Below are 144179 nucleotides of genomic sequence, written 5' to 3'. Positions count from 1 at the left end.
CTTAGGCGAGACCCTTCTCGCCTAGGCGAGATGTTCGCTCGCTCAAAAATTGAGCGGGTCGCCTGGGCGACCTTTCGTGCAAGAGGGTTTGGGCGAGTCCCTGTTTGTCTCGCCTAGGCGAGACTGGCTCGCTTGGGTGAGATTATCAGGTCTCGCCACTGTTCTCCTGCAACAGCCACCTACACCAACTCAACCCAACATATCCATGCGTCCATAGTTAACATAATCTCACACTAATCAACATAAACTAAAAAAAAACAGCCAACAACATGGAAGGAAGCGGAATATAAGTTTAAGCCATAGCTTCCCTACCTGCAAAAATGGCAAACACGAGATCTCGACCCTAAATACGTCAGGGTGATTCAAGGTGCTGGAAGGAAAAGGGAAACAGGGAAATGAGTAGCCCAACAGAACAATAGCAGAACAATGAGCATAGTTGGAGGGATACTTACGTAGAATATGGGAACGGTTTGAGCTTTGTTCGATCGGGAAAAATGTAAACCCTAGCAGAGCTCTTTACGGCAGCGGAGGGAGACAACACAGATCTAGGTTTCTGAAAAAGAGTAGAAGTGTGAATTAGGGCAACACGAATGACTTTTATCCTATGGGCCGACCTTTAGGCCTAACTATTTTAGGGTAGTCCTTAAAATAAGGGAGTAGAATAAATGAGCTTTACACTAAAATCTTATTTTCGTCCTCTATTTTTTATGAAAAATTTAATTAGATTTTTATTTTTATTTGATTCAATTTAATTCTCTATTTTTTTTAAATAATTCAATTAAGTTATGATCATTAAATTAATTTTAAAAGATTTTTTTGTAATTTATATATTAAATACTCCACTTAAAAAATAAAATTAATTTAAATATCTATATTAAATAGAGTTATTTGATATATTAATTTTAACAAAAATTAAAAAAAAGTAAATTAAATCATTTTATAAAATTAAAAGACTCAATTAAATTAAATGAAAATTAAAAATCTAATTAATTTTTAAAAAAATTATAGGACTAAAAGATTATTTTAATCTTTTAATAATAATAATCAATTGTCCGAGGAATTGCAAGCTGGACATCTATCAACCAGCAATGTTATTTTAACCTTGTAAACTAGTAAATCCCTTTAACTTTTTTGATTATAGATAAGTAATTTTTGTTTTGTAAGAATACTTTGAATTTATTTAATGTATCAATAAATTTTTTGATGTTTACAGTAATTACTTGTGTTATAAAATTTGTTTTATTCATGTTTTTTTTTTACTTTAATTATATAAAGTTATTTACAACAATTGTATTATATAGCAATGTTTTTTTTTTACATTTAAATTAATTTACATCATAATAAATAAAAAAAATATTAATATTATTAATAATAAAAATAAATTTATGAAATAATAATAATAAAAAATATGATAACGATATTTATATCTTAATAATAAAAAATTAATAATATTAATAATAAAAGTAATAATAAAAATAATAAAAATAATAATATAAATACATTTATTTTAATAATACATATATTAATAATATCAAAAAATAATAATAATAATAATAATAATAATATTTTTTACTGCAAGGATAATTTATTAATCTTACAGTTTCATATATTAAAATAATATTTTTATCATTCTCAGATTCAAACAAAACATTAGTAATAATTGATTAAATATTAATAATATAAATCTAATTTAAAAAAAATGTAACATCTTTTCATTATAACGTTTTAATTTCATGCATTTACATTCTAAATTTAAATTTCAAAATTGTATTATTTTATCATTATTTTACCATTTATATTTATTATAATAATTACATTCTTCATTATAACAACTAGTGTAAACACAGGCGCTATCGCGCCTGTGTGTACACATTTTTTTGAATTATATTAATAATTGATGATGTTGTAATGTTATTAAGTTAATAAATAAAATAAAAGTATATTTATAAAAAATAAAATAAAATGTACGGAGAAAATAAGAGAAAAATAACTGTTGATGAATAGTAAGAGAAAAAAAGAAAAAGGAGATAAGTAAATAATTTTATAAAAACTTATACAAATAACCATTAATTTTTAAAAATTTAATAAATAATTAAATTATAAAGGGTAAAGTTGGAATTATGAAATGTGGACACAAAAGAGGGAATCCCCTTTATATATAGTTATAGATTATACCAATCATTACATTCAACATAGATTATTATTACATTTCAACAACATTTAATTTTTAATTATATCAAATATTTATTTCAATTATTAATTTATTTGAATATTACCTAAATTAATTTTTGAACTCATAATCATACATCAATTTAATTATTATTATACATTTTAATATTCAAATTCTACCTATAAAAATATATTAAATATGTTACAATGTAATAATACAATTATTTAACTATTCCTTTAAATTATTAAACTTTTCATTTTCGATATTACATCTATTTATTATATATAATAACTATAACAATTCAATATATATATATATATATATATATATATATTTAAAACTTATTTATTTGAATATAATAATAATTATATCATTTTATTAAAAATACAGATAAAACGAAAAAAAAAAGTTCCGTACGAGCTTTCAAACTAGTTCGTACGAAATTCCCGCTTCTCTCTCTTCTCCATTTATCACTCAAAATTGAGTGATAGCATGCAATGAAAGCTTGGTGAAGCTGAAGATGCTCTGAGGATTCCAACGTTCTCCTGAAACAATGAAGGCCACTCGCAAACTCAACAAACCCGACCCAGTCACAAAGGTTTCATTTTATTGATTCATTTTCAAAACAAAGTTCATTTTTTTCTCCAACCTACTAAGCCCACACACTTTTGAAGTCGAGCTAGGAGCTGTTAGTTGATTAATTAGGAATGATGAGTAGTGACTTTGAAGCCCAATTCACTTGTAATGACTCTTCTGGGTGTTATGTAACAATGTGTCTTTTGAATTATGAACTATAAACCCTAAGAATTGTTTGTTTGTCAATTGAACTAGAAGCCGTGGAAGGAAAAGGTTTATCGGTTCAATGATTTTGTGTTTTTTTGTTTCGCATAAAAGTTTAAAAAATGGGACCTTGCTCAAAGAGAATTGAATTCTTGGCCACTTAAACTAACAAAATATGATTCATGGTAAATTTGTGTAGTGCGTAGTATTAGTATAGTAGTGTTTTGTCCCCCAAATCAACGCGTTATTGCTGTTCGAGTGCTACTTATGTTTGAACTTTTCTGAGTGATATGCATCTTGGTTTTGAGGATTATAAACCTTAACACTGTTTGTTTCCGTAACAATATGAGCTGAAACGTCGAGTTAAGTTAAATTTTGGTGCATAATTTGCAAATTGGATCGTGATTTCTTTTTACTTCTCATAACCAATGCACAATCGCGTCTCTCAGTGTTCCTGATGTTTGTCACTTTCACCCCCTTTCAGCTGGTTTTGGAGGAGGTGATTGGGTTGACAACAAAGAACAGCAATGGGTTAGCTTCAAATGCCTTGAGCTCCAAATGTGCTTATTTGGCAGGTTCCGTGGTGGTGATGTATGACATGAATTTGGGCACTCAGTCACACCTCATGGTGTCTAATAGAATGCCAAAGCCTTTGAGCTGTGTAGCTTTGTCACGAGATGGGCGCTTTGTTGCCGCTGGAGAGGTAAGAGTTAATTCTCATAGCTCGGTTTTAATATTATTGCTCTGCGCTTTCACATAGTAACCAATTTGAAATAAGTTCCAGACCCTATAAATAAAATAGGTTCGTCTTGTTGAATTAGCGCGAGGATGGCGCTTTTTAATGGTGAACTGACATTTTTTTTATTGATTTTACAATTCTTGAGTATATTGATTTTATTTTCTTTATAATATTTGATGATATTCCATTAGATGTCTGAGGGTTTGTTTGAAATTGGATTGAGGAGTTTGACTGAGAAATGGGATGGCTTTTTATTTCTAAATTGTTAGATAAAAATGTTTAAAAAAATGAGCAAGAAATGATTATATGGTTACCTAACAATCTCTCATTTATAGAGAGGACACAGTTTTATTATTATTATTTTTTTTTTTGTAACCATGGTATTAATATAGATTATTCATCACTGGAAGCAATGACTAACACCGTCACGGACCTTGAACGCACATAATGTGGGTATTCTTCTTAGAGTATGGTTTATTTCATACACAGTAATATTTTCAGGATTTGACTGAGCCACTTGGTTAAAAGTCGCAAGCCACTACTTCTTGTGCCACAACCAATTTGGTTGAGAGGACAATGTTGGGAAGTTCCACATCATCTGCCTTTACTCTTGAAGTGCGACTTATATATATGTCGGACAACTTCACTTAACACCAATTAGTTTTAAGATGAAATCTGACATGGTATCAAAGTCTATCGCTTATCGTGGTAATTGTCTGTAAGATGAAATTTGATCGACAAAGTTGGGAAGTTCCACATCACCTCCCTCAACTCTTGGAGTGTGGCTTATATATCTGGTGGACAACTTCACTTAGTGCCAATTTATTTGAACGTGGAATTTGACAGACTAAACTCAGATAACAATCTTTATGTGCTTGTGGTGCTGTTGTCTAATTTAAGTTGATGTGTATATCAGTTTTTTAGCCACCACGTCATTCTTTTTTAAGCGTGTTTGGTGCAGCTTAAAATTTTCATTTCAGTTGGGTTTATAGGAAAAAGAAAACTGTTTGAGGAATCTGTTCGTAGTTGGAGTATTATCAAATTATGATTTTGAAATATTACACTGCCTTCCCTATGTAGATTATTAAATTACCTGCCCTCACATCTACTTTTTAAATTACATTCCGCTCTTTTCAGAGATTAATATATATTATACTTTAATCCATTTTAGTGTTGGGGACAGTTATTTTCTCTGGTTCATGACATTGAAACTTGTAGAAGACAAAATAATTTGTTTGGATGAAGTTTTCAAATGAAAACCAGTTATTGATGACAGTCGATGGTAAAAGTTGCATAGAGAGGAAAAATTTGCCTAAGAGTCTAGTTCATAGTGGCTCACCATCTTAAAAGGTTTTTCCAAGGAAATGATAATAGTACATGTACATAGGAAGTAGTATTTTCTTGTCTCTCATGATCAAATGGATTTAGTGGTTTTGGGTATTCGTGTCTATAAAGTTGTACTCAATTAATTTTAACCCAAGAATCTATTAAGAGGCTATATGTGTTGATGCCTTGCATAGCCTATGCACTGCATTCTCTTGAATGGTAAAGCTTTCCCATTTCCTTCCCTAAAGTCTCTCTAAACCATATTGTCCTATCTTTGTGTAAAGCCCCTTTAAATTCAACAAGTTTGTTTACTTTAAAATGGACCGAATGTAATACATTTCATCTCATGAGGGGAGAGAAGTATATTTATCCTATGTTTTTATTGAGAAAAACATTATACGAAGCTAAGAAGCTTTAGTCAAGTTTTGTCCTTTAATTAAATAAGTCATGAACTTACTCTTACCGTTCACATAGGAATGGTTTTATGTCTAACAAGCCCTCTCATGAAACAGCCTTTTGGGTTTGAAGTGTGGGCAGTTTGTGGGACTTATTTTGCGTTCAATTTTAACATTTATTTAGATTAATAGGTAAGTAAGGGTTGAACTCTGACTAGATGGTCATTGGGTTGTTATGAACCAACTTTTCCAAAACCTTAAGCTTTTTGGTGGAATTACATACATCAATGTTTTATACATAAATTTACTCAAAATGGAAATTTTGTCCTCCTCTCCCAAGTACTGTGAGCATACCCTGAACAAATAAGATTGATGAATACATGTTTTGCTTTTTAGTGTATGGAGTTGTCGTATGCCTCACTGATTTCATTACTCGTTTTATCTACTTTGTTTATATCTATCCATCCCAATGAACATTTTTATGTTTCTTCTCTTTTACTTCTATTCTATCTTACATGACCAAATATTGCTTTTGTAGTGAGTCTGGTCAGTCAATTTATGTGTCAAACAAAGGAAACACATTTACAAGCTTCTCTTAGCATTGTCCACTATTTGAAAGGGACACTAGGAAGAGGATTTTTTTTTCAAAAGAAACAAGAATACTAGTCTTGAGGCATATACTATTGCTTATTATGTAGGTTCAGATATTTATAGGAAGTCAAATATTGGATATTGCACCTTTCTTGGCCGAAACTTAGTAGCTTGGAAGAGTTAAAAACAAAACGTGGTTGCTAGATCTAGTGCCAAAGCAAAATTTCAAGCAATGATTCAAGGAATATGTGAATTGTTAAGGCTGAAGATTATACTGGAAGATTTAAAGATAAAATGGGATGAACTTATGAGGTTATATCGTGACAATAAATCTGCAATCAACATAACTTACAACTCAGAACAACATAATAAAACTAAACACATTGAAGTGGACAAACATTTTATCAAAGATAAGCTTGACAATGACTTGATTTGCACCCCATATGTGTCTACTCAAGGACAACTTGCAAACATACTCACCAAGGGGTTGAACATTAACAACTTTGAGAAAATTATATCGAAGTTGGAAATGGAGAACACTTATTGACTAGGTTGAGGGGAAGTGTTTGAGATATTTTAGGAAGTTTTAGATTTTATTCTGTTGGGATATTTTAGGAAGTTTCTGACTAGGTTTTAATTTTATATATTGGTTGTATCTTGTTTTTATTACTGGCATATCAATTCCATAATCTCAGGGATTTGTTTCCTAGAATACAGGCTTGTGCTTGTTTCCAAAATTATCCAATCAATTTGTGTATGTATCAAATGCTTGCAAAGAGACTGAATAAGAGAGAGAGAATTATTTTCTTCTAATTTTGTGAGATCTTACAAAATTTAAACACCATAGATGATATGATTTATATTTGAACATATGCATATGAAAGAGGCTAGGTATTGGTGTGTTTTGCATCTAAATGGTTCAATGGGGTTGAACTGGTAATAGGTAAGGCTAGCTAGTGGGTCAACGCTGGAATTTTTACACAATCACTTAGTAACCATTATGATTAGAATTTTACAGAAATTGATGTATTACAATAAAAAACATGCTTTTCACGGTTATATCTTTCATTAAATGAACTTTATTAATGCATTACTGGAGCGTTCCTCATTCAACAATACTAGTGTGGATATGGAAAATATTGGAAATAATTGAATAACACATGTTTTGCAGGCAGGAAACCAGTCATCAGTACTAGTGTGGGATTCTTTTACTTTATCTGTTGTCTCTGAATTGAAAGGCCATCTACATGGAGTTACATGCATCTGTTTCTCACCGAAAGGTTGGTTACACTTTACAGTCCATATGCTTGCTTTTAATTTTATATATTCACTGCTTCTTACTCATTATGTAGTATTCTGTCCAAGGTAAACATCTGGTGTCTGTTGGAGGATATATGTACGTTTGGAACTGGCGGAGTGGTGAGCTGATAACAAAGCTTCAAGCAACTTCTTGTTCTACAATTTCAAGTATTAGCTTCTCATCAGATGGAAATTTTTTTGTAACTTCTGGGAAGAAGCACCTGAAATTCTGGATACTTGGATCTTCTAGAAAGACTCAACTATATGAAGGGTTGAGAAAGAGTACATCATTAGCAATACATGAAAAGCCTGTCAATCTTTCTATTCATAAAGCAAGCTCTGTTACATCTATCAGTTCTGTGTGGTGTTGTAATGGCTATGATAATTGTAAAAAAGCTGGTGATTGCTTTCCCATATATACATTGACTGATTCAGGTTTGATTCAGTTCAGAGAGTCTATGATTGAATTTGTATTTTGTTAAGATTTTAAGGCATTCGTGTTTCTTGGATTTCCATGATGAGTTTGATAGTAGTACAATTTCATTTCTTTCTGTTTTACTGGCATTTTGTGCCTTATTCGTTTTCTTTCTTTTTACAGGCATTTTATACCTGATTAATTCTGGGATGTCGGTTGAAAAGTCTGTGACCTTGAAAGTATGTCCATGTCCTCTCATTTTTGTAATATGTCTTTAGCATGCTAAAGGTTATGTTTTAACAGATTTGTAGGGACTTAAAACTATATTTCGCATGTGGTAGTGAATGATGTTATAATATAAGCACAAGACTTACATTCTTATGTTGTTTGTACTTTCTAAGATGATCATGCCATTATGAACTGTATTAGTTTAAAGTTAATTATGAGTTGCTACTAGTTTGAGGATTTATTATGGTGTCAGACTGTTAGTTCCTTGAAATTTTCATTATTCCCAAATTCTCATTTTCAGGTTCGAAAAGCTTTTGCATTATCAGCATCAGCAAAGCTAATTGCTTGTGCATGCAATAATGGAACAGTCCAATTACTCAACCCCATCTCTCTAGAATACGTGGGTAGTATATTGTATTCAAAGACAAAAAACTTACTTGAAGGAAGCAATTTAGTTAGTAACACTATAGTTCCAGAGCAGCCTACTGAACAGTTACTTGCCCTGCCTGATGCAATTGCCTGTCAGTTTTCGGCCTTAGAAAAGATTGGTGATTGCTAAATCTTCTACTTGTTTTACTAATTCTATTTAACATAATCTTGTGTTGTGCACTGATGTATTTATATTTTCTATACAGTTGTTGTTTACGGAGATCATAGTCTCTACATCTATGACATCCATGATGTGAATCAGGTAGATGTTTTATGTAATATGTTTGTTATTATGACTTTTCAATAGTATATTTAACATGTTCAATGTTTTAATAGTTGTTATGTTACTAGAAATTAGGGATGCAATTACCATAGTTTAGGGTCTAATTTATTCCTATGTATTATGACTGATTCTATCGTGCCCTACTATGTGATTATAAACAACTCTTGTGAACATACAACACCCAACAATCATTCTACAATAGTTTTTGATTTATTATAAATCGGTTATAATTCATATTAGATTAATTAAGCTCATGGTACTCAAGTCTTTTTTTTTGTAAGTTACTATATGATGCAGCAAGCTTTATTCCCCATATTTTCTTGGCCACAAGGTGTTGACAAATCTGCAATGGGAAACAAATTGTCATTATTTTCCAGGTCACAAAGTGTTATGTGCTTGTTTCACATTCCTCATGCATATGGGATATCAAGAATCTATGTTGTGAAAACATGCATGATCCATCTCTTGCGTGCACTGCTAGAGGTTGTTTGGGGGGGATTTCTTTTGCAACTTGCTCTACTGATGGTACAATCAGGATCTGGGATATTGCTTTGCAATCTGATTTCTCAAATGATGCTGAAGATATGAAGACTGAACTATTGAGTTCTTCATGTTTAGGTAACTTGATTGTTAGAAAAAAATTACAATTATCTCCTCTTTTAAGTTATTTAGTTCTCACAAGTTGTGCCCTTCTTCTTTATTGCTGCAGTAACTGCTGGGACATTTGAACGTGATGCAGTTAAGGCAGATGTTACAAATGGAGAGTTTCGGTCACTTGCTGTTAGTTCAGATAGAAATTATCTCGCTGCTGGTGATTCCAAAGGGAACCTTCATATATACAACCTTCAAACATCGGATTACACATGTTTCCAGGTGAGCTCAGGCACATGATTTTTTTTTTTAGAAATTATTGTGCAGTAAAACCGTATTTGAAGCTTCACAACATTTATACGGTCATTTATATCCTGCACAATATTTCAGGGTGCTCATGATGGGGAGATTCTTACATTAAGCTTCACCTTGTCCACCCAAGATATATCTAAGGAAATTGTGAAAAACAATTATTTTCTTGCCTCAGGGGGACGAGATTGTATGATCCATCTCTATGATGTGAAAAGGTGTGTTTCTGCAATTTGTAAGGATAACCTAGTTGGTTGGTTATACATTTCAATGACTTTTTGATTGTATGTGGCAGAAATTTTGATCTTATTGACAGCATTGATGATCATTCAGCTGCAGTGACTTCCATCAAAATTAGCAGCAACGGTTGCAGGATCCTCAGTTGTAGTGCTGACAGGTATGCTAGTAGGTTTGGCATCACAATATCAAACACACTTGAAAGAAAAGAGGGACTATGTAAATTCTTCCTTACAGTTGAACAAAGGAAAACTGAAAATTTTCACCTTAATGTCTTGGGAATATCTAGGAAGAAAAATTTAAACATATTTACTTTAAGCATTACCACTCTCTTGGGAATAACGACTGCAATTGTGAAATAGTGTCTAGTAGTGCCTTTCAATTAACGAATATTACTTGAATGGAGTCAAACTGGAAAGACGATCTTAGACGCAAAACAAATTACAGTTCTTTATTTTTGTATTTGTGTACTTATTGACATATCAATAATGAGATGGCTGATAGATTGGTTGGCTATGAACTTGTAAATTCAGGTGAAGGAAACTTTTAATTGGTTTCTATGTACTCTACTTGATATATATTGGCACAATGCATTCCATGTTTAAAAAATTGCATTAATTTTACATTAATAATGCGCGGACGTATTGTTATAATTTAAATAATAAAACTTTTAGCTTTATTTCTGCATGCAAATTACAAAGTAATATAGGATTGTAGTATTCAGTTGATCTGAAAGCTGATCCAGCAACTTTAAAAATGAATCTGAGAAAGACAGAAACTGAAAAGTAATTTTTGCACTCAAACATATGTTCAGAAAGTTTGTATTGCAGGCAGTTAAAAGAAATATAAAATATCCCTTGCCTGCTTCTATCCTCTTTCTAATTTGTTTTGAAGAAAGACCATTTGAGACAAACAATTCATTCCTCGATAATTTGAATATAGTTCTCTATGAAGTAGTTTCGTAGATGCCTAATACAGACCCATATAATCTGCAGTTTGAGGTAGCCTATGGTTTGGGTAGAAACGTCAACAAATTTTTATAGAATAATTAATTTTTTTATTAAGTTTTACCCTTTGATGATTTTATACTTATTCTATTTGACCGTTATATTTCTGTTTTTAAATTACTTGGTAATATACAATAATCAGTGAACCTAACATTGTTTGTATGACACTGAATGATTTCCTCTATGATTAACAAAAACATAATCCTTCTTTCACAGTTTCCTGGTTCTTCGAGATGTGGTAATAGCAGATGATGGTTATAAGATTTTGCAACAACATCGCCAAAAGGCTTTACAACGTGGAACTGTCTATGACATGGCTGTGGATCTGACATGTGAGACTGTTGTCACTGTTGGGCAGGTGAGATAGATGATGTCAACATTGAAAATCATCAAAATTCAAGGAGGGTTGCTCCTGTTGTGGAAGACCTTCCTCGTGAATTCTTTAACAATTAGTTTATTCATGTCTCAATTTGATAAGATTATCACTCAATTTATGGATTCAGCACTTGAGTACTAATATTATTATCTTATAGGATAAGAAGATAAAGACGTTTGACATGGCTGCTCAGAAACTAATTAAGTCGCACAACCACGATAAAAATTTTGGAGAACCTATAAAGGTGAGCTTCATTATCAGAAAGTGATTGCTGATATTAACCTTCTTTACCTGAAGGTAATTTTGTTAACAGGTTATAATGGACCCAAGCTGCAGTTACGCGGTCTGCTCATTCTCTAACAAGTCCATATGCATATATGACTTGGTCACAGGGAAGATGGCTGCGAAGGCAGCATGGCATGCTGAAATTGTTACTGGTGTCATCTTCTTACCTGATTGCAAGCATATAGTTTCGGTGAGCTTCCTTTACACTTACTGTCGATTTCTTCTTCATTTCTTTGAGTTAACAATATGCAATTTAACGTGAATGCTTTATAATTCATTTGATTATTTATTTTTGGGTAGTCAGTTATGCATATGTTCATTTTCATCTTGTTGGAAAAAATTAAGATATTGATGTCCTGTCCTTAGTGATCAACGGCATTTGTTAATCAACCTATCAATATTCAGGTGGATGGTACGGGTTGTGTTTTTGTGTGGAAATTGCCTGCTTCATTGTCTTCTAGAATATTGGAGAGAGTAATGGAAAGAAACAATCCATTGTCTCCAAGAAGCTCTAGTCAGCCTCCCTCTCTTGGTTGTCTATCCTTTTGCAATGAAGAATTCCAGCACTCCAAGATCAATCCTGATGGTGTTTGGTCAATGATGAACAACAGCCAACATGGGGATGGAATGCTTTATCCTGAGACCAGTCATAGAGAGGCTTCATCTTTTAAATTTAGTGTTTCAAGGCTTCCCAGATGGGCACAAGCAAAAGTGACGCGTTCAAATGGTGTCTGCAAGAATCTTAATTTCACTTCGTCAGAGGTATGTGCACTCTTCAATGTATACACATATACATATACAATTCATCTATTTATATATATACATATATATAGCTGAGCGCTCCTACCATAGTAATATTTTTGAAGATTCAGAAGCTTGTGTATATCTTATTGTAAACCTCTTTGAAATTTGGAAATCTGTACTTAAATAAACTATATCTATTACAAGTTAATCATTTTTGGTTGGAGCTGGTGTTTTAGTGCACATTCAGCTTTGGAATGTCCAAAAGAAGTAATTCCTTGTAATGAAATTGGGCTAAGCTAGTTGTCCGGGGTTCCTAGTCATTTGTTGGAGAGGAAATTGAGTCACTGTCAATCAATATCTGGTAATTGAAGTGTCTACGTAATCTGTATATGCACCAGATCGTTGTTGTTGCTGTTTTGGTTTAACAATTAAGCCCAAAGCTACGTCTATGGATAACTTTTTTGGGTGAAAATCTATGTTTGTCACGATGGCATCGAATGAGAGCCCAGCCAACTCTAGTTGAAGCTTATCCTGTTAGAGTGCCAACGTTTAAAACATTAAAAGTCTATTGTACTGGTGTCCAATTTACAGGTGCTATGACACACAAGCCTCTTAACTCCTTAATAACAACACAGCAGTGTTAGTATTTTGACTAAGTGTCTAATATCTCTTGAATTTATGATGATTAGGTTTTTTCTCCTTTGTCCACCCAAGTTCAAATTCCATCCGGTAATGCTTCTCCATCGCCTGATACTGTTGTTGGAGGAACTTATAGGTAAGTTTTGAGTCTCAAATCTCAATCATGGACTTTTGGTGATGGGATATCTGTTTGCTCATGAAGTCACTACAATTTCAGCAACATTCCGTTACACAACCATTGGCACTCTGTTTACACTGTTTGTACGGAAGCGCTTTCTTCCCCTGAGATGCTTGATTTGTGTGAGACAAAGTTTACAAAGATTCCCTTGAATATAAGTAAGTTGAACGCTTGTTCCCACATAATTTTTTTTTTTCTCAATTTTCATCTTTATTATGATAGCTTAGAAGACCAATTCTGTCAACCAAATTCCTTTGAAGTTTAATTGGGTATCTTAGAGATTCTCTTAGTACAAGTGTTTCTATTTTCATATTTTTCTGATACTAGTGATTTGTTTAGGATATGATTGGTAGAAATAAAGGTTAGAGCTATGAGTTTTATGATCTTAGCAACATAATAAGTAGAAAATCATTCAAATTCTCTTCGCTCAATTTCCTTCCTCAATATCTAAAACCCTATAATTTCAATAAAACAAACCCATAACAATTAACATATAAAAAAGTATGCTTTAACCTTATGAATAATGGTTTGTTCCAGGACAACATAGGGCTGTGATTAGTGAGGACCAGAACTCCTTTGGGCTTAGCAAGAATGAAAAGATGGATGTTGCTCCAGACCAAAATGTTAGTTGCAATAATAAAGATGTTTCTTGGTGTTCTGAAGAAGTTTCTGAGAGTAAAGCAGAGCAGTTGTATTTGAGTGAATCTGGAAGTGTGTCAAAAACAACTACTGAAGGTAATTTGGGCAGTCTACCATCTGAAGAAGACAGTGACATGTTTAAGCAACATTTTGGTAGCTTATCACATACGCGCAAGGTTGGTGTTGTCTTCTGAAGTGTAAAGAAGGAATTAAAAAACAAACAAGTCTTGTTTCTTCAACCTTGAATAAATCTCATGATTTCTTGTCCTACTTTTGTCGGGAAATTCACTGTAAGCTTGCTGTTATGGAATTCATAATATAATAGTGAAAATGTACTCTATAATAGTCTCTTGATGTCCTCAACCAATGGATGGATGAATACCTGTCAGTTATTAACATGTCATTCATTATCTTATTGGGAAAATCATTATAAATGTCAAGTGGATAGTGAACATTGATATAGTCACATTTCTGTTTTTTTTCTTCTAATAAATCGTGCTATCCTAAATGAAAAAATATAGGTACCTACCAAGTCTTCCTGAGGAAATGTGACAAATTATGGAAATTAAGATTACCTATATGAGGTGTAATTGCTCCAAAACTTAAGGACTTAGATATCTTATAATTGATTTCGACGACAGTTGCTTAGATTTTCTTGAGTCTGTAACTTCATTTTCTTAATATTACCCAGTTTGTTATCTGTGCAGGCAGAGTCAAGGAAGTCTTTAGTTAGAAGGTTTTCTGCTAGATATACAGTGCAATGGGATTACCCAGGGGATTTGAAGAAACTGTTTAGCAGTCCTGTTGGGAATACAAGTGTTAGAAAGAGCTCTAAGGATGAAGGTGCTACTCATATTATATCAGAAGACGGATCCTCACAGGTGAAGGAAATTGAGGAAGTGAGAGATTCTTCGGGACAGGTATGTATGGGAGCTTTATACAGGCTTATTATAAAACCATGCCATCCCTTTAGCAATCGGAACATGATAAAAATCTCTTTGAAGAATATTAGGATTGATAGTAAATGGAAGGTTATTTTTCTTTCAATCATCCCTTATGTGGGTCATGTTTCAGTGAGCATTGCTGAGTCCACATAGTAACATAGTTCTTTAGGTTTTTTAAACTGGTATCATAAATATACTATTGTCAGACTAGAACCATAAATCTGTTTCCTTAATATATTATATGCACACTGATCCCGCAAGAGATCTTTGAAATGACTTAGCTGAAATGTTTGCTAATCTAAATGCCCTATGGTAGGACATCAAGAATTCAGAACCTTCAGCGGAATCAACATGTGAACTAATAAAATTCCCAGTCAAAGAAAATTCAGTTGATAAAGAGAGTGAACAGGGAGAAACCATACCCGTGTGCAAGGATGCACTTGGTAGGTTGGATGTCGCAGCTGAGAATGCCATGCGATTATTTTCAGAATTAGAAAAGTTTCACAGCGAAGAGGTTGCAACTGAAGCAGGAGCTCAATTTTTAGACGAAGCAGCTGAGCTACTTTCTCTAGTTGTTAAGAAAGTTAACGCTGTTGATAGATTGGTACAATGTAGGTTGAAGGGTAAGTGTGGAAGTACATTAAGTGTCCCAGAAACGGACCAGTTTGATAGATTTGCCGAAGGTAAATCAGATAGGATAGTGGAAATACCAAAGGATGATGTCTACACTTTCTAAATATATTTTATTAAGTTTTTCTTTTCTTTTTAACAAAGAATAGAATGTTCCTTTGGCTAACAAGTTTGCATTCTACTTCAAGTGGATATGCTAATTATCAAACTGGTAATAATCATGGTGAGTACCTTCTCTCAAATTTCAAATTTCAAATTTGTACATATTAATGGGGTTTGATTCTAATGAGGAAACAAAATTTTGACAAATTATCTGATGTATGTGTTCAATTTGAGTCATTTGAAAGAACCTGCAATGGAACCATGTGTAAATGTAAGTGAAGAGTAAGTAAATAGTTTTTCTTTCAAAATCTGGACAAGACTTGGTTTAGACTCAATAATGTGAACTAGCTGCTTGACATAGATGGCATTGAATTAATTTTTTGAAAGCAAAGGAAGTTACATATAGTGAAACATAAGGGTCATTGAATTACTGTATTCTTTGGATCCTTTGATCTGATATGATTTTGTAATTATTGTGGTGATATATTTTGGGAAAGTGTATTTGGGTGTCTCAATTATTTTTTTTAGTTTTTTTTTTATCCTAAAACTGGTCTGTAAATTAATAGAGGATGATCAACTAATGTTGTTTCTTGTCATGATTTCTTCACCCTTATTGAGAACCCAGGGACGTGGTAACATGAGGATTATTGGTCACCTGGGAAAATAACTAAATTACATTTTTGTTTAATAATCAATCAAATGAATGTACTGAAGCTATAACTTTAGAAGCTACAGATACTCTTCTAAAATAATTTATAAAATATCCAATAAGTCTAAAGAACAGGACAAAACAAAATGTTATTATTAAAAAAAATACTTTTAAAAACTATATAAGAACACAAAATATTGAACTAGGTAGAAGGGGTGACAAAATGGATAGTTGGTCCGTTTTGGCTCACCTTACCCTTGGGGGCTTCTCCCTGCACCTCAAACCTTCTTCTGTGTTGGGAAAGAAGTGTGAGTCAAAAAAGTCCCACATTGGATAGAAAAGACAAAGTTAAACACTATATAAGAATAAAGACCCATAACAACATTGCCTTAAGGTTTTGGGGTTAAAGTGGTGTCTAAGGTCTTATATGTGTAAGACTAATGTCATATAACCATATAGAACCACAATCTCTCAATAACCATGCCTATAACTATAACCCATATATGTGAAAAAATATAATATATAAACCTATCATTCTGTACCTCTAATAATTACCCTTTTGACCCTCTGTTTTCTTCATCTCCAAACCAACTCCACCGCCTCCTTCTCCTCCCGCTTCTCCTTCTCCATCCTCTCCTCTCCCTCCTGCCCCTCTGGCGAAGGCCTCTCCATGGACCTCCCCCAACCCTCCCCCAGCTCAACCTCCTTCGCCACACTACCTTCGACCCCTCCCTTAGCGACATCAACGACAACCACATTTTTAATTTTTTTTTTCTTAGAAACGGATTTCGGAATCCGTTTCATATTTTTCTGAAACGGATTTCGATATCCGTTTCTAAAATTTTAATCTTTTTTTTTGTGAAACGGATTTCAGAATCCGTTTCAAAAAAGTATGAAACGGATTCCGAGATCCGTTTCACAAATTTTAATTTTTTTTTTCTAGAAACGGATTTCGGAATCCGTTTCATACTTTTCTGAAATGGAATTTGAAATCCGTTTCATACTTTTTTGAAACGGATTCCGAAATCCGTTTCACACATTTTAATTTTTTTTTGTGAAATGGATTTCGGAATCCGTTTCATACATTTATGAAACGGATTCTGAAATCCATTTCACAAATTTTAATTTTTTTTTTGTGAAACAGATTTCGGAATCCGTTTCATACATTTCTGAAACGGATTCTGAAATCCGTTTCATAAAAAACATGAAAATTTATGAAACGGATTTCGAAATCCGTTTCATACTTTTGATTAGGGTCAAAAGGGTAATTATTGGGGGTACAGGAGAAGGTTTGGGGGTGCAGGGAGAAGCCCCCTACCCTTGACTTGTCCAAAATGGATTGATCTGGGTTAGTTCGTCATTGCAAAATAAATTAGAAATTTTAACCTGTCTCATCATAAGACATGCTGATTTGTTACTTTTTTTTTTAATTTTTTAAAATTTGTATTTATAAAATTTGTTTATATATATATATATATATATATATATATATATATATATATATATATATATATATATATATATATATATATATATATATATATATAAATATTTAAATATATTTAACCATATAAATATTTTTTTAAGTTTTAATCGATTAATTAATATTTTTAATTGAATAAATTAAAATAATTATTATATTTATATGTTAAATTTTTTTATTATAATTAATAATTAGAATTTAGTTTGTAAGTATTAATAATTTAAATATAATAGTATTGCATATTTATATTTTTATAACAATATAAAAAATTATAATTTTTTAATTATTTTTAATTTAAAAAAAAATCAAAAATAAAAATAGGTCAATGACAGATTGGCCTGCCAATTTAACGAGCTAAGCAGATTGAGTCAAAATAGGTGGTTAAAAATATCAACCCGATCCGTCCTGTTTTGACGGATTGGTCTATCTGAGTCTAGCTCATCTTGACATCCATAAGTAAAAACAATAAAAAACATGATTTAAATTTATTCATTCTTTTTTTTTCTTTTTAAATTCTAATTTCAAAGTCTAGAAAATGTCCAAATCAACCTCATCTTAAAATACCTAATACCGACTAACATTTAGTCTTAAGATTGTGGGCTGGTTTGAGAGATCGTGTGGTAAATTGATTGTGATTTTGGCTGTTTAGAATCACGTCAAGATAGCAAAATACTATGCGTTAAATGTTAAAACATGTAAGTGATGCTGAAACTAAGAGTATAAGCTGCTAATTGTATACCCACGATACCAGTAACCCAACTATATTTTGGCTTAATTAGATTCGCTTAAATTCATTTATGCTTACATAATTAAGTTGGGGTTACACTTTTTTCAAACACATTCAAATACGACCCACAAAATCGTGTTTTAAATTAATTTTAAGCAATAATAAAAAAATCATCTAAAAGTGTGTTTCTGGTCTTTATCATATTGATAGCAGAAACGAATGGTAATAATCAATCAATTAGTGTTAAAAGAAAAATTTATTCCTAGAATAAAATTGGAGCACTAAGCATATGAATAAAGTCAATCTAAACGCAAAGGCAAAGTATTCAAATGTAGATTTGAGAGAAGTCAAATCTGGATTTGAGAATCCCACTAAATGTGAAGATGATTGAGATACATCATATATATATATATATATATATATAAAAGAAAAAAAAATGAAAAGTTTAAATATAAAATTAAGAATTTTACATTGAATTATGAAAATTTTTATTGTGATAGAATGAGGAAATTAATTATTTTTTAAAATAAATTGTTCATATAAAACATTTGAATATTTATATATATATATATATATATATATATATATTTGTTTTCTTATGTACTATTAATTATTTCTTTTAAGGAAAATTACCTTTTGACAAAAAAAATAACAAACTTAACAAAGTTCCTAAAAAGGGAATTAAACTAGATTAATTTCTTATTTTTTAATTAAAATAAAGTAATAAATAATTTATTTTACTTGAATAAGAAAATATTTGTCAAAACTTTGTTAAAATCACTTTGTTATCTTTTAATCAATGTACAATTTATATTTGAATCCCAACTAAAATGTTGTATACATATAAGGATAATTTTTTATCCACTTTTAATCTATCACATCAATCACCTTTAAATTATCACATCACACTATTAAAAATAATTAAAAATAAATAATTAAAAAATGATCAAAATAATAAATTAGAAAAATAGTCAAAATATTATTATCTTCCACAAAAATAACAAAAGATTAAGAAAAATTCAATTATCACATGTTACAATTATTCAAAAAGTAACAAATGACAATGACCCAAAGAGCTTGGGATCTGTGTCTCATGGTAGGAAATATTTGAATAGCTTTGATCTTGCATTCTTCATTGTACAAATCTCACTCAATAACTTAAAATCTTTTGAGAATTTGGGCCACAATTCAGCCCATTCAAACCCAACAGTAGATATTTTAGATTTCACGTGATAATAAGTTTCACTTATAAGAAACAACAAAGTGCATTCGAATAAATGTGCTAAGTTGTGCTCCCAATCTTCCTCAATCCATGTAACAACCTCATCAGGCAAAACAAAAAAGTTACAACCAAAGTGTCCTGAGAAGAAAGTGAAAGCCATATATTGAACATTTTACTAAACAAACGATTTCATAAATGAGGAAAGTTCTTCCCATTTATGACACTTTTTATCTTTGATTTTCTTCATCCACCCAGGTCCTATATATAAATCATGCTAAGTAAGAAAGCAAAAAGAAAAACAAAGAAAAAAAAAGGTAAAATCAAAAGGATACACCAAAGTCTCAAATTATATTGGTTTTTCCTAGCCCAGTTATACCTTTTTTCCTTTTCTTACAAAATCACTTGAATAATTACACAAATTGAGTTATAAATCCAATATTATGTATGTGGAGACAAATTGTCTTATCTTTAGTCGATGTAGACTTCCAACATATCCCTTTACGGAGTGGAATAAAATGTCCAAGAAATCTCACTAGGATAGACTTTAACCTATATCATGTTAGAAGTGAGTTTTAAACTTAACTCAATCCAACAAAACTGACTTTAAGGTGAGGATTGTACTCATTTATATATTGTGAATTTGTTTTATCTCTAGTCGATGTAAGATTTTCAACTGTATTAGATGTATCAAAACCATGTTAATTATATAGATGAACTTGGAAGAAAATAATATATAATTTGGATTGTGTATGAACACAGGTCTCAAGAAGACAAGAAGCAGTGTGAAGCTTAATTTTAGCCGAAGGATGGTGATGTTGGTTGATATGGTATGTATTTTTCCATGTGGAAACACTTTATTGTAAATCCTTTCAAGTACATCTTCACCACTCTCTCTCTCTCTCTCTCTCCACTTTATCACAAAAAAGGAAAAGGGGGCAGGACCAAAAGCAAAGATCATCTTTTCTTTTCCCTATCCTTTCAACTTTCAAAAACCAATTTCACTCATCATTTTCATGCAATTTGAACACAAAACTAAACACACAACTATACTCCCTCTCACCCCTTCCTTCCTTTGTTTATTTCATCTTACTCCTTTTTTTTCCCCTCTTTCACTTTTGCATTTTCAAGGTAAGCACCAAGGAATGTGCCTCTTGTACCCTTAAAATAATGGCTACCCTAATGCTTATTCCAATATTTTATAAATCCCTAGGAAGGTATCCCTAGATATCTCCCTCTTCTTATCCCTTTGCCCTCTTTGTCTTGCTTTAATAACATGCCAAACTTTACATTCTCCATTGGGATTCCTTCACTCTTCACTTACATGTGCATATAAATCTATGTCCTCTCTAAATTCTCAAGGGCTATCAATAATAGGGATATGAATTTGTGAGTTACTAAGTTCTTCATGTTTACATTTCTGTTGGAAAAGCTCAAAAGTACTTTTATCTTTAAAGTAGTACATTATTCTTCTTATTTCATACATTAAGATTGATAATTCTACTTTTCTTAGTTTTTTTTTTCTCTCTTCTGAAAAGTAATTTCATTGTTCATGGTAATCTTATCCTCTCTAGTAAAACACAAACATAATTTGTATAAAGAGAAAAAAAAAAGTTGCTCAAGTGAAGCCAAATTGGCCAAGAAATGCGCAATCATAATGGGTGTGTGTAGAATCTCCAACTTTAATCAAACCATTTAAAGAGAATTAGTTTGAGGCAAATGGGGTTTGATGGATGCCATGTGGAGTGATTAGCGGCAAGAAAAGAGGGTTTATTTTGTATTATTATGGTACACATGCATTGGAAAGTTTTTGCATAGAAGAGTAAAAAAAAAAGGCATTTTTAATATTCCTATGAAGTAAATAAATGGTCCAAAATAAAAAAAATGGAGTCCATCATAAGGGGGAAAATGGCAAAGAAGTTTTGCTTAGACATATTGGGTCCAAGATGGAGGCTTTGTTTAAAGTACTCTCTTTCATTCTCTCTCTCTTTCTCTCTATGCATTCCTATTTTATTCATAAAACCAAAAGACCTCTCATTTATATGTGATGTGTATGTTTTGTGGGGTAAAGGATCCTCAATTAGATTGTCCTTTTGCATCCAATTTTCCTTTGTAATCATGAGTTTCTTCCTTTTCCCCATTCTTTTTTTCTTTTCATTCACCATCATTTCAACACTCATTTTATATTTTGTTTTCTTGTCACACAAAATACCCACAAAATTAAAATACCCATTTCACCATGTACTCTTTAGCATTAATGATATATTAAATCATGGGAAGATTCTACGTAATAAAATGACAACCATATAAATTAAGATTTAATTCAACTTTTGTAATTAACACGAATTAGTGAAGTATGCTTTTGCATTTTAGCCGTGTATGTTATTTGAATTTGGAGGAGTAATTTTTGTGTATTTGTGTTGAAATATTTTGCTATGATGGAGCATAATTAGAAAAGGAGTGTGTGTATATAAAGACAACATTATTGAATATAATGAGGTAGGTGAAGATTAGTGGAATGTGTAGATTGGATGCTCAAGTCTATGTCTATGCTATCCTATTGATTGGCAATATAGTAGTTATCAATTTCATATCAAATCATCATTTTGTGACCATATTCATAATTGTGAGCATGTACCTAAGTGGAGACAAGACAAGTATTTTCAAATTTAGGTTTAATTTTGTAAAAACAAAATGTTCAAACTTAACTTCATTGTTTGATTTAGATGATAAGATATTAGAGTAAGGATAATTTTTTAAGATAATATTACTCCCAAAATATATATATATATATATATATATATATATATATATATATATATATATATATATATGATAATCGAATTAGTTGTTTCACTTGTCTTTTTTACAATACCTAGTCTAAAATCAGTCATGGATTAATTATTAATTTTAAATATTCTTTAATTAATGATTTTTTTTTCAAATAGATTAATTACGTTTGAGGTCATTTTGAAAGTCTAATCTTGTCTTGTGGAAAGAGTATATTGAAAATTTTACTTTTCAATATACTAATGATATGAGGACTAAAGAAACTAGAAAAGATTATGAAAAAAAATTACTAATTTTTTCATTACTGTTAGGGGTAATTTAAAAAAAAGAAACATATAAATTTAGAATAAGTTTATTTCTACTAATTATATTAACTATTTCTTAACAAAGAGCAAGAAAGACTATCTAAGTCAATAAACCTACATGACAATTATGATTAGACGGTGATATAATATCTTTATAATATTTGTGTACGAACAATTTTCTCTTATTTTTATTAATTGTTTTAAATAATTTTCATACACTACTTTGATATTTCACACATGGTAGAATAAAGTGAAATAAAATTGTTTGTAAAATATTTAATTCATAAAAAATATAAAATTGACGGTAAAATATTATTGGTGAAATTTGAAATTCTAGATATTTGGGATGAAATAAGTTAATATGGGGTGTGGCTCTTTGTGCAACACCAGAAATTCGATTTTACTAAAATCTTATATGGTGTAAAAATAGTGAATACCTTATGGTGTGTGACTCTTTGAGCATAAATAGGAAAAAATAATAATATTCTATAAATTATTTACACATTTGAAAAGAAAACTTTTTTCATGTAAAACATAATGATATTTCAAATAATGTATATCTTTCTAAATTTGAAAGTCTGAAAAAGTTAATTTTTTTAATTTGTTTATAATTGTATATCACAAATATTACTAAAGGCTTTATTTTTATGGCCCTCACTGTATTTTATGTTTTGTTGAGAGTGATTGGAATGGTTCTTGATGACCTTAAAGCCATGTTTGAATAGTGGAAAATGATAAAGTGATTTTTTTGGTCGAAAACAATGATAAAATCCTTAAACATGTCCTTTTCTGCAATGACTTGCTTTCATGAGTTGCAAAGATTCTTCACCAATTTTTTGTTAAATGCAAAGGTAAATTGTTTGAAAGCATCACTTTTTAGAGTTCTCATTTGCTAGTCAAAACCCAATTACCATGTTCTCAATTGAAGTGTCACTGAGTTTGGTTCCAAATATAATTGTGTGAGTGAATCAATGTGCTTCACTTTTTCCTTTTCATTTGGGGGAAGAAAATAAATGTACCTGCACAATAGGTGTTGGTGAAAATTTCCTTTTTATATTTTAGTATCTTCTATTCCCAATGTTATTTCAAAAGTAACTATATAAAAAAAATACTATAACAGTAAAGTGAAATACAATGAAACAATTACTAGGTGATGGATGATTACTATAATATATGTTTTTTTCGTTTAAATGTCCCTTGTACTGTACAGTAATTTAAGCAAGGCAAATGATCAATAAACAGAGTATCTAAGTAAGTGACTTTATACTTAATATTATAAAATTAATTTATTAGATAAAATTTACCCTTTACTTATATTATGATTTGATTGTATTATTAGTTAACATGAAATGTTTCCATATTTGACATCTTTTATGGACAAATATTTTAAAGATTCTTGTGTCTAAGTTTATACCTCTTGGACTACATGTAATATATACTGCGGATTCTCCGACTACATTACAATATCTTGCACCTTATACAGGAGCAGCTCTGACTGAATATTTTATGTACCGTGAACGTCACACTTTAATCATCTATAACGACCTCTCAAAACAAGCATATGTTTATTGACAAATGTCTCTTCTATTACGAAGACCACCAGGTAGCGAAGCTTATCCAAGGGATGTTTTTTATTTACATTCGCATCTTTTGAAAAAAGCCATTAAATTAAGTTCTCAGTTAGACGAAGGAAGTATGACTATTTTATGTAAACTAAATGCACAACTTGGATATATATATATATATATGACACATTTACTTAAATATGAATAATTTTATAAAGTTGAATTAAACATGATGATTAAGAGTAGACGAGGTTAAGAGAAAATCAAATTAATATGATTTATTAGTGTAATATACTTAATTACGTTATATTCATTTTTTTATTTCACTTTAATTTCTCAAAAGTCAATTCAAATCTATTTGAGTTGCTTATGAGATTCAAGATGAATTATTTTACTTATGTGTGGAAATAGTGAAAGTTTGATTTCATATTAGTCAATAATGAAACTTACTAAATCATCACTAGTAATTGGTTCCATTTTCTCAAGACTTGTGCGTTGGATTAAATTTAGAGATTCTATACACCTCTCATATATACTCATAGAGTCACATCCTATAAACAAAGTCCTCCTTATATGTGAGAGTAAATTTATTACATGCTAGATATAGTTCTTTTTCACATCGCACTCAGGTTATAGGAATTCTCTATCAACTCTCACCAACTAATATATTTCTCCATGTAAGTTCAATATACATCCTACAATCACTCAGTATAGTACTTTTTCTTGAAAATAACTATATTCACATCATACATAAATCATATCAACAAGACACAATAGATTTATGACACATGTCCTGACTCTACCTAGGCTCACAAACATACCAGTAGTAGATTATGACTAAATCTTGACTCTACTCACTACACAACACACAAAAACAATAGATTGCGTTTGAATCCTAACTCTACTCGGCCACTGACCCATACAAAATAATAGATTACGACTAAATCCTGGCTCTATTCAACCACACACCCACATATTTTCATTTCTAAATCTTAAAACATTGATTTTTTATATATAAAACATTTCCCTTTCGCTCAACGATAAGCTTATCCAGCAAGACACCTTTAGAGATATACTCACCTAGTAAACACTTGATTTGTTCAAAGACAAATCACCTCTGACTTTCTGGATTTTAATTAAAAAAATCTCAAGGTGAGCATTGACTTGACTAAGGAGAAAGTACTAGAAACTCATCATATAATAATTTGCTCAATGAGATCAGACTTGCCTAGCTACGTTGAGCTCTCTGAATTTAATTAAAATAAAATCTGCTTGACAAATAATTTACTTATCCAATGACCTAAATACTTGGGAGCCTTTTGCAAAGGCTAGCCCACCAAGTCTTTGACTCATGAGGAGTAAAACACCTAATTTATGATGATCCTTGATTTTCAAAAAAATATCATAAACTTAAAAAGAAGTCAAAGAAAGGAAAAAGAAAGTCTTAAAAAAACAATAATCTTTATAAAATAAAATTTGAATAATAAATTTTTTTATTGGAAAACTTGAAATTTTAATAATAAACTTCTATTTTTTAAGTATTTTTTAAATCTTTACATAAAATCTCTAATCGGACAAGTAACACGTTACAATCTAAAACATCATTGTGACTTTCGCAATCCGTAAGTCAGTCATACCCATTCTACTTATTCTACATCAAGATTTTGGGCCATATCTTAATCAAACACTATATTAACAATATAAAGAAATAGATAAACTTTATCTATTTGAAAAAGAAAACTGAAAACCATATTCAGTTTGAAATAGATTAAAACAGTTTAGAAAACTAAATAATAGTTCATTTTTAGTTTGTTAAAGCTAATTTATAGTGAAATTTCGTTTGGAAGAAAGTAATTTAAGTTGTTTCTTACACTTAAATCACTGTGACAGCACCTACATAAACAAAATGCATCTCTCTGTATTCTAAAACACTTATAATCACTCACTTACATTTTAATTCTAATTAAAAATAATACTAATATTTACATAAATTTACGTAGCTAATTATTAAAAATTAGAAAAAGATATACAATTGGGGACGCAAAAATAATCCCAACATTAAGCTTAGTCAGACTCACACAGGGGTGTTCTTTGATTCAACAATATTAACATATAAAGTAAATTTAGTTAAAACTGTTTAATTATTAAAAAAAGAAAAAGCCAGAGTACGTTAACATGAAATGATAAATAACACTAGTAACTTTAGCCTGGAATTGATTCCTTGCAACCTAGGTTGATAACATCATTATTATTAATAATCATGTATCGTGAATGTTATGATACTACTAAAAGTACTATGTTACCACGGTAATTTTATCATTGTTTTGGAATTATTAAGGTTCTGACAGCCTGTTGATTTTCCAGTTTTCCAAACAAAGCTCAAAATATTGAAACATTGAGATTTTCAGTTGTTCTTTTCAATTAGAAAATGACAAAATCTTAAAGAAGCATGGGAAAGCTCATTCTCACTGTATAAAGGGTTTTGGAGGGGACAGAACCATTAGTCTGCTACCGAATCTTCAGTTTCTCACTAAAAAACAGAAAACAAGATTAAACAATTTGCCTCTCCAAATCACCAAGTGTTATCTTCCTGTAATCTTTGTTTTGCATGCTTCAATAGTACTAATCAACCACTTTCCATGTCATATAATAAAATATTACCACACCAATCTCCAATGCTGCACAATTTCTCTCAAAATTATCACACACTACTTTATACTAATTAATAACATACTCTTTCCTTATATCATTATATCATTTTCCTTAAAATACCGGCCCTGTACCATTCAATATTACTACTTTTTTAATTTGCATATCATTAGAGTTAATATAAACAGTCTAATTTTTTTTTGGAGAAATCAAATTTGAAATGCGATAAATATTTCTGTATTGTTTTTCACATTTTCAGTAAGCATCTTTTTATGGACTAGTAGATGTTTATTGTTCTTATCAAAATTTTATGAGTAATTTCTAAGATAAAATGGAAGATTTTTAATAGTAAGATGTATGGTTAATGTTAATTTAAATCCGATGATAGGAACAAAAGAAAAATTCTTTTGTAAAAAATTCTCTGACGCTTAAACCAATAAAGATTAATAAATCATATTAAAATAATAAATAATAATAGAATTAAATACCTATAAATCTTTTGAATTATATAAAATTGATATCAATATTTTAAAAATAAAGGTTAAATATGTTTTTGGTCCCTGAACTTTCAGAAATTTTAGAATTAGTCAATTTCAAAATTTTGGACCAATTTAGTCATTTATCTTTCGAAATACGCGGATTTAATCTTTTTAATCTAATTTTGTTAAGTTTATTTGATGTTTCGTACGCATTTTAAGATTGTATTTGAGTTGTTTATACTGTTTGACACATTTTTGCTTTAATGTTAAGTCAAATACTATTATGAAACGTGCTTGAAATATCAAAAAAATTTAACAAAATTTGATTAAGGGATAAAAACATATTTAACCCTAAAAATAATTATAATAATATATAATTTAAGTTTTTTATTATTTTTGGATCTATAAATTAGGCCTGATATGTAGAATTATAATATTTGATGATAGAATTTTACGAGTAAATAAGCATACAAAATTTAGTATGCAAAAGGGTAATCATTAGCACTTGGAGGAAACTATCCATTTTTTTAACCAAGTTAATTTCCTGTGTGATAAGTAAAGTAGGTTCTTATTATACATTCGTAAAAGTAAGAGAAGTGAGTTACTATACTATGATGTTATAGTGTTTGTTGAAATTGAAAGTTGTAGTGAGTATGTGTATATGATAAATGAATGATGGTGAAGGAAATAAAAATATTGGAAAGTGTGGTGAGAATAGACACATGCACATAGGAAAACAGTGGTCTATTATTGCACACACAAATTTTGGAGATGTAACGTTGGTAGACTATGATGTTTGAAATGCTACGGGGGCAAGAAGAAAACATAAATACGCAGTCCATTTGAAAAAGTGGAAGATGTTGATTGAGAAATGGGGCCAGAAGCTAAAGGGTAGAATTTTTGTCCAAAAACATATACTTATAAAATGTGGATAAAGCAACGAAATTAGGTGATTAAGCAAAGGGTGACATGCATGCATAGATTGAGAAAGACAAAACCATTTTGTTTGGTGGAAAAGGAAAGGAAGGTATGAGAGGAGAGAGAGAGAGAAGACAGGTGAACACTTTACGCTTCATTTCGCACGTACCGATCAATGTCTATACTCTCTCTGTCTAATCTATAATCTTATCAACACACCACATGCATACCTTCTAATTACGTATCTGCTCCAACACCACTTTCTCTTCCTACCAATATATATTTTCGTTACCTTTAAACTAATTTCATAAACAATTAATTGCTTTAAAATATTAAAGAATTTAATTTAATTTTCGTACATTCTGAAAAAAAAAAGTTTTATATTAGATTTTTATTTTTATTAATTTTGTTCAATTCAATCATAATATTTTTATTTTAATTTGGTTCTAATTTTTGTCAATTTTATTTAATTTAATCATTTTTGCTAACACCGTTTAACTAATTAGCGAACAGTTCACAATGTGTGATATATGTAAGTTCATGATTTTTTTTAAATTTTTAAATTTTCTTTAATTTAAAAAAGAAATTCCACGCGTCAATCTAGCATCGTGTCATGTGTCAGTGTAGCGTCACGTGTCATTGTCGTATACTAAATTTGGTGTTATTTTTGTTTAATTCAATCTTTTTTTAATGGATCACCCAAATTAAAATCAAATTTAATTTTATATAAATGTTATAATAATATTTTTATTAAAATTCACATTTTTATTAAATATTTTTTATTTAGAATTTAAAAAAATATAACAGTGGTGACTAACAACACTGACTTAAAATTTTGAGATGTTAAGAATCACGTCAAGTACTAAATAATTGAAATTAAAATTAACACTTTTTACATTATTAAAAGAAATTATTGTAATTATTATTGTGATTAAAAACAAAGAAAATAAAATCTAAAAATAATTATTTTTATAAAATGAAAATATTTATATTTATTTAAGTTTGATAATTTTTTTATAATCGATTAATATAATGTTTTATGACATTTTTATTTAATAGTTGATGTGAGTTTTAATATTTTATGTGATTTTTAACCTTCTAAAATTTTAAATTTATGGTGTTAGTCTCCATTCGTTCTAATTTTAAATAAAATCTAACAAAAAATTAAAAATATTTAATAAAAATGTGAAATTTAATAAAAAAAATTAGTATAATATTTATATAAAAAAAATAAATTTGGTTTCAATTTGGAAAGAAATAAAATTATTCAATTTAAAAAAAAAATCGGGATTGAATTGAACAAAATTAATTTTAAAAATAAAGACCAAATTTAATATAAGACACTGACATGTGACACGGTTACTTCCATGTGTCATGATGTTGGTAACACATTGACATTTTTTTATTTTAAATTAAAAAATTGAAAATAAAAATAGAAATAATAAAATAAAACACCAAAAAAATCACGCACTTACACGCGGAATGCACAGTTCACTATCAATTATTTAAATGACTTTAGAAAAAAATTTGAATTGAACAAAATTGAGATGCTCAACCACGAATTCTTTAATACACTGAGATTAAGGAGATTGGATGATTCACTACGCCATTCAACGAGATCGAGAGAAGTAGAGAGCGTTTTCACCTGACTATACAAGCTTAAGATGAAACTCGTGCATCCATTCACTCAAAAGTGACAAACAAGCTGCATTTTTGTATTCTCATCTCCAAAATTTGTTTATTACATGTATAACTCTTTATTTATAGGAGATGCTACTATTTAAAAGTTTCTAATCTCCTTCTAATTTGTGATTAACCAAGTGTGTAAAGCAAGATAATACTAAACCAACATACTATGCAGGCTTCTAAAACTTGTGCCTCCAAGCTAGTATTACTTATAGTTTCAAGAATTACAATTCATGTTCTCCATATTCTCTCAAGTGAGTTGTTGAAGCCACTCCCGCTAAGCACACAAGTATGACCATTGAGCGCTAGGTTCGTTGGGTGTGAACTACCTAGGCGCCAATATACTAGAGGAAATATTTTTCTGAACCATGCTTCTAGTCATTCTTGAAGTAACCTCACTCAAGTCCTCATCACCAACAATTCCCACTGTACTAATATATCTCTCCTTGTCAATTAATTTTTACTTATCTTGACTGTCGAATAATAATAATAATCAACATAATAATAAGATTTTAATTTACATTGATTTTAACTATAAGGGTAAACTTGTAATATTACATTTTAATCTATTAATTTTTTTATATATCACTTTCATCAAATTATTCACAAGTTTTCATAAACTTTACATAGTCACTTTCACCCCAAATTCCTTAAAATAAACAACACAAACTTTCTTTCCAGATCCCTCCAAATATATCCATTAAGTCTCCTCTAAATCTCTCTTCAAAAGAGCCCATGCAATGTTTAATTTTATTATTTTTAAATTTACGTTCATTTTATTGTGTCTAACCTTTTCTCTCATTAGTGTTTTTATTTTTTATTTATTTCTTTTACTTAGCATCGATTGGATAAATGCTTACATTAATACACCATAAAAATTCTTCGAATTATTGACAAAATTTTATTGACAGAAATAAATTCTTCAATAAAATTGAATTATCGACTGATTTTAAATTTTGAATTTCCAATATATTTTACCAACAAATTTATTTCCATTAATAAAATTTGTTGATAAATTTGTCAATAGTACTTTAAATTATCGACGATTTTTTTTGTCTAAAATTTGTTAGTAATTATTTACCTTAAAAATTGTCAGTAATATAAATTCTTACTATCAATAGATTTTTTCATTGGTAAACTTATTCGTAAAAGGAGCAGAAAATTTTGTGCCCAAATCTGACAAGAAATTCACCACTTTCATTCGTTATGCTCGTTGCTCTAATACGTAAAACACAATGACAATGACTTACCTAACCAGAAGAAGCCACTTTCAGATAAAACGCAAGCCTAACCAAACACACCCCTTTCTCTTAATACCAACTATTTTCCTTTTCCCCGTTCCTCTTCTCTTGTTCGTCCTTCCCCCTCACATATTTCGATTCAACCCTGCAGCTTCACCATAACCACCTTCTTTCCATCGATGATAATTTTTTTGGTCGAAGACCTTGGTGTGGCGGTGGAGGAAGAGGTGATCTTAATGGTGGTAGGGGGTTTTTGTGCAGTAGCTGCCATGACTCTTCTTGAAGTAAGGGTTGCTAATGTAGGAAGAAGAGATGAGGCGAAAGTTGAAGATGAAGGTGCAGAGCTTGTGAAGTCCATGACGAAGCCCTGGTGGCTGAAGCTCGCCGGAATCTAGGTATTGAAGAAGAAGGGCTTGAATCGACGGAATCCAGATCGTGATGGATTTTACTGACGAAATTTTTTGTCAGTAGTTACTGACAAATTTTTTCGTTGATAATTACCGACAAATTTTTTGATGGATTTTCTTATCAATATTTACCGACGAAATTCCTGATCCTTGATAAAATTTACCAATAAGGATTAGCGGCGAATTTTTGGTTATTAATAGATTGTCGATAATTTTGATTTGCCAAAGAATTTTAAGTATTACCATCATATTTTGGTCGTTGTTAATATAAAATTTTCTTGTGGTGATAATAATAACAAATTTAGTGTTGACCTAACCCACACAATGTTTAATATTATTATTTTTGTTTATTGTTTAAGTTTTGTCAAATTTATAGTGAGCTTGCCCATTCTATCATTAATATTTTTATTTTTAGTTTATAAATACAACACATTTACAGTAGGCAATGTTTAGTATTATTATTTTTAAATTTATATTTATTTTAAAGAGCTATTATCAATGTTTTTATTTTTTTTATTTATTTCTTTTACTTAGCATTAACTAGACCAATGCTTATATTAATAAAATTTTATTTTGTAGCATCGGCTTAGTCAACACAATGTTTATTGTTATTATTTTTTATTTATTCCTTAATTTGTGTTTGTTTACAGTAGAATTAACTCACTTTATATTTTTTTATATTTTATTTTATATTGAGTTAGAGTCGGCTTGACCGACTCTAATAACATCTCTCTTTTACTACAACTATTTGTAATATTCTTGCATTGATCCTCATACCCATGACATTTTAAATTCTTAAAACACCTATTCTTATTTTATATATACAATTGTAATGTCTCTCTTGATATTTATGGAAAATTGATAAATGATGTCGGTGTTTGTATTTTTGTTAGCAAATGAAATTCAAAAGTTTTCTATGTTTTTCGTGGGAAAAATCATTATGTTGGTAATTTAGCTCTAATTCATATAAAATGATATAAGTAATTTAATGTTGTAATTCCATGTATTTATTTAGATTTTCTTTTTCATAATAGGAATAGTTTGCTTATATGTTATGAAGTGTAATGTTTATTATGAGTTTGATGTGGTCTTCCATACTTTGTATTTTTTTATTTTTAATAAAATTTCATATTATGGATAAATTATTGATGAGTTATAGTCTATCAACATTAGGGATGTTAAAAACACCCGTACCCGCGGGTATCTACGGATAAAACATGCAATAGGTAGAAAATGAGTATTGTAAATGAATACCTACGGATAACGAGTATAAGTATTTTTTTTATACACGCGGGTTAAAGGGGCAGGTACGGGTAACATAATATCCATACCTGTGGATACTTGTACCCGCTATATTTTAATTTAAATTAAAAAAAATAAAAAAAACATGATTAAAACATTAACATATTGAAATTGAATGGGTTATTTTTTATCAATTAGTTTTAAAAAATCTAATTTTCTTTGTAAATTGTCATTCAAAACTATTTAAATGAGTTATTTACACTTTGTTTGAAATTTATAAATATTACACATTGTATTTTTATTTGAATTTATGATTAAAATATATTGTTAAATATTAAATTTTTCTTAAGTAAATACCTGCGGATATTCGTGGATATTAAAAAAATATGTGGGTACTTGCATAAGGAATACCCACATAGATATGGATACAGGTACAGGATAAATATTTATCCAGGGTTAGTATAGGGGAGGTACCACCACCCATACCCTACCCGCCTCGTTGATATCCCTGATCAGCATAACTTATATGTCAAAGTTCACAATGATGCTTAACATGATTTTATTTTAAAATATTTAATAATATTATATATTATTTGTTATGATTTTTATCTTTTATAAAAAAAACCAATTAATAATTATAATATTAAAAAGGCGGATATGGCATATGTTCCCTAAGGATGTAGACAAAAGGTTTAACTGGTCGGATGGTACCACTTTCGTTCAGATGTATTAGTTTGATATCCATTTTTTAAAAAAGTGTCAATTGAGTTTTAATTTTTGTAAAAGTGTCTCCATTAAGTCTTTTCCAGATCAAAAATTATTAAAGTCGTTAACTTTATTCATTAATTTTATCACTAAATTTTAATATAAATATAAATACTTCATACTGTAAGTCATTTTAAATATCAATATCGTTTTGTTCTGAAAATGATCTAATTGAGACATTTTTTAAAAATTTTGGAACTCAATTAACACCTCTTAAAAAACGGATATCAAACTAACATGTACCATCATGAGTACTTGTAATTAAATCTAAATAAAATAAAGGTTTAAACAAATAAACTTTATTTTAAGAAGAGAATAAAATAGTCAAAATGACATTAATTAAACTTGACCCTTAGATTTTTATATCTAAACAAAACTCATTTATTAATTAATAAGGTTATCAAAAGTGATAAATTGCCCTGTGATAAATGATTCCACTTTTATTAGGTCTATGCATATATGAGAAAAGAAGATTTGAAATATTAGTGATGAAATAAGAAGATTGTTAAACACAGGATTTGACAAGATTAAGAAAAGAGTACAGAAAGATGTACAGTAAAGATACATGCAGGTCCCCATTGCGTAGAGTACTTGACCTCTTCCTTCTGCCTCGAAGGGTCCTTTCTATCGATCTGGCCACCTTCTCAATCAATATTCATTGGCTACCCAATGAGCCACGCGTGCAGGCTTCGAATCACACGCAGAAAGAATAGGAAGACGACATTAATGAGAACCCGTGACACCAGCAGAAAACAAAGGAGGTTGCATTCTGCATGGATTTAAGCCAGAACCCTAATTGCTCAAAAAAACGGCAACACACAGCGAATACTGAACAAAATTTTAGAAAAAATCAAAGTTTTGGTTTTGATAGTGTTTGTATTGAAAGGTGAGACAGAGCAGAGGGTGCAGTGCAGTGGATTGGCGCGTCTGCCACAGAAGGAAATGAATCGGCAAAGAGATAGGGTTAGTTGAATTTCCTATTTTCTTCATCTCGTCATCTCTTGCGTGGCCGGCTTTTTCTCGTGACTTCTTAGCGGCGGAACCTCGGAAACCTCATGCCCCTCATCAATCAAATATTAGGGTTTGGAATGTTTCAGATTCCCACAATTATATCGCTTTTAATGTAGACTCAGTTTATTAAATAGTTGTTACAGAACTACTGTTTAATACTTAAAGGTTACATGTAGAAGGGGAAAATCATGAGATTATTTTGTTAATATATATTTATATGACACTTGATAAATATATTTTAATTTCATTTTATGGGTTGATTGTTGTTTTAGTTTTAAAATTAAAAAACTTTTATTGAGAAACTTTTATATTGAGTTTGGGAGTTTTAAACAAAAAACTCTTGTTTAATTAAATATACTAATTCAAGGTTCTACCTACCTCTCTTTTAATGTCTAATTAACTTAAAGGGATTATATTTTTTCTCTATTCAATAAATCATTTATGTTCTCTTGTTGCCATCTAACACCATGTAATGGTAATAAGACACCTAACATGTATTAATTAATGGTGAAGAGTTATGCCCCAAATCCAGCATAGTATATATTATTCACTTATATAATCAAAATCAAAAGAATACCAAACAGATAATCAATGTCAGAGAACTCCTTCAATCTTCTCAAGTTCTGATAATCTTATAAAAACATAACAAAATCTGTTTTAACTTATAGATTTAATGACATAAACTCAATATCTAATTAAAAAATAATAATAATAATAAACTTTCACTAGATTTGTACATGAATGTGCTGTTGGAGTGCATGAACATCCAGATCTAGACTATTACCAATGTAGACATCCAAAATCTAATGTGTTCAACAAAAATAATGAAGACATATATACTGAAATATAAAAAGATTAAGAATTTGTCCAAAACATAATCTATTTGAAAAAAACCCTTATCCTTTTAAATAGATTGTTTTCCTATGAATTTAATTTGACAAAATAGGTTTATATCTATTAGACAATTTGTTTTCCTATGAATTTAATTTGAATTAGGTTGTGCTGGAAAACAATATTTTTAATATATTAAAATGTAGTCAATTTATTTAATTCACAAATTAAACAAGTTTAAGTTAAATAGAGGGTTAAATCAACTCATAAAGAAATCATTATTGATTATATTGTAATAGATATATAGGTTAAAACCAAACAAATTTGATTATATTATAATAAATATATAAAATAAAGAGATAAAGTAATTAGTAGCAAAGAGTGGTTCAACAAATTATCCTTTTGATTTCAACCTTTAATATTTTCAAACAATTGTTTATAAAACCATTGAAATCATAAAGTATTCTTTTAATCCACTAAAGATTTAGTATAAATTCACAGGAACAAAATTAATTAGTTTTGTATTAGGTTGGCAGGAAATATACGTTAATTCATCTAATGCATGAGTAGTTAATAAGCTAGTTCTATTTCCAAAACCTATTAACTATTAATTAGTTGTTTGTAGTTGTAATAATAAGAGAGTTTTGTTCCCAAAGCTGTGGTACCATAAATACATACATGATTAATTTTGAAAGTAATTGACATTAGAAAAGAAAAGAAAAAAAAAAAACTCAGTGGAAAGAATTAGGTAGAAAAATTGTTGTCGAAAAAGTTGAGATGGATGAGTTTGGCATTTGGGAAACTAGGGTTTTAATTTTATGGATAAAGCATGTTTCCTTTTGAAGTGGATGGATGAAGGAGGTTGTGGCCTTTGATATTGTGGTTTGAAGGATACCATTTTTGTCTTTTAGGTGTGGGACTTCGTTTATTAATTTGTCTACTCTTTATAGTCTTCTACGTACTCTTTCTTCCCAAATGTAAAAAGCTACCCCAATCTAAACCCAAACCCCACTCATGTCCTCTTCTCCAACACACATTTCACAAAACACAAATATTTTAAATTTATCTTACTTTTAATCGATACATAATCATAGATAATAAAAATAAAATAATTTTTTTTTCAAATTTGTGAAATTTATTTTGTTTATACTAGAAGGTGATGTGTGTATGATTGATTGTGATTAAGGTTTGGGAAGATTTTGTTGTTAGAAACTTATGATAGAGTCATAGGACATTAATTAATCTGGCAACAAAGTTTCTTGAATGGTGTAGATCATGAGATTAAAGTGTTAAGAGTAAATAAAAGCAGCATTCTCCATTTGACTTTAAATCTATTTTTGGGTATGGTGTGAGGTGGGGTTGGGTTATGTACCTTTGTGTTTGGGATACTGATGGAAGCACAGCTTGTTTTTGCTTACCAAGCACAACCAAGTGGGAGGGTTGGGAGTCCTATGGAGAAAAAGAAAGCCGAAAAACAAAAAGGAACTTCAAACAGGAAAAAGAAAAAGAGAAAAAGGAAAGTGAAAGACACACAAAAAATATACGAGAAAAAGAAACTCACTCAGAGAGAAAAAACAACTGTCACAACAATACACGTTTTTTTTTCTTTTCTCGTTCTTAAAATATAGATAAGGGAAAACAAAACTTAAGATTTTCAGAGATAGCATGAACATATCCATGTCATACCAAGAAAGTAAGCATAAACATCTAGAGTTGGTGCAAATAGCCTAACTTAATAGGGTTTAAAAAAATTTAAACCTGTAAATGGTAGTTTTTGCTTAGTTCCTGTAAATATATTTGTTAAATTTAACTTTTTGATAATATTTTATTTGTATTATTAGTTATAGTTAGTTTAATGTTAAAAATAGAAAACATTAATTACAACAATTTTAAAAAGTTAATAAATTTCGAACTAATATTTTAGAAACATAATTTAATTAAGCAATGCATTATTATTTAGTAGAAATTAGGTAATTATATATATATATATATATATATGTTATTTCGACTTTTTCATTTAATAAGTTAATTTTAATATCTATATCTAAATATATATATATATATATATATATATATATATATATATATATATATATATATATATATATATATATATATATATATATATATAGTAATTTTTTTCTATGTTCTTTACTTTTTTAGTAACAAAGTGGTTTACCAAAAAATTATTCTTTACACTAAAGCGATTTTCTACTTTAATCTTTAATATTTTTAAAACTATCACTTTAATTTACCTACTAATAATTCATAAAAATTATAAGATAGTAAGAATACTTTAACATGAGTCCACAATGAGGAAACATGTCTTTATTTAATGAATGGATATAGCAAATTAGAAAATAAATAGGGTGACTTACAATTAAATTTAATGTTTTTAATAACTTTATTATTTATTCACAATTTACTTTAAATGCCATTTATTATGATTCACTTTATTTTTATTAAAAAAGGAAACTTCTATTCAAAGACATCTAATAGCACAATAAAATATATTCATAAAAAAACATAGTAATAAAAGAGAGTAATAACTCATGCACTTAATGTGGCATACATTTAATAACACAGGATAAAAGAATTATAATATTAGAGGCATTCTTAAGAATATCTTATATAATAAATGCGCTACTTCTTTTACGACAGATGCAGACCAGCAAAAACACACGAATACACAGATATATTCAATCAACAATTACCTAAAAAATAATAACTATAACAGATTAAATAATTACTTAAATTCAATGCTTCTAATTTCCTACACATCTTTAATAAACAGTTTAGAATTAAAATATCTTATGTAAAATTATCAATTTTGCTAAAAATAATTAATCTAGCTTCAAATCAACTATAATTATTCTAAACTAAAAATACTAATATTTTCCACCGCATCATAACTAATAATGAATGATCGATATATTCTTTTCATCGTCGTTACATTTGACTTAAATATATTTTGGATTATTTACTTACAACATTAATAGCATTAATGACATTAGTATTTAAACATTAAATAACTAATAACGTATACAGAATATTGTAGACTAAAACTGTATTACTGTATTATATATTATATATATAAATTTCTATAATAACGTGAGTAATGTAGTAAGCAATAAAAAAATCCCTGTATTAATTAATACCCAGCAGAGTATACGTTTTTGGTTTTCATTTTATATTTATATTTATTTCCCTCAGTCACTCCCTCTCTCTCTCTCTCTCTCTCTCTATCTCTCTCGCACTTCACTTTCTCTGTGTCCGTTGGAACCAAACAGTTCCTTCTCTCTCTTTCTCTGTCTTTCTCTTTGCTCCTTTCTCTGTCACACACAGAACACTCACAGAACACCCTTCTCTCAATTCCTCACTCCATTTTTTCACTCTCACGGAGTTAGTTATTTACTCACAAACAAACACGCCCTAACACCCTCTTCATCTTCTTCTTCTTCTTGTAATTTCAGTGTAACATGACCTCACTCGTTACTATCTCACACTATCATTCATGAATCCTACTACCACTCAACCCCCACCGCCTTCGTTGCCACCGCCGTCGCTACCGCCGCCGCCACCACTACTCCAGCCTCACCGCCCCTCCACCTCCTGCGACCGCCACCCTCAGGAGAACTTCACCGGCTTCTGCCCTTCATGCCTCTGCGAGCGCCTCGCCGTGCTCGATCCCAACTCTTCATCTTCTTCCGCCGCCGCACGCAAGCCTCCGAGCTCCTCCACCGCCGCTGCCGCCCTTAAGACCATCTTCCGCTCCTCTGTCGCCTCGCGCCGCCCTCCGCCCTCCTCCCTCCCGGAGCTCCGCCGCACGAAGTCGTTCTCCGCCTCCAAAAACGAAGCCCTTTCCGGTTTCTTCGAACCGCAGAGAAAATCCTGCGACGTAAGAGGTCGCAGCACCCTTTTCACCCTCTTCAACCAGGAAGCCGAAGTCGAAACGCGCCACCTCCCCTCCTCCTCCGTGGTTCAGAAGCCCGTCCTCGAGTCCGAAGAGGAAGACGACGAGGAGGAAGAAGAAGAAAAAGACAACATTGTCGTTCACGACGTAACCGACAATAAAGTTCCCGAATCCCCTCTACCCCAACCAGTTAACGCGGAAAATAGAGTTTCGGAAATCGTAGAAGAGGAATCAGAAACAGTTCCTGAACCCGCAGAAGCTGACTTGGCAGACGAAGAGGCTCTGAAGGCGATGAAGGACCACATGGATCTGGACTCGCAAACGAAGAAAACCTCTGGTCGAGACCTGAAGGGAAGTTTCTGGTCCGCGGCTTCGGTCTTCAGCAAGAAGCTTCAGAAGTGGAGGCAGAAGCAGAAGATGAAGAAGCGTGAGCGGAACGGCGTCGTTGTGGGCTCCGGCACTCTGCTCCCCGTGGAGAAGCCCATTGCTCGCCAATTCCGCGAAACGCAGTCGGAGATCGCCGACTATGGCTTCGGCCGCCGCTCCTGCGACACCGATCCGCGCTTCTCGCTCGACGCCGCGCGAATGTCGTTCGATTTCGAGGAGCCGCGTGCCTCCTGGGACGGTTATTTAATGGCTAGGACTGCGCCTACTTTCGCCGTTCCTCCGAGGATGCCCACGATGATCGAAGACGCGCCGGCGCCGGTTCAGGTTCTCAGGACTGATTCCCTCATTCCCGTAGAGGAACCTGAATATGAGGAGACTCTCACTCTTAATCTTAATCAAAATCTTAATCTTAGTGTTAATCATAATGTTAATGCTAATCCTAATCTCCCTGGTGGTTCTACTCAGACGAAGGAGTATTATTCGGACTCTTCCTCGCGGAGGAGGAAGAGTCTTGATAGGTCTAGTTCCATTAGAAGGACTGCTGCTGCTGTTGTTGCTGAAATGGACGAGTTGAAGAGTGTTTCGAATGCCAGTGCTACTACTAATGCTAAGGTTACTCCTGCTGCTTCTGCTGATTATGTGCACAATCCCTTGAGGGACTCCAATTTGAATTCCAATTCTTTGAGGGATGATGGTTGTGAGAAAGGGGCTTCTAAGAAGTCATCGAGCCGGTGGAGCAAGGCGTGGAGTATATGGGGATTGATTCACCGGAGAGGGAGTAAGGAGGAGGATGGTGGAGGGAATGGTAATGGCAATGGGAATGGCGTGGAGAGATCGTACTCAGAGTCATGGCAGGAGTATAGAGGTGGGGAGAGAAATGGGGATGTTAGAGGTGGTGGTGGTGGTGGTGGTGGTTTTAATCCGAAGATGATGAGGAGTAATAGCAGTGTGAGTTGGAGGAATGGGCAGGGTCTAGGTGGTGGAGGGTTTGGGAGTGTGAGTATGAGGAAGAGTGATGTGCAGGGGAATGGGCTTGGGCTTGGGCTCGGTGGTGGTGGTGGTGGTGGTGGAAAGAAGGGGAGGGATGAGTTTGTTGGGTTGGAGAGGAACCGGAGTGCAAGATACTCGCCAAACAGCATCGATAACAATGGTCTCTTGAGGCTCTACTTGGGCGGCCGGAGAAACGGGTCCGGGAAAGGAAGGTCGAACCAGGCACATTCTATCGCCAGGAGCGTTCTACGGCTGTATTGAAAAGTTGAAGGTGGTCTTTGGTTTGATGGTATTAGTCAGTTAGTTACATTTGGTGCATTTGTTTGTGTAAAACTACACATGCTGCCTATGTATTCTTGATGGTTGGTTACTTTGGTTACTGGTTACTTGGTTGGTATAACAGCACTGCAGCTGCATCTGCTGCTGCAGCTGCATCTTTCTTTTTTACAGTCAATATCATGGTTCTTTCTTCAGTTACTCTTAATAATAACAAGAATTTTAATTTTTAAACATATATGTGATGGTGGTTGTGTTGGTGACATTGATTTTGTTGATGGTGTTATGTTTTGGTTTATTGCCAGAAAAAGGCTTGACTGATGGATATATGGCGCCAGTGAAATTTGTGCTTTGTTTGCCTTTGGACTAGGCGTGTTTTCTTTTTCTGTCTTTATGCTGCAAAAGGGTGGCTGATTGGTGGTGTGAGGTTGGGGGTCTTATAATTTGGGAGCATTTGCACTTGAATTTTTGGCATGTTATGCCTTCCTGCAAAAGGGGTAGCAAGGTGGGCTCGTGCCACCTGGTTTTGCTGCTTATCATAAGTTGTAGTTTTGAGTACAACACGATAGCCGTGGTCGAGTGCTTTTACTTTTCCTTGATATCAATTAATCAAACTTTATTACATGTGAGTCACTACAGACCATGGTCCCAGCCAAACGTTACATTTGCTTTCTTCTACCCAGATATCTTTAGTCCTTTCCGTGCTGCTGTAACCCATAATTTCAAACTTAACATTTTTTCTTAGTTAACAATTCTGCAGAGCTTCTGCTTCTACATACCCTTTTTCTGTATAGTGTTGTCACTTGGTATTTATGTGTGCATGTCCCTTTTAAAACTAAAATGTTTTCAATATTATGCACGGCGACCACAGTATGGTTTTCGAAGTCTGGTTTTGCTCATCTTAAAAGAATAATTTTGCAGTCTGTGTTGAAGCTATGAACCTTAAAACGAGGAATATTATCACTTGAAGCTTGATATGCCTTTCCTTGATGTGGAGGTTATTTAGTATGGAGAAAGGTGCTTATTAGCTCCTATGTTCCCTTTTAAAAAATGTTATATGAATCTGTCGATAGCAGTTCAATTCTGGTTACTTTACTAAGGGTTTTGCTTCTATGCAATTGAAAATGTGTCTTCGCTGCATATTTTAACTGTTTCAGTTTATTTGAATATCATTACTAGGACCCTTTTTTTGGTTCTTTGGCGCACCCATCGATGTGCCTAATTTGTGGTTGTCCTAAAACAATTCCAGAAGGGTTGGTCTACAATAAACAATAACATATAATGAGAGTTATGAAGAAGAAAAGGTGAGAGAAGAGAATGCTAGTTTCAATCCAGCGTATAACTAGCAGTGTAAATGCTTAATAAGAAATTAAAAACAGCTTATTATATATATCATTGGTATACTTGGATTTGCATTATGTGTTGGGGGATGACCAAATTAAGTCAACTTTTTGCATATATCTGTAGCGTTAAGCGTAGATAGATGATAAACTTAACCTTGATGTTTGGGTAAAAGGACTCTGAAATCTCAGAAGTCAAAAGAAGTGATTCTTGTGCTTTATTTTTTCTTGGGAAATAAAAGAGGTGTGTGTGATAAAATGGGTGTTTTCTTGTTTATTAGTCAACACAGAAGCAATATAATAAAAATGATGTACTAATAGTATTATTTTACTTCAAAGTGTTTACTTGAATGGAGAATAATTAAATGAAAAAATCCAATGGATGTCGATAAAAATTACTCGTAATCTTTGTAGAACTTTTACTCATTAGATAAGTCTAAATCTATATTATTTGCCAAAATATACTCTTGTCCTATTTTATAACTATAATTAGATAAAGATATTGATTTATCACAGAAAAAAGAAAGAATAGTTATCGAGTTATATCCTCCCATTGAACATGGAAGTTAGTTTGCACAAGTTATTTACCTTAATTATTAAAGGTAATTGGAGTTTTAATACTTGAAAAAGGCAACTAAAGTAAAAATTTAAAGAGATAACTTTGTTGTTTATAGTAATCTTAGCTCAATTTAGTTGAATGCTAGCATGGTATCCAAATAATGACAATTGTGGATCATAAGAAATGTGTTAGATATTTCGCTTTTTAGAATTCTTTTGCTTTATTAATTTTGTTTGAAATAATTTTAGTATTGATATAGTGTTTTTGTTTTGCTCATTTATAAAGAAAGACGTTAAAAGGGCAATAACACATTTCATTGAATCAAAACTTCACCTATATATGGATATATTAGTCCCCGTGCAAGATATATTTAGGGACTAAAATAAATTTTTTAAAAATGCTTACAGTTTGAGTAAAGAAAAACAATAAGTTGGTACAAGAGTTTAAAAGATAATCCCATGTATTATAGTAATTGTTGTTCATTCATCATAATTTAATAGTTTGGGTAGCTTTTTCTATCTTGGGTTTATAACTTGGAAGTGTGTTACGTGGCCTAACTTTATCAGGACAAAATTACAAAAGAAATAAATAAGGGAAATAGATGGGACCAAAACATAGGAATTTTGTTTTCAAGTACACACAAAAAACAAGAATTTGATAAAGATATGTAATTTGATAGACACTGCATTATATGGTCTAATAATCTCTGACACATAATTTGACCACCAGTTTAATGTTTATATATAAATTTTCACATTGGTATTTATCTTCAAGATCTTCTCTTCAAGATCTTCTCTTAAAGTTTATTTTATTTTTACATCTCAATTATTTATATACTTCTGAATCAACTCCTTTTACATATGTCATTCCATAAATTTGATTAAAAAACATTCTTCATAAATTACTTTTTATGACTTTCTCTCATATATATATATATATATATATATATATATATATATATATATATATATATATAAAATAAAAATTTGGAAGCGTGAAATACAAGTAACAACGGAGAAACACAAACAACACTAGAAAAAATTGAAAAGTTTCACAATCTCAATCAATACAATAGTACTTGAATATCAATGCAATAATACTTGTATGAATGACAACAAAAAGACCCAAAATTTACTTATAATAACAAGACACCCAAGAAAAATACAAACTCAATCAAAATCACCAAAAAAAGAAAATTAATTCTTATTGAAATCTTAATAGTAAGAGAACATGAACAACTCATCCAAAAATCAAAAAAATGAAAAAAAAAAAACTAACCAGTAGTGGTTTCAAAATGTAGCGATGACCTCCCTCCTCCGATAATAGGAGCGGTGACAACAATGGACATATAATGCAACGACAACAACAATAGTGGTGGTAGAATCAACCATGACAGCGCGAAGATAACTACAATAAAACTTCTAAATAATGAATCAAATTTAGTGATTAATAATGATTAGTAACTACAGTAACAAATTAAGTCTCTAATTTACAAAACTACAAATTATTAGTTACTAAAATATTTACTATTATGAATAAAAAATTATAATTGGTTACTAAATTGATTTTTAAACTTAGCTATCATAGTTTTGGCTACCAAAGTGACTTAGTTTCTAATTTGGTCTTTAATTATACTTTTTATTTATAATGGTGACTATTTTGATAATTAATAATTTTTAATTTTATAAATTGGTATCTAAATTAGTCACTACAGTGACTAACTATTTTTTGTTTCTAAAATTGATTTCTAATTAAAATTTTTCTTGTAGTGGATGAGGCAGCAACAAAGGCGTGTGAGGAAGAAGAAAACGTGAAGAAGATCTATCCAAATTTTCTCAATATTTAGCCCTAAAATTAACATTTTGTCTCGATTCAATTGAAATCAAAGGCATAAAGCTCCCTTCTGTCTCGGTTCAATTAATAACCGAGGCATAAAATCTCTTTTTACTTCAGTTCAAAATAACCAAGTCATATAACTCTCTTTTTTTCCTCAGGTCTATAACCAACTGAGGCCATATGGTGCAGAAAAAATAATTAAAAAAATTTCCATTTTCTTAATTAAATCAACTTATCTACCTCAGGTGCATGGAAACCTAAAGCAAAAAGACTTTATCTTTGGTTCAAAAGGAACAAAAGCATAATTTTCATCGTTCAAATTAAAAAGTTTAAAAGAACAAAATTTTTGAAAATTTTGATAAACATTAGGCCTCATTTTCTTTTGAACTGAGACATTAAATCTTTTTTGTTTTGGTTATCATTACAATCAAGATATAAAAGCTCGCTTAAATTTAAAAAATATCATCGTATTTTAATATGTCTCATTTTCGACATAATGACATTTAAAAAGTTGAAAATGCACTAGTGTCATCACACAAATAATGTGTATCAGTTACCTATTTTTGGTTTTTCTAAAATAATGCACATGAAATTAACAAAATACTAGACATAAGGAAGAAAGATGTGCAAGAATCATTATTCAACTAAGGGTATACAAAGTGAAGATGCAACAAAAATAAAAGGAAAGAACGAAGGTGAAGTTCAAAACATGAGGGTCTTAGAACCCTACAAAGCTCAAATCCCATGGGGTAAACAAAAATGATTAGAAGGTAATGATTGTTGGTAAACACATAAGATCATTGTGTTGTCCCAGTAGGAGAGATATATTGAAATAATGAAAATGATCTCATTTCAATTACCAAGTCTGAGATTTATGCTTTCTCACTTTTCTATACAGTTTGTAAAGCTCCATTATCACCGAGTTTGCCGCAAAAGTCAAAAAGCATGAGAAAAACATCTCAGCATGTTGCTATAAGGTGGAGAAGATAAGAGATAAAGAAAGTAAGTGATGCAAAAAAAGAGGCTCGAAACCCAATGTTTTCTCTCTAATCTCCATCTGCATTTTCCCCACTCCACATGTAATTATTTGTTTTAAGGTAATTCTAACCCCCCAACTTAATGTAATTCAATTATTATAAAAAGTTAATAATAAAATCATGAACATGTTAATATATATATCATCAGAACAAATATACATTTCCATGAGAAACTCGTCAAATTTCTCTTGAGCTCTTTGTCAATTTAATTATTATTATTATTATATACTTTTACGTCTCAAAACTAAGGATCGAAGTTAAAAATTGACAACTTTTTTTCCATGATAGGAAATTAATAATTTTAAATTTACTAATATTGAAAAAATTATTTCAATTTAATTTGTTCTTATTTCAGGTAGAAAAGATAAATTTCAATTGATATTTATTTATGGTGGAGAAACTAAACTGACATAACTATTTATTGGGTCTTTGGAAGTGTGGAAGAGATTACTTGTAATGTTAAAAGTATTGCAAGGCTAAAAAGACATTACAATATTTATATTAACACAACATTTCTCTCCATTTTGTTTGGTTTGAAAAAATATACTTTCATATTTTGTTTCATTCATTAAAGTCTTCTCTATTCATATTCACACAGAAGTTCAAGCTGATAGAATACATTCAAAGAACCTAACTATCTACCAATAGTTAAACTTATAGTGTTTATTTTCTTTCCATTACATTATCTATCAGACACTTCTTTCTTTTCTTCTCTTTCCTATATATATATATATATATATATATATATATATATATATATATATATATATATATATATATATATAAGAGTTATAAATATAACTTCTCCTCAACTGAAGCACTGACCTTAACCCAGTAACTGTAAAGATCTGAGCAGTGTGTGATCGAGAATGTTAACCAAAGAAGGGTTAGCTTTCATAACTAAGTATGTTCTGCTTCTCAATGAGGTAATGTTTTGAGCTACTGCATATTCCCTATTTCAAAACCACGAAAAATAACAAATAGGTACGCATTTCAATTCTCAGATTCTTATTCTCTATTCTACTGGTTTCATATTAGTTTCTTTCGACTTCATGCACTGTGTATATGCAGATGCAGTAGCTAGAACTAACCGCATGCTTCTTCATTCCCAGTTTTCCATGCATGCTGATTCATCATATTGTGCATATATGAAACTATACATTTTCTTTTCAATCTACAATCCTACTACTTTATTGGCTTAAAGTTTTGGTTTTTCACATGCCTTCTTCTTCATTTTTATTTTCTGTATGAACTAATAAACAAAGCACTAGGAACTTTGTTTCTTAAACAGGTACACCTCTCGACATTTTCTTTGTTAATAATCTGGCTGTACAGTTTCCGAAGCACAAACAATTCAACCAGTAAAAAGCTTTAACTTTCCATAACTATGGAGTGCATAATTTTAATGATCCATAACTATGTAGTAAATCAAAGCTCAAATCTTTATTAGAAATGTGTTCACATTTAATATTCCACTAATCTTAAAACATATTTCTTTTTATAAAAGAGGATATCTAGTGAATTGAAAATGAAAATGAAAATGAAAATGAAATTTAAATCCACTTTGCAACTCATAAAAACAAGCAGAATGACATGTGAATGAAAGGAAGTTGAATGTAGTTTTATGCTTTTATTATGGGTGACAATTTTTTGTATTGGTTCATATTTGTCATTCTCATGTGCACTGGGCTTGTGATGCTGATCCTATTCAATGCATGACAAAGCAACCTATTTATTTTTCCTCCTTCCAAATCAATGAGATCCGAGTATTTTTTTTTCATAGCATTGAGAATTTTATCATGTTAGATGTTGATGAGATTACATATATAGTATAATAAAACTAAATACTGACCTCCCTTAATTCCGTAAAGAGATCTTGTTATATTTAATATGATAATGTTATATTAGTATATTATTAAGAAAATAAGCAATAAAAATATTATTTCTTAATTGATATAGAAGATATAAAAAGAAAAAAATGATAATAAATAAAATAGGGATAATTTCATTAGGTAGAAGCAATTACAAAATTTTACTTTATAATAGAGAAGAACAACGTACTCTCTTTTCAAAATAAGGGAATACAGCTACACATACAATCTTAAAGAAGAAATTATTGAATTTAGATGTATGAGAATACAACTAGATAGGTAATCTTAAAAGGAGAAATTAATAATTTTAAAATAATTTATAAAGTTTTATACGTATTAAATTGTATTTTGAAAATAAAATAAATCAAATCTTATGACTCGGATATAGGGTGACGACATAAGGGACAAGTGCAACAAATCTTCAACCATTCTCTAATACACAGATTATGAAAAAAGTGATTACAAGATAGCGACGATAACTTCTCAATTTCTTTCCTCTCTTTATAACTTCTAGTGGAGTCATTTCTTCTTTTCTTTTTTCTTTAACGTCATTTCAATTTGATTGATTGACGCCGAGAATCTTTGCATAGTGGCGAGAAGCTATGGCTTTATCCTCTGCAGTTGCTTTTCGGATGTGTCATAGCTATCCTATCCATTTTCTTCTTGTTAATTTCGTTATTTCGGGGTATTCATTCGGGTTAGTTCAAGAAAGATCTATCCCATAACAATCATCCTCATTTTCGAAAAAAGGATGATCATCGACTTCTTCTTCTTCTTCTTCTTCTTCTTCAGAGGAATCTAAAGATGATAATGCTTGCAGCAACGAAACCTTTATATCAGCTTTGAATTTTCCTTTTAATTTTAAACGGAGTCTTGACATCACTTCGCTTTTCTTTTGAGGAGTGGCTAGATTGAGAGATTTATTTTTCCATGTTCTGAATTTTTCTTCCAAATATTGAACTTGAAATTTCTTCCACCAAAAAACCTTCATTTTTAGGCATAAGGTTTTTGGGAATGAGGTTGGTTTATGCTGATGTAATTCATAAATATGCTGACATAGCTAGCTTACACTCATTTCAGCACAAAAAATTAAAAGTTTTTCATGAATAGGCATATTCAGAGTGACTTTCTTGAAATCTTCATAGAATTTTACCACTACTGGAGGAAAAATTGACTTTGTGGGCCCTGCCCAACAAAACCATTCTTGAAACCACACTGGTGTTTCTTCATTTAGAGGATTCTTGAAACTGATGTACCAGGAATGCTTAGGATTCGCATCACACATGATACGATACCAGGCATTTTGATAATCAAAATAATTATAAGAAGGGGATCAAACACTCTTGAAAATCTATTTTCAGTTAAAGGACTTTGATTCCAATCTTTATAAGATAGGACTCGATTTATTTTTAATTTCGAGTAGATGGTTTTGAAGGATCTTTCTTATCTACTTCAGGATAAATTTCAATAGAAGCGATATCAATAATAATCATTTGATAGAATTTTTTTGTTTTTTTTTTAATATTCTCTTTTGGAATGCATCCCCATTTAGGGGTCAGGTGGTTAATCATCACTGCTGTGTCAAGTTCTTCCCATTCCTTTTCAAGGGTTACAATGGCAGAACACGTTTCCTTTATAAGAAAATTCACGGGCGATTCTATACTACTAATATTAGGAAGGGTTCCTAATACTTGAAATTTATTTTCAGTGGCTGTCAAGATGTTAGGGATAACTCTTTTCATTTAGGGTAGAGGTATTGACCTTAGATGACGTTGTCGCTTCCTAGATGTGATGGCATGTCTTCCAAATTAATTACAATTTGTTATTGTTGGAGACTTGATTCACAAGATTTTGATGAAGATTGTTGCTCATTTGATGACAATTTCCTCTTCAAAAATCATAGTAATAAATTCGTGGAAACAATATGCTTAAGATAATTATAATAAAAATACAAAATAACCAATACTTTTAAATAATAAATTTGTGGAAACAAGTTTTCTTATCTCAATTAACTAATAGTAATAATAATTATTATTATGATTAATTAATAATAACTATTATTTTATTAATAATTACATTGATAATCTATACTTATATATAAATAGATTTTTTTTTTTGCACATTTATTTTTCATTACTTCAATAATGTGCATATATAAGAATGAGACTAAATCATGTCATACCTTTAGTCACTTAACCTTATCTTATATTACCCGACTTGAATCCTGACTTTATTACTAGCAGACCATTTTTATTCTTTCATAAATACTTATATACCTCATGAATACTACACTATAACTGCCTATGATCATTATATTTCCTTAATACGCTTGGGATTGAGCGTCCCTGCCTGCATACCTGTATATTGACTATCCCTGCTTTGGGTCAAGATACGCCTTCCCTTACCTGGACCAAGATATACCTGACCTCCATAGACTGAGATCCTCTCGACCTTCTTGCGTGCTAGTCGCCCAACTTCTCCATACACCAATGGGCCGAGATGTTCTCCTACCTTTATTTGGGTTGAGATCTTCCTAGCCGGCTTACGTGCCAGCGACCCAACTTCTTCATATGCCAATAGGCCGAGATATTCACATACCTCCACATACAAGGTTCATAATTTCCTTCTACACCATGGACTGAAAATATCCCAATTTCCTTATACATTAAGCATAATAGTTTCTTTTATATATATATATATATATATATATATATATATATATATATATCCTTTGTGTTTGCTTGATTAGATTATTAAAATTCATTTATTTCCACGGATGGATTCTAAGGTATTTTCGTGTTCCATGAGATGATTTAAGCAAATAAGCAAAGATGGGTTTGCGAGATAACTCCAAAATCCCATCTCTTTAATTTTGCGAAGGATTGGAAGGATAAATGGTACATTTAACATTAGGGGTGGCAATGTGGGCCGACCCGACCCATTTAGGCCCAGCCTACGTAAGGCCCGCACAGCGCAAGCTGGCCCGCGCCACCCCGCATACTTTATGCAGGCCGAAAACACTGGCCCGCCTCGCATACCACTTGGCTTGCAGGCCCGCGAGCCGGCTCGCCTTTTTTTAATTTTTTTTTAATTTTTATGATAAAACTTTCAATGTTTAAAAATTGGGAAACTTTAAGAAGTTCACAAAATTAAGTAAAGACTTTGGGGAATTAGATGATAAATTGATAATTCAACATTTTCATCATATTCATACTATGACATACACAATGTATTCTTTAAATTTTAGCACATTAAAAATTACATAATACTTGTCTTTTCCAGTTATACAAGAATTTGAAATGTTAATGCAAGAGTCCATAAAAGAAGGTATATGTGTTTTAATACATAAAACCAAATTTAATTTTTATATCAAAATTCACATTTTTTATTAAATATTTTTATATAATATATTAAAATTCACATCATTATAACTTTGATATAAAAATTAAATTTGGTTTTAATTTGGACATAGACCAAATTGGTTAATGTTAACAAAAATTGGGACCTAATTGAACAAAAATAACAAATATAGGGACCAAATTGAATTTAGAACATTGACTTTGACATGTGGCACGCTATTGGGTTGACACGTGGACATTTAAAAAAAAAGTTTAAAAAAAGTTTAAAAAAAATATAAAAAAAATCAAAAAAACCACGAAGTGGCACGTGGCACACTCTTGGGTTGACACATGTACATTAAAAAAATTAAAAAATTAAAAAAAAATTAAAAATAATAAAAATAAAAATAATAAAAATTCAAAAAATCCACGAAGTGACACGTGGCAGTCACTGTTCATGGTCATTAATTATTTAAACGGTGTTAGAAAAAAGGACCCAATTGAACAAAATTGACGAAAATTGGGACCTATTTGAACACAAAACCAAAATTAGGACTTCTTTGAAAAAACTTGACGAAAATTGGGACCAAAAAGGTATTTTAACCAAGAAGTAATTAATATACATAAGTGCAAGTTTTTTTTTAATTTTATGCGGGCCGCAGGCCAGCCCGCGCAGGCTGCGGGTCTATGCGGGCCTGCGGGCTCATTGTCGTAGTCTGCCCCGTGTTTTTTCCGCGGGTCTACAGGTGGGCCCGACGGACCAGGCCCTAATTGCCACCCCTATTTATCATTATATCCTGTTCAACCTACGTGTGTGTGCACCGTATGTGTGTGCTATCTGTCATGGTCCAGGTGAGTAATGGGTGTCATGGTGATGGTGTTGGTGAAGAAAACAAGTAGACATCTATATTGTTTCAACAACCAAGAAGTAAGCAACCATGGGAGAAGAATTAGTTCATGTACATATAAGAGAGGGTAGCATAGGTTAGCCAGACGATTCTATACATTTGGTTTGGAGTTAAATAATCGTGTGTTGTATGTGTGAGTCATGTTGTTATGTGATAATGGGGTCATGGTGGTTCATGGGTATGTGCTTTTTTTAATCCTTTCACTCATAAAAATAATCCTCACACAAACTAAACTTCATTGTCTATTTATTTATTTTATTAAATAACACTTTTTAAAATTTAATATTTGAACTCATCCAAAATTCATTTTATTTTATTTTTACCATAAAAAATAATTTAATAATTTTCAAATTTTATCTATAATGATTTTTTTTATTATTCTGACTTATTTTTTGTTGACCTACATCTCAAATCACCTTTAAATCATTACATTACATCACTAAAAAAAGTTAAAATAAATAATTAAACAATAATAAAAATATAAATTAAAAATAAATAAAAAAATGAGTTAAAATACCTTTATCCTTAAATTTATATCGATAAAATTCTGTCTCCGATCCATCAATTCAACCTAAAGACAAACTTTGGAATTCTTTAAGGAGTTCTCGCTTATGCCCTTATAAATAGCCAATAGTATGCCTAGTTCTGTGAGCAATTTTTTTCCCATCTAGCACACTTTATCCAAAATATAACCCAGATAGCATATTGTGCACAATATTTACATTGATAGTGTAACATCCCTAAGGAATATTATTTAAAATAAATAATAAAAGAAATAAATTATAATAAAAGTCGCATTAATAATACTCCTAACGCATGAAAATTGAAATTCATGAAAAACACGCGCCAAAACTTATAGCATAAATATTAAAGTGTTACAAGTTCCCAAAATTCGTGTTCATAAATAAAAGCATAGTAAAATACATGTGAGAAAAACCCTAGCTCTAATCCCCAAAGCTAGCCCTCACTCTGTCGCTTGGACATCCTCAGCACCACTTGTATCAACGTCTGCTCCCGTGTAACGAATCACACGATCATCGCCATACACAAATAGAAAGGGTGAGTTGAGAAAATAAATTAACAGATATAAAATACGCAAGATAAATCATATACCCATCTTATTCATTCTACACAGTTCTTGGCCAAGACCTTAACCCCAAGGCTTTATAGCATTCAAATCACACAATTGGTTAGCCTTGGACTCGGGAATATAATGCTCACACGAACCTGCCCGCTCGTGGTCCTGCCTCTACGAACCTCCCCGCTCGTGGTCCTGCCTCTACGAACCTCCCCGCTTGTAGTCCTGCTCTACGAACCTCCCCGCTCGTAGTCCTGCTCTACGGACCTGCCCACCCGTAGTCCAACACATGTGATCCACCAGCCTCGTACCTTCCCGCACGTGGCATCTCTCAAGCGGGAGCACGAAACAAACGAACCTACCTCGCTCGTATCCCCACGTGAGAGTAACTGGATATGAACCTCCCCGCTCATATCATCACATGTTAACCACCATCCATGAACCTACCCGCTCATGGCACAACATCTCCCTATCCAAGTGTAGCATCATTGCTCAAATAACACACCAAACAAACAAAGGACATCAGCATTTCCACCTGGCTCGGCCCATTCGCCGCCAAGCGAAATTGTTCCAGACCGCCTGGCGGTATCCACTCACCGCTAGGCGCCAGCGTCTTTCCAAAGCCACTGTTTTCTCCTCACCGCCTGGCGAAGCACACCGTGCCGCCAGGCGCCACTCAGTGCAGAGCTCTCTCACACTAAACCTATCGCCTGATGGTTATCAGTAGACTGCCAGGCGCCATACTAGAAGCATTCTGCAGCTGGTTTTGGCACTCAATTCAGTTGATTCTGTATTTAGGATGGTTGTAAGGGATATTACGCATTGGTTCTATCAAAACCTGTTGACTTTACAACCATCCCGCTATCACTTCAAAATTTCCTATCTCCCATTCTTGAGATGTTTCATCCTCAACATTTGATTCACTAAGACCTCTCCTCTAGCATAATAGCTCAATAAATCTTAAGAGATTAATCTCATCCATTGTATTCAGTTTACTCCACCTTAACAAGATAGTCATATCATCACATTCAAACATATAGACTTACTTTAGATAATTTGTTAGTTTCACTGCCACATACCCAAAGTACATCATTCGCTACCCAACCTGGTTATTTTCCCCTGTCATCATTTGCTTACAACAGGTTATCCATTACCACCAAAATTTCCAATACCTAATGGACCGCCTTGCATCTTAATTTTCTTCCCGCACCTTGGCATACCTACAATATCACTAATTCCCACTTCCTCCACTCTTACCACCCAATCATACTAGATTTGCCCCATTACGAATTCACCCTTCATCTTTCTCACCGCCACTGCTCTAGAGACCCCAAACAATTCCAAACCACACTCCCTATCGCCTGACGGCCACCAATACGCCGCTAGGCGGTACATCAGAACCTGGTACAACTCCCTAATTTCCATACTTGCAAAGACCATCAATTTTTCCAGAACTTGATCCAGCACCCAATTTAAAATTGAATGTAACACGTATATAACACTCCCCACATGGATTACTAGTATCATCAACAATTGTATTATACCCGACACAACAACCACTTCTAATCACATATTGACCTCTACTCACATCAAAATTCAGAATGACCTTTTGGTCTTAATCACAACCTTCCCTGCCCATATTCCAATTAATTCGCAAACATCTAAACAGTAAGATAATATCACTTTATGCAACCGCAGAACATCGAGAAACAATGGTGAGTTCATAATTTCACAAAATTCGCGGCAACACAAAGAAATAGTGATAATCGTCATGCATCGCCTGGCGGTTCGAGCTCGCCACCAGGCAGTTCATACCAGAAACCCAAAAATAGGAACAAAATTAACGTGCTACCTGGCGGCACATGCATGCCCGCCAGGCGGTTTCTGGGCAGAATCCAGAATTGTGCAGAAACAGCGCCAGAAAGAGGAAAATCCATGTACTTTTTACATAGCAGTATATTATTATACAATCATGAGATAAACATACAATAAACAACTCCCCTAACCTTTGATCCTCGATCTAAATTCAGATTGAACGTGACTTTAACCCAAAAACCACCCTTGTCCTTTGCTTGCACTCTCACAATGGCTTGCACTCCAACTCCTTGCTCTACACCGTGCCAATTGCCTCAGAAACCTCCGCCCAAACCCTCACACTTAACTCTCAGTCTCTTTCCTCTAATCTCTTTTCCTCCTCACACTTATTCTCTCCTAATTACCCTTTAGTGCCTTAAACGAATTTTAATAAAAAAAAGGTTAAAGCTATAATCACAAAGCAAGTGCACAACCAATTCAACCAAATCACAATTGTGATAATTCCTTAGATTTTAAGAATTTATCATCACACCACGCATTCAATATATAATTAAACAAAAATGAATATTTTAAATAACATTCAATTCAAGTGGCATACATAAGACTCAAACTCAAGTCCTTTCACACAATTGAAGTACTCTCAACCACTTGAACTAACACTTTTCCACGTCTTAGTTCCACACATTAAATGCTTTAAATGCTTCTATCACCCGCAATTATTAAATAATTATTTAATTAACTATTTAATTTTTCTCGGGTCTTACAGGTAGTACACTTTTATTTTATGTTCAGAATTCGGTTTCCCGGCAACCGAATTCTGAGCTCAATTTTGTATTTTTTTTCTTATACCAGTTTGAATTCGGTCCCCAGGGACCCGAATTTTGTACTGGTTTTTTTTTTTAAATAAATAAGAATTAAGAATTTTTATTTTTTTAATAAAATACTTTTAAGAGTTATTTTTTTTTTTGTGAAAAATGTTGTATTAGAGGTTAAAATTATTTTTTAGGAAAATAGATTTAATAGTGTGTTTTTAGTTATTTTAGGTATTATTTGAAATAATGAAAAAATAAATATTTTTTTGTCTTTTTGAATTTGTTGATTTTAAAATAGATTTTGTATTGTGTAGTAAGTTATTTTATGCGCAATTTGAAAATATAAAAGTCAATTTAATTTAATTTTTTTTACTTTGTTGATTAATTTTCTTTTTATAATAGTGATTTTGGAAAAAAAAATTATGAATTATAATAAAGGTAACTAAAGTAAAAATAATTAATATATAATGTTTAATGTGGTGTTGTATTATTTATTTTTTAATGTTTATTAAGTATTTTAAATTAAAAAATTTGGTTGAAGTACGAATTTATTTTTTATTTATATATTTAAATTTTGATTTGTTTATAAGAATTTTTTATTGATAAAATATTTATTTTTACACAAAAATAAATAATGTAAAATTTATTGTTAGAATTTATAGTAGATATTAAATTTAAGAAAAATGATATATTAACATCCATTTATTGAGAACTTTTCTCACAACCTAACATGACATTGTCACTTTCTATTTTTTTTTAATCTTTTTCAATTTTCACGTTGGTTCTCCTTGGAAGGAAGCGAGAAGAGAAAAAACCAAAGGTGCAAATGCAAATGGGAAGAGAAAAAGCAGAAAGTGTGAAAGGATGTGTGAAACCACTGTGCAGTATTTTTGCTTACCCATGACTACATAAGTGTTAACCTATGGTATACATTTTGAACATGTGTGAAAGGATGTACAAAACTTATTTCAATCTTCACTCTGTTCACTACTAGTGGGGAGTATATGTTGGTAAGTCAAGAAATAATTATTTTTTAATTTAATTAACAACATATGAATTCATTCCCTTGCTATGTGTCAACCCGTGACTTAAGGTGCAATGCTTTGCACATGAATTTTTTCTTTCTTCAATAACTTCAATAGTGGAACTTTCATGCCTTGAGTTCATATGATAAAGTTAAATCTTCATACTCATATTCCTTCAAGTGAGTCTAGTTTGCTCCTCTTTGTTGTTTGGAAAAGGAAAATAAAGGTTTCTATATTTCTTGTTCACTACCAGTGTACAATACTTTTGCTTACTCATGGCTATATAAGTGCTAACATGTGGTATACATTTTGAACATGTGTGAAATAATGTACAAAACCTATTTCAATCTTCACTCTCTTCATTACCAGTGGGGAGTATATGTTGGTGAGTCAAGTAATGAAATTTTCGTAATTTAATTAACAACAATGAATTTATCCCCCTCCTATGTGTCAACTCATGACTTAATAAATGCTAACCTAGGTGCAATGCTTTGCACAATAATTTTTCTTTATTCAAAAACTTCAATAGTGGCACTTTCATGCCTTAAGTTCATATGATAAGTTAAATCTCCATACTCATATTCCTTCAAGTGAGTCTAGTTTGCCCCTTTTTGCATTTTGAAAAAGGAAAATAAAGGTGTCTATATTTCTTGTTCACTACCAGTGTGCAATATTTTTGCTTACCCATGGCTACATAAGTGCTAACCATTGGTATTGATGCCAAAGTGTTCCATGTCGAAGCATTGACAAGTCTTGTCCAAATTGTAGGGTGAGAGTAAATTTTTGAATTAAACATCTTCCTTGGCACATTATGACAAGGGCAATATAATAAATCAGCCTTGGCACCTCCTAATAAAGTTGACAAGTGTTGTCATAATTAGAAGGTGAAGTGAGACCATTTATTTCAAATATGCCCACACCAGGAATTCCCAAACGCATATGACCACCACACAATGTTGAATGACCATATTGACCACGATGTTGGTACACTGACCCAAGGAATGAGGTTCCAAACAAAGGAACAACTTCTAGATGCTTTAAATAGGTACCACATAACAAACCATTGCACCTACAAAACGACACACTCAAACACCACAAGGTTGAGGGTGCAATGTGTACAACAGTTGTGTCCTTGGAAATGTTAGGCAATATTACGTACAAGAGACCAAGTGTGGAAAATTAGAAAAGTTGAAGGTGTGCACACATGTGCCACACAACTCATAACGCAAGACCACAGACACCTAGGCTGAAGAATAATTTCTCAACACGTAAGACAAATGGTGGAGTCAGACCCATCCACACCAATTGCAACAATAATTTCTTCCATCCAGACCTCTATGGGATATAACACAACCTACAGAAAGGCATGGTTGGTGAAACAACAAGCAATTGAAGATGTGTACGGAAACTGGGAACAATCATACAATCGATTGTCGTGCCTACTACAAGCCATGCAAACTTATTTGCCTGGGTTTGTATACAAGTTGAAAACCAGTCCAATTATAGATGGGGACGACGTCCTACAAAACCAACAACACTTTCGAAGGGTGTTCTGGACATTCAAACCATGCATTGATGGCTTCTCATTTTGCAAACCAATAGTCCAAGTCGATGGGACCTTCCTTTATGGAAGGTATAAAGGCACCCTTCTAGTAGCTTTTGCACAAGATGGGAGCAATAACATTTTCCCCATCGCATTTGCTATAGTAGAGGGTGAAACCACTGAAGCTTGGTTTTTTTTTTCCTTAAAAACCTAAGGACACACGTTACGCCTCAACAGAATTTATGCTTAATGCCAGGCCGCCTCAATTCAATCAGTGCAGCATTCAACAGACCTAGTAGTGGCTGGACTCAAGGGAACTGTGTGCAAGTGTTTTGTATTCGACACATTGCACAAAATTTTACAAAAAGATTCAAGAATACAACTATGAAAAGGACCTCATCAACATGGGTAAGTTATTACATGTAAATCTGTCTTTTTAATTTTTTTGGCTGTTAATTATTCACACCCAATATTAAATCATAAATTATTCTTAAAATTATATTTGCAGTGTACACATTGACGGAGCCACGATGTAACTACTACTACAACATCATTAGAGAAGACAACTCAGAAGCAACAGCTTGGGTTGACCAAATTCAAAGGGAACAATGGTGTCTTGCATATGATCAAGGAAGAAGGTGGGGTCACGTAACATTAAATCTGGCTGAAGCAATAAATTCTGTCTTGAAGAAGACAAGAAATTTGCCAATTTCATCCATAGTATTGGCCACGTACACCAGGTGCAACACATACTTTACCAAAAGAGGTAGACAAATAACTGCAATGCTTAGTGTTGATCATGTGTATTCTGAATATGCGACGAACTTCCTACAAGATGCGGACTCCAAGTCCAGCACGCACCACGTCGTTGAATTTGATAGAAATACCACAAGATTTAGAGTGGAGGAGATGGTCAATCCTAGAGAGGTTCTTCCGACAAGAAAATTTGTAGTCAGGTTAGATGAAAGGTGGTGCGATTGTGGAAAGTTTCAAAAACTACATCTACCATGTTCACAAGTTATTGCAGCTTGCAAGCATGCACATCACGACTTCAGCATGTACATAAGTCCACATTACAGGCTGGATGTCATCATCAAAGTATATGACAATTTATTTGGCGTGTTAAGACATGAAGAATATTGGCCACCATACCAAGGGCCACAGGTTTGGCCTCATCCTGTCACAAAAAGGACCAAGAGGGGTCGTCCTAAATCAAGTAGAATTAGGACTGAGATGGACATTAAGGAAGGAAGACAATCAAGAAAGTGTTCCTATTGTAGAACTGAAGGACACACAAGAAATCATTGTCCTAATAACCCTGCACTTTCATGATCTGCATCAAACGACTTAGTTTATGTTGTACTTTGAATTGTCTTCAATAAATATAAACTTCATTCAATTCAATGGCACATCTTTTCTTATTATCTTTTATTCTTACTTATTTTGCATAAACCAAAAACATATATGTTCCTGCAGAGAACAAATAAGATGAGTTAGGCACAAGTGTTACCTTACCCATATACTCCGCTATCTCCTCAATAGGCGTCTTCTTGGTTGGCATATGTCTGCTTGGACCCGGGAGGGGTTACCCGCAGAAGAGACTCTGAAGCTCAAGTCAGCAAAAGCTCTCAAAAAGTCAAATCAAGTGATTAAGGAAGTAATGAATGCGTACCTTTAATTCGTGGGGTCCATGCGTATTTATAGATCATTAATTATGTTTGGCCACGTCATGGGCTGGGCCCTTGATTGGGCCGTAGGTGGGCTTGGGCCTTAGCCCAGGCCCTTAGTTCGATTGTTGGAGACTGGTGACTTGTATTGGAATGTTATGTTTTTTACTAAGTTCTTGGTTGTTTGTATAGAGTGGTCGGCCTGAGCCCGTCACCCTTTAACGGCTTAGGCCGCTATGGTTGTTTTCGACTTATTAGATCAACATCGCTTCTTAGTGGTTTTGGTCTAGGTACTTTTAGCATACACATGATGCTTACTTATTATTCGGCATAGGCCGACCAGGTGTGATACACCTACTACTATTCGGCTTAGGTCGACTAAGTGCGGTACACCAGTCCTCCAGCCTTTGTCGACATAGCTATGTTGGTAACGGGTGATAAGTGTTTGGTGTCTTCCGTTTAGGCCGACTAGGTGCGGTACAATATAAAAAATTAATTTCATATACAATAATGAAATCGTTTTAAATTATTTTAATTATTTTCTTCATTTATAAATTAATTTGGACAAATTTACAATGTTTAAAATATAATTTTTTTAACAATTATCCAAAATTAAAAGAAGCCTATAATTCCAATTTTTGTTAACACATTAAAAAAAATTCATACTTCACAAATTATGAAACAAAATTTAAAATTAAATTGAAAATTTTATATTTTGAAATTACACATAAAATCACTTACTATACAATACAAATTCATTTTTTTTAATTTACAAATTCATAAACACAAAATATTATTCTTTATTTTACTATTTTTTCAAATAACACCTCAAATAACTAATAACACATTACTAGTTCTATTTTTTAATCTTTTTTTACTCTTATCTATTTTAAAAAAATTAATTATATCAATTTTAAAATCAACAAATTCAAAAACAAATAAAATTATTTTTTATTTCTAATAACTAATAACACATTAATAATTCTATTATTTAAAATAATTTATTTAATTATTTCTATTTTATTGATAACAAAAATAAAAATTAATTATATTTATTTTAAAAAAACTTTATCTTTCCATTATTTAAAAAAAACAAAAAAAAAAAAAACAGTACAGAATTTGGGTCCCTGGAGACCGAATTCAGACTGGTATAAGAAAAAAAAATACAAAATTAAACTCAGAATTCAGTTGTCCGAAAACCGAACTCTAAACATAAAATAAAAGTATGCTACCAATGTAAATATTGTGCACAATATGCTATCTGCGTTATATTTTGGATAAAGTGTGCTAGATGGGAAAAAAAATCTTCTGTGAGCCAATCTTGGCATTCTATATCATTGGGAAGAGCAATTCTAGTCATTCTACTTGATTGATCGGAAAAGCAAGCGGTGACCCATATTCACTTTAATCCAATCTCAAGTCCTTCAACTTCCCTCTTTCTCAAAATCTCCTATCACTCAAATAGTTCATATCGCTACAATTTCTCCCTATTTCTCAATGCTCCTCGACCATGTTCATTCGGAAGCTCCTATGAAAAATTTGACTCCGATGTTGTTGTTCGACAACACCAAGTATGTTTACAGTGCTTGATTTTAGTATGCATGACATAATGTATGTCTATAACTTTATGCTAGAATATTAGGTTTTGTACTATAATTTAAATAAATTGTTTTTTGTTAAGTTAAAGATACTCTTTTCATATCTTTATCTGCAGATATTTCTTTTAGATGTTCAGTGACATACCTTTATTGACACAGTGGTACCTTATTTGCATACAATCTTTGTATACGTAGATTTATATGCAAATGGACTTGAGTCGACCTTTAAGCCGAGACAACTCGACTGAACCTTTGATTCAAGCTAAAAGTGGTGTTTTTAAGAGTTAATTAAAATATTTTAGTGGGATCAAACTCACTTTGACTCTAACCCTAATCTACTTTGAGAGGGCTTTTGGAGCCCGGGATTGTTTTTTGGCTCCCTCATTTGTGGACCAATAAAAGGAGATTTATTCAAGGGTGAGTTCACTAGTGCAAAATAAACATATTAGAACAGAATATTAAATCGGTTGTAAGGGAACCGATCTAAAACAAAACGTGGTGGCAATTTTGTAAATAAAAGAAAGTATATTAGATCGGTTGTTTTTTTAACCGATCTAATATTTACATATTAGATCGGTTGCAAGGAGAATCGATCTAATATGTAACTATTAGATCGATTAAATAAACAATTGATCTAATATCACTACGTGAAAACCTTTTTTTTTCGTGTTCTTCCTACGCGCCTCCATTTCTCTTTTTCTCTCCCAAGCACTCTCATTCTCATTTTCACCACCATGGTCGCCGCTCGTCATTAGGGTTTTGGATACGAAGCTTTTCATTGCCATCGTCGCGTCCAACTACCGTTTTCATCTCTTCTTCTTCCACTGTTGAAGTTGCACTTGACCTCCTCTATTGGTCTGCCATCGTGCCATGTGTTGCAGCACTACTCCATCCCGCGCCTCGCACCTTTAGCCCAAGTATTAGATCTAGGTTCATTCCTTCCACAAAACCACAACCAAAAATTGTTCTATCTCTTTCACTCTCGATTTGAGTTTTCTTGTTTTTTTTTGTTTCTTTATCGTCAGATATGTAGAGTCTTCTTTCCAACGATGCCACTATTATTCTTTGCACATCTTTTCTTGAAGAATCTGAAGTGTATTTGAGATCCAAGATCAAAGGCATGGACGATGAAGATTTGGAAACGAACGTTGAAGAATACCATTGATGTTTTGAAAATGCTTTTTTGGGATATTAGATCGGTTGTTGCAGAATCGATCTAATATATCTCTGACATATTATGTCGGTGTATATTAGATCGGTTGTAGAACCGATCTAACATGTGCTTCAGAACTGATCTAATATACATATTTTGTACTAGTTAGAGTTGGCCATGGACCATGGGTTAAATTGAAAGCTTTAATCATACACTTAACAACATGATGTACTAACAATGTATCAATATTTTAGTTATTCAATTATTCATCACCTCTATCATAGGACATGACCCATATATAAGACAACAATGGACAAAGTATCTCATCCAAAAATTAGTATAACTTAGGTTATTAGATGATAATTGCCTATTTTTCTTTATGCGTTGAAATAATGAAACAACTAAAACAAATAAAAACAACCATGTTTTGTTTGCTCTTATGCAACGTCACGTGGATGTTTGATGTTAAGTTAACTTTTATTACTTGGTTGTTTTTAATTTACCCATGATGCGAATTTGATATCATTCTCTTCTGAAGCAGGAAAGAGATACTTGAAAGGCATCATTTCCACTTAAAGAACCTAGCAAAGATGGCACAACCATCTCTCTAGTTGCAGGCTGGTGGTACTTAGAGTTCGTAATGAATTGTTTTTGGTTCAACAGAAAGTAACATTAGGTATTGAAATACTACGTACTTCATTGATCTCGAATCAAGAGTCTTGTTCCATTCATTGATTGGTGATCCAACGTTTCACATGTTCTAGTACTTCTACCAGCCCTGCTGAAAACATAATGTTGAATCCCCCATTTCTATATTCTTAGTTCATCGAGACATCTCATTAAATTCTTTCCTACATTCATAGTTTCATTTAGATATTTCATCAAACATAGTTGTTTTTACTTTTATTCACTGTGTTTCATTGTTTTCATTGTTGTCACATGTTTCTGTTGTCAAATGTTTCTGTTTACCGTTTAGTTCTTTCTTTGTTTTCCTTACTCGAGTTTTATCATATTAATCCATTTTCACATTTTAAAACACTCTACTCTTTGCTTTTCTATCTCATTCCCTGTTATAATCTGTGTTCACTGTTTTTAGTTCATTTTTACTACACTTATCTTTAATTTTCAGTTCATTTTGAATCTTGACCGGACTTAGATAAATGCGTACTTGATATTATTATTATTTTTTTTTTGCATTCGCACCCTAACCTACACTAGAGAAAAATTTAGGATTTTACCCCATTTAGTACTTAAATCTTTTGGTTTTGTTCAGTGAATTCTTTTACCTTATCTGAGGAAGACTTAGGGTAAATTAGTTTATTGGAAAATTAGCCTTTTAATCATATGCAAAACTCATAACAGATGATGAAATTTTTAATAACTTCTTTACAGTGCAATTAGTGAATGCACACCAAAGATTGGCTTCAAACTCCAAAGTTGAGGTTGGGGATGTGAATAGAAGTTTAAGTTAGAGTGTATGGGTTGGGTTTGGAGCTATTGGAAAAAGTTAATATTTTACAAGATATTTTATTATAAATTTTTAATATTCTTTAAAACACCAATCTTTAGTAGTGTATAAACTATTTTTGCTTCAAATATAATCCTTGTAGGAGGAATGACTATGAGGAATGAAGAGAAGTAGGTGGAGGAAGAGAAAACTTTGCAAAAAGGGGTTAAATATGATCCAAAATTGAAATTCGTACATGTATGAAATTTTAATATATTTTGATTACCAAATTTTAAAATTAAATGAATATATTTCTTTTAATCTAATTACGTTAATTTTATTTTGACGTGTCGAACGTGTGTTTTATGTTAATATTGGAGTTATTTACACCGTTTGACACATTCTCAATTCAAAATCTGCTAGAAAATATGTTTAACACCTCGAAAAAAATTAACGCGTAATTGGGTTAAAAGGACTATATTCATTTATTTTTAAATTTCAAGGATTAAGATATCGAAGTTTTGCATATGGACAAATTCTAATTTTTGGTCAAAGTTCATAACTCTAAATATACTTAACCATCGCAAAACAATTGAAGAAGAATGAGAAAAATGTACAAGAACAATTAAAATTAAGTTTTTTTTCTTTGAAAAAAATAAGTTAAATATTAAAGTAGATATATTATTCTCCCAAAATTATGTAAATAAATAAATAATAAAAAGAAATTAACAAATCCACTATAAAATCAATTTTAAATCGTAAAAATTAATTCTATATAATGCTTTTTTTTTATTATTATACAACTTCAATACAATGTATAATAAATAATATATTTAATTATCTGCTCTAATATAGTAAGAACAATTACATAAAATATTTAAAAAATAATAATTTATAAAAAATTTTAGAAAATAATTTATGAAACGACATAACGAAATATAAATATATACACAAACACAACCACCGTTACTTTTTCTAATAATTATTATTAAAATTAATTTAGACATTACTCCCTATTCCAAAATGACCATCTAAAAAAGTTTCAGCCTGATTGATTTACTTTAGTTTCATTCAAATATCAATTTTGTTCTTCATGTATTCTCAAATTAGTTTTTCAAGACAATGCATTTGTGGAAATAGTGAAATTATTTCCGTATAACATTATACTACAAAATGTGGGACAAACACTTGATGAATTAAATTTATTCAATTTGAAGTTGTTGTACTACATGCAAAATATTTCATTAATAACCCATTTTAATGATAAAAAATTCTTAATGACTAATTTAGATAGCGATTTATAAAATAAACGATTATTGGTTACTAAAATTGTCAGTATTATCTATTATGAATAAAAAATAATAATTAGTTTCTAAATTGGTCATTAATTAATTATAAACTAATTTAAGAACCAATTCGTTTGGTAGAAAAATTCTTAGTAGCTAATATTTATTGTTTGTTATGAATTAATGATTGTCCATTGATTTGATACATTTACTTATATGATTAATACTCATATGATTCATTACTCTTTATGGTCAATATTTGTATTAACTAAGTTGATTTGTTTCCTTAATGGACTACATATTGTATCTATAAATAAGACTTTTTCTATCAATAATAATATACTGATGAGTTGCTCCCTATTATCTCATTCTCTATTATTTATTATTTTCTCTATTATTTGCTTTATTTCATAACACGTTATCAGCACGATGCTCCAACCAATTGAGGACTAATGAAAGTTTTTTCTCTTTAACGACAATGCTCTGTGTGTCTCAATCCAAGCTCTTTCTAATCTTTTCTCAATTTATAAGTTTACCTTATATTCTTCCTCTTGTGATAAGAATTATTTGACTTTATCAATTTTCATCTCCGTCTTATTATTTTTATTTTTATTATGACAATGATTATTATTATTATTATTAATATTTTTTTATATGCCAGTTCTAAACACGCGAAACGTTGCAAGATTTGGATGTGTGACCCTTGATATTACAAGGAAGAATTCCTTATATTGGATGAATTTTAAATGTTGAAATACATTTAGATGTAATGGATATTGGGATACCATTAAATAAAGAAATAAAGCATCTAAGCAACAAAATTGCTCATGCGAAAAAAATATTGTGAAAAGAGATTTCACAAATATTATGAATTTATTTCATGCCTATGTATGGCTAGTTGGACAAAGCAATAAAGATTTTGATGAAAAATCATGAGATCCGCCTAATCTGCTCCATTCCCATAAGTGAATGTAACAATAAATATTATAAATTTATTTCATGCCTTTGTATGGCTGAACAAAGCAATGAGCTTTTGATAAAAAATCATGAAACCTGTCCAAATTAGGTTATGCTCCATTCCCAAAAGTGAATGCAACAACATTTGATTTATATTTTCATGATCGTGATCATGATATTAATTATGGACATGGTTATAAAGAAAATTTCAAAGCCACATTTTGTCACTAGAAGTGGCACAATAATGTGAAAAAGGGAAAAGGAAAATGTGAAAATATTGACAAAAGGATTAAAGTATATATTATCATTATGGTGGTAAAGGCCATTTGAGTTGTACTCATTGTACACCAAAGCATCTTACAAATGATGAGAAAAACATAGAAACACACTTTGCTTATGAAGTGATTCTGATTATAGCCATATGTATGCTACTCATCTTGATATTATTATTTTCTTTGCTAAAGCAAATGGAAGCATTGATCACCTCATTGATTATGAGAGTGTTAAAAAAAATCTCATATTGATATTTACGTTTATATGAAAAATGAATGTTTGCACTAGTACCAAAAGATATGTGTCTTATTGATATTGCAACGACTTATACAATTTTCAAGAGTAATAAAATTTTCTTTTGTTTGATAATGTGAGACATCGATGTTAGTATTATTTATAGTACTATAAATATATTTGAAGACTCTAGAAAAGCTATTATACTTCTACCAAGAAGTTGAATAGAAACTTATTAAGTTTCAATGATATTTGTCTAAATGGATATTAAATTGAGACAAACAATGAAAAAAATATGAAATATCTTTATATCTCTATGATTGAGTTGAAAAAGAAAGTGTATTGGAGAAATTATCAACATTCTCTTATAGTTTGTACTACAAGTTTATTAGTACAATTGAAATGCATGTCATGGTAAACCAGAAGTTTACAAATCAAAATGATTGCATTGTTTGACATAATCAGTTATTATGATGCGAAAAAAAAAGGTTGAAAAACTCATGTGGACATGTTTGAAGCGTGATAGACCTATTGGTTCCAAAGATAAAAACTCTTGAATGAGAAAGGGAGCTAATATGCAAAATGACCTAATCGAAAAAGTTGAAATCCCAAAAGATTCATTTGACATAATTAATGGTTCGGCTTCAGAAGAACCTCAAGTACCTGAAATTGTTGAAAATGATGAGAGCTCAATAAATTATGTCATGAATCACATAATATGGAACAAAAATGAAGTTAACATTGACGAAACTTTTACTTATAACATAGCGATGAATGTTATGAATGACAATGAGGATCAATAAGCAATGATCATTGAAGATTGTCGACAAAGAAAAGATTGACTAAAATAATATGCAAAGAAGCATAATTATATTTGCTTGCTAAACGAAAGGTTTTTGGACGTATAGTTCGCACACCTGAAGTTTTGAAACCCGTTGGGTACATATGGATTTTTGCGCAAAAATCAAATTAAGAATGATGAAATTGTTAGATACAAAGCACAATTGGTTGCTCAAGGTTCTTTACAAAACCTTGTATTGATTTGTGAAAAAACATATTCACTAGTATTGGATGCAACAACATTGCAATATTCGATTATCCTAGTTGCACAACAAAGTTTGCATTTACATCTAATGGATGATGTTACAACCTATTCGTACGGTTCTTTTGAGAATCATATTTATATGAAAATCCCTGAAGGATTTTATTTACCCAACAAGACAACTTCTAAAGAGAGTTATTCAATAAAATTGAACATGCTCTTTTATTGATTAAAGCAATCAGGACGTGTGTGACATAACCGTCTTATTGAGTACTTATTAAAAGAAGGATATAAAAATGATCCTATTTGTTCTTGTATTTATATGAAAAGATCCAAAAATGAATTTGCCATAATTATTGTTTATGTAGATGACATAAACATCGTTGGAACTCCTAAGGAGCTTAGAAAGACAATTGATTACTCAAAGAAATAATTTGAGATGAATGATCTTTGAAGAGCAAAGTCTTATTTGAAATTAGAAATTGAGTATTTAAATAAAGGTGTTTTTATATGGCGAGAGGCTTATATAATTAAGGTGCTTAAAATGTTCTAAATGGACAAGTCATGTCCATTATGCACTCTAATAGTTGTGAGGTCGTTAGATGTTGACAAAAGACTCTTCTTACACCTCAACAAAATGATGAAGATCTTCTTAGTCCAAAAGCATCATATCTTAGTGTCATAGAAACATTGATGTATCTTACTAATTATACTCGATCTAATATTGCATTTGCTATAAGTTTTTTAAGCAAGATATTGTTCTTCAACTACAAGAAGAAAATGGTTTGGAGTAAAACATATACTTCGTTACTTTAAGGGTACTACGAATATGAGTTTATTCCATCCAAATGATTCAGATTTAGACCAATGGGTTATGTATATGCATGTTATTTTACATATTCTCACAATGTAACAATGGTTGATCACAAACAAGATGTTTGTTCACATGTGGTAGCACAATGGTTTCATGAAGGTATATGAAACAAATCATAGTAGCAACATCCTCTAATCATACAAAATTACGAGGAAAGTTGTGAATATGTTTGATTAAGGTCTATAATTCAACATGTGCAAGAAACTTATGACTATCTCGACAAAGATGGAATCAACAACCATATATGAAGATAATAGTGTATTGTTCAATTGAAAGGATGATATAGATATCCAAAAATTCATTCATGTGAAAATATGGCAAGTCTATTTATAAAGATTTTGCCAATAAGAACTTTTGAGAAAATGATTCACAAGTTCGGACTCGTCACCTTAATGATGTAAGTTTACATGAGGGGGAGAAATATAATGTGTGATGAACAATATTGTATTAAAGAATATAGAATGTTGTACTCTTTTTCCTTCACTAGGGCTTTTTTTTATCCCAAAGGGTTTTTCTTAGTAAGGTTTTAACGAGGCATATTCTTTTATCAATGGACACTCAAGGGGGAGTGTTATGAATTAATGATTGTCCATTGATTTGATACGTTTACTCATATGATTGATACTCATATGATTCATTACTCTTTATGTAAATATTTGTATTAAATAAGTTGATTTGTTTCCTTGGATTACATGTTGTATATATAAATAGGACTCTTCCTATCAATAATAATATACTTATGAGTTGCTCCCTATTATCTCATTCTCTATTATATATTATTTTCTCTGTTATTCGCTTTATTTCATAACATTGTTCAATTTTCTTTGGTAGCTAAATTTTAGAAATCAATTTAGAGATCAATTATAACTATTTGTTCATAATATTGACTATTTTAATAACTAATAATTTTTTATTTTGTAAATTAGTATATAAATTGGTCACTATAGTGACTAAGAACTTTTAATCACTAAATTGGTTGTTAATGAAGCATTTTCTTGAAATGTTGGTTTCATTTATCTCGATTATTAATGAAACATTTTCTTGAAATGTTGGTGTCATTTATCTCTAAAACATTATAATTTTTTTCATTTAAATAATACCATTTTCCAGAAAATTAGTCTTACAAAAATAATCAGATGCAAATATCATCATTTATATTTTTTATTCTATTATATTATATGATTTACAAATATCATAGGTATGTCCGAAACTATATCACTTATAATTTAAAAATAAAAATTAATAAATGTAATTTCTAATTCGTAACAATCTCTAATTAACGACTTATACCATGTAGTAGAAAACTGTGTACTTAATTCTTACTACATTGGCTTAATATTTGTTAAAATAAATTGAATGAAATCGGTGAACGGACAAAAACATTATTAATATGTTTTAACTTCAATTTTTTGTTATATTTCTATTCTTATAAATACAATAATATATTACAAAATAAAACAATATTTGCATTAAAGAGTGTCCATATTAAATTATACATAAATAATGATCTTTTAACCTACTTTAAATTCACTATTATAATCACTCTTCAATCGTTTATTTTGATTTTATTTATTGATTTTATTTGTTGTAGTAGTGTGGTATGATGATCTAAAAATAATTAGAATGATAAATTAAAAATGGATTAAAAAAAATAGTCAAAATATCATTATCCTTTTCGATTATATATTTAAACCCTTCTCATACACTTTCCTCACAAAATCTCTCACAAACTCCACCTCACACACTTCTCATAAAATTCAAATGTGTATAACGATAACGTGAAACTCAAGAAGGATATTTTCCTCTAGCCATTCAACTAGATTGAGTGTTTTCACTTTTTAGAGGAAAAAGTATATTTGAGCTGATTTTTACAACAATAATAACACCTTTAATAGGATTTCATATTTCACAAGCATCTTTACTAATGGTGATATATAGTATAGTCCTCTTCTTGTAACTGTCCATCATTTTCACCATAGAACCTAATGTATCCTATTACAATTAGGTCAAACATTGTGTATTATATATGTGACTTTGATTAGGGGATACATGAAAAATTTAACTTTTACATTTTTTTTTGTTGGCAAAAGAATTCTTCGCTGTTTACAAGAAACTTGTAACTTATGATTTGATTGAATTTACAATTATGTTAGTGATCTAGAATGATAGAAAAAGAGCAACTTTTCTAACCATGTTTTCTTTCATCACTTTCATAAGACAATTCCTTTTTTCTTTTTCTCTTGAAATAATTTATTTTGAAACTCTACTAAAATAAACAAAGATATTCTCAACAAATTACATTTTTCACAACTTCCTGATTCCACACCATATCATTGCAATGTATTAACGTGATTCTTATGATATTTTTGGTCATTTGAGAATTTCTCCCACATCACTACCTCATCTTGAAGGAGAAAAATATCGTCAAAAAATCCCATAAATACATTGATAGAATCAAATATCGTGGAGCTTATTTTTCAATTGAAGTGGAAACTATGAAATCGAGCAAAGAGTGACAAAATAGGCGAACAAAGTAGTTTAAATGATTGTTCACATGAAAACAACAATTACCAAAAGTCAACACAAAATAAATATAGAACTAACTCATACTTTTGCCATTCAATATCAGATTCGATAGAGAACTAACTCATGAACTGGTTTCATTGTACAATACTAATTATTAGATTCGAGATTTAATATCAGATAAAAAGTCATGACTAATAGTTATTGAACAACTTTATTTTAATGTAGCAATTCAAACACTATAATTTAATTTAACTTGATTCATTGCACTTATATTATGAAAAATAATGATGCAAAACACAATAATCCGCTCAAAAATTATCCACCAAAAATCTAGTTTATAACCTTATAACTCTAATACCAATATTTAGATTGAATGTTTATTACTAAGCCACAACTTTATTTGCAAAATTGAACTTAGATCCTATCTGTTTTAATAATTAAAAAATAATATAGATTATTAACTCCTAATAAGCTATGATACACAAATACGATACGTGTATCAGATACGACACGTATCAAATACGTCAATACATTTATTTTCAAAATAATAGGATACGATACGTGATAGATACATGATATATGAACAATGAAAAATGTACAATAATTCTTACAAACATAATAAATATATGATTGTTAATGTGTGAATCCAAAATTTCTAATTAGAGACCAATTATTTTGGTAGTCAAAACCTTGTAGTTAATGTCAGTGACCAATTTAAAAATCAATTCATCATTGAAACTATTTTAATAATCAACTTAGAGACCAATTATAATTTTTTGAAACTATTTTAGTTGTCAATTTAGTCACTATATAGTGACTAATTATTTCTTGTCACTAAAATTGGTCATTATTCAAAGATTTTATTATAGTGTACTACTACTTTATAAATTATATACTTCACTAATAAATATCGTTAAAGTATCCTAAAATATCAAACATGATACGTGTCAGATTCAAATACATGACCCAGGTTAAAGTATTGGTGCATCATAGCCAAGGATGGCAATGGGTCTGGTCGGGTACGGATAGTGCCTACCCGCAACTCGACTCACAAAAAAAAAAATCCGATCGTTACCCGTCCGATTACCCGCCGGGTACCCACTTAAAAAATATCCGCGAATTGTTTAAAACTCGCGGGTACCCGTGGATACCCGTATACCCACAAATATTTTATAAATTTTTTAATATGAAATTATGAAAATAAAATAAATTATAATTAAATTAAATTAAATTTTAATTTTAATTAAATTTAACCTAATAAAATATAATTTTAATTAAATTTAACTTAATAAAATATAAATTTAATTTTAATTTTAATGTTTTACGGGTAACAAGTACCCGCGAGTACAAATAGTATGATACCCGTACCCGACCCATTTATAAGTGGGTATTAAAATACTTGCTACCCGCTACCCGCGGATAATAAATACCTACAGGTACTAACTACCCATCGCATATTTTATCCACAAATATCCGCGGGTTCGAATATTTTTGGCATCCCTAATCATAGCTAATAAGTAAATTAAAGAGAAATATAGAAAAAAAATTAAAAACCATCTAAAATTTTAATAATATATTAAATACAAAGAAAGGAACATCATACTCAAAGTTGACTAGTAGTATAGTGTTAGCTCATTCGAGAGAATCACTTTGGAGATACAATACCTATAAGACATAAGTCTAACCACATAAAGAATTGACACCACTCTCAAACCAAAACCATAAGACAATAGGTTTATGAATCTTCATCCTTATATAATGCGCAACTTTCTCATTTTTACTCAATGTGAAACTTAGACTTTTACTTAGATTTCGAACATATGTAATATGAAATCTTACCCTTACTAATAAAGTGCCTTAAAGAAAGTTTACTTACAAAAAACTATATATTCGTTATCTAGAGGTTGCTTTGTCAAATTTAAAGCCTTCGTCTATTATAAAGTGATAAAAACCTCCTGCCTGTAAATAAGACATGGTGCACCAAAATTATAATAATTAGAGATTTCCAAGTCATCGTAAATCATAATTATGTATATAATTTAAATATTACAACCAAAGCAATATAAACATTAAAATAAATTCAAAGAATATTCATATAAGCAAACAATACAAACAATTCATTTGTGGATATAAGAAATTGTTTATATTCCTCTGACGTGATGATGTAAATAAAACATATATAACATTACTAAAAAAACTCATATTTCTTGTCAATTTTGTTTTGAAGTTTATTTTGAAAAAAATACTTATAAATTTTGTTATAAAAATGCCATTTTTTTTACAAAATATTTTATACAAGACATTTTTCACAACAATTTTTGTAGGAAATACTTATGAATTTTATAATTTTGTAGGAAATAATTATCCACGAAGAAATTACCTGCCAATTAAGATTCTTAGAAAAAAATAACAGTATTTTCTTCCAATTTTTTTTAACAAATTTGCAAGAAAAATCCCATGTAATATAAGAATTTTTAGTAGTGTAATAATACCTTTTTCAAAATTTATAAAAATTAAAAAAGAATGAAGGACTAAAATAAAAATGATTTCTTTTTATCAATAATGTTAGTTATTAGTATTCATTAGTGGGGGAATTGAACCTACAGCGTCTCACATCTTCCTTTCCAAGAACATATCAAATATAAAATTTATTATCTATAATATTGTAAATTGAATTATAATCATACCTGTTCATACATCCTTTTCATTGAAGTTATCATTTTGATCACCATCTCTATCAACTTCTGCATGGATCAAGTCTCCTTGCTTAAACGTCTCGGGATGTATACATTATGATAGTAATTTATCAAGCATTTTAAAGATTTTGATGGAAAGTGCTTCATGGCAAGCTTCCAAAAAATTTTGGCCTTTGAAGATGTATTTAAATTCAGTACATATTCAAATTTCTTATCCTCTTCTAATGTCCATGATTCAGAAACTTCTTCTCCCATTCCATTAAACTTCAAACTTGAAAATGTTGCACCAATCTCTGATTTCAAAAATTCTCTTACTTCCTTAGTGTGTAGTTTAACACATTCAACTGATCTTGAATCTTGACAATAGTATGAGTCAGGCCTTTCTTCCCCAATACCTTTTGTGTTGTTTTCACTAATATTAGGCATTGGCCAAACTTCAACACCTAACCACTTTAAATCGTCATCATTATTATGACATTTTACTTTTGTTGTGCCTTCCCACTTAGGAACTTTAGCTTGAAAACGAGGTCCAATTGGAATAACTGGCCTTAGAATCTCATTATCCTCTGATAATGACTTGTTTTGTGTTTGATTTAGCTCCATATATTCATTTTCTAAATTTGAAGAATGTGAAGTCTCATTTGAATTGTCAAAATCCCCATTGAACAATGGTTCTAGTGCTTTAGCAAAGTTCAAAGTTGATTTCTCCTTCATTGATGTATCAATACTTGTGGTATACTTAGTAGTCACCAAATATTTACGAGAATGTTTCAAAGATTGTTGTTTCACTGGGTTTGACCCTTCAATGAAGGCATCAAACACACCTAAGTGAGGATAATACTGACTATTATTAGTGCAATGTTGTTCATGGACAACACTTTTATGACAACTCATATATTGGTCAAATTTCCTCTTCTGGTAATAGGAGAACAAAGTTTCAATAAGAAGAACAAAACTTTGAAGGGATGAAAAAATTCTAACAAATTAGTGCTATTGTACATTTCCAAAAAAGAATTCAATTTAAAAATTTATTAGAAAAAAGTAATATACTAAAACACTAATTTCTAATGAATTGAAAAAACAAGTAAATTAAAGTAAGTTATTGAGAGTAGACTTCAAATAAAATTGTGTTTATAAATTTAGAAGAAAAAAAATCATAAAATTGTATTTCAAAATATGATTATAATTTGATGTCACAATTTCTTTTAATTAAAGTCATGTAAAAGTTAATTCACTCCTTAATTTCTTTTACGGTTATTAAACATTATAACTATGAAACCAAACTTAAAATATAAAAAAAAAAATTGTTTATAAATAAGTATGTTATGATAAAGAATAGGCTACTTAAAAAACATTCAATGATAGATAATACATCTAACATTTTGCATAATTATATAAAGTATTATTAAGGTTGTATAAATAAATTATCTACTACAAAATACAAAATACCATATAATACATAAAAATTACAAGAGTACGTACCACAAATTTTTCATTATGATTCAAAATCACGCCAATCTTGTCCATTATATTCTGAAATCTTTGATAGAAGACTCACTAAAGATTTCAAAGCAAATTCTTCCAACTCAAATCTTATTCTGCAATTTGAAGGAAAAAAATTTCATACATGGGTGACTAAAAGAGGAAAAAATGCAATAATGAACATACAAAATCAAATAAAAATACTATAAAAGTAGGCATATGAAAAATACTATTCACAATATATTTATATAAATATGAAAATCAGTATATTACAACTAAATACTACGTACTATGATGAGAAACGTCATGACAAGAACTATTCATATAAAAAATAATACCTTTTAATTCAGAAAATGTCATTGTATAGATATATAAATAATATATTATGTTATTATTCTAGATATGGAAAATACTATGCTAATGTTATAGATATTGAAACACTATACAAAATCAATTGGGGAAAAATATATTTTATATTTGGAAAATGCTATGTTACAAAATTAGAAAATGCCATGTTGCAAAATTTAAAAATGTTACACTATTGTCATAAGTTTGAAAAGTTATATCTAAGAAGCTCTTGGCTAAGTTGTCACACTGTCCCATTACAAATTTATCTATGATATGAACATGTAATCAATGTGTGCACAACACGGTATTTGATATGTAGCATGAGGTTGCATCTTGTTCTCTTATTGGACACAATAATGATGACATTTTCTACTCCTTGGACATGCGTATCACACCCGATTTAGGAGAAGCAAAGTGGTAAAAACACTATAAATAATATATTTGATTTATAGAAGAATCACACAAAAAGAGGAAGAGAAAAGAAGTGGGAGAAGAAAATAAAAAGGAAATTTTGAAAGAAAATTATGGAGTTGGAGTTAAAATTTGTCCAAACATCACTTTGACAAAGAAAATAGAAAATATAATTTCTTCAATGAATCAAAATTGAAGATCGAAAATTTAAAGAAAAAAAAAGGGTCCCCCTACCCCTTGATGAAGGAAAAGAAAAAAACAATGTTATAACCCAAAAAGTCAAAGGTTATTTACAAGCTTCTTCAATATTCAAGCTTCAAATACTTTTGATTATGAAATTGCAGGGATGTTTTGTTCTTCAAAATTAACATTTGATTTGGCAAGAAGTCATTATTATAGAAGTGCATTTTTTTTCTTGTGTTTCTAATACTTCTAATTTTAGTGAATGTGTATCACCAACATATAAATTGAGATATCCTCTACTTTTATTTACTTTTAAAAGAAAGAAGTCACGTAAAAAAATTTTGAAAACTATAATAAGCTCATGGAATTAGAAAGGTGTCACAATTATTATTAGTGATGGAATCAAAGAATTATTGCCATCACTAAGAATGGACCATTATTTTTAAAGTCAGTAGATGAATTTGATGAGATAAAGATCAAATATTTATTGCTAAAGAAATGAGAGACACAATTATAAAGGTTGGACCAAGAAATATGGTACCAATTATAACTAATTATGCAGTTGTATGTAAGGCAATTGGTATGTTTGTAGAATTAAAATTTCCTTCAATCTATTGTGCTCCTTGTGTAATGCATGCCACAAATCTTGCATTGAAAAATATTTGTGCAAATCAGAAAAAATTTGTTGTTGCTACCTTTATTAAAATTTTTATTGTAGGGGCACTCTTAATAAGATTTCAATAGCTTCAACTCATTGAAGTTGCTTTGTGTTGCTATGTTAAGATTTGCCTCAACTATAGTCATGCTTAAGAGGTTTAGAAGTTTGAGAAAAGGACTCCAAGAGATTGTTATTAGTGATGAATGATCTTATTACAAAGAGGATAATGTGGAAAGTGCACAATTTGCGAAATAAACTCTATTGGCTGATGGTTGGTAGATGAGAGTTGATTGTATATTTGCTTTTTCTCCCCTATTTACGATGTTCTTGGAAGAATAGACGAATACAAATATTCTTCACTTAGTATATGAAGTGTGGGATTCAATGATTGAAAATGTGAGAAAAGTCATATACCAACACAAAAGGAAGATATAGAAGTTGAACATTCATCCTTTTTTGAGATAGTAAAGTCAACATTAATTAATCGTAGGATTAATAGTAGCATATGTCATCATTGTTTAGCTCATTCTTTATACCTAAGGTATTGTATTGTTAAATTATTTTAGGATTATATTTTGTTATGTACAACTTATTTATAATATGATATTACATTAATTTATGTTTGTACATTTTCAATGTTGTAGATATTATAATCATAATAGTTAGATGAATATTCACAGAGACTTACCTCGCACCAAGACGTGGAACTTACCCATGAAAGAAAAATAAATGTTTTAAGAGATACTTTGATGACGTGGATGTAAGGAAACATATAAATATAGAGTTTGCAAACTTTTCAGATGAAAGAAAAAGTTTTGCAGATGTTGACTAGGGGATAGAGATAAAATGGATACAAAATTATGGTGATTATTCATGGACCTCATGCACCAACACTTTATAAGATGGTTGTTAAACTACTTGGACAATCATGTTCATCTTTTTATTGTGAAAGAAATTATAGTACCTAATCTTTTATAGAGTCTTTGAAAAGACATAAGATGACACCTAAAAGGATAAAAGATATAGTATTTCTCCACAACAATCTTCGTATTTTCTCAAGAAACACCTTAAAATACAAAGAATGAGAGATTAAATTGTGGGATATTGTGGATATGTGGTACATATATTAGAAATGTTGCTAGAAACATTGTTGTTACATGTCTTAGAAACATTATTATTGTAGATATAAATAATGTTTCTGATTTTAAAAACAATATTGTTGCAAGGGCATTCTTGGTGTCCTTTTAAAAGAAAGGGATTTGATTTCCTTCCACGTGGATCCAATGAAAACATGTCATGTAACATTGCTTTAATTGACAATCATAATGAAGATTAACCACTCATCTCTGCCACCACCTTGCAACTACATTGTGACTATCATCCCATCTTGAAGGAGTGTGAAGCCGCTGTTGAAGGTGAGTGGTGGCACCTAGTCTCTTCATCTTGCATGACTAAATGAAGTTAGATTGTCAACTAAAATAATTTTGCATGACATATTTTTCGTTGGATCACATAAAAGGACATAAATACTTTTTATTTTGAAAGGGCAACAAAACATCACTCTTCCTACAAATATGAGAAATGTGGTATTTACAAATATGATATATAATAGTATTATAAATCTTATAAAGATTACAAATATGAAAAACGTCGGTGTCACATATATGACAAACGTCATCTAAAAACCCTAGTGTTACATATAGGAGACATTACTACAATAGATTTAAAAAATGTTACTATCATAAATCTAATAAATTGTATAGATCTGATGAACACAACTATAACAATGAAACAATATCATCAAGTATAAGAAAACAACTGCTAATAAAACATAAAAAATGTATCTTTAACTTAATAAAAATCAATTTTATATTATAATACACAACCTAAAATTCTAGAGTAAAATCATAGCTATATATTACTTTATACTACAAAAATCAAACAAAATTAAGTGGTGTAAACATACTTGTTGTTGGTGATGTCGAATAATAAATCTCCCCTTGAGCCTTTCAAATAACTTTCAAATAAGAATCCACCAAGAAACTTGAGAGAGACTCTGAAAATTGTAACCTAATTTGAAAGGGGTTATAGATTTTGCAAGAGAAAAATGAAACCTTTTTCAGAGAATTAAAGTATAGCGGAGTAACTATGGGTGGCTCTTGCTTTTCCAAGTATAATGACTATTTATAAGGTCACTCTTTGGAATATTATCAGTTAACAAATATTACAAAATCACAATCAAATCTTGTTACCAAATAATTTATCTTATAACAAATAATTCCTTATTTAACAAACAAATCCTTAATATATGATCAAAGATATTTTCAAGAGATTGACTATATATCTTTTAATTTATTATTTCATTTTATTTTTAAAATTTATTTAATATTATAAAAGATTATCAGTAAAAGTGATGTTATATCATTATATTGTTTAGATTAATATTTTTATTATCTATAGTCTATCTTATTATATAAAGGAGATTTTTCCTTAGATATTTCTAATTTTTCTCTATCAATATAAAATTTTTAAATTAAAAATAATTGTTTTAGTAGTTTTACTTTTAAGTGATTACTTTTTAAAATTAAAGTAACTATCTATATCAAAAAAATTATCTTTAGAATAAATAAAAATTATCTACAATAAATTATAAAAAAATATTTAAATACTTTTAGGATTGTACATTCTCCCAAAATAATATGAAATATTTTTTAATTTTTATAGTTAATATCTTTTGATAAATATCTTAGAGATATAATAACATATTATCGTATTACTTTATATTATCAATATATATATATATATATAGTATTTTTTAATATAATAATTTATTATCATTTTCGATTATATTATTAAGATGTTTATAATTAATATTTTATAATATAATATCTTATTATCATATTTGATTATATTATCAAAATATTTTCAGTTTATAATATAATAATTGATTATCATTATAAGGATATCAATTTAATACATGTATCTTTTTTTTTTTCATAGATTTCAAAGGTCTATAAATACTTAATTTCATCTATGAAGTATTCATATTTAACATAATACTATTTACTTTTATCACATTATCTACTTATATCGGGTGATAATTGTTGCATGTGGACTTTACTTTCCCTCCGATTAGTAAGCTTAGACTAGCACACTCTGAACAAAGATTCAACCATTGAAAATCTTTCTTCCACTCAAAGACTACAGTATAAATTTTATATATAATAATAATCATAATAATAATAATAATAATAATAATAATAATAATAATTACTTCATAGATTTGGATGTGACGGTTTCTTCGACCACTGGATTGTATACGTAGTTTCAAATCCTTTCTTTTTTTGAAACATCTTTTTAGTCTCATCAAACTTTCAACTAGAAAAATGTTGTTTCAATCTCCAATTTAATGAGTTTTCTTGCTTCACTAATATGTAGGTGAATACGGTCAATATTGATCTCGAAAATTCACATGAGCATGAATCACACCAACCTTCTTCAATAACTTTTTCCATGTTTTCACTAAATTAGGTATTGGCCAAAGTTGGATGCCTAAGAACTTTAAATTAGCACTACTTTCTTTGTTTTTTTTTTTTTCATTTGAGAACTTTAGCTTGAAAACGAGGTCCTATCGGAACAATTGTCATCGGAACATGATTATCCTTGAAAGATAAATTATTTTGGGGTTCACTTAGTTTTACACCCTCCTCACTTGAAATGTCAAAATCTTCATTGACCTGAGACTCTAATGCTTTGGAGTGTCCTTGTTCCATTGGTTTAACCCTTCAATAAACACATCAGAGGTAACATAAAATTATTTTAGCACATTATCTAAAATATTTCAAAGCGTGTTATCTCCAAGACAGAGAACAACGGGGACTTGCTAGAGTGATAAATGATCCAAGTTCATTTTGTGAAGAGTGTTTCGTTGAATAGTTTGACATCTTTTACTCTTAATCCCTTTGATTTATAAGGCGATGAACGTCTTCCAAATTACCCAAACAATCTTCCTCTCCTCTTCATTCCTCCCCTATATATGAGCTCCTAATTTTTGTTGCCACTACACTTGGCATCTTGTAGAAAGTCACGTAAGATAATGATAGTGCAGATAGAACCGAGTTAATTAAACGAACCTACCCATAGAACATAAACATTTATGATTTCACAAAGAATTTCCTAGGATTATAGTGACAAAGAATTTCCACTACCCATTATAGTCACCACTCTCCTAGGATTAGCTCTAATAGCTCTAGTAGTCAACTTGGGAAGAATATGAATCCTTTCATATAGACCTAACTTTGAGGGCAATGTTAGCTTTGAAGGGAAAGGGTTTGTCATGAATATAAAACTAGTAGAAAAAAAAAGAAGAATGAAATAAATATAGCTCTAGGCCAATGGCAACTAAGGATGATTATGGATTAAAAATTTTCAAAATTCAGTCTAAATCAAATAAAATAGATTGAATTTATAATTCTGATCCCTTTTAACTATATAACTAGATTTGGAATTTTTTCAATATAATTTAAATTGGATTCAATTTAAATTGAATCCACCTTGCCAAATAAATTAAATTCAATGAGATCGACCTAATAGAGCTGATTATTAGGTCTATTAGACATGGATTGAATTAACTTGGTAGACATGAGCTCAGACCAACTAGGCTTACTTTAGGCTCAGATTAACTTGGTTCCACTTAAGCTCAACTTGACTCGATTCGACATTTGTCAAGACTTGACATAATCTCAATGTGAATTGACTCGACCTTTATTTGGACCAACTCGGCTTGACCTCAAATCGACCTCGGTGTAGTTCACTCAACTTAACTTGGGTATGACTATCTCACCTCAATCTTAACCAAAGCCAACTTGAATCAACTTGGGTATGGACTTAAAATCCAAAAACATGAATTTGGATTTGCGATAAATCCATTTAAATAACTTAAAATAATATTGATTTGGATTATTGTGGATTGAATTACAATTTGAAGTTTTTGCTTATCCTTAATGGCAACAAATTTATAGAAGAGAAGATAAAGAGCTAGTCTGCATCCTAAGATAACTAACTAAATTTGGGTTCCATAGCTTTTTGGTTATAAAGAAAATGGATGAATAAATATATTTGTTGTAATGATCATTTCTCTTGTTACTTAGTCATCAATTTTAGTTATATATTATACACAACGAATTTGTGGGTCTTTTTTATATAATGTTCATCTTACAAAAAGCTCTTGTTAATAGTCTTTTGATATAAGAAATCTTCAAATACGTGATTCTTCATCCATTCACATGTTTAGTCTACACCCATTGCACCAGTTTGTTAGGTTATCATGAGGATTAACATAAAAAATATTCAACATCAATGTGTCAAAAGCAAACCATATAAGAGATTTAGATATCATTTTCAACTCAAAGTCTTAAGAAAATTAATTTGTGAATCTTCTTTCTTAAATACTATTTATTTTACTCATTTTTACTCAACGTGACACTCAAAGTAAGACTTAAAATTCTAACATGATATGTACTTTGTCTCATGCTACAACCTTAATATAACATTTTAAATATATTACTAGAGAAAGTTGAACAAAAATATAAAGATGCATGATGAAATTGTAATTTGAAATGAGTTAAAAATTTTGAGAAAAATCAAAAGGTATTAGAACTAGGTAAAAAATATACAAAACTCACTTTGACTATGGATCTTTCTTTCTTGCAAACGATGGAGAATGGCGTGTAAACCTTAAGCATGAAGAAGAAAACATTTTATAGACTATTTGAAAAGAGTACTAATAATTAACAATTAAAAAAAATTTAAAACCCAATCAAATCAAATCCTACCAACTCAATATTCATTAAAATAATTATTAATTCATAATCAAATATTTCCTTTACAAAAAGATTATATATTTATAATACAAGTGAAAGGCTAAATCATTTATTTAATCTTTTATATATATATATATATATATATATATATATAGATTTTGGAGAGTTGAATGATAAACTGATAATTCAACCTTTTCATCATATTCATATTCGTACTTTGACATATAGAATGTATTCTTCAAATTTTAGCACATTCAATAATTCATAATATTGGTCTTTTCCGCTCATATAAGAATGTGAAACGTTTTTAAAAGAGAAGTAATTAATATGTACAAGTACAAATTTTTTTCTTTTTTATGCAGGCCAAAGGCAAGTTTGCACAGGTTACAAATTATGTGGGCCGAACTTTTACGAGTCAACGAGCTCAATATCTCGATCCGTCCGGTCAAACTCACATTCTCACCTTTACAATTTTTCATCACTAAAAAGTAAAATTTTTATTTAAAAAAAAAAAAAAACTAGATTCAACATTTAAACTTTCCTCCGCTTGGAGTCCACATCATTTAAAGAACCCCAAATGAACATATGAACCTAAGTTCAAAACCCACATTCATTCTTTATTCTTTATTGTATAACATTGAAATAGCTTTTATTTCTTAGAGGTATCTCATCAAACACTTTCATTACGTTAACAAGCCCATAGGCCATGATTCATCAACTTCATTACACTTATCATCGCACACCATTCTTATTGCAGCAAACAGAAACATACTTCACTCCAAAATCATTCACATATCCAAAACTCCATTACTATCTTGTGCCATAACATCACTGTACCAACAAAACTACATTGTCACTACTGGTAACAATAATTTGACAAATCAATAATATTCTAATAGTGAGCGAGAAAAAAAGGGAATATGATGAATAAATAAATGAATTTAACATTTAATTACTCTTATAAATTTATACCATTCTTTTTAATTCTTTATCAAGATTAAAAATTCTTTATAAAACAAAATTAATCTCCTAAATTCTTCTTCCTATATCTTACACTCAAGTTACACCTGATTTAAGGGTATTCCAAATTCCCTTAGCAGTGAAACGCAAATATGCAATGTAGTGAAAATTGTTTCCGCTCCACTCTCCACTATCCGTGTCATGGTGGAGCTTCCAAAATCCCTCTCTTCCCACAGTCTTCTCAAGCTGCTCAAAGCCCAGAAGTCCCTTCTCTCTGCCCTTCGCCTCTTCGACGACACCACGCGCCGCCCCGGCTTTGTCCCCTCTTCTGCCGTCTTTCACCACATCCTCCGCCGCCTGACCGCCGACCCCGCCCTCTTCCTCGCCAACGCACCACGTATTGTCTCCTCCATTCGCTGCCCCTGCCACGAGGAGGTGCCCCTCACCCTCCTCAAAGCCTACGCCAAATCCCGCATGCCAGACGAAGCCCTGCACGTGTTCCAAACCATGCCGCATGTGTTCGGGTGCACCCCCACCGTACGATCCTTCAATTCCCTTCTCAACGCCTTCGTTGAATCGAACCAATGGGCACGGGCTGAGGGCTTCTTCAAGTACTTTGAATCCGCTCGCGTGTCGCCGAATGTCGAAACCTACAACGTTCTCATGAAGGTGCTGTGTAAAAAGCGTGAGTTTGAGAAGGGTAGGGAGTTGCTGACGTGGATGTCGGGTGCCGGGTTGAGCCCTGATAAGGTCACTTACGGTACTTTGATTGGTGCAACGGCGAAGAGTGGGGATTTGGGATTTGCGCTTGAAGTGTTCGATGAAATGCGTGAGCGCGGGGTGGAACCTGATGTGGTGTGTTATAACATGATCATTGATGGGTTTTTCAAAAGTGGGGATTTTGTGAAGGCGAGTGAAATGTGGGAGAGGTTGTTGAGGGAAGAGTCGGTGTTTCCCAGTGTGGTGAGTTATAACGTGATGATTAGTGGCTTGTGTAAGTGTGGGAGGTTTGGTGAGGGTTTGGAGATATGGGAGCGAATGAAGAGTAATCACAGGAGGCATGATTTGTTTACGTATAGTACTTTGATACATGGGTTGAGTGAAGGGGGGGATTTGGATGGAGCTAGGAGGGTTTACGAGGAGATGGTTGGACGAGGTGTTAGGCCTGATGTTGTTACGTGTAATGCAATGCTTAATGGGTTGTGTAAGGCGGGGAAGGTTAAGGAATGTTTTGAGTTGTGGGATGATATGGAGAACTGGGGTTTGCGGAACGTGAGAAGTTATAACATATTTCTGAAGGGATTGTTTGAGAATGGGAAGGTGGAAGAGGCCGTGTCGATGTGGGGTGGTTTGTCGAAGGCGGATTGTGCTACGTATGGTGTGGTGATTCATGGTTTGTGTAGGAATGGGCATGTGAATTGGGCTTTGCGGGTGTTGGAAGAGGCTGAACAGAAGGGAGGTGGTGTGGATGTGGATGCTTTTACTTACTCGTCAATGATAAACGCTTTGTGCAAAGAAGGGAGGTTAGATGAGGTGAGTGGAGTCGTAGAACTTATGAATAAGCGTGGCTGTAAATTGAACCTTCATGTTTGTAATGTGCTGATTGATGGGTTTGTTAAACATTCCAGACTTGACAGTGCTGTTAAAGCTTTTGGGGAAATGAGCAGCAAAGGTTGCTCACCAAATGTTGTGTCCTATAATATTCTTATAAATGGATTACTGAGAGCTGGAAGATTTCCTGAGGCTTCTGATTATGTTAATGAAATGTTGCAAAAAGGGTGGAAACCAGATATTATCACATATAGTATGTTGATAGATGGTCTTTATGAGAATAAGATGGGGGAGGCAGCCGTTAGGTTGTGGCATCAGTTTCTTAACACAGGGCATATGCCTGATATTACTATGTACAACATTGTCATTCATAGACTTTGTTGTTCTGGCAAAGTGGAAGATGCTCTGCAGCTTTATTCAACGATGAGGCAGAGGAAGTGTATTAGCCTTGTGACTTATAATACCATTATGGAGGGTTTTTACAAAGTTGGAAACTGCAAAATGGCATCAATGATTTGGGATCACATCTCAGCAGATGGGCTACAGCCCGACATCATCTCGTATAATATTACTCTTAAGGGGCTCTGTTCTTGTGGTAGAGTAACAGATGCAATTGAGGTTCTAAATGATGCTTTGGCGCATGGTGTTCTGCCAACGGCCATTACCTGGAACATATTAGTTAGAGCATTGATATTTTTCTGATGTGCACTAATTTTTTAATATAATTTTTTCAGCATTTTTCCCACTAGTTGACAACATCCAGCTACAAAGCCTACTAGTATTATACTAAAACACAAGTATTTTACTGGTCTCTCACAGGAAATGGGATTCCAGAGATGTTTAGGTATGAGACCAAGCAACATTTTTGAGCATGCTTGTCATATTATGCTTCCTGATAGCGTTTTGAAGGAAATTTAAAGGCCCTGGGCAAATAGCTGCTGGTGATGGACTACATCTATACACATGTAGATTACGGTATTAGGTACTTGGGTGCAATGCAGCTTGTCTCTAGGATGCCTAAATTTTGGAGTTGGCTAACAGAAAAGGGTAATTTGTTTGGATTTTTGGGATATTTATCTGCCTCAGGCCTTATTTGGAATTTCAGGCAGCAATTACTATACTTTTCTAATTGATTAACCAGTTGTTAAGCTGTACAGAAATTAATAACATTTTGTAGTTATTAGTTCTCGTTAATTGTTTATACGACAGGAGATACAGAGATACAAGTTAGCTTCCAAATGTACATTTCTAAAAGCTAGGATGATGATAAAAGTATGTTTTTCTGTTTTAACAAAAGATATGAAAGAAAAGCATCGCACGGTAACCAAGTTGCCCAGATTTTGGTGATTGCAGTTATATAACCAAGATCTGCTGTTGTTGATGCAAAAGCAAAGCTGCATGATGTTATCAGGCCCAAGTTATAAGCTTCCACCTGGGTTTATTGCTCATGCAATATCCATAAATAATTCTGTCTTTCCCAGAAACTCTCGGTCAATCTCAGTAAAAAATTGAACTTCAGTCCTTTTTCTCTTCAGTATTGGCCTTTCTTGTTTTTCCAGTTTCTGAAGAAATCGACTGTTCGTAGATGAGCTGAGAAACTAAAGCCAGAACAATAGCTCCAAGAACTGCTTCTTTCCTCCAATCAGTTGACGATGAGGCAATAGAATCAACAATTAGAAAGGTAAGCAGGCCAATAAAGAAGAGGTAAATTCCTTTTCTTGTTCTGCTACCAGCTTTTTCTCTGGTTACATTTTTTATTTTTTCCGCCTCCTCTTTAGCTTTTGCTTTGTCAACAGGTGCTTTCTTTCTAAGGTTCTTAAAGAATAGCCCTTCGTTTCTTCCATCCTCCATTTGAACTTCAAACTCATCTAGTTCCTTTTCGCTCTCCTCAATCTCTTGTCTGAAGAGTTCTGCAGATTCCTCAAACTCTACCTTCTGGCTCTCTATGTTTGCTGTTATCTGCCAAACACAAATGAAGACAAGAAGAGGTCATTACTAAAACACCTTCCGCATGTAGATTTCCTTCATCCTGTGCTTGATGATTGATCGGTTAGTGTTTTTGGCTCAAGAGACAGAGTTTTGCCAAACCATGGTTTGAGCCTTTTCCCAACCCAAACAAAATACAAAATTTCAATAAATAGTTAACTCAAAAGTCGAAGCATACTCTGGCACTAGCTTCATCTAATCCTTGGAGCGCATCTTCTCCAATCTTGTCAAACTCAGCCTTAGCTTCTTCACCAAACTTGGCTAAATATGCAGATCTCTCGTCTAGATAATTTGTGAGACGGACTTTTTGAGTTTGAAGCATGGCAATTTGTGCTAGAATTTCTTGCTTACGTATATCTCCTGGTTGGGGAGCTTGAGAATCAGATTCATTGGACTTGCAGAGACACACAGTATAACCTTTTGTATTGTGGATTCTGCTGCTGTGGATGTTATACTTGATATTGGTAGGAGTGGAAGGATGAATGAATTTAATCATCTTTTCATGACAGTGGAAGCATGTATTTGCATTGCATGGGTTGGAAAACAATAAAGGGGGCTCTTCAGAACCAGAATTTTAGTTGTGTTGGCTTCCGGTATTTTGGACCTCTTGTTTTCTGAACATTATCTCTACAAGGAAGGAGACATTTTTCTTAGAACTATATTAGTACTTTATCGGACGCCTGAAATCGTGCACAATCCAAAATCAAACTTATGAGCCAAAAAATTGAATATATTTTATCTCCTTATTCATGATACATTATTTTAAATCCAAATTTGAAAATATTTTTTTTCAATTTAAATTGAACTAATATGAATGAACATATGACTTCATCGATCATCATACTATTCACATTTGTTGAAGTAAATGTTCGTTAAAGTTTTTCTCTCTAATCTTATATCCTAAATTGTATTACTTGGATTTTTGTTATAAGGCACACTATCGAATCATGTAGTCCAAAAAATAGGTAAATTAGTTAATTTCTATAAAATTTTGAAAGACGGTAAATTATTTAGTGTAAAGGAAAATAGGCCAAAAATATATTTTGAAAGTGTAAAGTGTCTTATAAAAATTATCATATATAATTTTTAAAAGATGTCATATATGTATATAAGTTTGTTTTAGGATTAAATGTTTTATTATAGTAAAATTATAAAAAAGTGATTTTGGTCTTTATTGGTAATTTTACTAAATTAAAACATCACATAATCATACCAATAAACCGAGCAACCCGAAGAGTACCATACTTAAAGAATTCCCTGTTACAGTTATCCATAAACGTTCAAAAGATGTTGCTCCTAGAGCAAGAAAGTTCATTTAAGGCTTTAGGGCATAGACATCTCTCCTAAGAGCCAAAAGAAACGGGTCCAGCTAAACAGCGCCGCTGCCCCCATCAGATCTACCACTAGGATTAGCCCCATCTGCTCCCACCAATAAGGTGATCATCGTAAAAGAGATAGCAAAACAAGAACACAGAGAATGAAAGGGTAAGCTAGTGAAAATATTTTTAACATATTATAAAGCATGTACAAGGCAAAGCAGGTTATTAACAATTAACTCGTAAACATTCAAATCATGTGAGGGTAGACAAATGCAAGTTACTACGACTCGATATCCGGATCATACTCTTGATATAGAATTCTAAAGGAAGTATGCACCTGTGTTGGTTTCTAAACTCTGCAGAGTCTAAACGCAAGGGGTTATCACCCAACCACACACAGGGTTAATCCTCTATTGTCTTGGGCCCAATATGTCCCAAGATTAGGACCTCCTGCCACTCTCACCACATTAACCATTCTGCTCTACGTGAGCGTGAACAATTATTAGAGTTCAGGATACCCTCCTTTATCTAGACATCTCCTATATCAAGGTATACACTCTCCCTTCCCAACACATTCCACATGCCTTATAAATCACCCAAATCTCATGAAGTTACTCTAACAAATATATCATGTTTCTCATTTCATGCTTTACACATGCATACCAATATTCAATCCAACAAAATCATAACTTATTTCATAATAATAATTTCATTCCAACCCATTCAAACATAAATGTCAAGCATAGCCACAAACTATGAGCAAAGAAAAGAATTTACACAAGCTTAGAGCCACATTAGCCAACACAACAGCCCTTATCAAGGATTCTCGCCCAAGTTAAAGGTCCTCGCCCAGGCGAAAGGGTTCCTTTCGCTCAGGCGACCCCTTCTCGCCTAGGCGAGAGCTCAATAGTGGCCACTGCAAGATTTCATGCGAGTTCTTGCTCATGCGAGTTCTCGCTCAGGCGACAGCGTCTCGCCTAAGCGAGACTACGTCTCGCTAAAAAATAAAGCAGGTCGCCTAGGTGGCAACTTGAGCTGAAATCCAGGGGCAAGACCTTGCTACTCTCGCTTAGGCGAGGGTCACTCGCTTGGGCGAGATTAGCAGGTTTCTCACCTATTCGCTCATGCAGTTCCCTGTTCAATCAAGCATACACTCGCAACAGCCATTTCCATACCACCAACGACAACATTTACGACCCAAAGGCACAAGAACAGTCCAGAAAAACCAAAATACTAAAAAAAACGTAAACTCTAGCTGCCCTTACCTTAAATTGAACGCTAGCAAACGATAAGGGTCCACAACCACAGAACACCGCAGCTCCAGAAACACATAAATGAGCTGAAATCAAGAGACCAGGACAGAGCAAGGGTGCAGAGTTAGACTCTAACCAGACTTACATGCCCAAACAGTGAAGGAGAGGGAAAAGACTACAAGAACTCTGAGATTTTACTTACTTGGAACAGTTTTTCGATTCTCAAGCAGGGGAACCTGGTCTTGCCCTAGCAGAACTTCTTTTCTGGAGACAAGAGTGAGTGAGGGGGGACAGTTTCTGAAAGGGGGACAAGTAAGAGTGAGTGAGTTGCAAGAGTACTGGGGTTCCCTACAAGGCTGGCCTTGGGCCAGGCCCAAACTCAAAAGCTGAAAGAAATGGGGCTTACATTTATAACATTTTTCATTTGTATTTCATCTTCTAAAATTTCAAAATTATTGATTTGTAGTCTTTGAAAATATAAATCAAGTAAATTTTAATCTTAGGTCGTTAATATATTTATTTTATTTTAATTCTCTAAAAATTTGAAATTAATGTTTTTGGTTAGTAAAGATTAATTTAAAATAGATAAATGTGTATTTTAGAGATTTAAATTTTGTTAGGGATATTATAAGTTAAAATTATACTAAAGATGCTAACTAGTGTTAGCTCAAATAGACACTTGGTTTTCTTATTAAACACTCAAGTTATTAACTAATGTCATTCAATAGAAATTCTAAATGAAGTTTTAACATTTGGAAAGATGAAAATAGATTTTTCTTTTTTACAAAGACTCAAATTAAAGTTTGATAACTTTACGAAATATAAATACGAAGAACTTAAAGATTAGAACTTACATCCGTGTAAGTATTTAAGCATGTAGTTATTTAGATAATCATATATATTATGTAATTTATGGGTATAGAAAACAAGAGACAACTCAAAATTCAATAAGTCAAATAAATTATATTTTATCCAATCAATGCACTATGTATTTTATCATTTATTTTACATTTTTTTAAAATAAGGTATTAGTTGTATGAAAAGGTAACCAGAAGCATCAAGAACAAACCCACTGGATTGGCACAAAAGGTCGTTGATCAAATCTCCAACATGTATACAAACAGTTGTTCAAGAAATTGTTGCAAATTCTATGATAAAAGTAGTGAACAATCTGCAGCAAATAGAGCTATTTCGCAGCCACCTTTTTGTACCTGTACCTCTTTGCAATCCAAAGAAACACAAGAAAATTGAGAACGCTGAGAGTGGTCAAAAGCCAGTAAAAGTAGTCAAGATGGCCTCTATTGAGATTGTCAGGGATCCAACCAAGACTTCCATGTCTTGTGGTGATCTTAGTAACAACGGTGAGAAGCAGTGTGCTGGTATAACTTCCCAAGGCATTAGTTGTAAGATACAGAGCCATACCAAAGCTTCTCATGGCATCTGGTGCCTCACCGTAGAAGAACTCTAAGGAACCAATGTTGGTGAAAACCTCAGCACATCCAACAATAAAATACTGTGGCACTTGCCAGAAGATTGACAAGGGGATCGTCTCAACATCATAGTAATTGTTCTTTCTGATAATGTCTAGACGAACAACTTCCAGAATGCCAGCAACAACCATGGCTATGATGGAGATGACAAGGCCAATTCCCATCCTTTGGAGTTGTGTGAACCCTTGTTTGTGGCCAGTGAACCTGCTTGCATATGGAACGATGATGCGGTCGTAAAACGGAGCCCAGAAAATGACACTTAGTGTGTCGAAAATGGTGAGAGATGCTGATGGGATTTTGAAGTGAGGGCCAACGTGCTGGTCCATTGTGTTGCCTTGTAGAACGAACATGGTGCTCATTTGTCCGTACACAGTTGCAAAGGCTATCAGTGATGCCCAAACCGGGAGTAAAGAGATCACTGATTTTAGTTCCTCAACTTGTGTCACAGTGCAAAGCCTCCAAGGATTTGGCAAACCTCTGCTTATGTCAGATTGGGTTTCTACCGCTGCCTTATCCAAACACCTACATGGAATCATCAACATGTTTTTGTGCTCAGAAAAGACACAAGAATATATAGAACATGCATAATTGTTTGATAACTCACTTGAAGCGGTTTGTGTGATCAAGCTTGCGGCTACCTTTGATGACAGATTCTACATCTACTGTCTCATGAAGAAGAGACTCATCTTCCGGCACTTGAATGTTGATTTTCCTTAAGACTGCAACTATGACTTGACAAATCCTTGTAAGGGGACTGCCTCCAGGTATTTGAAGTCTGTAGAGTCTACTGCCACCAAAGAAAAATATGATTGCAATCACCATTGCAACAGCAGGAACTCCAAAACCCCATCCCCACCCAACGTTCATCTGTATCCAAACTAATACCGAAGAAGCAACAAGTGCACCGATATTGATGGAGAAGTAAAACCAGTTGAAGAAAGAGCTCTTCCTTATTGTCTCTTTCTTATCAGAATCATCAAATTGGTCTGCACCAAAAGCTGAGACACATGGTTTGATGCCACCAGTTCCGAGAGCAATCAGGTAGAGTGCAATGAAGCAAGCTGAAGTTTGTGCTGATGTTGGATTGCAGCCATTAGCATCACACGATGGCTTTATTCCAGGCGCAGAAGCAGACAGTGTTAGAAGTATCATCCCCTGCATAGAAAACAAACATGCATTCACAAAATCTCATTCATATCATTTTTCTCAAACCATAGTGAAACTGAAGATATTGTTCTCTCAATTGAGCTGAAACTTGAAAGCAACATAAATAATCTGAACTTACAAGGGCATAGATAACTGAGAAACTGGCAATTGTCCAATATCTTCCTAGGTATGAATCAGCTAGAAAGGCTCCAATCAGTGGTGTGATGTAGCAAGTGCCAGACCAGGTTGTGACATTATTTGCAGCAGTTACATTTCCCTGATTGAAACGTTCCTGAAGATAGTTCACCAGGTTTGTACTCATACCATAGTATGCTAATCTCTCACAGCATTCATTTCCTGCCACAAAATGGTTTAATTAAGACTCAGCATCTATGTTGCCCGGATACGACACGGACACGGATACGTAGATACGGCTAAATTGAAAAAACATAGGACACGGGACACGGCGTGTATATACATATTAAGTTTGAAACTGTCAACTAACACATTGTCAACTAACACAAAAATAAATCAAATCTATCTATCTAATATCCAATATGCCAAAAGTAGTGATAGAATAAGATTTGTTCCTTATTTTAATCATCAAAATCATGTCAAAAATAAAAAAATATTTTTCAGATTGGACATAGTGTGTCCTACAAGTATTGTACCAGTGTTGGTGGTGTCCGATACGTATCGGACACGAGACACGCCATTTATGAGGCGTGTCGGAGCATCATAGCTCAGCATCTTAGGATCTTCATGTTTCAGTACAAGCATATGCACTAAATTTCAGAATATTATGCAATTTAAGCAACAAAATTAACAAAATGAAATCAGTACCAAGAATAAAATAGCAAGCCTTCCAATTTCCAGTCTTTTTCTTGTTGGCAGGTTTTCTGTTGATGGTAATGGTTCCATCTTGTGTGTATATGCCATCTTCTTCCATGGTGTAAATCCAATTTCCTATTTGCTGGTTCTTCTTTCTCTGTTATGTTATCCCTTCAAAGGCTCAGTCACCTACAAAAGAAAAATCAATTTCTTGGCTTTCTAAGAGAAGTGAATAGATGATTTTCATCACCATAGAAACATGGAGACAAAAATTGCAAATTGAATTGACCAATTGGGATATTTGGAATTAATAAAAACAGGAATAATGATTGAATATTAGAATCTGATATAGATAAAAGTGGACCCCTTAATTTCAAACTTCCACAACAAGTAGTGTCACGTTAGTTTGGGATACCACAAATTGATTTCTTTTGTCCTTTTTGCAGCATGCGCGTAATGATATCCCAATCACCCTAAAAACCTACCGCATGATAGCAACACTAAACAGAAACCATAAATTCCACCACCTTATGCGGAATGCATATTCCACTCTCTCATTATAAGAAAAAGATAAACAGTTGCAGAAAAAAAAATCTCTAAAACAGAACAAAAGGTTGTAAGATTGAGATTGGCTACAATTTTCTCCCCCTCCTTTTTTTTCCAGGAGTGAAGGCAGAGTTTTCACACTACCAAATGACACTAAAATTCATAGGATATGATGGAAAAAACTGAAGACTATAAAACAGAAAAGTCAAATAACCCAGTTTAAAGCAAAAAACAAGTGAGAGTAACGTGAAGAATTGATTTGTGGACCATGGTTTAAGATGAAAATAATAACACCCATTTAAAACTCAAAACTCCATTAGAGGAGTTACTTACCTCCCTCAGTACTCTTCAATCAGAAATAGAGTTTCAAACTTTCAATACATAATATAACACAAATTTGCACTAAAGATATCAGTATAAAATATCAAAGCAGATTACAATTTCTGATAGAAGAAAGTTGCTATAAACAACTAAAAATGCGAGCTTTCTCATACTACACAATGCAATAATATTTGAACATCCATGGAGAAACCAATAATCAATATTAGTTAAAACTCACAAGAATTGAAGAGACCCATCAAACTGAAAACCAAAACTGATGAGAAGAAAGAAAGAAAGAGAAGAACATAGAAAGAATGAATGGAAGTGCAGAAAAGTACGATTGAGGAATCTTATTAGTAGCACATGGGAAAGGTGTTTGCACCTTTGCAGAGACTTTGTAGAGAGTGACCGTGTAGTGCAAAATACGACCAACACTAGAAACCGCAGTGCCAAATATATATCACACTAACAAAAGTGTTTACGTATCGTGAAATTATTTGCGTCAGAACGCGTCACGCTTTTTCCAATAATGTTCACTTTTGTGGTCTCGTGTATCTTGTAAACTTCGTCATTTTTAGGTACATGTTCATTTTTATCAGTATTTAGGTATGTGTTTATGCATGAATAAGGACGAGTTTTTAGGATATGGAGATATTTCATTTTGGAAAAAGACATCATTTACACGTTTTTATTAATATTTATTATTTTTCCTTACTTTTTTTATTTTCTCGTATTTTTTTATTTATATTTGTCTGAGTGATAGGATTCAATTGCCTTCAGAAAGGAGTCAAACACTTATGTATATATAAATTTTTTTCGTGGTCTTTACATTTTTATTTTTCTTAAATGTTCATTGATGTTTTTCCTGTCCTGAATGAAAATGAAATATTCCCTTTAATCCATTTGTGTCCCTATTCATGCTATAAATACTTACCAAAATAAAAGAGGTATTAAAAGTTATAAATACTTAACAAAACAAAAACGCATAATATACATTGGTAAACTATAATTTAAATTAGTTGTTGTGAATTAGAAATATAATTATATATATTGTAATGGTCATGTAATTTATTTATTACGAATTTCAATTTTATAAGATAATTAAGTTTTATCTTGTTGGTCTAGGATAGAAGACTGATGTAGGGAAAGAACAATAGACTTTAGGTGTCCAAGAAACTAGAAGATTTGTCGTTACTATCAATGTTACAAGTATTTAAGGAAAACAAAATTTGTATAATTTTAACATTTACAGATAGGATAAAGATAGTTTAATCCATCTTTTTTATCCACTTTTAACTCACTCTTTCGATCATCATCAGATCATTTATTTTGATTTTTTTAAGTGATGTGATGTGATAATCTAATGGTGATCAAAGTAGTAGGTTAAAAATGAGTCAAAAAAAGTAAGTTAAAGTATCATTTTCCTTTACGGATAATAGAATTGCAAGACAGTTTGGATTTATACAACACTTCTCCTTAATCCAAAATATATAGTAATTTGAAGCCCAACAAGTCAGATCAAGCTTCTAAAACAGCTCTAGATTGATTTGTCTTTCTCGGGAAGAATAGGCCAAACTCTGTTGTACCTTTCAGAGATGTTTGAGTATGTGCTTAGTTATTTCTATATGTAGTGTGCTCAAGAGGTTCTTGGATATGAAATTGAGGGGTTAAGGTTCGAAGCACATGTTCTACAACCATGCACTCTTCTACACTTTCATCACAGGTTCGCATAGAATTAATCAGCATTTTCAGTCCACAAAAATACTCTTTAATTGTTTCTTCTTCTTTATTTTTGTCATGCAGAGGAGCTCGTATTGTCTTCTCAATTATTGTAGGTCTTCACCTTCTTTATCTTTCCAAAAATTTCGTATATATTTTTCAAGATGACCCTTGAGTTATATTTTTTCAAATGGGTTATGATTATATATATTAATCTTACACATTTAAGATATTTAACACCATTTTTATCCCAAAATTTTAAAATAATAGTTTTATAAGTTTTTATTTTTATATAGTGTTTAATTTTATTTATTATATTCAAGATGAGATTTTAACTCAAGTGGACTATTCTCGGCGTTCCTATACCTCTTTTATGCAACAACCTTTGATATTTTCTGAAAAAATATCGACGGTTACGCATTGATAAATAGTTGTAAATTAAGAGTTGGTAAAAAAAAAATAGTCAACTATCATTATTCTTTTAAAATTTTAAAAAAAGATTGGAGGTGCAGAAGAAAAACTTAGAAGTGTAGGGAGAAGTCCTCTTGTCATTTCTATTTGTGGCCTATAAAATAAATGTCAGTTGGGCCTTTTACTTCATTAGGCGCACTAGTCAAATTAGACATAGTATTTTCCTTTTTGCACCCCTATAATTTTTAACATGACTAATTTATTTGTGAAATATTACTCAACATGCTATGTTAAGTTTCACTCGTATATTGAGATAAATAAAAAAAGAATATGAATAACAATATCTTGATCAGGTTACCGATTTAAGTGTTAGTGTATACAAAATAATGACTTGATTTCTTATTATTAGATTTTGAGGTGAGTTAAAAATTTTATATTTGATGTAAACGAATAATATAGAAGTAAGAAAAATAATAAACTCATTATTTAGAGATTGAAACTTTTTTTTACATGCTTATGAAGTATTGATATTAATTATTTTTTAATTTTTTCTGTAATCAAAATTTAAATATAGATTCTATTTCTATTTCTATTTCAGTTTCTGGAAGTGATTTTGATTCGTATGTTCCTATGATATCATTAAAAGTTGTGGTGACTTTTTAGTTATATAACTCATAGTTGGTTTGAGTTTACTTATTTCATAATTTAGATATTTTATTTATAACTATTTTATGACCGTATTTTTTTGTACTTAATTTTATCCATATTTATATAAATTACTTTATCCTTTAAATTTTATATATATTTTTAATTTCATTAACTATTTTTAATTAAATTTTTAATTTTATTTTTTAGATCTAATAATCAATCTTATAATTTTAATAAAACATAGCTCTTAAAAATACTTTCATTTAAAAAGAAATCATAGAAATACTTACTTTTGAAGAATATTATGTTTTACTTGTATAAATATATAGAGAGAAGTGTGAAGGGTTAAATATCGTATTTGCCTCCGACTTATTTATTTAAATTGTATTATGTCTCTGTTTAAAATTATGTGCCAATTTTATCCTTTATAAAAGAATGTAAAATATCATGAACAACAAACATAACTATCGGTGTTAAGGTTTTTCTCTTCTCATTGCAACTACGACGTGCTTTGTACTTTTATCGACATTGGAATCTTTGTAACCATCATGGTGGCAAATGTCACCATTCCTTTCCTCTCCAAAAATACCTTCCCATTCCTAATAAAAATTACCATAATGTGAACCACGATTGGGAACGAGGTTCTCGACACCTCCAACAAATCATAACCGCACACATCCTCCCAACTATGAAATTTCTCCAAGACAGTCTCTTCTTTGTCAGCTACCAGTGACGAATTTTGATAAAAATTGTTGAGAGTCAAAATAATATATCAAAAATTTATATATTTAATTATTGTCACTAATAAAATAAAAATGAATACATAATTTAGTATATTAATAACTAAAAAATAAATCACACATATCTAACAAATTGTCAAAAGAAAAATCAATGATAATCAAACCACATTTAAAATTCAGTTATAAAAAACACAAAGTATAATATTTCTTTTCTATGTTCATAAAATAAAAAATTAACATACAAGAGGGTGATTAAATAAATGATTAAACTAATATTTTACTATCAAGTTAGACAAGATATGTAAGGCCCTTTTTTTTATTTCTGCCTTATAATTTTAGGGCTTGGCCTTTTAGTGGGCCTAAGGTCAACCCACTTAGTGACTTTAGAACCCTAACTGCCCTTTCACTTTCCATTATGCAATCACTTTGCAAAACATCTCACTCCTTTCTCTCTTTTCTCTAACAGAAAGCTCTGCTAGGGTTGAGTGAGATCTCATATTCTCTCTTTGTTGAACACTTCCCTCAAGTAAGTTAGACTCCATCTTTCTCTTCTTTTTTCATTTTGTTGCTCGATTTTTGTCTTGGGTCATCCTTATAGGCTTATTCTCGCTCCTATGGTCATGCTCTACAGTTGTTGAGTCTGTTCTTGGAGCTGAGGTGTCTCCGTTGTCAGTGTCTAAAAACCCCTCTCAAGCTTAGCTCTACTCAAGAGGTAAGGGAAGCTAGGGTTTTTCGTATTTTTCGTAAATCTGTCTATTTTTAGCTTTGCCTCGTATTTATATGGCTTGTGTGCTATTGTGGATGTATGGAATGCCTTGACATGTTGTTTGGTATGAAATGCATGTGGATGCATGTTTGAACAGTGGCGAAATTTGGTATTTTCGCCCAAGCGAGCTTGTCTCGCCTAAGCGAGAATACCAGAACCTTACCTTGGTTCCTGCTCGAGCTCTCGCTCAAGCGGAGAGCTTTCGTTTTGAGCGATGAAGCATCACGCTCAGGTGAGAGGGTCTCACCTAAGCGAGAACCTGTGGGTGCCTCTTGTGTTTCGCTTGGTTGTAGCTCAGGCGAGAGACCTCACCTTTGGGCGAAGAGCAGTCTCCGTCAGGCAAGAGGTCTCGCCCAAGCGAGAACTCACGAAACCTGTAGGGCTATCTGTTGGCAGTCTCGCCTAAGCAAGGGCCTGTGGCTTGAGCGAAATACCTCTTTTGCCTGAGCGAGGGTCCATGGCTTGAGCAAGACTGGTGCAGGAATTTGCTCTATGGTAGTTCTTTTCCATGTTCTTGGTTGTTAGTTGTATGATTGGTTGGAGTACCCTGTTTAAAGTATGAAATATGTGAATATGCATGTAATATTTGATTGTATGGACTGGAATTGATGAGCTTGGTATGAACACCAGTGCAGGAAGGGCCTTTGGCAGCGGTTGTTTATCATATTCTGCACCGGTTCGGGAATCGAAGCATATTGGGGCGAGGCCAAAAGAGCACTGCTTTTGGCCTCGGTTAAGAACCGAAGCCATAGAGTGCCCTTCTGCCTCGGTTCAGACGAACCCGAGGCCATAGAGCCCACCTTTTGGCCTCGGTTTTCTCTGCCACCCGAGGCCATATGAGCTTATTTTTTTTTTTAAATTCGATACCCTTTTTGGCCTCGGTTTTGGTTGCACCCGAGGCCATATGGGCTTCTTTTTTTTTTTTTTTAAATTCGAAACCCTTTTTGGCCTCGGTTTTGGTTGCACCCGAGGCCATATGGGCTTCTTTTTTTTTAAAAAAAAAAAATCGATACCCTTTTTGGCCTCGGTTTTGGTTGCACCCGAGGCCAAAAGTTTGCTTTTTGCTTCGGTTCTGGTATGAACCGAGGCCTAATACGCTGTTTTTTTTTTAATGCAGTTTCCGATTTGGTGTTATTCCCACATTTGAACCTGCAAATTTTATTCAGCACCCAGCACAGACCAGAATAGACCAGAACAGAATATTTTAAAACACATCTACAATTCAAATTCATTTAAAAGACAATTACAAATCTTTTGTAATCAACGTACATGTTCTAATCAATATTATGGTACATTTCAATTATATATTTGGCACATGCTATCCTACCAAACTTGATGGACTTTGCGGGAATTGCTGCAGGACTCTTGAATGTCCACAAAATAATAGATTAAGTTAAGTTAGTATATAAAAAGGAAATATTGCAAAGTATTCATTTTAATTCAAATATATATTACCGTTTCCCAATTTGTTGTGATACGAGCACGCACAGTGGTTGTCATCCATTGCATTATATAGTAACCGCACTCATATGAGCCGGTTTGTCTATTACACTACATTATATTAACAACGTTACAATTAATTAATGAAGAAAATCAAGCAAACAATCATGAAGATATGGATAGAAATATCAAACCTGGAGAGAACACCATACAAGATCTTTTGCCTTAGCCGTTGATCTCCCTAACAACATGTTATGTGCAGCAATTGAACTATGATATAGGGAATAAGTTAGGATATTTTTATATAACATGTCATATTCATAAGATTGATATTGAGGTTCTTACCAATCTATCACTTGTCTAAGATGGTTGGGGGGAGGGCGATGCAAAGAGCAAAACCACACAGCAAGGTTCTCCCTTAGGGAAACCACAAGTAACTGCCAATGACGCCTGATAAGAAAATAAATTCATTGTTATGCATTAAAATGACTTTTTATTATATTCATAAGTTAACAAATATGACTTACCCAGCAAGATAAGGGACAAAATAAATTTCTTTTCCACATTGAAAGCATTTGGTCACATATGCTTGAATGTCATCAAACTTGTTGCCTTCATGGGTGAGTTGGGGGTCTATAAACCCATATACATCATTCAGCCCCATAGTTTCAGTGACACCAGACAGATACCTAAACCAAAAATTGATTTGATATAAGTAAATACATAAATATATCAAATAACTATATATAATGACTAAAAGACTTACATCATCCATAATTGAATAATGGTAATATTGAGTTCTTCTTGTCCTCGTGCAAGCTCCAAGACATCTTGGGAATGCAAGTAAAGTGGGATGTCAAGATCTCTCCCAAAAATGTTAGACATCTTGTATCCCCTTATATCTAATTTTAAAAAAATGTAATTTTTTCAAAATGAAAACTCGGGGACAATACATAATTTACGTATTGAATCTCAAACGGGAAACTAAGGCTAACTCACATATAAGAAAAACAAACAACATGTTTTAACAAATAATTAATAAAATATATAAAGCAAACAACAGATTGGCATCGTAGGAAAATATTAGAATTAGGAACCTGGGAGCGCGTAAAAAGAGCAGATGACACTGGAAGATGATGCAATTCAACGCGTTCGAAAGCTACAAGAGATAACAAAAAACACAAGAGAAAGTCATAAGTAACAAATAAAAGCAAAAACAACAATTTCCTTAACATCATATATTACCTATTTAATTATAGTGTTTTTACAATTCTCTTAAATTGAATTCAGACTTAATGCTCTACGTCTGAAGACACAATGCTCTTAAATTGAGACTCAATCCTTTCACAAAATTAATCAAAACACTCCAAACAATTTCTATCTCAATCCAAATTAACACTCACAATAACTAAAATTTAAAATTAACATACACAAAAACAGAAAATCAAACATACACAAAAACAGAAAATCAAACAAAAACGCGTTGAAAATTTACCTTAAAAAAAACCGCGGCGCGACAATTGCGCAAAAGAACCAAAATGTTCGCATGGTGGTGGAGGGACGTCGGAACACTTGCAGAGAGACAGAGAGAGGGACCACTGTCGCAATAGCGTGGCCGGAGGCGAGACGACACGGCGGCAGGGGGCTGGCGTGGATTTCTCGCCGGAAGTCGCGGAGAGAGAACGCGAGACAGCGGCGGCTGGCGTGGATTTCTCGCCGGAAGTCGCGGAGAGAGAACGCGAGACAGCGGCGGCTCGCGTGCTCGCGTGCTTTTCTCGACGGGGTGGCAGTGGTGGAGGAGCGAAATGGAGGAGGAGCAGCGCGAGATGGTGGCCGGAATTGCAGAGAGAAATGGAGGAGAGAAATTGCAGAGAGAGTTGCGCGCGCGAGGAAGAAAGGGGCTGCTGTTTTGAGCCCTAATTAAACAATATGGCCTCGGTTCAAATTAGAACCGAGGCATATAACACCTTTTGGCCTCGGGTCCCTACCACCCGAAGCCTAAAACCACTTTTGGCACCGGTTATTGTCCCAATCGAGGCCTATAAGTCAAAACGAGAATGACATTTTTGAAATTTTGGGCATCCTTTTTGGCTTCGGGCCTTCTTAACAGAGGCCTAATAATGCTTTTGGCTTCGGTTTTTTTACAACCGAGGCCTATAACTGATTTTGGCAGCGGGTGGTAGGTGAACCGAGACATAAAAGTTGCCTATAATTGCAAAATTGCCACCGCGCCATTATAGGCTTCGGTTCCTGGCCAACCGAGGCCTATAAGGCGAGGTAGAAATCCAATTCTGCACTAGTGGAATATACGTATGAAACATGGTTGGTGAGACATGGCTATGGTATGGGTTGGACGTAATTCCATGAATCTCTTGGTGATATCTCATGGTGGTGCCTCATGTAAAGGACATAATTCCACAAATCGCTTGGCAAGAACTCATGGTGGTGCCTCATGTAAAGGACGTAATTCCACGAATCTCTTGGTGGAATCTCATGGTGGCGCCTCATGTACTGGACGTAATTCCACAAACCTCTTAGTAAGGTTTCGTGGTGGTGCCTCAGCGTATATAATTAGGCAAGGATTCAAGTAAGGATTGCATCCTGAAACTCTAAAGAGTCAGTTAGTCTCACGTAAAGCACACTGATTCAAGTGGTGAGAGTAGCAAGAGGCCCTAGTCAGGCTAACCTTGTGCGTGATAGGGTGAAACCCATTGACAATGGCTCTGCAGAGCAGTAGAGGCCACCACAAGTGCAAGCATCCAGTGAATCCGACCGATTATATGTATTCAGATAATTGAGTCTTAGAGTCTTGCTTATTTGTTATCACATGCTTGGTTGAATTATGTGTTCTTGACTTTTAAATTGTATGTTCAATTGTATGATAAAATTTTTTTACTCTAGCTTACCCTTTCTGTTTATGTGTGTTGGTCTCCTTGTGTGGTTTTTCCTTTTTGCAATGATCACCAAATCCCTTGGTGTGAGCAGATATAGGAACTCTTGGTGATCGCAGTGTCGACGAGAATGTTGTAGCTTAATTGGGCATGGTTTGGTGTTGGGCTCACTGTTAAGCCCACGTTGAAGAGTTATTATTATGTTTTGATCCCTTACTTATGAGCAAGCTTTTGGATATCCGTTGAACCTTTTAATGTTGTTCATGGCATCTTGGTGTGCCTAGTCTTTATTTCAGTTCATTCATGGATAACTATAATGCTTGACGCTTAAACTCCATGGCTTTGGTCTTTATATTATATTCTATGTGATGTTTCATTTAAGTAAGCTTATTTATTAAATGAGACGTTACAAGAGAGAATTACATTCTTCTTTATTTCTTCGAGAATGGAAGAAAACCGCTAAGAGATGAGAGAAAAAATAATAGATCTTTTTTTCTTCAAAAATAAAAGAAAATAGGTGAGAATTTTTTTTTAGAAATTCAAGACATATAATTGAACTACAATTAAAATTCAGTTATAAAAAAACACACAACATAATATATTTTTTCTTCTATGTTCATAAAATAATAAATTAATATAAAACAGACTCATTAAATAAATTATTAAACTAATATTTCAGTATCAAATGAGACCAAAGAATTTCCTTCTTTTTTCTCCCTCGAGAATGCAAGAGAATAGAGGAGAAATAAGAGCAAAAATAATAGCTTTTTTTTCTCTTCAAAAACAAAAGAAAACAATTGAGAATGACATCTGAGAACAATTTATGAGAAACTCAAGACCTATAATGGAACCACAATTAAAATTTGGTTATTAAAAAACACACAATACAACATTTTTTCTTCTATATTCATGAAATAAACAATTAATATAAAAGAGGATCATTAAATAAGTTATTAAACTAATATTTCACTATCAATTGAGACTAAAAAATTATCTTCTTCTTTTCTCTCACGAGAATGGAAGAGGACATAGGAGAAATAAGAGCAAAAATAATATATTTTTTTCTCTTCAAAAACAAGAAAAAACATGTAAGAATAGAATATGAGAACAATTAGTGAGAAACTCAAACCATAAAAAATAAAAAATATCTTGCTAAATATTTTTATTCTTTATTTTTTATTATATTTAATTCTATATTTTATTATTTATTAACATTAATTATTATGTTTATAAAAGAAATAAAATATTTGATTTAATCATCTAATTTGTAATATATTTTTTAATATCCACCATTGCCAAGTGAAATGTTTTCTAAGTTCCCACCCATCCCTTTATCTCTCACCTTCACCTTTCATGTCCACTTATGCCAGCTCCAAATCAACTCCACCAACCACCACTACTAAGTTTATCACCTCATGGCCCACCTCTAAGGAGAGTTACAGTGAAGAGAGAATGGGGAGAGAGAATTGCAATGAGGAGAGGTTAGCTGCAATTTGTTGCGATTAACATTTAACATTCTTTTATAAAATGTATGGATGAAATTGGTACTTACTTTGAAACAAAGATGAAATACAATTTTAGTTAATAGTTTAAGAACGAAAAACACATTTAACCCGAAGTATAAATTTGTGAAAGAATATATATTACGATACTTTTACTCTATTTATTTCATTAAAATTTAAGACAGCATTTTAGGCTGGTTCTCCATCATATGAAGTTATTATAGACTTGTGGGTAATTTCCTTTAGTTATAGGTTCGAGTGAAACTAACATTCAAAAGTTTTAATTATTTAAAATTCTAAATTTTATTTAAACTTTAATAATGTTTTTGGATTAGGCAATTTAAAAGAGTAATTTATTTATTTGACAAATTTGAAATTCTTTGAAACAAAATGGGTTGTTTGGATGAGGAAATTAAAAATAAATTGAATTTTAAGAAGGTATTTCAAATAATTACAACAATAGAATTTGAAATTCACTCAAAAAGATAAAAAAATTGAAATTTCATAAATAGTCACTCCTTCGCTATTAGAGGTGTCAATATGACCATGACCCTTGGGCCAGACCCATGACTCATGGCCTATGGCCCACTAGACCAACTTAGGTTAACCGTTGGCTAGGCTAACTTAGATTGACCTTCGACTCCAACTGACTCAGCTTGACCTATGGTCAACTTGGCTCGACCTTCAACTCAAAATGACTCGACTCGATTTTTCAGCCCAACTGACTCAAGTCGACTTTTGGCTTAGGTGCCATGGATCGCCTTCACCCGAACCAACTCAAGTCAACCTTTTGTCCAAACTGACTTGCCTTAACCTTTGGCATGGACCAACTCATGTGGATCATTACCCGGGCTGACTCAGGTCAACCTTTGGCCCGAGTTAACTTGCCTTGACCTCTAGCCCGAACTGATTCAACTCGATCATTTGATACAATTGACTAAAGTCGACCTTTGTTGACACAGTTGACCTTTATCTTGGTCGACTCAAGTCGAACTTCGACATATATCAACTTACCTCAACCTTCAATTTGAGTCAAGTCGACTCGAGCTGATTGTCGCTCAAATTGAATGAGGTCAACATTTAAATTCATATTTTAAATATAATTTTTTTTTAAACAATACTAAAATTCGGTGTGAAGTGTGACCTTACCGAGAGTGAAATCTCACTCCAACGAGACACTTTCATTGGGAATAATGTTTTTAAAACAGTACTTCTATTATTAGTCTGTATTAAGAAAAAAGATAATAATATCTTAAATACTACTTATTTTTTGTTATTAATCGTGTTTTAAAATACAATTTTTTTATCCAAATTTGTATTTTAAAACATGACTTATTAGGTTATTTGTTTTAGAAAATTTGCACATAAATGTAGGAAAAAACTTTTAAACATGAAATTCTAAAAAAAGAAAATACTATTGAAGGGGTTGGTTTAGAAAAATAATTAATATTAATAATACTTAAAATGGCTGAATATTTATTGGTAAAAGGTGTTACTAGAAATGATTGTATAACTATGAAAAGAAAAAAGTAATATATTATTTTCATTAAAATCTTAATTATATTATGACATCCTTCCGTAAACTTCTATTTTAATTCAGAATGTCAAATATATTTGCACCCTCTCCCATGGTAATGCTTGGTGAAGAGCTTAGCAAAAACATATATTTTTCTAAATAATTTTCTCCTTAAAAAGTATAAATATTTTAGTAGAATTTAAAGGAAACTTTTTTAACTTCATATACTGACACACAATCATTTTTTTTTATTCAGAAACATTTTGTTAACTCCTGATTTGGTCTTTTACAAAATTTATTGGAGAGAGACATAATTTATCTTGGTTTTCTGAGTGTTTATCAAAATTTCACATTGAATAATATGAAGAAAGTAGTAGAAAAATACTATAAAAGTAAAATGTTAGTTTTGGAATTGTTACCACAATTCAATAGGCTTTTTAGATGTATGAGGAGTTTTGATAGTTGTGTATCATTGTAAGGTTTGCCATTTTTGCCAGAAAAATTACACTATGAAAAGTTTGCGATTTCGGTGCACAAAAAAATTACACTATGAAGGATTTACAATTTTTGTTCACAAAAAAATGGCACTATAATTAAATTTTTTGTATGTTTTTATTTATATTTTTCTGCTCTTATTTGTGGTTGTGCTTCCATCAAAATTATTTTTTAATGAATAATTTCCGAACACTTATTATATAAAGAGTCTAACTCATACATATAAAATAATATATATATATATATATATATATATATATATATATATATATATATATATCTTTAACGCAAAATCTAGGATCATAGATTTTCTTACTCAACTTTATCATTTACAAAAAAAAAAAAAAAAAAAAAATATATATATATATATATATATATATATATATATATATATAACTTAAACTCTTACTTAAATTCTTAATAAATACAATTCTAAATAATCACATTTATTTAACTTTGAAACAAACCCGCTGTGAAAAACAAGTAATAACACTTATTTAATTTTGAAACAAACCCATAATGAAAAAAGCAACATCTACTATATATAGTATAGAGTGACGAAAATAAAAAGGATCATAAATTATGAAACAGAAAAAGAGATGATCCATCTTTTCATCTCTTTGGTTTAGACTTTATCTGCAATCAATGTTAGATATTCAAAGAATAAAGCTCCTACTATCATTTTGGTGTTAGGAAGCAATTGCATGAGGTAGACTAATTTGTAACCAGTTGTTGACCATAAACCTAAATTCATAATTATCATCTTTCTTTAACTTTACTAATTACTGAGTAAACCAATGTGTGACATTTGTGTTTGTCTGTTACTTACCCAAACAAAAAAGATGGAAAAAGAAGCTGAAAAAGGTGACAGAGCTTTTACTTCCCAAAACTTAGATTATTGGTTTGAACAACAATTCATGATGTGTACATTTCATACAATCTGCTTTCTGAAAGCCATTTCTCAACTACACTTTAATTTGTGATCTAAGCATTCCACATAAGTAACCATCTTCTAGTTCCTTCGCCTTAATCATATCTTTACTCATTAATAATCACCATTTAGATTTATAATAATAATAATAAAAAAAAAGTTAAATTAATCATGTTAGCACATTAACTTGTTTTATCAATAATAAAATGAAGTCGTTTGGGTTATGATACAATACAATATATAAGATATGATAATCATTCTATTTTACTTTAATTATTCATCATCCTATTTTACTCTAGTTATAATTGTTTGGTATTATTTTATCACTATGTTTATGCAGTGTATTTTTTTTTATTTATTTAAGAAAAAACTACATGACACTGGATAATCGACTTTTTTTATTTACCATGTTATAACCATCTCACCACTGGCCATTTTTACTATACCATCACCATAAAGTTTATTGTGTCATTTTCACTTCATGTATATCATTTCTACTATCATTATCATTATAACAAGGAGATAATCACATTATTGTTACAATCGTTATCACATTCACAATTATTTTGTATCATTAACTTTATCATCTTTATATATTTGTTATAATTATCATGATTACATAGATATTAAAAATATATTATTGAATAAAACTTGACTATCAAAAATTAAACACCCATCCGCACACACAAAATAAGTATAAGATATGAAAAAATATACCTCTTATTTAATATTGTTTTTTATTATTTTAAATAAATTATTCTGATATACTTTTATTTCATTTGAAACATTTTTTATTTAATTATTATTTTCCTATATATGTTTTAAGTTATTTAAATATATAAAAAATTAAATTATTTTTAAATACAAATATCAATGTATACTTGAAATAAAGATATAACTGGATAATTTAATTTTTTATGTAGTGTTACACTTGCCCAATTTATAAATGGATTAATTAGTTACATTATCAGTTATAAGTAACTATATTGCAATATAGTATTATACTGTAAGTAGTTATTGATACGGCGGTGAAGTAAACTAGTTGCTAATAGAAACAAGTCACTCTTATGTTTGTTGGTGCTGCTTAAGTATGATTAGAATTCTCATTCATAAAAACAAAGACTTACAGTATAAAAGTTTTAAACTGAAAATGTATAGTGTCATGTGTTTTTCATTGATTCATCATCCATTTGTTAAATATAAATGTAAAAAGTATAAAAGAAAATAAAGGAGCAATTTTCATTCAATATAAGTGATAATACAACTCAAACCCTAAAAATGATACAATACTATTGAAATCAATAATTACTTTCTAACATGGTTAGAGAATTAACAAAATATTGAAACTTAAATAAGGGTGAACAGAAAAAACTAATGGTATTAATGAGTAATTGCATTGTATTAGCAAGTTATGTCACGTAAAAAAAATTACAATTCTTATCTAAGCTGTAAGAATTGAAAAATCAAAATACATTAAACAATACAAGTTTATTCAATAATCTTAACTAAAAATATACGCATAGTAATTGGTTAACAAAATATTTATTAATTAATGGCGGCAAAAGAAAGAAATATTTGAAGTTCAGAATACAACCAACTAAATACCTCTAGGAGCTGTATTTATCAGAAAAAAACTTCCAGAAGAACATACATATGTATTTCCATTGCAAAACTTTATGTGATATGCAAGAAATAATGAGTTAACATGGTTTTCTTTCTCTTTCCCCCTAAGCCTTCGTTTCCAAGTATATGCCTCCATCATTCACCTAAAAACCAAACAAGAAGAACCAGGAGGAAGCAATTTCAGCCTATATAAGGGTGCCTTGGAAACTCATGCATGAATGCACTTAAGCACATAATAAGTTATAAGACAAATATAAGTTATTTAACACAAGAGTCAGGAGCTAGGGCTGTGAAGACTGAACAAAATGGACTCTTGGGTTAGAATGTTGTTTTTCATTGCTTGCATTCTTCCTCCTTTGGTTGAGTGCAAAGTCAGGCACTACAAATTCAATGTAAGTATGCCATTATAGTATTCTTTCAATGTAAGTACATAAAACTAAGATATAGTTTTAAGTAAATTTTTACTCAAGCCAAGTGGTAAAGGACTTTACTTTGTTCTGGTAATGGGTGCAGGTGGTGCTGAAGAATACCACTAGACTGTGTTCAAGCAAATCCATTGTCACCGTTAATGGGAAGTTCCCAGGACCCACTCTTTATGCCAGGGAAGATGATACAGTGCTGGTCAATGTAAGAAACCTTGTCAACCACAATGTCACTATCCATTGGTGAGACTTCATTTTTTTTTATTGCTTCAATTTAGATGCAAGAAGTACTGTGGAGAAAAAAAATGTAGCTATGATTTGAGAGTCAATCATCATAATAAATACACATATTAATATTATCCAATACTAAGCAAAATATTGAATGCTAAGTGGAAGACTATAACCATCTGGGCAGGCATGGTGTGAGACAGATAAGAACTGGTTGGGCTGATGGACCTGCATACATCACACAGTGCCCAATTCTTCCAGGACAATCATATGTGTACAACTTCACCCTTACAGGACAAAGAGGAACACTTCTTTGGCACGCTCATGTTAATTGGCTAAGGTCAACTCTCCATGGTGCCATTGTTATCTTGCCAAAGCGTGGTGTGCCATACCCTTTCCCCAAACCAGATAAAGAGTTGGTGGTAATATTAGGTAAAAAAATCAAATCTTTAGCCACTGTCCTCCACTCATTTATTAGTCCCATAACCATTTAAAATTATAATTCATTATGGTGATAAACTGTAGGAGAATGGTGGAAATCTGATACTGAAGATGTTATCAATGAAGCTCTTAAATCAGGATTAGCACCAAATGTCTCAGATGCTCACACCATCAATGGACTTCCAGGGACTGTTTCTGTGGCTATTTGTTCCACACAAGGTATATATGTTGTGCTACTTTTCACTTCTATGGTTTTCAATTTTCCTCAAGTGCTACTAACTACAGGTATGCTTGGTTGAATATGAAATATAAGCAGATGTGTACAAGCTTCCTGTGGAAAGTGGCAAGACCTACCTATTGAGAATCATCAACGCTGCACTCAATGAGGAGCTTTTTTTCAAAATTGCTGGCCATTTATTCACTGTGGTTGAAGTTGATGCCTCATATGTAAAACCTTTCAAGACTGACACTCTTTTAGTAGCCCCTGGCCAAACCACCAATGCCCTTTTAACCACTGACCAAAATTCTGGTAAATACACAATTGTAGCTTCTACTTTCATGGATTCTCCAGTGGTAGCTGTGGATAATTTCACTGCTACAGCCACTTTGCACTACACTGGAACTCTTGCCACCACTCCTACAATTCTCACCACACCTCCTCCAAGAAATGCCACACAAGTTGCCAACAATTTCACCAAGGCTCTTAAAAGCCTTAATTCCAAGAAATACCCTGCAAATGTTCCATCAACAGTTGATCACTCACTTCTCTTCACTGTTGGATTGGGGATTAACCCTTGTCCATCTTGCAAAGCTGGAAATGGAAGTAGAGTAGTGGCTGCTGTCAATAATGTGACATTTGTGATGCCAACCACTGCATTGCTTCAAGCACATTACTTCAACACTCCGGGGGTGTTCACCACTGATTTCCCCGGCAACCCTCCTCAAGTTTACAACTACACGGCGACTCCGGCGGCGGCGAGTTCCCAGACCACAAATGGCACCAAGGTTTACAGGCTACCGTTCAACTCCACAGTTCAGGTTGTTTTGCAGGATACTGGAGTCATTGCTCCCGAGAGCCACCCAATTCATCTTCATGGGTTCAATTTCTTTGTTGTTGGATCAGGTGTAGGAAACTATGATCCCAGAACAGATGCAAGTAGCTTTAACCTTGTAGATCCTGTTGAGAGGAACACAATTGGAGTGCCAACTGGGGGATGGGTTGCTTTCAGATTCAGAGCAGATAATCCAGGTAAAACATCTTGAACTCATTCACGATCAAAATTTGAACCGAGTCCTACGACGGATTCAAAAAATGTTGAGGCTAATGATTATGCAGTGCTAATCTCTTCATATTAACTTGAACTAGTTTCGTATATTTGACAGGAGTGTGGTTCTTGCACTGCCATTTCGAGGTGCATACAACATGGGGGTTAAAGATGGCATTCTTGGTGGACAATGGGAAAGGTCCTAACGAATCACTTATACCCCCACCAAATGATCTTCCAAAATGTTGAGACTTTAAGCCATTAATAGAATAGCACAGAAACAAGAGAAGGCCTTCCTTTGCAGAAAGAAGCTTTGGAAGGATACAGAGAAGCCAGGCAAAAGAAGAGAATGAAAAGGGAGGGTGGTTGTTTAATAAGATGTTGTCCCAATTGTTTTTTGAGTAAATTGGAGCATTTCTTCACACTCGTTCTGTAAATTGGAGCCAGCATTTTGGTTTTCTTTGCACATACACTCTTTTTCTTTATTTTTGTTAAAGCTATGCTGATCTTATGTATCGAGACCAATGAGTGCATACTTCGGTTACTAATTGAAATAAAAGTGTTACCAAATTTCATTCATTGTAGGGTTCATTAGCATCTCAGAACTGTTACCTTTGGTTCTTGGTCGTTCGTTCACATGCTTAACTGTTCTTTGTCGATCTCTGCCTTTGGCTGGTGAGGCTGTTGATACCACTTTCAGGAACTTTGCCTTTTTTTTTTAATGTCCTTCTGTGACACTATTCAAAGCGTGACCCCAAACATGTTGACACATTTATTTACAAATTCAGCCTCCAAATGATCGATCTTTGAATTGCTGCAGTTCCACTTGATGAAAGATACTCTACTGATGTAACTCTTTCCTAATCGACATGGTTCCTTCTTTATAATAAATTGTCATACAAAAAATATAAAAGAAATTATATTTTTATGAGATATATACTCTCCAATATGAAATAGCTTATTGTTGAAAATTGAAATATCTAAAGTTGTTCATATACCTATTTTCTTCTCTTCTCTTGTTTTTTTTTTTTTTTGTTTTTTAAGTAAACAGCACAAAGATACTTTAAATACTTTTTTCAAGTTGTATTTCCCTTGAAAGAAGTAAAGAAAATCAATAAAATGCATGTGGGGTTTAGTAAGAGAAAATCAAATTTATTAATCACGAAAAAAAAAACCTTAGACAAACAACCACCCACAGTTTCGACATCTAAGCTGGATAAAGATTATATAAGAAAAGGGTTTGTGATTCTCATACTTTTGTTCATAAGAACATTGGGAAGTGGGAGCAAAGAGAAGTGTGATAGTGGTGTACAAGTGTAAACCATGAACAACGAGATTGCCATGTTGTGGTTAGGATGATCCATGGAAATTATGTAACACGATTTGATCGACAGTGGAACCTTTTTTTACTATTTTCTTTTGTACTTTGATTGTAAAATATTCTTAATTATGTCTCTCTTTTCCCTCTCACATATTTAGTTCGTAGTATTTATTTACATTAGTTGAATTTCATTTAAACATTAAGGATTTTTACTATAATTTCCATTAGTCTGCTATTACAAAACGAGATCGTGAATAGACCGGTGAGACAACTCATCCAATTATTATTTTTTTGTTATTTTAATTTTTGTATGTGTTATATACACATTAAAATTATATATAGTGGAAAAGTATTTCAAAATTAAATTTTAATCTTTGACTAAAGTATTTTGTATTAATTTTATATAACAGAATAGTTAAACACTATTCAAAATCATTAAAAAATTACAAGAAAAACTAGTTAAATTAATTAAATTCATAACTAAGATCAAATCATAAATTATATTTATTACAAACCTAATCATAACAGATTAAATAATTAATTTGCATTGAAAGGAAAAAATGATACAAGAAACTCATTATTATTAAAAGGAATTTTAAATGAAATAGAATTATATGAAAAAAATTACTAAAACAAATGTAAAGCTCGTAAAATCACAACAACCACTTGATCAATATTTTGAAAACACCATCAATTTCATCCTTAAATTTCATGTTACTTTCTCTCCTTAAAAGTCTCCAAAGTAAAAACGAAATGCGTTTTACTTTTTTTTTTACTTCCGTTCAAACGTGATTTTAGTCTTAAAACTTTTGAATAAATCTAATTAATAGGATTTTTGACATTTTAAAATCCTCAAATTTTTTATTAAAATGTGTTCGCACTCAATTATTATTGGCAATTTTTAACTATTACAAAGGGCATACTTGTATAATTTTACACTGAAATCTTCAATCTAAAAATTAATTATTTTAATTCGTATGCATGTATTTTTTTTAACTCGTTTAAATTCATAAAAAAAAATAACTTTAACTTAATAGTTATAGTCTTACACGTTAAGAACGAAATCAGATTAAAAAATGTATACCAAAATGCTAAATCAAATAGTTTTTAAACACGGGAAAAAAATCCTATGAACAGAAAAAATAGTTTCATAAATAGCATAACCAAAAAATTAACAGTGGGTCATGGACTGTTTAGCCAACCTCAACGTTGCTCTCTCATGTCTCCATTGTCAATGTGTTCATGAGTTTGACAGCGACACCTTCATCGTCTCACTCAAAACCCAAACCAAAGATTGTTAGTGAGTCACTGTCACCTTATTAGTCTCACTCTCAGCCCCCACAAACATCCTCTGCACCAATCACAACTCAACCCTTTTGACTATCTCTCTCCTCTTCTCTGTTCCATAGATCGCTGTCTTTCAATCACTTCACACATTTCTCTTCACTCCTCCTTCTACCACTCTCTGCACTGCACACACCTCACACCCCACACCCACTTCTATTTCTCTTCAAATCTCCACCTTTTTGCTTTTCCCAGTTGCCCCCTCTTTACTGTTTTTGCTTCTACCAAAGATTCTACCACCAATACTCCAATACTACTTAGATACGTGTATCTTCTATGCTCTTCACAGCCCTACCAATTATTGAGTGTCACTCTATAATTTTTATATGGGTTTAGCCTTTTCTTTTCGCCTTTGGTTCCTATGCTGATTGTTTCCTCTTCTCTTAGATCTGAAGAGTTTCTTGCGGGTTTATGCTTTGCCCCTCATTGATTCTCTTCAGTTTTCGAACAAAGTCTCTTTGGATTTGGATTCCTTTGTCCAATATAACCTCCTATCCCGTGCATTCCTATCTCGGGTATCTCTCTCTCTTTGAACTTTTCTAAGAGAGAGAGAGAGAGAGAGAGTTGATTTCAAAAGCTGTTGTTTTGACCTGCTGGGTATGTTCGATTGTCAGTGAGATCATGAATAGGGCAATTGAAGTACTGTCTCCAGCCTCCTATCTCCAAAATTCCAACTGGTTGTTCCAGGAAAGCAAGGGAGGAGGATGGACTGCGGAAGAGAACAAGCTGTTCGAGAATGCTTTGGCTTACTATGATAAGGACACCCCTGATAGATGGATGAGGGTGGCAGCCATGATTCCTGGGAAAACTGTTGGTGATGTGATCCAACAGTACAGAGAGCTTGAGGAAGATGTGAGTGTCATTGAAGCAGGTTTGATTCCAGTTCCTGGCTATACTACCAGTTCTTTCACATTGGAGTGGGTTAACAGTCAAAGCTATGACGAGTTCAAGCACTTTTGTGCTGTTGGTGAGAAAAGGGGTGCATCCACTAGGCCATCTGAGCAGGAAAGGAAGAAAGGAGTGCCATGGACTGAAGAAGAGCACAGGTATTTGAATCCATCTCATCACCTTCTTTTGGTGATCCCAATTTAGATCAATGTTCAAATTTATGGTTGATTAATCGTTAGGATGCTAAAAGGCTTTCTATTTAAGTTGTTTAAGTAATTTTTTTAAAAGGGATAAGCCACTGCGATTTTCTTTGCAATTTCAAGGTTTTTGAGGTCTTTTGGACTACAATTATGGCCACATCAGATGCATTCATCTGTTCTTCCCTATCAACTGCATTTATCTGTACTTTCCTATCAACTGTTTGTCTGTAAATACTATCAAGAACTGTAACAAAACGGTAACTGCTATATAAAAGCCTTGTTTATAGGTTATCTTGGGATGTTTGATTTATGTGTTTGTTTGGTTGAGTGTTTATACATATCTGCCTGATTTTTATGTTATTTTACCCTCGGAAAATGTTTCTCGTGTTGGTGTCTTGCATTTGCATATCTGCCTCATGTTCAGGGTTTTTGCTATTTGCCTGTTCTGAAGTCTTTGGTTGTTGAAAAAAACACAGGCAATTTCTGCTTGGTCTGAAGAAGTATGGTAAAGGGGATTGGAGAAACATTTCAAGGAACTTTGTGACCACAAGGACACCTACCCAGGTTGCAAGTCATGCTCAGAAGTACTTCATCAGGCAGCTTACAGGGGGGAAGGACAAGAGGAGATCAAGTATCCATGACATCACAATGGTGAATCTCCAAGAAACAAAATCTCCTTCATCAGACACTACCAGGCCTTCTTCACCTTTACAGAATCAGAAATTGTCTAGCATGGTGAAGCAGGAATATGATTGGAAAACGCCATGTGATGACATGCCTTTTGTTTTCAACTCAACAAATGGAAACATGTTCATGGCAGCACCACTGCATGGGATTTCCTCGTATGAATCTAGACCACAGGAGCATAATCTACTTAGACAATCTCCATGGATGCCAGTTTTCACCTTGTGATACTAGTGTGCAAATACAATTGATCTGTGCATCTCATTCAGGGTTTAGAGTTTTGAAGGTACTAAAAGTTTGAATTTGAACCCTTTTCAGCGATGTTGGATTGCTTCATAGATAGTTTGTGTGAATATGTTGAGGAGGGACTGGAGTTAGTCCTTAGTAACTAGAATGTATGTAGAGATTAGTTGGAATCTTGTTCTGACATTAAGATTCTGAAACTAGTCTGTCTGAGGAGTTAAGTTTGGTGATGATGTGTAATATGATTTTCAGATTACATGTTTGGTAATTTGATTGTAGCTAGATTGAAAGCTTGAGTGAGCTTTCATCTGATGTTCATCTTCCCATAGAGGCAAGAGTTGTCTGCAGATTGCCCTTACCTTTTTGAAAGATGGTTGAAATAAATATTGAGTTCCAAGTTTCCATAAAGAATTAAATAAAAGCATCAATCATGTTGATGCAGTAGTGGTGTAATATAAAGCAATTTGGAGTGTTAGTTTTTATTAGCTTAACAGGATTGTATCTAAAGCCATAAATTATGATTATAGCAGAGCTTTTTGAAATGTGGTGAGGAATTGGACAGAACTTTGGTCCTGGTGTACCAAAAAAAATGTGTGATCAATCATAAAGCATTTGATATGAAACATAATGTCTTGGAACCATTAGTTGTACAAGTTGGTGGACATTAAGATCTAAGGTGAAAGTCCACAAATGTGCAATAGTTTATTGTTGAATGTGCTTTCCCTAATTAAAGTCCACGAGTTACTTTTGATTAATTTTATGCTCATATTGCTGACAATTGGAGTATTGATCTTACGTGGAGAAGGAGTATTGACAGTGAAGATCGAAGGAGAATTGTAGTGGGGAGAGTTAATTATGATAGGGAGGAATTGTTCACTCACATGCTTTTCTTTTTAGGCAAGTGGAAGCAGTTGATTTGAGCACTAAGCCATGTCATCATATGCTTGGTCCAGAATTGCTGAGTCACGCTGCATTTCTTCGTAGTGATACATAAATGTACTCTTGTGCTTTTCATGATTCCGTGCAGGAAAAGTTCCTTCAAGGTACTTTTCTCTCGGATATATAAATGTGCACTTGTTTCACATTTTAAATTATCATTTATTTTACAACTTAATATGCATACATTAACAGCTCCAATGTATGTGTTAATTTTTTTCTGTACTTATTTTATTTAATAAAATTCAATTGTATTAATACTTTTTGAAAAATTTAACACCCTTTAGAAATAGACTGTGTCAGATTTTTTTTTTTTGTTTTTTTCTTTCTTCTCCTGTTTCCTCCACCATCCACCACCTTTTTTTTTTCCTTTCTCCCTTTCTTCCTTACCATCTACCTTCCACCACCCATTTTTCATTTCTCCTTCTTTTCTCCATCACCCTTCCACTAGCATTTTTTCTCTTTCTTCTTCTTTTAGGTTTCTTTACCCTCCACAATTTTAACCCTCCATATCTGTTTCTATTCTTATTTCATCCTTCTACCTCAAGTCCCATTCATTCTTTCTTTTTCTTTTCAAATCCCTTCGATTTTTAGATTGTATTATTAATGTGAGTATTGAGTTGAAATAATGAAATTGAAGGAAAATGTCTTCTGAGAAGAGTGCATGGCTGAGGATCTTCATCTATTCGCATACCATCTATTTGCAAAGCACGCGGATAGTAAATCTATAAATATGAAAGATGTCGTACTTTGTGGTAGTTTCGTAACCTTTGAGTGGTGATGGAAGGTGTGTGGTGGAGAAGAGAGTAATGGTGAAAGATGAAGGGAGAAGAAAACAAAAAAAAAATAAAAAAAGAAATTAAATTAATGACATATGATCAGGTCTCAAACGGTGTTAACACTAATTTAAGTAAAAAAATGACTACTTTCAATCTTTTCAAGTAAAATGGAGACCAAATAAAAGAGAAAAGAAACTTAAAAACATATCGAATAAATTTCATAAATATTGAGATCAAAATATTAATTAAATCTTAAACAAACTATTTTAGTTCATAGAAAAAAGTTATTTAATATTTTTTATTTTTTCTTCCAAAAAATATTTATAGAAAAGCTTGTTTAACCAGAAATGAATTCACGATTACACTATTAAATATTCTTGATCACAATCATTATGTAATCGGTTGACATTTGTTATTCGATGACAAAGACCAAAAATAAAAATAGTAAAAAAAAAATTCAAGAATTTTGACCACCAAATTTTTTTATTAATAACTAAAAATATAACTCTTAAAAGGTTTAGGATAAAATAATAATAATAATAATAATAATAAAAATAAACTATTTACTTTATCTTTTTCATAATGAAAGTATGCATTAAAGAATTACACCCGAAATAAAAGTTCATTTTCAGGTAGTGAAAAGCACCAACAACACTTAAAAATATAATTTCTAATAATGTATGTTATTTATGTAACTAAAAATTGTAAAGTTTTATAACAATTATTCTAAAAAATCATATTTAAGATGGTTTTAATTAATTAAATTCATAAATAAATGTGCACTAAACTTGTTTTGAAAACATTCTGGTTTTAAGATAAATATATGGTGTTTCAGTGAACTTGTTTGGTAAAATAATAGCAAAAATAAGTTGACTATTATTGATGTTCATGTGTGTATGAGAGTCAAGGGCAAACGAAGTTTGTGACGGAATCTTGACCATAGATGAAAGCAAAGGCCACAAATTTGAGCATCAAATGCTTCTTTCTCCTCACTTTTCACTTTGTTGTGTTTCCGAGCATCTGAAATTTTCTTTTTATTCTTGCTTCTTGTCTCTTTGGGCATCGTGATTTTATTATACTTTATAATGTTCAGTGCATGACCCTGTTTTGGTATTTGCCACTTAGCTTTGACTTGCTTCCTCTCCATTAATCAATAATTAATTCATTGCAAAATAAACCAGCGGATCATCTTGTTAAACAAATTCTAAGTTCCAAATTCCAAATCCCAATCTCTTTATCTTCGAACCTTATACTTTTCTATGCAGTAACCTGTTGGATTCTGTTCATCAATCACTGGGAAATTGTGGGTTAGGAACAGCTTTATATTTGTGCTTTAGGCCCGAATTATATGCTAAGATTTTATAAAAAAAATGAAATTGATCCGTAGAAATTGTAGTTAACCATGTAAGACATTTTTTTTAATTAAAATTATTGGAAGTCTCACGTCTATTAGGAATAAAGTTAATTTATAATATATAAATGGATGCAAACCTCACAAGTCAGTTTTGTGAGGTTGAGTTAGGATTAAAATTCACTTTTTAACATTGTATCAAAGTCATGACTAAAACATATGTTAGTAAAATTTGTATTTTGTTGGGTCTATTGTTTCACCCCCCATCCGTTTGTTAGATAGAATTAGATTTTTAAAAAGTTCACTTTTTAACATGATATCAGGGTCATAATTAGAGTCTATTCCCATTGAGCCGATGTCAAACCACTCATTAATATCCAATCTTATGCTTGATATATATATATATATATATATATATATATATATATATATATATATATATATATATATATATATATATATATATATAAATATATAGTTCGGCGTGAGAAAGTGTGTTAAAAGTCTCACATCGACTATAGATAAGATCAATTCAAAATATATTAGTGGGTGCAAATCTCACTTTACAAACCAAAATTTTATGAAGTTGAGTTAAACTTAAAGTTTATTTTTTTATAAAAACTAATTTATAGTAGATAATTGATCCCTTGTAACAAATATTGTTATATTTCATTTAGTATATATATAAAAAATTACAATCTTAATACAAAAAAATAGTTTTGTTAATTTTGTTTAAACTTGATTAATGATAGAAGTAATTAAATACGTGTTTAGTTACTAATAATTGTTGTCATGTATTTTTTGTTAGAAGAAAAAATAAAGTAAATATGCAATTAACCTTAAAGGATTCTTCTACTCTTTGTTTTTTATTTTGTAAATTTGAAATTATTAGTAATTTTTCCGTTTAAACGTTAATTTTCCTTTTAATAACACGCATGACAATTACTATATGCTAAACACCTATTTAATTATTTCAATAAATAACTAAGTTCAAAGCTAAATTAATAAAATTAAAGTTTTCTTTTACTAAGACAAACTTATTTATTATTATACTAAAATTAAGGCTTATTATACTACTAAGTCAACTATTTACCATTTTAACTTAAACATAAAATGACCTTAATTTATAGAAGAATTAAACTTTTATTTTATTTATTTTTATTTAGAAACTCTTCAAAATGAGTTTCTCCAAACATATCTAAAATTCTTTGAATTCATATAATGTTCTTCTTGAAATAGTGTGGTTTAGTGATTAAAAAGTATTGTACAAGGTAGATTCAAGCAAACGAAAGCTAACAAAGCAAGAACTAGGATAAAGTAATAGAGTAAGATATTGAAACCAAATTATTAATGAGATATTCAACTTTTAGTAAATATAGAAATGAGAAATTTTTAATCATGAAAGACTTAAACTTTTATTGAAATAGAAATTAGGAGAAAAGTGGGTAGGTCACTTTTTCTCTATACCCATAGTTATCTAAAGTCTTTAGGCATATTAGGGTAAATCGATCGATCTATATCCAATGAACTTAATAGTCAGATATATTAAATTATCTTTACTAAATTTAATTTTATTGATAAATTGAATTCAATCTAGTTTTAATCCAATTTAAAACTAATGAATTTAATTAAAATGTATTTTAATTTTAATTCAAATATATTTTATCTTAATCAATTAAATTTGGATTATAAATTCATTCTATTTTATTGGATTAGAGTGAATATTGAAAAATCTAATTTATGTAAACACTAAATACAAAATATGTACAAGTCCATGACAACATGAAAAGAATGTTGGTCTAAATTATGGTTTGTGACTTATGGTGGTGATTGCATTTGGGGCCATAGAGATGGTGCACATGGTTTCAGAAAACTAATTAACTTCACATTAGAGGTATTTTAGTAGCAAGTCTTCATCAAGCATTTGTTGTATAATTCATCACTTACATAACAAAGAAGTGTAGTGACGTCATCTGATTGATTTTAACGGTGAGGGACAAACTTTGAGTTTATCTTAATAGTGAGTGTTTTGGTTCACTAACTTTTGTTAATGTTGAAACATGGTCTTGGCTTGAGATCTTATGACCCAACATCAATATTGGTGTTGACATGACCTAATGCATAGTATGCGTGGAACATGTGTCATTCTCTCCTTCTAAAGTCATTTAGTGTATAATAATTAGATCTGTGAAAACCAATTCTTTTGAATATGTTGACTGTAATTAATTGGTCACTTTTATAGAGTGATAACTATATATTTTTATTTAAGGAAATATTATTTTATTCAAAAGTATTGTCTTGGTTTAGGGTTGGGTTAAACCAAAGAACTTGAGTTTTAGTATATAGTGTTTAATACGTTTCTCTTTTTCTCATGCTGTATTGTCTATTTATTAAAAAAAAAAAAATCCAATTTTACAGCATAAAGTATTGGGTACTAGAAATCATCTACGAGAATCTGAAAGTAATTTTAAATTCGTTAATTCTTAATAGAGTTAAATATATTTTTACTTCATAAATTTTGACATAAAATTAGAATTTGTTCATGTTAAAAATTTTAATATATTTTAGTTCTCAAACTTTAAAAATGAATAAATATAATTTTGTTAATCTAATTAAGTTAATTGATAATAAATGATACATTTATAATAACATGTTTCAAAATAATAATTAAGTTGTTTATATCGGTTGACACGTTCTCAGTTCAATTTCAATTGGGAAACATGTTTGATATGCCAAAACATTTAATATAATTGGATTAAAATGCCTATATTCATTCATTATTAAAGTTTGAAGATCAAAATAAATCAAAATTTTGAATATATACGAATTCCAATTTTATGTCAAAATTCAAAGACAAAAAATATATTTAACCATTCTTAAAACATAATACACTATTTTTATTTTTCTTAAAACTGATCGAAATGATTTAGTAATAGAGTTTCAATCTTGTTAACAAAAATTTATTTAGTGATTAATTGGATTGAAGCGGGTTGGATGAATTATTTTAACACTCTAAATACTAATGCTTAATTTGGCTGTGCTTACTTGAAAATTTTCATTTTTAATAAAAATAAGCATATTTCTTCTTCTTCTTTTTGTTTATATTACTTATTTTAATTTTTTTTTAAATCTTAAATTTAGTAGATAATATGTTATAAAGAACATCTCTAAGGAATATCAAAGTGACAAATGGTGTATCATTTCACGTATTTGATAATAAAGTTTCCAAGTATGTAGTTGGATAAATAACTTAATTGACTAAATTCAATTTTAAAAAATTGTTTATTGCTTTTAAATTTCAGATGTTACTTAATGTTAAAAGTCCTAGATCGATTAAAGATAAAATCAATTTAAAAAAGAAAAAAAATATATATATATATATATATATATATATATATATATATATATATATATATATATATATATGAGGATACAAATTTAAAACTTACTTTTAAAGATGAGTTAAGTTTAAAATTTATTTTTTAACCTTATATTTTTCAAGAATTAAAAGAAGAGTTCTTACTAGCATAAAAGTGTTCCATCAACTCGTGCTAAATATATAACACGTGGGTATAATTAAAAAACTGTTATTGATTGTTATATATTTTTATTTTTTAATCATTAATTATTGATCATAGTTTACCCAAAGCTAAACGATATTGAAAATTTCATATTGAGACCTCACATAATAAACTTTTTCATTATCAGTATTAAATTAAAATTGATGTTAGCAATCATTCGCATCTAAAGAAATTGATCTTATTTATTGCTATGATGCATGATAAAAAAAAAATTGACTCCCATGAAAAAAAGTATTAAGCCAATATTATAAATAAGGAGTAAATGGCATGTTTTTTTTTTAAATAAAAAGGTTCTCATATATAATATTGTGGCTTTTCATGGTTGGTGATATTTCCCGAAATACTACAATTTGGAGGCTTCAAAAATAGATAAAAATAGAAAAAGAAAATCAGTGTAGGCATAGAATTATTGATTTGTGGGTGCTTTTGTTATTGGTGTTACTAATTGTAGGCACTAAAATTGGTGTTGCTTTTGCAAACTTTGTTAAAGCTACAATACTCGTCACTATGCTTCCACCTACAGTTTTGGTCCCACCCACTAAAACCAATAACGCCACTTAAAACATTTCACCATCATAAATAACAAAATTCCTTCTTCAACACTATTTCTATTGAAAAATTTATACATTCAGCCATAATATAAATTAAGGCGTACGTGATCTTCTAAGATTCTTTCATTAAAATATACTGAAATGATAAAAAAATCGAAATTCTAAATCATAAGAATAAATAAGTATTTTTTCTACTTTGAAAATATAATATAAATTTATGACAATTAAATAAATATTAATAAAATAATATGAGTCTTATATGATGAAACTCACAAATTAAATTAAAATGTCATAATACCTCTTATGATGAATGTGTTTTGATCAACAAAGGCGATATAAGTTGATTGATCTATTTGAATGAATGATTATCATTAATCGGTTAATTTATATATGAATGAAAAAAATATTTTACTTTTTATTTAATTAAGTTTCAAGCCTCTTATAAAATTGGAAATTTTAATTGAGATTTTATTAAAATTTTTTTGTCTATTGATTATCTAATAAAATTTTGTATTTTTCAATGCGCCATTTAATTTTTCTATTAAGTGGGTGATATGGTATTATCTTACTTCTCATCTTAATTATTTCTTTATGTTGAATCGAGTGCTTATGGCTTGACCAAAAGCTATAGCTATTAGTCAAGGCACAATTCTTTCTACTTAAGAACGTATAAATTCAAACACCATGATTCGATTGTGACTCGATCTACTCAACCTCCATCACAGAACAATTGCTGCCACCCGCAACACTCTACGTATTAAAAATATGAGATTTCGTATGTCTTCCATGTGATGAACTAGAATGATCAAAAGATTGGTCATATCACCATTATTATTGAAATTATCCTTATTATGCGTTTTTAATAAGAGCAAAAAGTCATTCCTTATTTCACATATTTGTAATATTATTTTTTGTGCTAATCACATAAACTTACATTTTTTTTTTAACATGCAAGAATAAATTAAATAAAAGGAAAGACAAAATGGCAATCACGTCACCTAATTAATGAAATAATTAAATAACATGAATTCAGTTGAAAATATTTCAAGTATTCAATAGATCAAGAAAATTCAGTAAAAACGAAATTAAAAATATTTAAATTTACAATAAACTTGAAACTTAATCAAGTATTTATTCTAAAATTACTTAGAAAAGTATCTGTATATCTTAAATGAAAAAGTGAGGTTGATGGGATTGTCTAACATGGATGCCACTCTAGACAGCAGTATAAAACTTGAACAATGGGGAGAAAGAAGTGTTGTTGAGGAGACATATTTCTTGTAAACTATGATGCATAAAAGAAAAAGAAAAGAATTAAAATAATGCAGTAGGGTTCTTTTTTATTGAGAAAGTGATGGATGGTTGGGGAACACCATGACATGCTAAAAGCTGATATGGTTGTGTGAGTTGTTCTCTCTTTTATTTGCGTAGGCAATATGATTATATGCCTGGAATTCTTTTTTGTTTCTTCCTTTTCATGCTGCAATAGCTTCAATTCAAATTTCATGTCACTAATAACAAGAAAACGCTTGAAGGACCATTCTGCATTGTTATAAGTCTAGTCAAAGTTACTTACATGGTTGCTAAAATGTTTGGTCACTACTACAACAATAATTTTAATTTACTAGCCTTAAAGATTTCTCCTTAAATATTTTGTATAGATATCTTGAGTTTCTCCTTCCAACAACTTCAAAAGGAACGAATATGGTTGAACACTACCGAGTACGATAATATCTTGAAAAATTTTCAGTTTTCCTCTTCATGTAAGATGGTAAAACGATGTAGGGTGGTAAAACGAGCTGAGTTTAACGGTCAACCCGTCAACTCATATTAAAAGGAACAGATTGAGTTGAAGATAATAAATTTAGAAATCGAGATTCTATATCAAATTTGGAAACCTAGACTAAATAACACAATAAATCCAAATTTTAATTAAAACAGATCTTGAATAATTCTGATATCATATTAAATAGTAAAACTTACCCTTAATTTAACATAATTTAATATTCTTAAATTGTTTCAGAAAGATGAAATTTATCTTTACTTAAATACTATAAATTAATTTTATTTCTAGTCGATTGGAATTAATAGTTAAATCCATCAAGTTTTATGAAACCAAAATGAAATTAAAAAAATAAAATAAAATAAAACAACTAATGATGTTTCATGTCAAAACACGGCCAACAATTAAAACCAAATTTTAAGCACACATGAACTGTTAAAATAAAAGCATATTAGGCATATATTTTTTTATTGAATTTAGTCTTTTAGCTTGTGTTTATGTGTTGTCTAGGCAATATGTGATCTTCCTTAATAAATAAGAATCTCACAAATTTGAGATGTTTAACAAATGAATATTTTAAATATAATACTTAATACTTTAGGTACATTTGGATAAATTTCTCCGTAAGAATTTAAAACAAATATCTATAGGTTAAAATTAATTTATTTACGTGTTAAAATATAAAATATATATAAAAAAAAAAAACTTATACCAGAGAACTTCTACCCATTAGATTATACTTTAGTTAGTTTTAACTTTTTAACCTATAAAGAAGTTCATTAAGGTAATTTTAAATTAGAGAGAACCTCCTTTTAGTTTTCTTCTTTATTTTTCTTTTCTATAAGTATTTGTGAAGAAGTTCGTTTAAATATGGCCTTTGTGATCTCGTCTTCTACATAAACATATTTAATCGCTCTCAATTTATGTTTTCTTTTACATTCTTGTATTCCTAAAAAGATTAAAAATATTAATTTGAGAGTTTCTAAAAGTTATCCAAAAGATCATATTGTAATAAATATTTTTTTTATAAACATTTAGGCATTAAACTCATAATTTCATATTTAAAATGCAAGATTATTTGTCACTTATATCGAATCTATTGATCACAATTACTATAAGAATACGATATCCTATTCAATTGATTCAGCATGCATTATTCTGTTTATCAATCAAATATTTACCGTTGATACTTGTAAAAAATTCCCTACTATACAAATTGGTGCTATTTTTATATCTATGCTTGGAGAAAGATTCCATTCCTCTACACGTTTAAGAAAAAATGAAGATAATTAAATTACTTTATAATAATAAAGTGTCTACACAAAAGGTGAAATCAAAGTAAAACTTAGTCCTGAATGAGTAATCTCACCATATTCTTGCACGTGAATTACTAGACACCACAAAAAGTGTAATTAATAATTTATACTTTGATTCAATATTAGAGTGGTTGTAATAATTATATGGAATGTGATTATAGTTGATGAGGATCATTTACTTATCAAAAGACTGATCCCATTATGACAGTGAAAAGATGCTAACTTTCTTCATGCATTTCATTTTTTGCACTTTTGAAGGAAAGCAATGGAGACAGAACAAATGGCTGTTTTCTTTTCTCCATCTCCCTATTTTCCCTTGAAAAGGGAAAGTATTGAAAACATCATAAAGCATAAAAAGTCGATGTAATTAATTTTGTTGTCCAGTTCTTTAGTGATTTTTTGTTAAATTAAGAGTATGCTGAAGGATTTTAAAAATTATTTACATGTTGTAAATTAAAGGACACTTCTTCCTGCATCTCATGTTTTTCTTCCTGCATCTTCAAACTATTCCTTTTTCCCATTTTACCCTCTTAATCATAACAAAGCGGATAACATAATCCGGAAAAACTAAATGCATAAGAAATTCGGGAGATGTGATGTGAATCGAAACAAAAAATCTGATTAATTTTTTTGATGAGTATAATTGCCACATAACTAAATTTCGAAATCTCTGGTATAAAGGGTTTCTAACTCAATTGGATTTCCAAATTCGATGAACACTCACAAAAATCGGATTTCACAATCCGGTGCCCACACAATCGGATTTCCAAATCCTGTACATTCACTCACTGAATTTCGCACCAAACAAAATTTCCAAATCTGGAGATTCCACACCTTAATGGATTTCAGAATCCGGTCCACAAATGACAAACTTAACACATACCGGATTTCCAAATAACAGAGACAAGGATATTCCGGATCAGTTTCTTGTGTTTTTTATGCAGACTAAGTTTCACAGTGATCCTCTGATGCACCCTCTTCGTTTGGCAGCTAGCACTTAGTGGTTTTGGTTGTGTTATGGCCTTACTTCTTCCATACCCGCGTTTTGCATGCTTCCATGTTACCAAATCCTTCATCATGTTCTATATGGCACTTTACACTTAACATGCTAATTTCCTTTTGCTGTCAAACAACCAAACACACTAACTCAGACTTTGATATCCCTGTTGAATATTTCGAGAAAGGATTACCGGAAAGATTTAACACCAATGAACATGAGTCCAACTCACACATAAGGAATTGACACCACTCTCAACCCAAGACCATCCGATGGATTTATGAGTTTTTATCCTTATATAATAGTGGTCTACTTTCTCATTTCTAGCCAATGTGAAATTTAGATACACATTTAGATTTCATGGCTATTATCTTTTCACTTCTTTCCTGTGTAAGAAATTGAAGTGATATATGAGTATAGAAGGAGGAATTATATCATATATGGAACCAGTTGTTTCTGTATGTAAACCATGATAGATTGAAGATCTCCTAGCAGTAAAGAACTGTATCGTTAACTGGATTTCGTAATTCAGTGGGATTTTGAACCGGAATTCAAAAACTCATACTTCATACACCCCATATCACACGTAAGATAATTAATTAATTATTTATTTAATATATATTTTGTATGGGTAAAATGGAATGCAACAAAAGTTGAGGGTGCAGGATGAAACCTACTTAGTTAAAAGAGTACCCTGGAAACCTTGAACTTTTGCTTTAGCCCGTGAATCCCTTCATTGAATTTTATGTCTTGGCAGCATCTTACTTCACCTTTATATATTTCTTGATACACGTTCATAATATCTTGTATTTTAAATTCTAGAACTGAAAATGTAAATCTTGAATTCTAAAATATACAATTCAGAATACAATTATTTGCATTCCAAAATATATAATCCAAAATAAAAAATTATACTTTAAATTATATTTCATATTGTGCATTCAGAATATATATATATATATATATATATATATATATATATATATATATATATATATATATATATATGTGTGTGTGTGTGTGTGTGTGTGTGTTTTATTCCAAAATATACAACCTAAATACAAAAATTTGTACTTTAGATTCCGAATACAAAAAATTATGAGTACATGTCAAAATTATGGAGGTGCGGGAAGAAATGGACCTATCTCTTTCAGGAAACTAGCCGAAGGAGATAAAGTGGTTTCTATATGGTTGGACTGGATTTACTATGATGCTACAAGATTGGTGTTTTCAGAATAGGTTGATTCTTCTTGCACCTCTCATATATATTCTAAAATTCCAATTTTACCCTTTAATTTAGAATTTTTATTTTGAATTCCAAAATACATATCCAGGGACATTTTTGAAATATAAAATTCAGAATACAAATTTTGTTTTTCAAATTGCTCCTTCTAAAATATAAATTTTGTATTCATGTGGAATCCAATGCATTTTTTATTTTGTTAGAAGGTGGGGGAGAAGGATGCCGGAGGAGGAAGAAGGTGATGAGTGTGGAAGAGGTGTCAGTGGAAGAAGAAGGTCAAGTGGGGGAGAGGGGTGCACCAGTAGAGGAGGAAGAAGAGACACTGATGGCGGTGGAGGAAGAAGAAGATGAAGGAAGAATATAAGCACAATGGCACAAAATAGGATGCAAGCCACTATAATGTATGTTCCCTTACATTCAAAAAGAAATGAATGCATTAAACTATCAACTACACATTTATCTAATACAAGTCTTCAATGAATACTATGCAAGTAAGCAAGGAACGGAACCAGCCTAAGCTTGGAAGGTGAAGTTGGATTACCTTAGTTTACTTGTGGTGAAGGGAAAAAACGTTTTGCCAGCCATTGGAAGGGTCTCAAGAGTTGAGCTCTTTTCTTGCGCCAGAACCAAATGGCAGCATTGTATTGTTCATTGCGAATCATTCGTGTGGCTGCCTTCCAATCATACTTCTCCATCTCTTCACGCGCAGCTTTTGCCATGGTTTCCCTCAACACTTTGTTGTGCAAAAGTGGCCTTAGTTTACTCAAGCAATCTTCAAGATCTCCAGGATTATACAGATAGCTAGTTTTTCCGTCTTGATCTGCTGGGATTATATCAGGAATACCTCCAGCACGTGCCGCCACCACAGGTATTCCTGAAGACATGGCCTCCAAAACCACAAAACCAAGTGTCTCTGACTCTGAAGGCATGACAAACACATCTCCACTAGCATATGCTTGGGACAGTTCTTCCCCTCTTAGCACTCCAGTGAACACTGCAGGCATGCCTTCAAACATTTTCTCTAGCTCCTCCCTGGTAGTTAACTCATATTACTAGAACTTGCAAACTCTTTATTTATGTTTAACATTGCTTTATCTATGGAGTTAGAGGAGTAAAATATATATATAATAGAAGGGGTGTCACTGTCAGAACTAGTCACCTGTATGGTCCATCACCAATGAAAGCGATTCGAGCTTCGGGAAGCCTATCCATGACTCTGCCAAAGGCAACGAGTGCTCTTTTAGCTTTAGTAAATCAATAACCAACAACAAGCAGTTTTTGCTGCTGTTCCAGTTTATATGCTGAATTTTTAAGATTGATTGGAAATCTTGAATGCAAATACTTCTCTAAGTTATGAAAACTTCACCTTTTCAGAAAATCTAAACTCTTCTCTACTCCAAGCCGTCCAACATGAACTATCAAGGGTTTCTCAGGTTCACCATCGCTGCAGGACAAATGTTTAAGGATATGATGAAATGCCATCATTACCAAAACCTGAACACAAGGAAAAAGGATAGTCCAAACCTTAGTCTTAACCGCATTTCATAGGAGCGGTATCGGGGATGGAATTTTTCAGAATCAACACCCTTGTTCCAAAGACGAATCTTGTTAGCTGGGTTCCAACAGGGAACGACTCCGTCAAAATTTTGCAGCATAATAGTAGGCATACCAAGAAATGCATATTTTCAGATGTTATTACCAATTAAGAATAGCTGAAAGACTAAATGGGAGGATTCTATGTTCACCTGCTGTGACTCTAGCTGCTAGGAGATCACTCGCTATGGCAGCAGATGGAACCAGAGTCAGATCAGCTGCTCTGTGAAGAAATTCTACATCAACAAAAAAAAATAAAATTAATGTTATGTTTACCGATATTTGAGTCCAAATTAGAAAGAATAAGAAAGAGAGTATGCATACTTATGATCAACCACATGGGTTTCACCAACCAGCTAAAGGTATATCTTGGAATATACCTGAAAACTAAACAAGATCAGCCATAAGTAATACATGATTTAACATAGACCAGTTCTGACATCATAGGATCATGTCATATCAGAATAAATATAAAAGGAAGTCACATGTGATAAGTGTGATAATAACTTGTTTTATCATGCATTGAACCTCTTTATGTGTATTCATGCTATGAATATGAACTCTTCTCATTTTGGTTATATTGATTAGAGATATATTGATTAGAGAAAGTGTACTGAGATAAGTTCATGAAATTCAACCTCGATGAGTCTTTATCCTAGTCAGGTTATATAATTGAAGTCTTTAATCAAAAACTAGTAAAATCGCACATTGGTTAAACACACACGAATCTGTTAGAAAATGATACCTAAACTTTCCATTATTATTGCTTATACAATTTGGTATACTTACAGAAGAGTTAACAACATGCAAATTAAAATGATGAATCCATTCAGAAAATATGTAACTTGAATAGTACTCACAAAGGTACATGGGTGTGGTAGGACATGACAATAGGAACACACAGAAGTTTTGCAATGATAAGAGCTCCAAAAACCTGAAATTAAACCAGCAGTAGATATGTTATGCAACAAATTAGTCATTATACGACATTAACAAATAAGATAGAAGAATCGCAGACTAACCATTATGCCTGGCGATGATGCATGAATTATGTCAGGCTTAAACCGGGCTACCTCTGAAATTATTCTTGGACTAAGTGCTAAGGAGAGGGGTACCTTCTGATACCAAGGGCAGGGAAAGCTGCATTTCTCATTGTGTTTTTGGTTTAAATGGAAATTGTTAGTAAAAAAAGCATGGTCGTGCTAGTTGCAGGAAAAAGTGTTGACTGTGTAAAAAGACCAGTAGAATCTTGCAAAACAAAGAAATTACAATGATTATAAACACAAATTTCATATGCTTCTTTTTCTCTTCTTATTCACATAGAAAATCTTGTAAGTACATTAGGATATTTATGATTCTTGAGATTATTACATTAACTCTATGATAGGGTCTCCACTGTGTAATTCATGCACAGATATCTCCTCATACGTATCCACAACAGTAATCATATCCTTAAAGAGCATCTCAAATTGAATCAATAATACAAGGAAGGGATGATAGTGGAAAATGTCAAAATGTCTTCACATTCTAAAATCGGATATCAAAATATAAAAAATCATAAAGTGATGATACTAGAAAATTTAAGACTGAGTGCACAAATATATAACAGCAGAATATGAGGCAAGGGAATGACAGTTGACAAATATATTCAACGAATAAAAGTAAGAAACAATAATTAACCTCACGACAGAAAGATAAAATGTTGTGATTCAAAGAAAAAAATTAGTATTTCAAGTAGAACAAAGGATTGAGAAAGTGAAAAATGAGCTAAGAAACTTAAAGAGATCAGTGTTAGCAACCTCCAAGATCCAATTAATTTGGCTCCATAAAATTCCTGGGGCACTCCCTCATGTGTTGTCACAACCATCACCTATAACAGACAAATAAACATAACAGTTAGCATGTGATGTAAAAGAAAAAAAAAATACAGGACAAATGTTTAAACACTATGACTATAACGCGCAGAAGCTATCTAATCTAATTTTGAGTTTTTTCGATAATGTTCATATAAAGGAAATAAACATGTGCGTACATAGAAACATAAGTACAAAAAGTTACCTCATCTCCCATTTCGCGAAGGCATTTGATGAAGTTTTGAAACCGGTTTTTGTATCCTGAGACATATCTGCAAAATAGACACATTTTTCCTGAATTCATATGCTGCTAATACCACACATCTTCCGAAGAATGAATAATGCAAAGTATAGCTCAAACTTATTTGGAATGCAATGAAGAGAGCCAGAGAACCTCGATGGAGCAATTGCTCATCTCATCAACTTTCCTACAGTTAATGTATAGGTACGTACATGTTTTCATATACTAAACAGTATTTTACACCAAGTATTCGGAAACCTAAGATGCAGCACAGTAAAATTGGTAACATCAAACGTTTCTGATTGTTAAAATACACTAATCAATTGAACACAATCTTAATTCCAACGGACCACCCTATCTGTGGTGGACACATGATCTTCAATAGTGTTATCAACACATTATCCTATACATAAATTCCGATTAAACAAATGTGGAACTTTGGCATCATAAAATCCCATGACTAGAGATTGAGATACAGTCCCAGTAACAATGTGATTCGCGATATTGCGAAAAATTGTGGACAAATGCAACAGTTACAATTGCAGAGACCTCAAAAACACCTCAACATTACGGCAAAAATTGCAGTTGCAAGCTGCAACTTAAAACCAAGGGCATGTCACTTAACATAAAACTACACACTAACTTGGTCAATTCATCAAACGCCATAAAGTCAAGCCATACCACCAAGTTGATTCCTTGAGCACAGCATGACATTTGCCCTGTTATGACGGTTCTTAAGTTGCCTTCATGGCATTACATACTACACACCAAGAAAGAACAAATCAAGAAGCAAAACAACCAATGCAAAAGGCAACGCGGTCTATGAAACACCCCACATTCAATGAAGCGTTGAACACTAACCACAGCCAAGAGCAAATTAAAAGCAGCAACAAAGGGGACTCACGCAAAGGGAGAAGGTTCAACAAAGAGAGCAATTCTCCGAGGCCTTGAATTGTTATCGTTCTCGGAGCCGAGCAAAGCACCCTCGTTCTCCCCTTCTCCATGAGAATCAACCTCTGCCGTGGTGATGTTTCCAGCCTCAAGCACAAAACTTTTTCTACCCCTCATAGCTTTCAACCCCTGCAAAGAGCACAACCGTGCTTCTCTGCAAGAAAGAGTGATGGGTTTTAATCCTGAGGACTTAAAACGTTGAAATCGAGCAGAATGCGGAGAAGACGACGAGGAACAAGAAGAAGGGGTAGTGGCAGATGAACAAAAGGGTGGAGAAAAGGAGGGATTTGTAGTGATTGCAGTGGCTTTCATGGTTGTAAAGATGTTATATACGATGTTCGAGGAACAAGCTTTTGAATTTGGATAGAATAATATCCTACTAAAGTGGTTGTGTCGGAAGAGAGAAAATAATCCAACGAAGTTGGAAAGGAATATACGGATGAAGGTATAATAATGCTATTACAAATTATTCACTTTTTTCTCTATAAGACAAATTCTCTTACTCCACCCTCTGAGAAACGATTCAGGCACAGTGAAAAAGTTATGAACAGGTTCTGTTTCTCCCTCCTAACGGTGGTGGCAAAGGAGCTTATTTTGTGTGCATAATTGTTGCAGATCACTGACATTTTATCACAAACACAATTTGTTACACTATGGTGGGTATTGGTTTTGACTTCCATTTAATCCACTACTTAAGATCGTAATAATAAGTTCATATGTCCATTTAACATTGTAATTTTTGGATTAAGTGGGTTAGGATCAAGTATAATGTCATATATTTAAGTTATGGTCAAACTTCACGAGTACTTTAATTTAGGTACAGATAAGATATAATAATACTCAGGTTAAATGGTTTCGAAAGTTCTATTTTTAATAAAATCTACATTTTTTTTATTTGACTTAATTAGGTATTTATTTTGAAAAATTTGTTGTAATTATTTCGTTAATAGTACACGATATTAATTATGTAAGTACGTAGTTTTTTATTTTTAAGTTTTTTAAATTTTAAATTTTAAATTTTTTTATTTTTTTAATTTAAAAAAAAAAATTGACACATGTCAATTTGACGTTGTGTCACGTGATAGAAACAATATGATTTGACCATCACAGTATCACGTATCACTATTAGATGTGAAAAGTCTCAATATAGTCACTATATTTATTATTTTCTCTCTTAATTTGGTATTTTTATTATAATTGATATTTTTAACAAAATTAAGTTTATTTAAATGTATATTGTTTATTGAATTTAATTTATATTCATAATTTAGAGATAAATGTTAAAGTTGCTTTAAAAATAAAAACTTTATAAATTCAAATATAAAATTTTAAAACAATTTTATAACAATTAAAAATAAATATATTTTATTTAAAACTTTACAATTCAATTTATAAAGTTGTTATTTTTAAACCAACTCTAACTTTTGTCTATAAATTATTGATATATAAAAATTTGAAACAATATTTAAATAAAGTTCAATGTAAAATAAAAACTTAATCTGGTTAGAAATATTATTGTGGCATTTATATAAAATAAAATCTTGATTAAGTTTTTAAAAAATTTGGACAAAATTGAGACAAAATAACAAATACAGGACTACATTAAAACTTGTTACATCCAATAGTGGCATGTGTCACTGTCACTGCCAAATCACATTGTCTCTGTTACGTGGCACAATGTCAGATTCACATGTGACAATCATTATTTTTTTTTAAAAAATTAAAAAATAAAAATTAAAAAAAATATGTGCTAACACGTAACACAAAGTTAACATAGTTAGTGTATTCCTAACAAAAAATACTTAATTGCGATGAATTTTCTAAAATAAGGACCTTAAATCAAATAAAAAAAGGGAACCTAACCTACTTGAAATTTCATTCCAAAATTGGGAACCTTTGAAATGATTTAACCTAACATTTAATTTCCGATTTGTGTTACACTCTCATTTTAAAATAGACCAATTTAGTTAGAGGAAATATCCTACTTAAAAAAAAGAGAAATTGGTGTGATAATAACGTAGCATTGAAATTAGGTATAGGTAATAGGATAAATTTTTGGGAGGATTCAATTGATATTCCTTAGATTGTATGCATACTCAAATAACAAAAATGGAAAAGTTGGGAGGGTTGGAAAATGAAATCAGATACTTGGAAGTGGGTGGGGTATAATGAAGGCGGGAATGGTTTGATTGGGAAAAAGACCAGGTTAAGGTGTTTACGCAAGTTATTCAAAACATTTTAGTATCTAAAGATAGGGAGGACATATATGGGTGTGGAAATATGAAGAGACAAAATCATATTCAATTAAGTCAGCATACATGACAGGATAATCTTAGTGGAAAAGAATCTAATTTTTCAACCTATTCTAAGAAATCAAGGATATACCATCTGCACAATTCTTTGCTTAGGAATATGGCATGTGCTTTATGTGGTGTAGAGGAGAAGACAACTACCCATTTATTCTTTTCTTTTCTTGTACATTTGTTAGAAAGGTATGGGATATGTGGGATAGGAGGGTAGTTGCTACTACAATTCATCATGATCAACCTACAAATTTCACTCCTTTTTTGTGAAATATATGTATAAAGAGATGTGGGAGTAGGATGTTTCTTGAAGGTATTGCTGTAAACAATAATAAGAAATGTTAAAGTTCAGTAACTCATTATATAATTTCTTTTAGTATTGTATATATGGTTGTATGGGTTGGGGTACTCTAAATGTTCCATATTACATATATATTCTTTTTCTGATAAAAAAAATTACATGCTAATAATTCTATTGTAAAAGATTGTCCACCTACAAATTGATACCAGTACTTGTTCATAAAAAATTGTTTATGCTAAAACAATAGATAAAAAGGTCCACCAACTCATTACATCAAACAAATTCAAATTCTAAGAAGTTTAGTCACTCTCCACCTCCATTTCAATAAGATTAATATAATTTTTTTTGTAATGTTTAACCAATTGTAAGTTTTTAATTTATTACCAATTTAATAAAGCAAGTGTTTTCTTTTTCAAATTTAATTTGTTAATTTTGCATCACCTTTAACCATCGGTAGAACTTTTGTTTTTCTTGTTTCAAAAACCAGTTATCTTATCAGCCTCTTAACTAAAACTTCTTTATAAGAAAAAAATAAAAATAGAATGAGATAAAAAAAAGTAGCATTTCTTTTATCCACACAAGATGTAACGTTCTAAACGAGTGGAAAAAAAATGTATGGAAAATTCCAAACACATGTGCAAAAGAACCTACCAATAATTTCTACCTTTCATGCCCTTAAGGAATTCTGGAATAATCTCTTTAATGAAAATAATAATAATAATTGTGAAAAATAAGAAACAAAAGATGTAGGAATAAAATAATTAGAAATTCCCACAAAAAGTATATGATGTGAATAATATTTGGTAGCGTTTAACGAGGTTAAACATATAAGGATTTATTTTCAAAATTTTAAAATTATCATAACATTACTATAATCTTTTAAACTAAAAAGAAGAAGTATTTATTGAAAACCAGAAAGACTTGCAAGTTGATATAACTCACACTTTGTTTTAGATATTTTCAACTTTAAATTTCTTTATTTCTTTTAGATAAACTTAATCCACTTATTCCAGATGGGCTTTTGTATCCTTTCACTTCCTTGTCCGTGGGCCTCTTATCTTTCTTCCTACACCTCCAAGTATTTCTTCTGCACCTCTGAAATTTCTTTAAATTTTCAAACAACTCTTTGATCATTTAAGGAAACTCACAGACATTACATCTCCAAATTTACTTTTGAATGTCAACTTTTGGAAGCTATAATATATTATCGGAAGTCGACTTCCAAAAATTAAAATATATCACCGGAAATCAAAATATATCACTGAAAGTCAATTTCCGAAATATATATATTAACGGAAGTCGAAATCTGTAATATATATATATAGTCTATAAGGATGCGATTGGCAGAGAGCCAATCCATTCCTAGGATCACTTCCAATTCTTGTAGAGGCAGACATATCAGATTCACCTTATATTTGCGCCCTTCTACCTCCACTGGACACCTAGTGCACAAGGACGACGTCCTGACCAAACCCGATGCCGGAGTAGATACCACAAGTTCACACTACAGCTCACACACCGACAGACCCAACTTTTTCACGCAAGCGTCTGACACAAAAGAGTGTGTCGCTCCAGAATCATATAACACACAACATTTCATCCTAGCTATCAAATAATAACCCATCACGAGGTTACCTGAACCTGCAGCTTTTGCTCCTGTCATGGCATAAACTCGACCTGTCGCTTGAGGCCTGTTGCCTCTGTCTCTCCGTTGATGCTAGTGGAAAGTCTGGACTGGAGGGCGTGTCGCTGCCCTAGCAAGAGCAGGACAGTCCTTCCCAAAGTGGCCCTCCTTGTCACAGTTGTTGCATCTACGGTAACCCTCCATGCGTGGGCAAGCACTCCTCAAGTGAGGACCTCCACATATATAGCATTGTACCCGACCCTGCTAAGGTAAAAAGCTCTTAGACCCCTGAGGCTGATGGTGAGGCCTGTCATATGGTCTCCTCCGCTCCTCATGTTTGGGCTTGGACCCAGATGGTCCACCTACTCTCTGTGGTTGTTGTGGTTGCTGACCTTCCACCTCATGCTTTATCTTCTCCATAACTCTAGCCTTCTCCACCAGAGTAGCGAAATCCTTGATGGACAAGGGAGCCACCATCAAGCGCATATCACCACGGAGATCATTCTTGAACTTTCTGCATCGTCACTCCTCATCAAGTGGCAGTGTGTAGAAACGACTGAGGTGCTTGAATCTCTCAACGTACTTCGCCACGGTCTTTCCCCCCTGAGTCAACTAGAGGAATTCCACCTCCTTGGCATACCGAATGCTGTCTGGAAATTACTCAGAGAGGAATCTCTCCTTGAAAGCCTCCCATGTCACCGGCTCATCTCTCTCCTCTAAGATGGATTTGGTGCTGATCCACCAATGCTCCGCCTCCCCTGTGAGCATATACATTGAGAACGCCAGTTTGTTCTCCGCGGGGCACATCTTCGCATCAAAGATGTGCTCTAGGTCCTTCAGCCATTGATCTGTGGCATCAGGACTAGTCTTCCCGTAAAACATCGTTGGGTGGTGCTTCAGGAAATCTTCTAAACTCCACTCCGTGGCTACAGGTCGTGGCTCTGGACCATAGGCAAGTGCAGCCATCCTGGTCTCCTCCAACTGGCAGAGGGCCTCCATGTGCTGCTGGTGGGCATCCTCAATAGCTACCCTCGCAGCCTCCATCTGCTGCATCACCAGCTGTTGCTGCTCAAGCGATACTGTCTGTCGCTGCATGGATGTTTCGTGTTGCTGCATCATCATCGTGCTTTGCTGCGTCATAGCAGCTCCCATCGCCTCTATTGCCCTGGCAATATCAGGTATGTTATCCTGAGATGATTGCAGAGTCCTACGAGGAGGTGTCATAGTTCACTAGCAGAAAATCACTTGGTTAGGCTTGATAAAGGCAAGAATTTAACTAAGAACACTCAGAAGACACAGAAAAAGCTAAGCGGACACCCAAGTCCACAGACCTAAGGAATGACCGCTCTGATACCATAAATGTAACGTCCCATTTTAACTAATAAACCAAATTAAAAGGAAACGTCACGTAGAAGTTATCTTAGCACAATCTCAGAGTTTAAACACCACTCCTTACAATCCAAGGCACACCACGATGCCAAAACGAACCAGATACACATATTCAACAGTAATAAAATTGGGAAATGTTAAGATAACAGATAATATATGGGCCGTGGCCCTAAAGGAAAGCCCAGAGTGGACAAATCCAGCCCAGATGGCTAAGCAGCGGAGTCACCATTTCCCTGTTGACTGCGAGTACCTCTCGCATCTGCTCACATCAATAAATTGATGATCATCGCAAAAGGAGAAGAACCACATACAAGATAATCAAACAAACAAAAGGGTAAGCTAGAGCCAAAAAGATTTCATCTATGTAATCAGAAATACTTTCACATTTCTAAATACATATATCAACCGAGCATGTTATGACCTTTCTATCAATACACTAAGACTCGACTCGACTCATCCGTATTACATATAATCTGGTCGGATTCAGCGGACGCTTGCACTTGTGGTGGATACCTCTGCTCACCCCCGAGCTATGTGTTACAATGAATCAATCCCCCACACACAAGGTTAGCCCTTAATGAGTTTCAGACCTCCTGCTATTCTCACCACAAGAGTCAGTCCGCTCTAAGTGAGATTGTTTTAGTATGCTAAAAGAAATCTCAAAACGTACAACTCTTCAGTCATATAAAATGATTCCATTAATCTAGCTAAGAAAAATCAATTAAAGTGTAAAGTATTTGCAACAAACACAACACTAACACTTGAAAATTCAACGGATAACACGAGGCTAATCAAAGCTTAACTCATTACATCCATGGTGGTCGAAAACATCAATTTTTCTCTCTTGTATCAATATAAGTCAGGTCTAAGATAGGCAACTTGTTTGGAAGATATAACAACCATATGTTAATATTCCCTTTATAAATGCTCTGTGATTGAGTATGCTTGTATGCTATTTGCATATAATTAACATGTAGTTAAGCTTAATATTGAGATATTAAGTGAGTTTAGAATCAATAAATCTTAATGGACTTAATTGTTATAATTCTTTAATGGATTTTTACTTATTTTAATGTGTCAATTTATGGGTTGGTCTATTTAAAAATGTGTAAACTCAAATTTTGTAATCCAGTCCGAATGGTTAAGTGAATAAACTTATGTAAGGAGTCTTCATATACAACTATTATTAAGATTGTATCTAATATATTTTCATGATTTATATAAAATGTATATAGTTTAAAAGCAACATAAATTTATTTTAATATTTGAAAATAATTTTAATTTTGACTAATATTAAGAAAATTATAGAAAATACAAATAATAATAATAATAATTTATATTTATATTTGGTTAAATCATTCCAGATGTCCTCATTTTTGTAGCGACATCTCAAGCGACATCTCAAGTAGGTCTCCCATTTTTATTTGACTCAATTGAGTTCCTATTTTGGAAAATTCGTTGCAATCAGGTCTTTCTGTACATTAATGGTGTTAATTATGTGCCACATGTCAGCACGTGGTTTTTTTTTATTTTTTTTAAATTTTTTTATATTTAAAAATTTTTCTTTTATAATTTTTTTTAAAAAAAATTGAAATTGCTAGGTGTCAATGGGACATTGTGCCATGTGACAGAGACAGTGTGAAGTGGTAGTGTCATGTGTCACTATTAGATGTAAAAAGTCTCAATTGGTTCCTATTTTTTTAGAATTGAATCAATTTCATCCCTATATCAAATTTAATTTTTATATAAATTTTACAATGGTATTTTTATTATAATTGATATTTTTAACAAAATTAAGTTTATTTAAATGCATATTTTGCACTGATATTTATTTAAATTTTGTTTTAAATATTTATATATCTATAATTTATAGATAAATGTTAGAACTGCTTTAAAAATAAAAACTTTATAAATTAAAATATAAAATTTTAAATCAATTTTATAACAGTTTAAAATAAATATATTTATTTAAAATTTTACAATTCAATTTATAAATGTTATTTTTCAACCAATTCTAACATTTGTCTATAAATTATTGATATATAAATATTTGAAACAATATTTAAGTAAAGTTCAATGCAAAATGTACATTTAAATAAACTTAATTTTGTTAAAAATATCAATTATAATAAAAATACCATTGTAAAATTTATATAAAAATTAAATTTGATATAGGGATGAAATTGATTCAGTTTTAAAAAATTGGAAGCAAATTGAGACAAAATAACAAATACATGGACTACATTGAAACTTTTCACAATCAATAGTGACACATGGTACAATGTCAAATAGACACGTGACAATTTTTTTTTTTAAATTATAAAAAAGAAAGTTTAAAAAAATAAAAAAACCATGTGCTGACACGTGTCACATAATTAACACAGTTACTATACTACTAAGGGAAAAGACCTGATTGCAAAGAATTTTTTAAAATAGGGACTCAATTGAGTCAAATAAAAATGGGGGTCCTACTTGAGATTTCGGTACAAAAATGGAAACCTCTGGAATGATTTAACCTTTATATTTATATTTATTTCATTACCATTTGTTAGAGTCGTCAAAATGGGTTGGAACCTGTGAGCCAACTCGGCTCATCACGGGTTTGGGCCGGGTTGGGTTCAAATTTTTTAACAAATTTCAATACAGGTTGATTTTTGACCCGACTCATCACGGATAAGCCAGGTTGGCTCACCAACCCGCAGATAAAAGAGTCACACAAGTGTTTTTTTTATTAAGTTGGGGTTTACATTTGGGTTATGTCAGGTTGATTTTTTTAGCCAACACATAAATAATTTGTATTCTTTTATTTTGGTTTGTATATGGATTGTATTAAAATTTATTTAGATTTTAATTAGAATTATAATTTAGTTTTGACTGAAAAATAAATAAAAAAATTATATATTTTTTTAATTAAGTGAACCCGTGAGCCAACCCGTTTAACCTGCTGTAACGCCCCATTTTAACTAATAAACCAAATTAAAAGGAAACGTCACATAGATGTTATCTTAGCGCAGTCTCGGAGTTTAAACACCACTCCTTACAATCCAAGGCACACCACGATGCCAAAACGAACCAGATACACATATTCAACAGTAATAAAATTGGGAAATGTAAAGATAACAGATAATATATGGGTCGTGGCCCTAAAGGAAAGCCCAGAGTGGACAAATCCAGTCCAGATGGCTAAGCAGCGAAGTCACCATTTCCCTGCTGATCGCGAGTACCTCTCGCATTTGCTCACATCAATAAATTGATGATAATCGCAAAAGGAGAAGAACCACATACAATATATATATATATATATATACCGGAAGTCGACTTCTATTACATATATTTATATATTTCTTTTACTTTTATTTTTTTTTCTAAATTTAAGGTTTAATTACTTCTAATTTTATTTACTTTTCAATACATCAAAAAAAATTATATATATAAATAAAAATATATTAAGATTTGATTTGATTTTTAAAACATATATTAAAAATATTAAAAATTATAAAATATATAAGTTTAAAAGAAAAATTATTTTAAATAATACAAAATAAGTAAAAAAATCTAAATAAAAAGTTAAAAAAATTCAAAACAAAATAATAAAACTTTAAATTTAAAAAACAATGTATATATATATATATATATATTATTTTTTTTCTGTTTTTAGTTAAAGTTTTACTATTTTAATTTAAATTATTTTTCTATTTTATTTTTAATTTTATTTATTTATTTGGTATTATAATAATAATTATTTTTATATAATTAATGTGTATAGTATTTAATATTTTATTTGAATTTTTTAATTTTATTAAAAATTTAAATATTTAATTTTAATCATGTATTTTAAATTTTTTAAATTATATATATTTTTTATATTTTTAAATTTAAATTTATTTTAATATAATTTATTAAAAATTTAATAAAAATAAAAAGAAATTAAAAAAAATCATATATATATATATATATATATATATATGCGCGCGCGTGCGCGTGTGTAATTAAAAAAGAAACGAACATATATATTTATATATGTAAATAATGAAATTTAACGAATATATATTCTTTTTTTTAATTTAAATTTTTATTATTTTAAACAAAATTTAAATATTAAATAAAATTAAATGAAGCAGAATAAATTTTTTTATTTAAAGTTTAATATTATTTTAATTTTACTTATTTTTATTTTTATATTTATTTTTCAGTGTTTTAAATAAAAATAAAATTATGTATATAGATATTAATAATTTTTTATTTTTAAAATATATATTAAGAAATATGAAAACATAAGAAATAAATAAAATAATAAATAATAAACTAAAAAAACAATTAAAATTAAAAGTTAGAAAACATAAATTTTAAATAGAATTAAAAATATTAAAAATAGAATTAATTTTTTGACTTTCGGAAGTCGACTTCCGATAATGTTTTTGAACTTTCGGTGATACATTTTGACTTTCGAAAGTGGACTTCGAGTGATACATTTTGACTTCCGGTGATACATTTTGACTTTCGAAAATCGATTTCCGATTTTTATTTTGACTTCTAATAATATATTTTGACTTCCGAAAATCGATATCTGAAAGTAATTTTGGGGGTGTGATGTCAGTGAGTTTCCTTAAATGGTCTAAGGATTTTTTGGAAATTTAAAATTTTTTTGGAGATATAGAAGAAATTTTCGAAGTGCAGCAAGAAAGACCCCTATAAATCCCATTATTACAACTTGAGGTAAATTGATCATAATGAAATGTAGGCTGGTTCTTCTTGCACATTCATTTTTTCTTTCGGTACTTCCATAGGCTTGGTGAAATTATAATTGTACCCCCCTTCTTCTTTCCTTTTCCCTAGGCCGTGTCTAGTCCTTGCACACATCCTACATCATCGGCGGTGCCCCTCTTCATCTCCATTGTTACTTTCAGATTCACAACACAGAGAGGAAGGAGAAGAATAAGAAAAGTATGAGCAGAAAGGAGAATAAGAAGCATGGAGGTGGGAGAGGAAGGAGAATGAAGAAGGAAGGAGAAGAAAAAATCGTGGGGTACGAGAGGAATGAAAAGAATGTAGAATTTTTTTTTTTCAAAAATCTATTTTAAATTGTACGATACTTAATGTATTTTTGGATTTAAAATATATATTTAAATCTTAAAATACTTTTTAAATTGTATAATTTAGAATGAATATTTTTAAATGTATTTTGAATGGTATAATTTAAAAGATATTTTTGAATCCATAAATATATTCTAAAACATACATTTTGAAATTAGTTTTTGAATAAATAGTCTACATTCCAAATGTGTTTTCAAAAATACCTTTTTGCACAATTCGAGAAAAGAGAGTGAAAAGTAAACTTTACCTTTTATTATAATTTTAATGAGAAGATAATTTACAATTTATTGATTTTAAGGGGTTGTAGGAAGAAAAAAGAAATATGCAAAAAGAATGTATAACGAATTTAGGGTAAGTTTATTGGGGAAAAAATGCGCATTTGATTTATTGTTAATAAGATAATCATAAATAGTTGATGGTAAAATAATTTATTTAAAAAGTAAGTTTCAATTAACGAGGTTTAAAAATATTTTAAAATTTAGTT

At 31.5% G+C, this 144179-nt stretch overlaps 8 protein-coding genes, 2 long non-coding RNA genes and 2 pseudogenes across 17 annotated transcripts; 6 read left to right on the top strand and 6 right to left on the bottom strand.

Annotated features, from left to right (window-relative positions):
* Positions 1 to 2600: 2600 nt before the first annotated feature.
* LOC114184053 (Transducin/WD40 repeat-like superfamily protein) lies at positions 2601 to 15543 on the top strand. 3 transcript variants are annotated; one of them, XR_014994996.1, is made up of 20 exons: positions 2601 to 2768; positions 3435 to 3653; positions 7173 to 7281; positions 7367 to 7735; positions 7899 to 7954; positions 8245 to 8491; positions 8579 to 8634; positions 9033 to 9273; positions 9365 to 9528; positions 9637 to 9773; positions 9851 to 9952; positions 11016 to 11157; positions 11333 to 11419; positions 11489 to 11650; positions 11866 to 12222; positions 12894 to 12979; positions 13061 to 13179; positions 13559 to 13756; positions 14368 to 14580; positions 14921 to 15169. XR_014994996.1 is itself a non-coding variant. In XM_028071289.2 (20 exons), the coding sequence occupies exons 1-20, from the start codon at positions 2724 to 2726 to the stop codon at positions 15338 to 15340; spliced, it is 3609 nt and encodes a 1202-aa protein (XP_027927090.2). In that variant the 5' UTR covers positions 2620 to 2723; the 3' UTR covers positions 15341 to 15543. The 3 variants fall into 3 exon arrangements, 2 of the variants coding, with proteins under 2 accessions (XP_027927090.2, XP_027927091.2); XM_028071289.2 differs by having other exon boundaries at positions 2620 to 2768; positions 13559 to 13836; positions 14921 to 15543; XM_028071290.2 differs by lacking the exon at positions 2601 to 2768 and having other exon boundaries at positions 3514 to 3653; positions 7354 to 7735; positions 13559 to 13836; positions 14921 to 15543.
* A 22963-nt stretch (positions 15544 to 38506) lies between these two features.
* LOC114185505 (LOW protein: UPF0503-like protein, putative (DUF740)) lies at positions 38507 to 41107 on the top strand. Its single transcript, XM_028073257.2, has one exon. It carries the CDS (start codon positions 38818 to 38820, stop codon positions 40852 to 40854), a length of 2037 nt encoding a protein of 678 aa, XP_027929058.2. The 5' UTR covers positions 38507 to 38817; the 3' UTR covers positions 40855 to 41107.
* A 16334-nt stretch (positions 41108 to 57441) lies between these two features.
* LOC146886065 (uncharacterized) lies at positions 57442 to 59363 on the top strand (annotated as a pseudogene).
* A 14416-nt stretch (positions 59364 to 73779) lies between these two features.
* Positions 73780 to 75311, bottom strand: LOC146886064 (AT-rich interactive domain-containing protein 1-like; annotated as a pseudogene).
* Positions 75312 to 83753: 8442 nt separating this feature from the next.
* On the top strand, positions 83754 to 87844 carry LOC114185335 (Pentatricopeptide repeat (PPR) superfamily protein). 3 transcript variants are annotated; one of them, XM_085673248.1, is made up of 2 exons: positions 83754 to 85181; positions 85277 to 85416. In XM_085673248.1, the coding sequence occupies exons 1-2, from the start codon at positions 83850 to 83852 to the stop codon at positions 85280 to 85282; spliced, it is 1338 nt and encodes a 445-aa protein (XP_085529374.1). In that variant the 5' UTR covers positions 83754 to 83849; the 3' UTR covers positions 85283 to 85416. The 3 variants fall into 3 exon arrangements, with proteins under 3 accessions (XP_085529374.1, XP_085529373.1, XP_085529372.1); XM_085673247.1 differs by adding an exon at positions 86996 to 87844 and having other exon boundaries at positions 83835 to 86880; XM_085673246.1 differs by adding an exon at positions 86996 to 87844 and having other exon boundaries at positions 83835 to 86903.
* LOC114185336 (8-amino-7-oxononanoate synthase) lies at positions 86427 to 87681 on the bottom strand. The gene is made up of 2 exons (XM_028073004.2): positions 87364 to 87681; positions 86427 to 87158 (listed from the first exon to the last, which is right to left on the bottom strand). Exons 1-2 carry the CDS (start codon positions 87679 to 87681, stop codon positions 86715 to 86717), a joined length of 762 nt encoding a protein of 253 aa, XP_027928805.1. The 3' UTR covers positions 86427 to 86714.
* A 522-nt stretch (positions 87845 to 88366) lies between the features above and the next one.
* Positions 88367 to 90057, bottom strand: LOC114184338 (uncharacterized). Its single transcript, XR_014995054.1, has 3 exons — positions 89960 to 90057; positions 89770 to 89843; positions 88367 to 88604 (listed from the first exon to the last, which is right to left on the bottom strand). It is a non-coding gene; the product is annotated as an uncharacterized LOC114184338 (long non-coding RNA).
* Positions 90058 to 90808: 751 nt separating this feature from the next.
* LOC114185927 (protein NRT1/ PTR FAMILY 8.1-like) lies at positions 90809 to 94539 on the bottom strand. Of its 3 annotated transcripts, none has more exons than XM_028073892.2 (5): positions 94474 to 94539; positions 93237 to 93413; positions 92533 to 92750; positions 91852 to 92402; positions 90809 to 91769 (listed from the first exon to the last, which is right to left on the bottom strand). In XM_028073892.2, exons 2-5 carry the CDS (start codon positions 93340 to 93342, stop codon positions 90944 to 90946), a joined length of 1701 nt encoding a protein of 566 aa, XP_027929693.1. In that variant the 5' UTR covers positions 93343 to 93413; positions 94474 to 94539; the 3' UTR covers positions 90809 to 90943. The 3 variants fall into 3 exon arrangements, with proteins under 3 accessions (XP_027929693.1, XP_027929694.1, XP_085529375.1); XM_028073893.2 differs by lacking the exon at positions 94474 to 94539 and adding an exon at positions 94330 to 94468; XM_085673249.1 differs by lacking the exon at positions 94474 to 94539 and having other exon boundaries at positions 93237 to 94211.
* A 14448-nt stretch (positions 94540 to 108987) lies between these two features.
* Positions 108988 to 111708, top strand: LOC114183857 (laccase-4-like). The gene is made up of 6 exons (XM_028071017.2): positions 108988 to 109165; positions 109287 to 109438; positions 109611 to 109855; positions 109949 to 110083; positions 110181 to 111113; positions 111248 to 111708. Exons 1-6 carry the CDS (start codon positions 109079 to 109081, stop codon positions 111376 to 111378), a joined length of 1683 nt encoding a protein of 560 aa, XP_027926818.1. The 5' UTR covers positions 108988 to 109078; the 3' UTR covers positions 111379 to 111708.
* Positions 111709 to 113766: 2058 nt separating this feature from the next.
* LOC114185365 (Duplicated homeodomain-like superfamily protein) lies at positions 113767 to 116272 on the top strand. The gene is made up of 2 exons (XM_028073046.2): positions 113767 to 114840; positions 115359 to 116272. The coding sequence occupies exons 1-2, from the start codon at positions 114416 to 114418 to the stop codon at positions 115792 to 115794; spliced, it is 861 nt and encodes a 286-aa protein (XP_027928847.1). The 5' UTR covers positions 113767 to 114415; the 3' UTR covers positions 115795 to 116272.
* Positions 116273 to 126765: 10493 nt separating this feature from the next.
* Positions 126766 to 128005, bottom strand: LOC146886063 (uncharacterized). The gene is made up of 2 exons (XR_014994861.1): positions 127781 to 128005; positions 126766 to 127228 (listed from the first exon to the last, which is right to left on the bottom strand). It is a non-coding gene; the product is annotated as an uncharacterized LOC146886063 (long non-coding RNA).
* Positions 128006 to 128707: 702 nt separating this feature from the next.
* LOC114183612 (sulfoquinovosyl transferase SQD2-like) lies at positions 128708 to 133558 on the bottom strand. Of its 2 annotated transcripts, XM_085672964.1 has the most exons (12): positions 132938 to 133077; positions 132715 to 132793; positions 131998 to 132064; positions 131739 to 131809; positions 130962 to 131079; positions 130800 to 130873; positions 130264 to 130319; positions 130092 to 130175; positions 129871 to 129958; positions 129713 to 129790; positions 129506 to 129562; positions 128708 to 129378 (listed from the first exon to the last, which is right to left on the bottom strand). In XM_085672964.1, the coding sequence occupies exons 3-12, from the start codon at positions 132007 to 132009 to the stop codon at positions 128889 to 128891; spliced, it is 1128 nt and encodes a 375-aa protein (XP_085529090.1). In that variant the 5' UTR covers positions 132010 to 132064; positions 132715 to 132793; positions 132938 to 133077; the 3' UTR covers positions 128708 to 128888. The 2 variants fall into 2 exon arrangements, with proteins under 2 accessions (XP_085529090.1, XP_027926492.1); XM_028070691.2 differs by lacking the exon at positions 132715 to 132793 and having other exon boundaries at positions 132938 to 133558.
* Between the last annotated feature and the right edge of the window lie 10621 nt (positions 133559 to 144179).

The sequence above is a fragment of the Vigna unguiculata genome, chromosome 5, assembly GCF_037176805.1.
Source record: "Vigna unguiculata cultivar grain cowpea cultivar isolate G323 ecotype 2 chromosome 5, ASM3717680v1, whole genome shotgun sequence".
NCBI lineage: Eukaryota > Viridiplantae > Streptophyta > Magnoliopsida > Fabales > Fabaceae > Vigna > Vigna unguiculata.
The sequence above is the reverse complement of the archived record's forward strand: the minus strand, read 5'-3'. Positions and strand labels throughout refer to the sequence as shown.

Excerpts from the sequence above, each read along its gene's own strand:
- LOC114185336 (XM_028073004.2), bottom strand. The coding sequence starts at position 87,681 with ATGATTAAATTCATTCATCCTTCCACTCCTACCAATATCAAGTATAAC. Across the intron at positions 87,159-87,363 it reads TAGATGAAGCTAGTGCCAGA|ATAACAGCAAACATAGAGAG; the intron begins GTATGCTTCGAC and ends TGTGTTTGGCAG.
- LOC114183612 (XM_028070691.2), bottom strand. The coding sequence starts at position 133,296 with ATGAAAGCCACTGCAATCACTACAAATCCCTCCTTTTCTCCACCCTTT. Across the intron at positions 131,080-131,738 it reads AAATTAATTGGATCTTGGAG|CTTTCCCTGCCCTTGGTATC; the intron begins GTTGCTAACACT and ends TGAGAAATGCAG. Across the intron at positions 130,320-130,799 it reads TACCACACCCATGTACCTTT|GTATATTCCAAGATATACCT; the intron begins GTGAGTACTATT and ends TTTAGTTTTCAG.
- LOC114185365 (XM_028073046.2), top strand. The coding sequence starts at position 114,416 with ATGAATAGGGCAATTGAAGTACTGTCTCCAGCCTCCTATCTCCAAAAT. Across the intron at positions 114,841-115,358 it reads TGGACTGAAGAAGAGCACAG|GCAATTTCTGCTTGGTCTGA; the intron begins GTATTTGAATCC and ends AAAAAAACACAG.
- LOC114185927 (XM_028073892.2), bottom strand. The coding sequence starts at position 93,342 with ATGGAAGAAGATGGCATATACACACAAGATGGAACCATTACCATCAAC. Across the intron at positions 92,403-92,532 it reads TCTCAGTTATCTATGCCCTT|GGGATGATACTTCTAACACT; the intron begins GTAAGTTCAGAT and ends TTTTCTATGCAG. Across the intron at positions 91,770-91,851 it reads GATCACACAAACCGCTTCAA|GTGTTTGGATAAGGCAGCGG; the intron begins GTGAGTTATCAA and ends GATTCCATGTAG.
- LOC114184053 (XM_028071289.2), top strand. The coding sequence starts at position 2,724 with ATGAAGGCCACTCGCAAACTCAACAAACCCGACCCAGTCACAAAG. Across the intron at positions 8,492-8,578 it reads TTCGGCCTTAGAAAAGATTG|TTGTTGTTTACGGAGATCAT; the intron begins GTGATTGCTAAA and ends TTTTCTATACAG. Across the intron at positions 11,651-11,865 it reads ATTGCAAGCATATAGTTTCG|GTGGATGGTACGGGTTGTGT; the intron begins GTGAGCTTCCTT and ends ATCAATATTCAG.
- LOC114185335 (XM_085673247.1), top strand. The coding sequence starts at position 83,850 with ATGGTGGAGCTTCCAAAATCCCTCTCTTCCCACAGTCTTCTCAAGCTG.
- LOC114185505 (XM_028073257.2), top strand. The coding sequence starts at position 38,818 with ATGAATCCTACTACCACTCAACCCCCACCGCCTTCGTTGCCACCGCCG.
- LOC114183857 (XM_028071017.2), top strand. The coding sequence starts at position 109,079 with ATGGACTCTTGGGTTAGAATGTTGTTTTTCATTGCTTGCATTCTTCCT. Across the intron at positions 109,166-109,286 it reads TCAGGCACTACAAATTCAAT|GTGGTGCTGAAGAATACCAC; the intron begins GTAAGTATGCCA and ends TAATGGGTGCAG. Across the intron at positions 111,114-111,247 it reads ATTCAGAGCAGATAATCCAG|GAGTGTGGTTCTTGCACTGC; the intron begins GTAAAACATCTT and ends TATATTTGACAG.